General features: G+C 37.0%; 1 protein-coding gene across 1 annotated transcript; it reads left to right on the top strand.

Annotated features, from left to right (window-relative positions):
* The first annotated feature begins 62,092 nt into the window (after positions 1-62,092).
* On the top strand, positions 62,093-140,941 carry LOC131160340 (obg-like ATPase 1). The gene is made up of 12 exons (XM_058115932.1): positions 62,093-62,413; positions 63,793-63,960; positions 72,553-72,676; positions 85,424-85,515; positions 90,712-90,810; positions 98,286-98,399; positions 116,056-116,120; positions 123,365-123,481; positions 123,660-123,735; positions 132,252-132,344; positions 132,883-132,933; positions 140,557-140,941. The coding sequence occupies exons 1-12, from the start codon at positions 62,327-62,329 to the stop codon at positions 140,653-140,655; spliced, it is 1,185 nt and encodes a 394-aa protein (XP_057971915.1). The 5' UTR covers positions 62,093-62,326; the 3' UTR covers positions 140,656-140,941.
* Positions 140,942-144,179: the final 3,238 nt, after the last annotated feature.

The raw sequence follows: 144,179 nt of genomic DNA, 5'->3' as shown, positions 1-144,179 counted from the left end.
AGTAAGCGAGTATACCCTTGCCGGAGTTGTGTTCGCCTGGTAAGTTCCTGAGATACCTAATTACTTCCCTAATTCTGACTAAAAGCGGGCATACCCCTCTTTGGTGCGTGACAATCCCAAGCCATGTGACTTGACTGGCTACAGTTGTAGTAGTTACCCCCAAACGGCTGGCACTCACCGTTATGCCATCGGTGGCACCTGATACAACGATCACTTGACTGGCACACTTGAGAACCCTGACACTCGGTATTCTGACGGTAACCCAAGCCCTTTTTCTTCTTCTTCCATGATCCCTAACGAGATCCTGACTGAGATGTAGAAGGTACTGTCCTCTTCTTCAATTCCTGATCCACCTCATCCTCCCGGATGCCGATCTCGATCACCGTGGCCTTATCAACCAAAACTAAGAACTCGTGGATCTAAAGCATATCCATTAGTCTGCGGATGTCCTTCCTCAAGCTCTTCTCGAACCTCTGAGTCTTCTCCTACTCGCTCGAGATCAAACACGACGTGAACTAGGATAGCTCTATATACCGAGCACCATACCCTTGCACGGTCATATCTCCCTATGACAAAGCAGAAAACTCATCCGCCTTAGCATCGCGTGTGGAGGCCGGGAAGTATCTCTCAAAGAATACCTCCTTGAAACGGTCCCATGACATCTCTGTAGAACCAGCTCTCTGTTTCTCCAGCAGGCTCACTGCAGTCCACCAACGTCTCGCCTCCCCAAACAGTTGGAAGGTAGCAAATAGGAATCTCTGCTTATTTGTGTAGTGGAGGACTTCCAAAATTCTCTCGATCTTCTCGACCCAGTCCTTGGCCATCATCGGATCGGGTCCTCCTGAAAACGTCAGAGGGTGCATACATGTGAACCTCTCTATGGTACACCTCGCAATAGTAGGAAAGCGTTTGCGTCTCCAAACACCCCACCCGATTTCCCGCAAAACTTGCCTCGTCAATCCTCGAGGCACAGAAGGAGACTCATTGCTGGCAGTCTCCTTGGAGCCACTTTTCAAGTTATTATCCTTGGACTCCATTTAGAAAATACGATAGAAATCTATTAGTACTCCTATAACAAGTACAGTTAACACCATTATTTACAACTAATCATGTTAACTACTATCTCACAGGTCTAGGTCTGTTCTATCACACCGAAACGAAAGTCATCAATGGTTTACCATGATTTTACTGAAATCGTCATTCTAGGAAAAACACAGGACATCGCCAACGAATCCCTATCTAACAACACAACAACCCTCGACCTACTCTACCCATCTCTTACATCCTATACTCTCGTATGTACACATAACTACTCCTAACCAACTTTACAAGACCTAACAACCTGGTTAGCTCTGATACCAAGCTGTCACGCCCCGAACCCGGTAATGGGACTCATGGGTGAATTAGTAGCTTAACTTGTACTTGTATCATACAAATCACCAATGATACAATACCAAATGAATGAGGGTTCGATGCCGTGGAGTTCCCAAGCACCCTATACACATTCACAAATACGACAAATAGGCAGCGAAAAAATATTCTTTTTATACATACATCATATCATAGCAGAGTCTATACAGAAGGAGTCTAGGCTCCATAAAACAAAACATAAACTCGGGTGCCAACCATACCCCAAAATGACAACCCGATAAAGTCCTAGCACTTACACAAACGCAATCCGCAGTACACCGACCACTACGCACCCTACACAAGGACGCTAGTTCTGGTTACTCGAAGAGCCTAAAAAATATGTACGTACGATAGGGGTGGGACACTTCTTAGTAAGGCAAATCCAAGTTATATCGTTGTGTGGCATATGAGTGTTATCATGACAATAAACATACACAGTTCAATGCAATTCCAGTATTTTCACAAAATAGTTCCAGTGTAGTGCATCACATGCACACACTCATGATCAAGTAACCCGGTGTCGTCACACCCTTCAGCTCGAAGCCGACCCGCACTACACGGCGTCTTTGAGCCTTACCTCGATTTTGAGCCAAAACCCGAAAATGCTCGAAATGAAGATCCGTTCCACAAATCCTGAAGAGAATCTTTCCCTGATCCTCGTAGTAACATCGAATCGTCGATTCAGGCAACGATCGGCGAAGAAATCTAGAGAGAGAAAGAATCTTTCGAGTTCCTAGAGAGAGAGGGGGGTTTTTCTTGATTACTTAGCTTGGAAGAAAAGGAAAATATATTTATAGCCTTTTGACTCGGCCAACCTCATCGACAAAATGGTGTCTTCGTTGATGAGCCAAAGTAGACGGTTCATCAACGAAACGGTGGCCTCATCGACAAGCCTGAGATTCCTGATTTCCCGTAACCTCTCGTCTTCTCCTCTTCAATGAGCATCTGAAATTCGTCACCGAATAGCAAAGGGCCTTCGTCGATGAACTTTGGCTTCGTCGACAAAGCCTGCTTAAATTATTGCCTTGTCCTTTCCCTTCTTTATTTATTTCGAATCTTACAGATCGGATTCTTACATTTGCAGCGTCCTATCTGTTCCAGATGCCATCAGAGGCATTAGGGCGAGTACAGGGGAGGACCAGTTGTCTGCTATCGATGCAATGGGGCTGGACATATGGCACGGGACTGACGCACGATATTGAACTATCCACTTCCACAGCATCAATACCGAAGAGGTAATCAAGCACCCCGAGGGGGTCACCAGAATAGGAGTTGAGATTAGAGGATATCATAGTAGTGAGGAATTTTCTTAATATATATTCGCGGAGGATTTGCATGTACCACCTCCTAATCATGAGGTAGAGGTTACTATTAATCTAGTTACAGGGACAGCACCGATTTCTAAAGCGCCATATAGAATGGCATCGACAGAATTAAAATAGTTAAAGGAACAGTTACAAGAATTATTAGATTAAGGGTTTATTAGGCCCAGCGTGTAACCCTGAGAAGCGTCGGTATTATTTGTGAAAAAGAAAGATGGGTCGGTGAGAATGTGCATCGACTACATATTTTGATATTTCCATAGTCAGCCAAAATAGTGGAACAGTTTAGTCCCAAAATTAAGATGGCCATAAGAATTTAAGATACTAAGTGGGCAACAATTGGACTTTTATCTTTTTTGGAAATTATTTATTCCCTGGGGAATGATGTTATCACCATAATCTGGAAACAAACATGAGAATAAGATGTCATGGGCATCACATTGTCAAGTATTTCGAAGGATCCTGTGAACCAAATAACACCAAACCGAATCATCTTTAGCAACTTACCTAGAAGAAAAATCATAATGATGCTTGGACCTTTAGTAATCTACTATCCAGAAGGAAAACCATACATGCTAGGACTTGGAGCTTTTTCTTTTCGTCCTATCTTGTGCAAATCCTACTTGGCAATGGGACACCAATTTGACCGCTTAGGCATCGAATCGGTTGGGATTTGATTCGTATACAGCTTAATGTGAAATCTTTTGTGGTGATCTGCAATTGATTGTGGCTTTTGAAGCCATCTTCAGAATCTGGTTCTTCTACTGTTAGCAACTCTCTTACACAAATAAATATCACCCTTTCCTTCCTAGCTCATTTCACATAATATTTATGCTACGAGATAATATAATCACTGATCATAGTTAACTAAACAACTTCATTAGTATTGTATTCTGTGCCAAAAACCAAGACACGTATTTATTGCATATGTGTCCACTCACTAAAGTAAGATCAGGGTTGGCTTAAGTCAGTATACTAGGACTTTGACTTGCCATAATTGCAATCCCTATTTTGCATTAAGGATATTTTCCAACTATATTTTGATATTCAACGTTTGCCAATATAGGTTAAAAGTTGAGTCTTATACTCTATTTAAATAATAATAATAATAATAATAATAATAATAATAATAATAATAATAATAATAAATTTAGAAACCAATTTGGTGGGAAAATGACATTTTACCCTGATTTAAAAGTGTAAGTTTGTGTATTAGTTTGGCATTAAAAAAAAATTGGATGATTAGAAGTTTAGGGAATGTTTAGAAGCTCATATAATTCCTGCTTTAACGAATTACAAAGTTATTATAAGAGTTTTGAAGTGCCTTCTATACATTTGATCTTACAGGCAAATGATTACACATCCTGGTCTGAGATGTTCTAGCAGGCAAGGTCCTTAATGAGTATAAATCATCATTGCAAATTCTCTGTTTAAATATGAGGCTAACCATTGGTAGGAATCTATGTAACAGGTAGGAGATGTTGAGGGTTGAAGCTATAAGCTAGAATTGGTTTTAAAATAGTTTTCAATGGGAAATGATTTCCCAGTTGACTTATTAACGGATTATGATGTAATCATATAAATGGAATGGTTATCTATTTATCATACACTTAGTTGATTATTTCCAAAAGAAAATAGTACTCAGAGATCCAAATGGAGTGAGGATTTTCTTTCTAACTAACAATCTTTCATATTTGACATCTTGAGAGCTTGTGAAAGGATAGAATTCGGATACATGTCTGGGGTTTGTAGCAGCAATGAAAGAAAAATACGAGTTAACAAATCCCAAACTTCTTTACCCAAAAGGTGATGAATTTTTAGATATTCTTCCCGGATGATTTATTGGGGCTACCTCCAAGAGGGGATTGAATTTAATATTGATTTGGTGCTAGGAACGGAGCCTATGTCAACTGCTTCATATAGAATGACGTTAATTGTGATTACGCGCCTAAATTGCGTAATTAGGTGTTTTAATTCATGCCTTAAGGATTATATTTTTAATTAAATACCTAATTATTCTCAATATTTTAACATTGGGTTATATTTAAAATATTTGGGTTTTATTGAGTAATTTATGAATTTTTGGTATTTTTTTATTGTAAGAGAACTATTGGAAGCTAAAACCGACATTACATTGTAATCTGGGCGTAACTTTCTCGTTCGAGATCCGATCAAGGCGATTCAAAATGCTATGGAAATCCAAGAAAGTGCTCTACAATTTTCATGTTTTGAGATTTGAGAGATACGAGCTTTAGGATGGTCAAAATTGGGCTTGTTTGCTTGAAAACAAAGAAACATAAAATGGAAGAAACAAATAAAGAAAACAAAATAAAAATAAAATAAAAATAAGCATGATTTGACTTTGCTCCACATAAATACAACAAAGAGTTAGGGACACGACATATGTTCTCCACATATAAAGACTCTTCAACGGCTTAATGCTTCAGATGTATTCACACTTGATTTGTGAATAAGTTGATCTAGGGTGGTCTTGGTTGGATATGGCAAGTAGGTGAGACGATACTAGAGTGAAGGACCCGAGAAACCACAAATAGGCTGGATCCATTTCAGACTAGTCCACTGCATACATTGAGCATTTGTTCCTTGCAATATATGTGATGTTTGATTGCGACACTCCTCCTCACACATGACGAGCGAACCCATTATTTTTTAGCGTTTTTGAGGGGTACACCGTTTAGGTCGAGTCAAAATGACCGTCCTATAGGTGTCCAATAGTATCTTAGGTGTAACGAATCATACAAATTACACATACCTCGAGATTTCGCTAGTTTATACTAGAATTTATATGACTACATTAATTCTGAGTTGTATGGCTAGTTAACTTCATGTGAGTATACTGTTCTTAACAGCTATATAAGGATGAGACTTGCATGAATGACTTACTTCGGAGTTGTGTGTATTGTATATGATGAGCTTGTGTGAAATTTGGTTATATTCTTGTATGTGTAATGGTATGGCTATGTTGCATGTGCATTCATTTAAGGTTTGTTGGAATTAGTATTTGTGGGTACCGCCCTGAAATTCATTCACGTTATTTGCTAGAGACTAGAAAAGCGTTAGTTAGGGGGTGTGATTATGCGTATAAATTGCGTAATTTGGCATTTGAATTCATGCATCAAAGATTATATTTTTAATTAAATATCTAATTATTCTCATTATTTGAACATTGTGTTATATTTATAATATTTAGGTTTTATTGAGTAATTTATGAATTTTTGGTATTTTTTTATTGTAGGACAACTATTGGAAGTAAAAATTGACATTACTTCATAATCGGGGCATAACATTCTCATCCGAGTTTCGATCGAGGCGATTCAAAATACTGTGGAAACTCGAGAAAGTGCTCTACAATTTTCGTGTTTTGAACTTTGAGAGATACAAGTTTTAGGACAGTCAAAATCGGGCTTGTTCGCTGGGAAACAAAGAAACATAAAATGGAAGAAACAAATAAAGAAAAGAAAAAAAATTTTAAAAAATAAGCATGATTTGACCAGGCCATGTAGCCGGGTCCTTTTTGGCTTGGTGGGCTGATAGGGCTTGCAGGGGAGGTCTCTCAATATTTTTTCCTTTCTTTTCTCTGCTTCTCCCAGTCAGCACCTTCTTCCTCCACTCTCTTTTCTCTTCTCTCCCTCTTCTCCCTTTCTCTTCCTCGCCCTACCTGTTGCAACTTCCTTGACCCGAGATCACCGTGCTGATGTTCCCTGCTTCCTCTACTGTCGCCCGTGAGCACCCAGCCGAGGACTGCTCCTTGCTACTACTGTGAACACCAACAACCCAAAAAGCCCCTACTTAGCTCCATTGCTACTGCCTCAACTCACAGCTCTCTCTCTCTCTCTCTCTCTCTCTCTCTCTCTCTCTCTCTCTCTCTCTCTCTCTCTTAATTCTTTCTTTTAAATACTTTATTACATATTGTTAATTTTCAGGAGAATTTCTTTTAAAGTTTGGAAGTTTTGAATCATGTTGGATTATTATTATTTTTAAAGTTAGCTTATTTTCTTTCTTTTCTTACTTAACATTATTGTTAGAGTTAATTTTTTTCTTTGTTATTTTTCATTGTTAATGTAACGACCTGCTACTTATATAATATATTATTTTTTTTTCCATATATATAACATGAATACAATTTTTTCTGAAATACTACTGAAAATATCTCAGGCTCAAAGGAGTGCTGAGGAAACTCTGTATGTCACACACACCTAAGTAGCGGTATACAAGAAACTGTAAATTGTCATATATACAATACCAGAAATCTATAATATTCTGAAGTATATTTACAATACAAAATACCCAATGAGAACATCAAAAACCTAGGATCTACCCCTTATCACTGGCACAAAAAATGCACCTACCCTTCCTGCAAGGGCAGCGCAAGACAACCTCTACCCGCGAGCCTGATCTGCTCGCCTAATTGGATCTCCTAAAAAATAGTAAATCACTGGGATGAGACAACACTCGGTAAGAGGAAATATGCTATCACTAGTGTGTATCTGAGTTTACTATCTATACATACTGCTAATATGATAATATAAACTACTGTTGTATGAGATATTTGTATATACATAGGAACTTCTACAATACCCTAGGATTTGTAAGTCATAATATAACCCCTCATGACAAGGTTGTGCGGCCCGTAGGCTGGACTTACTCTAGTTGGCCTACTAGGAGAGTCAATTTGTATCTAACATCCACCAATCTGGCCCACTACAATCTCTCTAGGCAATCTCCAAATCTATCTCATCTAACCGGCCACCTCAACCCAGCTTGCTAGGGAGACCGCAATCTCTCCTAGCGCAATTAGATGAAATCCACATACTATCTGAGTTATGTGGTTGCACTATATCTGTAATAGCAACGGTACCGTACACTACTGTATATCTTTGTCTGTAATATCCACAGGGATCTGATACTGTGTAATACTGTATATATAAAAATATATATTTATCTTACTGTTTTAACATCTAAAATATCTAAAATATCTATCTCAAATATTCGTAATATCTTCCTATAATATCTGTAATATCTATTTGAAATATCTGCAATATCTGTCTGTAATATCTATAATATCTATCTGAAATATCTGTAATATCTGTCTGAGTGTTATAGTTTAGAAATCATGTTATTCCGTAAAATGCTGTAAATCTTACTTTCTGCTAATAAACTATAAAACTGGATATCTGTAACATTTCATAATCAACGTGTTAAACTATAATAAACTCAGGCCACACAACTGTGTAATTAAAATCTCGTGCTTCATATTCATAATTTCTGAAATAATAATACTCATGATATTCGAGAAAAATAAACTGATCAACATGCTTGAAAATATACATACATAATCTTCTGTTATACATTCTAAAAACCTCCTAACATAACATATTTTCCTTACCTAATTTTTGAAAAGCCCCTACTGTACTCTGGCCTACGCCCACAGGGTTCCCCGCTCAATCTTGAAAATAACATTTCCCAGAATCAAACATCAGTATTTCTTCGTATACTACATTTCTTATGATTGTAGGAAAGACAAATATTGAATAAAATATCTTACCAACGATCTGCTCTAGTAGACTTGAAGAGAACTTTCTCAGGAGTGTCGTGGTGGCCTCAAATCGTCGAACCAGCGAGAACTCGGCCCAAAAACCTAGAAAGAAGGTGGGAGAGATGGACAAGAGAGAGAGAGAGAGAGAGAGGAGAGCTTTTGCATGAAAAATCTATGGAAAACTCGAGTTTAGGCTATTTATACACAAGCCTTCGTTGACGAGCCACGTCACTTCGTCAACGAGGTCAAGAAGTAAGTTTGTCGATGAATGTCTACTCCTTGTCAACGAAATTCAGAACTGGAATATAGCCTCTCAGTATCTTCTCATTGACGAGACTCGCCCCCGTTGACTAGACCCTCATATGTTCTCATCGACGAATCCCTTGTGTTCGTCAACGAGACCCTATTCTAATTTTCCAACTTTAATTCTATTTCTCTCCTTCTCCTATTATTAATTTTTGGAAATTATCCGGTTCTCTACAATTAAAGTTTGATTTGGCCTTTAAAAAATATATATATCTTCTTTAAGAATTAAATTTTGCTTGGTTTTAATTATTTTAATTTCAGTTTAAGTAAAGTCTGAATTTTTATCGTGTTCCGTTTATTGTTTAGTTGTTAAAAAGTTAATTTCGGTCCGCGTTATTAATTGCATTGAAATTCAATTTTTATTTGAGTTGCGTTCGATTGAGGTTTTTTTAGAGTTGCAAGTTTGAATTGCGTAGTAAAGTTTTGATCTTTAGGCTTTTGTCTAGAATTTTAAATGTAGGATTTTCATTTTCGTTGTTAAATTTAGTGCCTGTTAGGATTTATAATTCAATTTTCATGTTCTTTTAATTCATCAAAAGAAAATCTCAAACATCCCAGAAAACCTGAATCTGAACTATGTTCAGTGACCTTTTTGTTTCTTATTTTTTGATTAGAATTACGTAAAATTTGGAATTAAACTACATTCCCTAAGGAGACGATCTAACCTTTGGGCTAAGTATTACCCGACTAAACTCCTATACTTGGGATATCTTCCGAGCTACTCACTTTTCAAGTGAGTCAAGTTTTTGGCACCGTTGCCAAGGAATGTCCGTTTTAGTTTCAAACTAGTGTTTTTCCTGTTATTATAATTTTTCTTATGAAAAATAAAAAATAAAAATAAAAAAAGAAAAAAAGAAAAGAAAAGAGTTTTGAAGAAAATATGGCTGCACCTGCACCACGCACGCTTATGGATTTTTTGCAGCCGACATGAACCACACAACCATCTTGCATCATATTGTCTGATAATGCATAGAACTTTAACATTAAACCTAAAATGATATCTATGATACCTCAATTTTATGGGATAGAGTGTGAAAATTCGTATTAGCATTTAACTGATTTTGAGCTTGCTTGTGTTACATTCATAGATGGGACCGCTACTAATCAGGCAATTAAATTGCGTTTATTTCCTTTTTCATTAAAAGACAAGGCTAAGACGTTGTTTAATTCTCTTAGGCCTAATTCTATCTCTAGTTGGGTTGATATACCAAACGAATTTCGGCATAAATTTTTTTCCTTACAGAGAACTCAATTTTTGTTGGAACAGATCAGTTGATTCATGCAAGGAGTTGATGAGACATTTCATGAAAGCAAGGAGAGATTTAGAGATCTTGTTAACATGTGTCCCCACCATGGATTTGAATCATGGCACCTGGTCAACTATTTCTACACTGTGTTGACTCTTGAATCGAAGCAGTTCATTCATACTATGTGTTTAAGATATTTCTTTGATAGGAGCCTGATGAGGCATTAGATTTTCTGGATCATTTAGCTAACTATGCTCAGCAGTGGAACACTAGGATTCACAGAAGACCGATTGCAGCTCAACCATTGAGAGCAATACATGGTGAAAGTGGAATGATTTGAAAGATGATTTTTGTGTTAAAGCACGTCTGGATGAACTCACCACAAGAGTGGAGGTTATCGACATAGAAAAGGAAAATAGTACAGAACAACTTTGAAATCAACCTTCGCAATCCTATGCACCCCCTTATCAACTGTTATATTGTCATAATGCCCTTCAACATCATTATCAGCCACAACAAATCTCCCAAAGTTATGCACCTCCAGGATTTCATTCTAATGCAGCACCTACACCATTGGAGAAGTCTCTTGAGGATGCTCTTCATTAGTTCATGCAGATTCAAGTCACAACTAACAATCAGTACACTCATGCCATACATGAATTGTCGGATATCATTAATGAGATGAGCATGTTTTTGAATATCTTAGAAAAAAAAGGAATTTTTGGCAGAACCTCAGCCTAATCCTTAAGAATACTAGCACCAACAACAACAAATACATAATGTTTCTCTTGAGACAACGGAGGCAATTGTTACTTCGAGAAGTGGAAAAGAAGTTTCCCAACCTGATATACTCATCGATAGACAAACATTTGTCTCGACACTTAAACTTACAACTGAGATAGATGAGGTCAAAGAAAAATCAAAGGAAGCAAGCCTAGAATTGAAGAAGTCAGTTAATGTGGAGACCAAGACTAGTGAGGAGTACCAACCTATGATACCTCACCCTCATGGATTGACAGTCGTGGAAACATCACTTCCTATTGGCATAAATGTCAAGAAGTGCAATGCTAAAACAAATCCCCGTAGTGGTAAGATGATGGGTACACCCGATAAAGAGGGTGAGCAGACTTGTGAAAATCTAACTTCCAAGGAATTAGGTAAAATTTTTAATGTTGATGCTTCTGAAGAACCAAAGGTAACTGCTCTGACAACTTTGCCTCAAAAACCGGTTCTTAAAGTGAAATTCCTGGAAAATATACTGAATAATGATTCTTTCTTGTTAAAACAAGGAAGGCAGTCTGCACATGTTTTATCTGGTATGTAACAACCAAAAGTAAAAGTATATAAAAGTATATATAAAAGCATATATAAAGTTATTATATAATAAAGTTTAAAGTACGGATAAAGGGAAGAAAAAAAAAAGAAAAAAGAGAAGACTTAGTGGTTAAGTCTCTGAACCAAGTAGGAAAAAAAAACAAGAAGAAAGCTTAGTGTTTAGCTTTCTCTGGAAGCACCTGGAACAAAACAGAAGCAGGAAGAGGAAAGAAAAAAAAAACTACTTCTCACGCTGGCACAGAACAGGAAGGAAAGGGAAAGAAAGAAAGAAAAAAAAAATTCTCTCTCCTCACACTCTCCACTCCTCTTCTCTTTACGATTTCATGGTGGATTCTCGCCCAATTGAAAATCTGAAAATACCATTAGATTCCATTCTCTGCCACCGACATATCTACCGAAGTAGATTTTTCATAGGAGCAATGTGGGCATATCTCCTAGAGTAAGGCAATTTCTCATTCTTGTCTCAATTTTTCTTAAATTTTAAGCCAAATGGGTGATCGGACACCACCACAAAAATTTAGGGATGATTCTCTACAAATCTAGCGCAGCGAATTTCTTGTGGGGTCATTGTGAAAATAGCCCTAAAACTAGGATAAATGGGTTATTTAGAAATTAATTGATATTTAATTATTGTAAATTAGGAAATGTTAAAATAATATTTTATTGAGGTTGGTTTGATTGAATCAGGGTTCGGGTGAGTGCCGCGGGTATAATTTTGGGAGCCTTGCAGGCGTGGTTTAAAGAATCAGGTAAGGGGGAATAAAATTATATCAGTAATTTATTAAGGTGAACCGGTCATTTACGAGCGTATGAAATTTATTATTTATCTGTATGATTTTTAGAACCGTCTGAGTACTAGAAAATGATGATTTTGTTAAAGGTTTATATTTGAGATAATTGCATATGATATTAAATTCGTGTGACATAAGAGTAATTTTTCCTAATAAATTGAATATGAATTATTGTGGTATTTGGGTTTACATGTTGGGGTGTTTGGAATGATTATGACATGATGAATGAATTGTTATGCTTGACTCCTATGTGGAAATGTATTTATCTATTGAGATACTGTGTGGGAAATGAATTCATCTGTTGGATTCCCATGTGGAAATGCATTGATGCGTCTGTGTGAACTAACTGGTTTGGTTATTCATATGCATCTCAATATAACGTTGGCATGAGAAGGTTGTTATATTGCCTAAATATAAATCATGATATGACGTTGGCAGGTCGAGGAGCTTGTAATATTGTCATTTATATGGGGTAGGACATTGGCAGGTCGAGGAGCTTGTTCTACTGATGTATGACAGGTAGGTCATGGGGATTGGATACTGGTGAATAGTGGTGCCTGTGTGGGCCATATGTCGCGGAAGCTGAAGTGGTGCTTGTATGGGTCACGTCATATCCTGTGTGGATAATGGCGCCTGTGTGGGCCATGTTATGTACCCTGTGTGGGTAGTGGTGCCTATGTGGGCCATGTTATATCATGTGTGGATAATGGCGCCTGTGTTGGCCATGTTATGTACCATGTGTGGGTTGTGGTGCCTGTGTAGGCCACGTGTAGATAAGAAGTACGTAGGTGCCTGTGTGGGCCACGTACTGACATGTACGCAATTGCTCTATGTGGGCCACGTACTGAGAACATTGGAAGACGAAGTATAAGTTGCGTGATTCTTGTGTGGATGTGTTGTGCATGTGAATTTAATTAAAACATAATAGTAATGATATAGCATATTGTGAATGCATGTGTGCGCATGCGGCAAGGTAAACATACCACCGGGGGCTTGCTGAGAAAGGCAAGTGCTCTGCTAGGTAGTTTATTGGTATCAGTGCAAAGGGATGCTACTTGTATGGGCGGGTAGACATCTTGATCCTCGGAAACTTCGCCTTTAAAATAATAAAGATGTGTGTATTGGCGGCGAGGTAATACTTCACCTAAGGGCTTACTAAGAAAGGTGAGTGCTCTGGTAGGTAGTTTTTAGTACCAGAGCATAGGGAAGCTACTTGTATGGGCGGGTAATCTTCCCTATCCTTGGGGACTTTCGCCTGCATAAAAATCATGTACTTGTGCATATTGGATGTGTGTCTGATATCAGATGTCGGGGATGTTATTAATAGTACATTTTTTTTAATTGTTATTGATATTATGTGAGAAGCAGTTATTTTGATATGAAAATATTAAAACTCATTTGTCACACAATGTTATAATTTATTCCACCCTTACTGAGAAGTGTCTCACCCTAGTGGATTAACAATTTTTCAGGTTCTTTTGGAGATCGGGTTTGAAGGCCTAGGTTGGGATTGTTTTTTGTGGTTCCTTTTGGGGTATTATGAGATACTGGTATATATATACAGATATATTTGTACTAGGTTATGTTTTAAATATTGGTTCTGGATATGGATATCTAGATGTTGTAGTGTTCGTTTTTGGGTTGTTATAAAGAACTCTGGTATTTATTTGAGGTTATTTATTTATATTCCGCTGCGTGCGTATTAATTATGGTATCAGATACAGATGATTGGAAGACATGGCACATGGGCCCCACTTGGCGGGTTCAGGGCATCACATGGTACCTTAGAAAGTATTGATTTATTTGAGGCTAACTTTTGTGCAGGTAAAAAGACTAAGTCATTATGGTGACTCAAATTTGGAGACTCGTCGGTTCAATTTATAGACCTACACCCATCAGATGAAATTCCTCTAGAGCCTCCGCTAGACAGACTGTGATTTTTGTCGTTCCCTTATTTTCATTTTGTTTTACCTTGCTTTATTTTTAATTTATTTTCAGGTACATTTTTTTGTAGTTTCAGTTTTTCTTTTCCCTTACTTCTTCACCCAGGTACGCTCTACTTCCCCTGTACACATCTTTTCTATTTCCCCTATGCTTTCACATTGAGGACAATGTTCCACTTTAGTTAGGGTGGAGGGATGAGAAAATATATGAAAAAACAAAAAAAAATTAAAATTGAATGAATAGGCCATAATTAACATTGACTTATACCCTTTACATACTTGCATATAACCTAAGAGTTACACACTTAAGTTGTATAGTGGGTTATTTATGTGTAGTTTCTTTTTATATGATCAATCTAGGAATTGTAACTCTGTGAAGGTAGACTGGTAATTCATTCGTGTTAATCAGGCTATATAAACTCTTGTATTTACATGGTATCTCATGAGGCTGAATAGACACATTCACGTGATTCATTGCACTTAGGATTCCTTGTGAACAATGAGAGAACATCCTCTACGACTATGACACCTTGTGAGGTATCCTTGAGCTATTTATCGTCATTTTGAGTGTTAACATCAAATCAAAGTTCACGAAACTCAGTTCTCTTTTCTTCTGGACGATTCTTGTACACTAGTCTTTGTTTTTGACTTGCTTGCCTAGAGGTGACATCTAATGGGGAGATAGAAACCTAGGTCTTGTAGCCTACTCAATATGTGAACTCTAAGCCACCCCTAAAGATAGACTTAGTTCATGGACTATTGTTTGACCTTAATTCCCATTGGTGGTATGAAGACAATAAAGGAAGTGTAATGATTGTCCTAATTGACAATGAAAAGACAAAAATTGAAGAATGAACAGAAGAAAGAATAAGAAAAATAGAAATGCACATAAAATGAAAGGTTAATACCTGCTCCACACAAATACCACAAAGAGTTAGGGACATGACACATGTTCTCCACATATGAAAACTCTTCAACCGCTTAATGCTTCAGATGTATTCACGTCTGGTTTATGAATAAGTTGATTTAAAGTGGCCTTTGTTGGATATGGCGAGTAGGTAAGAAGATGTTAGGGTAAAGGACCCAATACCTCACAAATAGGCTAGATCTATTTCAAACTAGTCCACTCCATACATTAAGCGTTTGTTCCTTGCAATATGTGGGATGTTTGATCGCGAAACTCCTCCTCACATATGACGAGCGAACCCATTATTTTTTAGCATTTTTGAGGGTACACCAGTTAGGTCGAGTCAAAATGACCGTTCTATAGGTGTCCACTAGTATCCTAGGTGTAACGAGTCATACACATTACACATACCTCAATATTTCGCCTATATATACTCGAATTTATATGACTACATTAACTCTGAATTGTATGGCAGGTTAACTTCATGTGAGTATACTATTCTTAACGGCTATATAATGATGAGACTTGCATGAATGACTTACTTCAGAGTTGCGTGTATTATATATGATGAGCTTGTGTGAAATTTGGTTATGTTCCAGTATGTATAATGGTATGGCTACGTTGCATGTGCATTCATTTAAGGTTTGTTGGAATAAGTATTTGTGGGTACCGCACTGCAATTCATTCACGTTATTTGTTAGAGACTAACAAAACTTTAGTTAGAGGGTGTGATTACGCGCCTAAATTACGTAATTAGGTGTTTTAATTCATGCATTAAGGATTATATTTTTAATTAAATACCTAATTATTTTCAATCTTTTAACATTGTGTTATATTTATAATATTTGGGTTTTATTGAGTAATTTATGAATTTTTGATATTTTTTTATTGCAGGGCAACCATTGGAAGCTAAAACCGACATTACTTTGTAATCTAGGCGTAACTTTCCCAGCCGATTTTCGATCGAGGTGACTCAAAAAGCCGTGGAAGGCTGAGAAAGTGCTAGACAATTTTTGTGTTTTGAACTTTGAGAGATACGAGCTTTATGACGGTCAAAATTGGGCTTGTTCGTTGGGGAACAAAGAAAAATAAAATGGAAGAAACAAATAAAGAAAAGAAAATAAATAAATAAATAAATAAGCATGATTTGCCCCGGCCATGTAGCCGGGTTCTTTTTTTACTCGTGCGCTGATAGGGCTTTAAGGGGAGGTCTCTTAATATTTTTTTCTTTCTTTTCTCTACATCTCCCAACCGGCACCTTCTTCCTCCACTCTCTTTTCTCCTCTCTCCCTCTTCCTTCTCTCGACCTCTCTTTGCTCTTAGCTTCTCTTCTTTCCTTCTTATCTTCCTTTCTCTTCTCCCTCTTCTCTCCTCTCTTCCCTCTTGCTTCTCCCTTTCTCTTCCTCTCCCTACCTGACGCAACTTCCTTAACACGAGATCACCGCGATGCTGTTCTCTACTTCCTCTGCTGCTGCTCCCGAGCACCAACCGAGGACTGCTCCTTGCTGCTGCTGTGAACACCACCAACCTGAAAAGCCCCTGCTTTGCTCCATTGCTACTGCCTCAACTCATGGCTCTCTCTCTCTCTCTCTCTCTCTCTCTCTCTCTCTCTCTCTCTCTCTCTCTCTCTTTTTTAATTCTTTCTTTTAAATACTTTATTGCATATTGTTAATTTTTAGTAGAATTTCTTTTAAAGTTTGGAACTTTTGAATCATGTTGGATTATAATTATTTAAGTTAACTAATTTTCCTTCTTTTCTTATTTAACATTTTTGTTAGAGTTAATTTTTTTCTTGGTTATTTTTCATTGTTAAAGTTTGATTTGGCCTTTAAAAAATATATATATCTTCTTTGAGAATTAAATTTTGCTGGGTTTTAATTATTTTAATTTCAGTTTAAGTAAAGTCTAAATTTTTATCGTGTTTCATCGATTGTTTAGTTGTTAAAAAGTTAATTTTGGTTCACGTTATTGATTGCATTGAAATTTAATTTTTATTTAAATTGCGTTTGATTGAGTTTTTTTTTTTTAAGTTGCATGTTTGAATCGCGTAGTAAAGTTTTGATCTTTAGGTTTTTGTCTGGAATTTTAAACGTAGGATTTTTGTTTTCGTTGTTAACTTTAGTGCCTGTTAGGATTCATAATTTAATTTTCACGTTCTTTCAATTCATCAAAAGAAAATCTAAAACATCCCAGAAAACCCGAATCTAATCTATGTTCGTTAAGCTGACTCCTTCACCTCTTTTGTTTCTTATTTCTGATTGGAATTACGTAAAATGTGGAAATCACTAACATTCTCCTAAGAAGTAGTACGTCATCTACCTTTCTCAGGACTAAATATTACATACACGATCGAACACATTATATTGGACTTGAGGATCTAGGCTTCTTGACACTGCCTATCATTTTCAAGTTGTCATGTTTTTAGCGTTATTGCACAGGAGAATGTTAAGGTTTCCTAAGTATTTCACTAAAAACTAGTGACATTTTCCTCCAACGTTTATTATTAAGTTTTCATAAGCCCCACAACAAACGAAAATAAAAACGACAAAACTAAAAGTGTGTTGTGAAGAAATTAGTGCGTGGCACCTGCACCACTGCCTGCGAATGGATTTGTTTTGGGTAGTCCCCCACGTGACCACACAAACCACTGTCTGTGCAAAGCACCATATTACTTATTGAAGATTGCCAACATAAACTTTAACCTTAACCATTGGAATGCCATCTGTGATACCTCAATTTTATGGGATGCCCTGTGAAAACCAAATATCATTATTTAAATTGATTTATGAGTCTTGCATGTGTTACTTTCATAGATTAGACTGCTACAACAAATCAGCAATTAGATGCGTCTATTTCCTTTTTCATTGAAATACAAACTAAGAGTGGTTTAATTCTCTTGGTTTATCTATCCTCTAGTTGGGCTGATATAAAAACAATTTCTGCATAATTTTTTTCCCTAACAGAGAACTCTCAATTTTTGCAAGAACAATCAGTCGATTCAGGCAAGGGTTTTGATGAACATTTCATTAAAGTTGGAAGAGATTGAGAAATCTGACTATTGTGTCCCCCCACCATGTATTTTAATCATGGCGGCCTGGTCACTATTTTTACACCTACTTTAACAATTGGAGCTCTATAATTGAACGCAATTCATTTCATACTATGTTGTTCAAGATTGTTGTCTTATAGACAAAAGGTACAGCACCTGATGAAGCATTGGATTTTTTTTGGATCATGATTATCTGACCATGCGACAGAAGTGGAACACAAGGATTTGACAAAGACCGATTGGCGTTGCAATGCGAGCCATTGAGGAGCTTATGAGTTTGAACATGGGCTGGAGAGTGTCGCAAAGAATCTCACTGAAGATGATTTGTATGTTGGTGGAAACATGTGTGGCGTAAACTGCACTCACCAGAAGACATGGAGGCTATGGAACATGGTAAGAGCAACATAAGTATCAGCAACGTTGGAATTCAAAGTGCAACCTGCCCAAGTTTCTATGGCACGCCCAAAAACCCCCTTATCAGCCATCATTATTTGGTCAGCTGCCCTTCAGCATCAGTAGCAGCGTCAGCACACATAATCTCTTCAAAAGTTATGCATTTCTTTTCCAGGATTTCAATCTAATGCAATGCACCTGCTTCAAGTTTGGGAGTAAGTCTCTTAAGGAATGCTCTTCCGCAGTCTATGTAGATTCAAGTCCACAACGAACAACGTACACCAGGTCATCATGATTGTTGAGGTAGTCGAGATGCACATTAACTGAGATAAAACACACCATTGACATATCTTATAATTGACATGGGAATTTTTTATAGAACCTGTCCAACATAATCCCAGTTCCTCAAGAATACTAGCACCAACAACAACAATTACGGAAAATAGGTGGTTTCTCTCTTGAGCAAGGCCAGAGGCCATGTGTTATTCCCTTTAGAAAAGGAAAAAAGAAAGTTTCCCAACCTAAGATTACGTTCTCTACAGACTCAAACAGTTGTTCGCACAGGGCACCTGAAGTTACAAACTGAGATAGATGAGGCAAAAGAAATCAAAGGAGGCAAGCCTAGAATTGAATAAGTTGTTAACTGTGGAGACCTGATAGACGAGTGTGAGGAGTACCACTTTGTGGTACCTTAACTACTCAGAGGCATTTTGACAGTCGTGGAACCATCACCCCTATTGGAGTAAATGTCAAGCGTGTTTATGCTAAAGCACTCTCCTCATAGTAGGTAATGGGAGGGGATACAACATAGTAATCAACCCGAAAAAAATTTAAAAAAATAAAAAAAATTAAAAATTATTAATCAGTTTATTTAGTTAAACACTATTAATTAATGTATTAAATAAACAAATAAAGGAATAGGAAAAAAAAAATTAAATTAATGCAAAATTGATTTATTAAGTTAGTAATTATTATTTTAGAACACATTATTGACGCTGAATATTAAGTTAACGTACAAAATGGTGATTATATATACATAAGTTAAGTTAAGTAAGTAAAGAAAAATAATAATAATATAAAGAAACTTATAAAGAAGGGAACCTGTGTCTCTCTGCCTCTCTCACGCTCTCATTTCTCTCTTTCTCCGTCGTGTCTCCGGCTCCCCCCTCTTTCTCCTCGATTTACTCTCCTTAATTTCGTGTGGCCTAAACGATGGCACACCGATCGGGAAGAAATGGAAGGTGTTGTTGGATTCCTAGTTCCACCATCGACATTTCTACTAGAGCAGATTTGTCATGGGAGCAGCGTAGGCATCATTCCTGAGGTAAGGCAACCTTCCCCTAATTTCTCAATTCCTTTGTTAATGCTGCTTGTTAAATAATGATCGACCGATAAGCACCAGCATAGGGTCCTGTCATGATTGTCGTCATTTTGACATGAGTAAATTTTCATTGGATATTCTAGGCACCCACTTCAAGTGAGAGTGAGATTTTGCCAAAAAAACCATGTGTGGCAAATGGGTTATCTATTGATAAGGTATAATTTCATTGTTATAGGAATGTTACAAGGGCCAAGACATATTTTCGAAATAGTATTTGTTACATTTAGGATTAATTTAATGGAATTAAAGAATGTTATTGTGATTCAGGTGTCCGGGTGAGGCCCCAGGTATTTTTCGAAATCCCTATTGGCGTAGTTCAAAGAACCAAGTAAGTAGAAAAATATAATATTACATCAGATTTTTATGATTTAATGGAAAAATAAATTTTGTTATATATACATTTATATGTTTTTCGATATGGGTTTTAAAATGCCAACCATTGAAATTTGCTTTTCCATAATGTTTAGGTCTTGTTTTTAGATACGTTATGCCAAAATGAACTGATTAAAGTAGGAAATATTTTTAGGTAATTACTATAAGAAATGAAAGGTATGTTCATCAGTATATAAATGTTATAATGTGGGTGGCTTTTTTACAGGTAGTGTATTCAGTCTATTACTAAAGTTGTAGTATGGCATGAGTAAAATAGAATTTTTGTTTGGATTATGTTATATATCGAGATGCTAGAAATACAGAAAAATGACTTATTATGAAATGATATATGAAATATGCTTGCTGTGAGTGTTAATTGCAATCATGGAAGCACCACGGGGAAGAGTCGAAGCTCACCAACCACGCTTAAAAGATTCCAAACTAACCAACTATAAGCGGAAAAGATAGCCGACAGATGCACGGCTAGAAAGGATGCCGCAACTAACCACCTATACGACTAAAAGATGTCGAGATTAATTAACAACAACTGAACAGATGCTGGTTATGACAAATGGAAGAAATGAAAAATAGTATAGCACAATGAAAATGAATGAAATGGGATGATAAAATGGTAAAATGTCACAATGTTAAAACATGGGAAAGAGCCATTAAAGTGAACGCTAGACCACAAATGTCAAGCAGAGAACAAGAACAGATGAGAATTACAGATAATGAATTAACAAATAATATATTGACTAAATATTGTCGGAGAACAGTATTTATGGCTAGTAGAACATGTGTTGTGCGTGCTTGGCGCAACCGCAACTTCCTGCGATCTGAATGTTTGCTCTGAGAAACGGGTGAGTGCAGCTGTAAGTAACTCCAGATGTATATCAGTATGGGCTACATACGGTACTAGGGCATTTAGGACAGAAAGCTTCTTGGATAGGCACAATAGATTTTCCCTATTCTCGGAGCCTTCGCCGTACACTTTGGGTATGAATTGTGTGAGTACGAGATAATTTATCTTAAAGGGCTTACTGAGTAAGAAATGTGCTCTTGTATGCTTTACTCTATAAACCTTTTTTTTTTTTTGAGTTGGCCTGCCGGTATCAATGGCAAGAGGGGTGCTACTTTATGGGCGGGTAATCACCCCTATCCTATGTAATCTCGTGGGTAAAATAGCTTGCTGTGTTTTTGAATAGGATTAGAACAATGATTCAGAATTATGTTGCGTGAGTTTCAAATGTTTAAATATTATGTTGTTCATAAATAAACGTCATGTTAGCGCCCTCTGAACAACTGTTTTAATATAGTGATATTTATTTCTATTTTGTCACGATTTCCTCGTCTACTATCTGGACCTCGTGATGGTTTTGTCTTTTTGAGAATCCTCAAAGAAAAAATGTATATAATGAATAATGCTTTTGGGACTGTAAATGTTTTATGTTATATCCTGGCTTTATTTTTTTAAGTCAGTTTATGAAAGGAATGGATTGGTGAAACTTGGAATGTTTTTGGAGTGGTGTACAATGTATGTATGGTAATGCAGGTGTTGGATGGCATAGTAAATGAATGTTATATAGGGTAGTAAACTCTGGTAATTATGGATTGTGGTTTTTAACATATTTACTGGAGAATTATGTTTATGTTTTCCGTGCTACAATATATTAGAAATGTTGATTATCAGGTAAATTTAAAGATTTAGAGTAGCCTCCGGCCTATTAAGGTCACTTCTATCGGTTATCATAACTCCCTGATAAGAGGGTGAGCAAACTAGTGAGGCAAATTTGCTAACATTTCAAGGAATCAATGTAATTTATTTATCTGTTAGATTCATCTAAATACCCAAATGTCCCTGCTCTGACACAACAGTGCCCTTTCGTCAAAGTCTGTCTCTAAAAGAAGTGATATTCGTAAAAATGCTCTGATAAAAGATCATTTTCTTGTTAAACTCAAGGGAAGTCCATCTGCCGTAATGATTTTGTCTGGTACCGTTATATAACGTTACTTGCATTTATTATAGTTGAGGCTAATGTTTGTTAGGGTAAAAATACTGACTCATTATGGGCGACCCTCAAATTTGGAGCTCCTGGTTTCCAATTTAAGGACCACTGCAATCCATTAGATGAATTTTCTAGAGCCTCCGCTAGATGACTGTGATGTTTTCTTTTCCCTTCTTTTATTTAGTGTATTACAAAATTTACCTTAACTTTAATGATTTATTTTTATTTTATTTTTAGGTACTCTTGTTTCTTCTTCATAGTTTCATTTTTTCTTTTCCCTTACTTCTCCACCGAGGTACGCTCTACTTCCCCCGTACACATCTTTTCTATTTCCCCTATGCTTTCACATTGAGGACAATGTTCCACTTTAGTTGGGGGGGGGGGATGAGAAAACACATCCAAAAACAAAAAAAAAATGAAAATTGAATGAATAAGCCATGATTAACACTGACTTATACCCTTTGCATAATTGCATATAACCTAGGAGTTACACACTTAAGCTGTATAATGGGTTATTTATGTGTAGTTTTTCTTTATATGGTTAATTTAGGAATTGTAACTCTATGAAGGTTGACTGGTAATCCATTCGTGTTAATCTGGTTATATAAACTTTTGTATTTACATGGTATCAAGGCTCATTAGGCCAATTAGACCTCATTCAGTGATTCATTGCACTTAGGGTTCCTTGTGAGCACTAAGAGAACACCTATGGCGACTATGACACCTTGTGAGGTATCCTTGAGTTATTTATCGTCCTTTTGAGTGTTAACATCAAATCAGAGTTCATGAAACTCAGTTCTCTTTTCTTTTGGATGATTCTTGTACACTAGTCTTTGTTTTTGACTTGCTAGACTAGAGGTGACATCTAGTGGGGAGATTGAAATCTAGGTCTTGTAGCCTACCCAAGATGTGAAGGTTGAGCCACCCCTAAAGATAGACTTAGTTCATGGAGTACTGTTCGAGCTTAATTCCCATTGGTGGTAAGAAGTTAATAAAAGAAGTGTAATGATTGTCCTAATTGACAATAAAAATATAGAAATTGAAGAATGTGTAGAAGAAAGAATAAGAAAAATAGAAATGTACTGGAAATGAAAGGTTAATACCTACTCCACACAAATACCACAAAGAGTTAGGGACATGACACACATTATCGACATATGAAGTGTAGAGACCTGAAGAATTATAGTCACTAAATAATAAAATAAAGGTGAGAAAAGGAATTTTAAAAAGAGATTTCAATAGGGTCCCGTCGACGAGCAGTGCTCTTGGGCTCAGCGACAGGAACACATGTCTCGTTGATGAGAAATTACTAAGAGGACTTTTTCCAAAACCTGAAACTCGTTGATGAAGCTGCCACACTACTCTTGAGAAGTTTCTCTTCATATCTGCAGGAGTATATCGTTGGTTAGTCGCGCTTAGGCACTATCACAAAATTTGGGTAAGTTAATTATTTTAATATTTGTTAAGGTATTTGGTATTTCTGGGCTGAGGAAAGGTATTAGATAGGTTTATACTAAAGTTTTGTTAGGGGAAATGTAATTTCAGGGTATTGAGCTGGGAACACCACGGGTGCAAGATAGGTTTAATTTGTGGGCTTTCCATAATTAGGTAAGGGGGATAAACTAACTCAGTATTTCCATGACATTTATTTATAATCTTAGCTTTTTATTTTCAGGGAAACTATGTATGTTATAGAACTGAGTTTGGAAATACTGCTGTTAATAGGAAAATGATTTTAATACATTTAGCAAGGAATATGATTTTGTGCAGATTTTACGAATAGAACAATATTTACTTTTGTGTGGCACGAGTATGAAATTCTATGATTTATATCAGAATATTATATTTTCAGAATAAGCATATTATCATTTTTTTTCAGGAAGATAATAAAACGGTACAGGAACTATGTTTAAAGTATGATGTTGAAACAGTATAGGGATTATAAAACTATGTATGTTAAAATATGTCAGTGTATGGGCCGTGGTTTTTGCATGATATAATATCCTAGCGTATGAGCCGTGATTTTTGCATATAATTTCCTTTCCCTTAATACCTGCAACACCAGTCTCAAATGATGTTTGTGCTCCTCAAAACTTCTCGAATGGACCAATATATCATCGATGAACCCAACCAAAAACTGATCTAAGTATTGATGGAACACCCAATTCATCAAATCCATGAATACTGCTGGTGCATTAGTCAATCCAAACTGCATCACCAAGAACCCGTAATGCCCATATCTAATTCGAAATGCGGTCTTTGAAATGTCCTATGCTCTAACTTTCACCTGATGGTAACTCGATTGTAGGTCAATTTTAGAGTAAACCTGGGTCCCCTGAAGCTGATCAAAAATCATCTATCCATGGAGAGGATATTTATTCTTGACTGTCGGTTTGTTTATCTCCCTATAATCGATGCATAATCTCATGGTTTCACATTTCTTTTTCATGAACAAAACTGGCGCACCCCAAGGTGACACACTAGGCCTGATGAAACCTTTATCCAGCAATTCCTGTAACTGTTCTTTCAATTCTTTTAATTCTACTGGGGTAATACGGTAGGGTGCTTTCGATATTGGTGAAAATCCCAGCAACAGATCGATGGTAAACTTAATCTCATGGTCAGGCGGCAAACCAGGCAATTCTTCTAGAAATACATCTGGGAATTCCCTCACTACTCGTATCTCAGCTTGTCTCAATTCCTCTTTTGGCAATTCTTTTATGCATGCGACATACCCCTAGCAACCACCCTGTAGCAGTCTCCTCACTTGAATAGCTGATACTAGCTGTGGTGAGGCACATACACGTGAACCCATGAATTTGTATTCCTGCTCGCCCGGTGGTCTGAAAATAACTTCTTTCTCATGGCAATTTATACAGGCATGATGAGTAGCTAGCCAGTCCATACCCAATATTACATCAAACCTCAGCATATCTAGAACCACTAGATCTGCTGATAATACCCTCTCCTGAATACTTACACGAAAATTTTGAAGTATCCTCCTGCATCTCACCACAGACCCCATCGACATACCCGCAGACAGTTCTATATCTAATGGTTGTGTCTCTATTCCAACTATTTTCACATATCCCGCCAATATAAAGGAATGGGTGGCAACTATATTAAACAAAACAATAATTGTATATGGTAAAGCAGTAAGAATACCTGTAACCACGTCTCCAGTTGTCTCAACGTCTCTCGGCATCAATGCATAAACCCTCGCCAACGCGGTATTTCTCTACTGACCACCCCGAGGCGCCTGGTATCCTCCCCGAAATGGCCTAGGAGCCAGTACATAGCCTGGTGTCATCTGACAGGATCGAGCCATATAACTCTCCCACAGCTATAGCAAACATTCTCCCCCAGCCAACATTCACCCGGATGTCTCCGTCCACATCTGGTACAAATGGCAAGATGCTGACCACCCTGAAATCCACCCTGCTCTATCATCTGTCTCTGACCTTCGCATGATCTACCTCCTCTCCAAGGGCCTCGGTTGGGACCCACCTGAAAGCTCGAGGGTGCGATCCTCTTCTTCTGACTCTGTGTCTCAATCTCTTTCGACAAACTCTCCTCTGTTATAATGGTACTGTCAACCAACTCTACAAATCCTGGATCCTCAGTACCGCCACTTGCCTATAAATATCTCGCCTTGAATTCCTCTCGAACATTCTGACTTTCTTTACTTCATTGGGGATGATACATGGGCAGAAACACGAGAGCTCAATAAATCTCGTCATGTACAGCTGGACTATCATCGATCCTTGGGACAGACTCAGAAACTATTGCACTTGGGCCTCTCTGACTGAGGCAGGATAGTATATATCGAAGAATATACCCCTGAAAAGGGCCCAGGTCATCGACACTGGAGTTGTCCTCTACTTCTTCAATAGTTTAGTGGTCGTCCACCATCTCTCAGTGTCCCCTGCCAATCTATACGTAGCGTACAGAACTCTTTGCTCGTTGGTGCAGTGAAGTACTGTCAGAATCTTCTTTACCTCCTGCACCCAGTTCTCAGCAACTGTAGGGTCAGTAGCTCCAAAAAATGCTGGCGGATTCATCTTCATGAATTTCTCTATGGTGCATCCCTGAACTGGAGATGGACCTCCCTGCTCTCTAAAGCTCCGTGTATCTCAGCCATAATTTACTGAGCCACACTACGTCGCACAACATCTGAATCTGTACCTCCTACATCAGAAGGCCCAACACCATCATCCCCACTAGCGTGAGCACTACTGCCTCTTGGGTCCATCCTACAAATATAGAGAACACCGTTTCAAAATCCTATTTCTCATACAGACCCAAATTATTCCATTTAACTAAAACTACAAATTCTCTATAAACCATCCCTTCTGATCTTAACCCCAAAATCCAATCCTGCAACCCAAACACATGACTCATTGATAGTTTACTATGGTTTTCCTGACATCATCACCTCAGGAAAAACACAGAAACCACCACGAAAATCCTGTATCTAGACCACAAAACAAAACCTCGAATAATTTTTCCTATATTATGGTATTGTTTTTTACTACACTCTAGAGTCTACAGAACCTGGCAACCTAGGCTCTGATACAAAAATGTAACATCCTTAAAATTTCTCCATTTTTTTTATGTATCTATATAACCATACCTAAGCAGCGGAAATATAAATCATACAACCACATATATTACAAAATACCAAAATTCTATACATACAGACTATAACCATAAAACATTGCCCTCCGATATCATCTATCTCAATAATACATCTCTGTGCAAAACTTACCCTACAACTAGGGCAACAAAGTAGTCACTCTATCTGCGAGCCTACTCTGCTCGACTAGCCGGCTCATTTGAAAAATGGTAAAGTAATAGGGTGAGACAACGCTCAATAAGTGGAAATATGCTATTACTAGTGTGTGGCGACCGAGTCGTAAAACTATAACGTTAATATATAAAACTACATGATTTGGAAAATCTGTAAAACATATGCATAGTAGCTTAAAACATTTGTATCATCTGAACTTTATATCATTCATACTGCTATATCATACTATATACGACAAAAGTTGTAAAACTGTATACATATACATAACTGTGCTCTTTTCTTGGGACTCTGTATGTCATGATTTAACCCCTCATGACAAGGTTGGGCGGCCCGTAGGCGAGACTTAACCTAGTCGACCCTCCAGGTAAGTCATCATACTCTACACTACCTCTGCCCAGCCAAACTACATCCACTCCTATGCTCGGGACTGGCTACTACCTCATCAAACTGGCCCCTCAATCCAGTGAACTGGGGAGCTGCATCCTCTCCAAACACAGTTTGACGGTACCCACACACTATCTGAGATATGTGGTTGCACTCTATCTGTATTAGCAACGGTATCGTGCTCTATAAACTGTATTTGTCTGTAATCTTTCCACAGGGATATGATATTATATAAATACATACATACATACATATATATATATATATATATATATCTTTACTGTTTTCATCATGTTTCCAAAATAATCATAACACCATAATTTTGTGCTATAAATACTGTGATATCTAAATAACTGTAACATCTTGATATTATAACTGTGTAATCTGTCTTTATAAACTGTCTGTATAAACTATCTGTATACTCTGAGTGTTATGGCATTTAGGAAAACATAACTTTCTATATACACTGTATATACTGTTCTAAATAATTATCTATATATTGTTATATATATCTGTCTGTATAAAATCTGCAAATATCTAACAGTAAAGACCCGGAAATTTAAAAAGGTTTAAAAAGGATTAAAATAATTTAAAAATAATAATAAATAAAATAACAAATAAATAAATAAAAGGAATGACATGGGAAAAGAGAAAAAAAATTAAAATTAATCCCTTACCTTCTAAATTTAATGTGCTAATTAAGATAAATTAATAATTAAATAACTAGTTGTTAAATTAAAATGTTTATTGCGATTGGATTTATAAAAAAAAAATAAATAAACGTTCCAAAGGATAGATTATATTTTTTGTATATATATTTTTTATAATAGCAGAAAGTATCTATATATATATAAAAGTACTGACGAAGGAAGATAAGAATGAAAGAAGAAGGAAAAAAAAAGAAGAAGAAATGTGCAAAGATGAAGGAAAGAATCCGCAGAAAACAAAGAAGCAGAAAGAAGAAGATCACGAAGAGAAGAATGACAAAGAAGAGAAGAAGAAGAAGAAAGAAGAGAAGAACCTCGAGCAGAGCTGCACGCCCCCCCCCCGGGGAATATTTTTCCTGCGTGCCAGCCACTCCGTCTCCGTCTCTCTTCTTCTCTCAATTACTTGGGGAATTGGTAGCGGATCGAAAAATGGAAGGTGCCATTGGAATCCTAGTTCTGCTGCCGACATTTCTACTGGAGCAGATTTTTCATGGGAACGACTTAGGCACTGCTCCTGGGGAAAGGTAATTTTTTCCTATTTTCTCAATTTTGCCGTTAATATGTGGTTAAATCGACGAACAGACACCACCATGGGGTCCCAGTCGTCATCATCGTCATTTTGACATAGGTAATTTGTCAATTGGTGTTTTCTAGACCCTACTCCAAAGTGAAAGTGGGATTTGAGAAATTTAGCAATTTGGCTAAATTTAAGGGTATATTTATTTATTTAGGATTTATGACCCTAGGAAATATTTAAATTATATTTTATTCAAGAATAACTTATTGGAATTAGGAATTTAATTTCAAGGTCCGGGTAAGCGCCGCAGGTATTTTTCGGAGTCCCTGTTGGCGTAGTTCAAGAAACCAGGTAAGGGGAAAAACATATATTAAATCAGAATTTTTATAAATTTAATGGAAAAATAAACTGTGTTATATGTACGTGTATATGTTTCAATATGAGTAAAATGCCAACTGTTTAAATTATATTTTTTCCGAGTTCAGGACTGTTTATTAGATATGTATGTGTGAAAATGAACTGATGAAAGTGAAAAAATATTTTTAGAATATTTATGTAAGACATGAAAGGTATTTTTAATATATATAAACATTATATATTAGTTGGCTTATTTTACAGGCAATGTATGAATTATACTGTTGAATTGTGTGGCATGAGAATCTGTGCAAATATATGTTAAATGTATGAGATGCAGGCTAAGTAAGTAAAACCATGAAAATAAATATGATATGGACAATGTTGCCTGTGTGTGTTAATGCAATCATGTAAACAGCTGAAAAATGTTGGGTAAACAGCTGAAAGATGCTGGGTAAAACAGCTAAAAGTGGCTGGGTAAATGTGTCACAGTTGAAAGTGGCTGGGTAAATGTAAAACAGCTGAAAGATACTGGGTAAAACAACTAAAAGATGCTGGATAAAACAGCTGAAAGATGCTGGGTATGAAATGAAATGAAATGAAAAGGGAAATGAATGAAATGGAAATGAAATGTAAAATGTGAATAATGTAAAATGGGAAAGAGTCACTTAAAGTGAAATATAATACAATATTAAACCATGAATATGAACAGATGTGTATAATTAAATAATGATAGAAAAGAATGATGTATTATGATAATAGAAGTATGTATGTACGTAGAACATGTTACGATTGGGCGAGGCGTACCTTTCGCCTGAGGGCTTGCTAAGTAAGGCGAGTGCACTGGTAGCTACAGATGTGGCAGTAGTCGCATAATGTACTAGGGCAGAGGGAACCTACTTGTATGGGCGGGTAGATTTCCTTATCCTTAGGGCCTTTGTCGGTAAACTTTTGTATAAACTGTGTGAGTACGAGATCTATTTATCACTTAAGGGCTTACTGAGTAAGGTGAGTGCCCTGGTATGCTTTAGTTGTGACCTTTGGGTTGTCAAATGTATCAGAGTAGAGGGGTGCTACTTGTATGGGCGGGTAATCACCCCTATCCTTGGGTAATCTCGTGGGTTAAACATCTGCATGTGTTTCATTAGGTTCAGGGAATGATTTCAAAAATTATGTTAACGATTTTTAAATGTTAAATATTATGCTATATATAAACTCATGCTGGCCACACACTGCTTTAATATATGGTTTCTTCCCTTACTGAGATGTGTCTCCCCCGAATATGAATTTATCTTTTTTTTTCAGGATTTCATCGAGATCAAGCTTAGAGAGCTCGAGGTTCTATAACATTATTGGGAAATAGTAAAAGAAAATGGTATATTTTTATTTTAATTATAGGATGCAAATATTTATGTTTTACGTCCTTATATTTTAAGTCTGTGGAGAAAAGAAAGTTGTGAATATACTGAAATATTTTGGAGACATATGTAATTATGGAAGTGCAGGTGTTGGATGATTTATTATAGATTATAGTTAGAATTAGTAAACTCTGGTATTATGTTATATGGAGATTATGATTATGTTTTCCGCTGCGTATGTTATGTTAATAATGGATTATTAGGTATGACGCACCGAACCTGGGTTTAAGGGTTCGGGGCTTTTCATTTACTATATCTGTATAATTTGAAATACTGAAAAACTGCATAAAACTCCATATCAATATCATGTTCTCAGGCCATACATACTTTAAAAATTCATATTCTGTATAATATCTGGTATACATATATATAATTTCTGATAACGTAAGTAAATTTTCTAGCATAGCATATTTCCCTTACCTTAAATCTGAAAAGCCTCTCACTGAACTCTAGCTCTACACCCGCAGGGTTCTTCACTCAACACCCTGAAAACAACATCCCCCAGAACAAAACATCAGCATTTTCTTACCTACAACATTTCTTATAACTACGAGGAAGACATAATCTGAATAAAATGTCTTACCCTGGATTTTAGATGAATTCCAAACCAACTTCTCCCATGATAAGCTCTGACAGACTTGTAGAGAACTTCGTCAAGAGCGTCGTGGTAGCCTCAGATCTTCAATCTGGCGAGAAATGGGGCCATGATCGAAGAGAGAAGGAGGGAGAGGCGTTTTATAGAGAGAGAGAGAGAGAGAGAGAGAGTTTGCGTTGAATTTTCATAAAAAAAAAAATTTGGGTTTCAACTATTTATAGGGCCGGATTTGTCGACGAGACATGTCATCTCATCGACGAGTCCTTAAGTAATTTCGTCGATGAACCCTACCTCCTCGTCGACGAAATTCAGACTGCTCAAAAACCCCTTTCGGTATCTTCTCGTCGACGAGGCGTGGCTTCATCAATAAGACCTACTTATGCGCTAGTCGACAAACTCCCTGTGTTCGTTGACGAGACCCTGTGTAAAAATTTTTCAAGTTATTATATTCAAAATGTAACATTGTCGACTGCTGCCTCCTTTTGTTTCTGTTTCCATTTCCCTCCCTCTTTATTATTTAAAGATCATTATTCTTCAGGTCGTTACAATATTATTTCATATACAGTTATATAAGATGATTTCCATGTAGAGAAACTCAATATATTATACCATGTTATGATAAATTATGTTTTATCCAGATATGATACAGGTAGTTTTACCAAATATGATTTATGTACTGTTACATGTATAACACGAAATACTCATGTTGCCACACACTGATGCTATTTTATTTCCTTTACTAAGAGGTGTCTCACCCCAGCTATATGAACATTTTAGGAGACCCAGATAAAAGAGCGGATAAAGCTCCATAGCGTTAGACGTCGTCTGTCCTACTTTGTCGGAAGGGTAAATCGTTATGCTAGGGTCTGATGGATTGTTGGGTTATGACCTTAGGGCACTTTTTGGTCTTTTTGGGATGTGTATATGTATTTGACAGGTTTGGTGGAACTCTGGTATTGTGTTTGTTGGTTTACTTGATATGTATATAATTTATGTTTTCCGCTGCTTAGGTATCAGATCCCTGGTACTCATGGGTCCAGGTTGATTATGTTTTATCAGCTGAACAAGATATCAGGATTATTAAATTAAATGTTACTATAAAAAAAATTTACGGTAAAATATGTAGGTCGTTACAGTTTGGTATTAGAGCCTATGTTCCTAGGTTCTGTAGACTCTAGAATGCAGTGGAAACAATACCAGAGTATAGGAAGAGGATTTGAGGATTTGTTCTGCAGGTTAGAAACAGGATTTTCGTGGTGGTTCCTCTGTTTTTCCTAGGGTGACAATTTCAGGAAAGTCACAGAAAACTATTGTCGGGTTGTGTTTCTAAAGTGTAGGGCTGAATCTTGAATTAAGAAAAGGATGTCAAGATAGGGTATTTTGGTTAGATACGTAAATTATAAGGATAGGGTCCCTAAGTCATGTTTATTGTCTTTTCATGATGGACCCTGGAGGAGGTAGTGCCCATGCGAGTGGTAGTGACGGTGCAGGGCTCTCGAGTGCAGGCGGGGTTGATTTAGATGCAGTACTACACTATGTAGCTCAGTAGGTTATGGCTAAGATCGCTAGGAGCTCCAGAGAGCAGGGAGGCACATCTGTAGGCCATGGGTGCACAATAGAGAAATTCACCAAGATGAATCCTCCAACATTTTCAAGAGGTGCTGATCTTGCAGTTGCCGAAAATTGGATGCAGAAGATTGAAAAGGTGTTGCTAATATTACAGTGTACGGAGGAGCAAAGGGTCCTCTTTGCCACCTATAAACTGAGAGGGGAGGTTGAGAGGTTGTGGACTGCTGTGAAACTCCTAGAGCAGTAGAGGATGATGCCGATAGCTATGACATGGGACCGATTTAAAGAATTATTCTTTGATAGATATTTTCCCACCACTATTAGAGAGGCCAAGGTGGAAGAGTTCCTAAATCTGAAGTAGGGATGACAGTCAGTCCAACAGTATGCGGCGAGGTTCATAAAGTTGTCCCGCATCACCCTGTATGTTGTTCCTGATGAAATAAAGAAGGCAAGATAGTTTGAAAGAGGATTGAGGTGTGGAATATACAAGCAGGTAGTATTGTTGAAGATATAGGATTTTGTTGAGTTGGTCGACAGAGCAGCATTGGCTAAGGCTAGTGAGCAGATGGATGCAGAGGAGCAGGGACAGAAGAAGAGATCTATGCCTTCAGGCTTCCAGCAAGGATTTAGGCAGAGTTAGTAGCGGAGAGGAAACGATGGCAGAGGACAGAGGCAGGAGACTGGAGGTCGTAAGTTTCAGGTGATGCAGAATTTCCCTATTTGTCAAACTTGTGGAGAGAGACACTTGCGAGAGTGTCGAGTGGGGAGAGTCGTCTGCTATCGTTGCGGTAGGTAGGGACATCTAGTGCGATATTGCCCTACACCACCCGGTACTGCTCTTGCTCCTAGACCTTATCGGGGAGGCTATCAAGCGCCCCGTGGAGGCCAGCAAAGGAATGTAGCTTTGGCGAGGGTCTATGATTTAACGCCTGGAGATGCTGAGACCACAGGCGACGTCGTGACAGGTACCTTTAATGTTTTATCATATCAAGTAATTGTTTATTTGACTCAGGTGTCACTCACTCCTTTGTGTCTGCAACTTATATTAAATTTTCTAGAAATGAGACCCATTCAATAGACGTAAAGTTGTCAATAGCTACACCGTTAGGGTCAGTGGTGCAATGTCATAGGGTGCTCAGGGGTTATCCGATAGAAATTCAGGGGAGAGTACTACCAGCTGACCTTATTGAGCTTAATATGCATGGATTCGATGTAATACTGGGTATGGATTGGCTGACAGCTAACTACGCTAATATTGACTGTCATTTGAAAGAGGTGATTTTCAGACTACTGGGGAAGCAAGAATTCATATTTATGGGATTACAAGTGAGTTCCCTGCCATAGTTAGTGTCTACCATGCAGGTGAGAAAATTACTCCTAGATAGTTGTCAAGGGTTTATGGCCTTTGTAAAGGAGGTGTCAGAAAATGAATTGAAACTGGGTAATACACTAGGAGTTTCCTGATATTTTTCCAGAAGATCTACCAGGGTTGCCTCTCGACCGCGAGGTAGATTTTGCTATTGATCTACTTTTTGGGACGACATCGAATTTTAAAGCTCCTTACCGAATGGCTCCAGCGGAATTGGGAGAATTAAAGGACTAGTTACAAGATTTGTTGAATAAAGGATTTATATCAGACCTAGCGTTTCGCCCTATGGATCACCAGTGTTATTTGTAAAGAAGAAATACGGGTCCATGAGGATGTATATAGATTACAGGGAAACTAATAAGGTGACAATCAAGAATAGGTATCCTTTACCCCGTATAGATGATTTATTTGACCAGCTTCAGATTACGCAGGTCTATTCCAATATTGACCTCAGATTAGGCTACCACCAGGTGAAAGTTAAAGTAGAAGACGTTTCGAGGACGGCCTTCAGGACCAGGTATGGGCATTATGAATTCATCATTATGCCTTTCAAGCTGAGGGATGCTCTTGCTGTGTTTATTGATGAATAAAGTTTTTTATCAGTATTTAGACCAATTCGTTGTAGTTTTCATTGATGACATACTGGTCTACTCGAGGAGCTTTGCAGAGCATGAGACGCACTTACGGCTAGAACTTCAGATGCTCATGGAAAAGAAATTGTATGCCAAGTTTAGCAAATGTGAATTCTTGCTAGGGAAAGTGTCATTTTTGGGGTATGTTATTTTAAAGGATGGTATTTTAGTGGATCCTAACAAGATTAAGGTAGTGTTGAATTGGGTCAGGCCGAAAAACGTTCAAGAAATTAAGAGTTTTTTGGGACTGATGGGTTATTACCATCAATTTGTAGAGGGGTTTTCAGATTTATCAGGACCTCTCACGCATTTGACCAGGAAGAATGTCAGGTTTGAATAGGATGAAAATTACGAGCAAAGCTTCCAGGAACTAAAACAGAGGCTTGTCACTACACCGGTGTTGATCATTCCGTCAGGGGGTGATTGTTATGTAATTTATAGTGACGTGTCTTTGAAAGGGTTCGACTATGTATTGATGCAGTATGATAGGGTTGTAGCTTAAGCCTCCCGACAGTTGAAAGAGTATGAAAAGAACTACCCTACCTATGATCTGGAATTAGCTGCAGTAGTAAACACATTAAAGATTTGGAGCATTACTTGTACGGTAAGAGATGCGAGATATTCTCCGATCACAAGAGTTTGAAGTACTTTTTCACTCAAAAGGAGCTGAACATGAGACAGAGGATATGGTTGGAACTTATTAAAGATTATGACTGCACTATCAGTTACCACCCAGGGAAAGAAAACGTGATAGCTGATGCTCTGAGCAGGAAATCAGTGGGATCAGCACTAGCAGCTATGAAGGTTCAGCATCCGATCCATATGGAATTGGAGAGACTTGGTGTAGAGTTGGTAGAGAGTGATCCGTACGCATTTATTGTCAACTTGGTAGTGCAGCCTACCCTACAGGAAATGATTAAGACCGCTCAAAGAAATGATACAAAATTAACAGAGCCGATAGCTAAGGTGCTTGATGGACAGGGAGAGGAATTTAGTATTTCTAATAACAAGGCCTTGAGGTTCCATTCCCGGTTATACGTACCTGCAAATATGGACATAAGGAGGATGATCTTAGAGGAGGCTCACAAGTCTTTGTACATAGTTCATTTAGGTAGTAGTAAAATGTATAGGGATCTGCGAGAGTCTTCTTAGTGGAGCGACATAAAGAAAGAAATTGCTGAGTTCGTACAACGGTGTCTAATGTGCCAGCAGGTAAAAGCTAAGCACTAGAGGCCAGCGGGCTAGTTGCAGCCGCTTTACATCCCAGAGTGGAAGTGGGATCATGTATCTATGGACTTCGTAACGGGTTTACCATCGGCACAGCATGGTCAGAATGCTATTTGGGTGGTCGTTGATAGATTGACGACGACTGCTTGCTTCATTCCTATTAAATTCAACTACTCCATATACAAACTAACGGAATTATATATTCAGGAGATAGTATGATCACATGGTGTGCCAATGCCTATAGTATCAAACTGAGACCCGCATTTTATGTCACGGTTTTGGAGGAGCTTGCGAGAGGCTCTACGGTCTCAGTTATCTTTCAGCACGACGTTTCATCCTCAAACGGACGACTAGTCTAAGAGGGTGATTTAGATATTAGAAGATATGCTGCGGGTATGAGTGTTGAATTTTGGAGGTAGCTGAACCCAGTATATGCCGTTGGTAGAGTTTGCATACAATAATAGCTATTAGGCCAACATTGGCATGACACCTTATGAGGCGCCCTATGGTAGGAGGTGTTGTTCGCCTCTATATTGGGATAAGATGGGTGAGAGGTGAGTGTTGGGACCGAAAATAGTGCAGCAAGCTTACGACAAAGTCCGGCTCATTAAAGAAAGAATCTGTGCAGCTTGAATTCAGAAAAACAGCTACGCCGATACTCGCCCCTGGAAGTTAGAATTCGAAGTTGGGGACCATGTATTTTTAAAGATAGCACCATTGAAGGGAGTTATGAGGTTTGGGAGGAAGGGTAAGTTTAGCCCTAGGTTCGTTGGCCCTTTCGAGATACTTGAAAAAGTGAGGTTAGTTGCCTACCGACTAGTTTTACCACCAGCATTGTTTAGAATGCATGACATATTTCATGTTTCCATGCTGAGGAAATACGTCACAAATCCCTCCCACGTGGTCAGTTATGTAAAGTTAGAGCTCAAAGATTCACTAGCTTTTGAGGAGATACCAGTGCAGGTTTTGGACAGAAAAAGAACAGGAATTGCGCAGTAAGAAAATTCCTTTAGTAAAAATCCTATGGAGAAATCACACGGTGGAAGAAGCCTCTTGGGAGTTGGAAGAATAAATATGACAGAAATACCCACACTTATTCAGTGGAGATCAGCACTAGGTATACGAGTAAAGTAAATGTAGTATGGTTTAATGTTATGAAAAGCAAGATGATATATGTATGAGTAGTATTGTAGGTTATATAATAGGTAGTATTTTAGCTTTGGGAGAATTTTAGTTTTTGTATTTGTAATCTCCCAGGACCCTAAATGTAACCACGGTATTCTTCCGCCATGAGTGAGGGTAAATAATAAAATAAGTAACCCATTTTCTTTAAAGGATGGTGTCAATGTAGATAGTAAATTTCGAAGACAAAATTTTTATAAGAAGGGAAGAATGTAGAGACCCGAAGAATTATAGTCATTAAATAATAAAAGAAATAAGAGAAAAGGAGTTTTAAAAAGGGATTTCAGCACGATCTCATCGACAAGTGAAGAAGTACTCGTTGATGAGTAGGGCCCTTGGGCTTGCCGACGGGAACGCGTCGACGAGAAATTACCGAGAAGACTGTTTCCAGAACTTGAAACTCATCAATAAGGAGAAGGTGTTCTTCGATGAGCTCCCTTAATTGACTCGTCGACGAGAAACGTCGACGAGGCCATGTGGACAAGCATTCTATATAAGGCCAAAAATCCATTTTTTCCTTTGAGAAACAGGCAGGATTTCTCTCTCTCTCTCTCTAGCTTCGTCCCCTCTGCTTTCTCTCTAGGTTTTTGGGCCGATTTTTCTTTGATTCAACAATCTGAAGCCTCCACGCTACTCCTACGAAGTTTCTCTTCATATCTGCAGGAGTAGGTCATTGGTTAGGCGCGCTTAGGCACCATCCCAAAATGGGTAAGTTAATTATTTTAATATTTATTAAGGTATTTGGTATTTCTGAGCTGAGGAAAGGTATTAGATAGGTTTATACTGAAGTTTTGTTGGGGGAAATGTAATTTTAGGGTATTAAGCTAGGAAAACCATGGGTGGAGGATAGGTTAATTTGTGGGCTTTTCAATAAGCCAGGTAAGGGGATAAACTAGCTCAGTATTTTCATGAAATTATTTATTAATATTCAACTTATATTTTCAGAGAAACTATGTATGTTATAGAACTGAGTTTGGAAATACTTTTGTTAACAGGAAAATGATTTTAATACATTTTAGTAATGAATATGATTTTGTGTAGATTTTACGAATAGAACAATATTTACTTTTGTGTGGCATGAGTATGAAATTCTATGATTTTATGTAATATCATAATATTATGTTTTCAGAATAAGCATATTATCGCTATTTTCAGGAAGATATTAAAACGGTTCAGGAACTATGTTTAAAGTATGATGTTGAAACAGTATAGGGATTCCAAAACTATGTATGTTAAAATATGTCGGCGTAAGGGCCATGATTTTATATGATATAATATGCCGGCGTAAGGGTCGTGGTTTTACATAATATAATATGCTGACGTAAGGGTCGTGGTTTTACATGATACTATGCTGACATAATGGTCGTGGTTTTATATGATATACTATGCTAGCGTAAGGGCCGTGATTTTATTTGATATGCAAAAGTTCATGAAAATATTATTATGAATGATTTTTTTATGAAACAGCTATGAATCATGTTGGCCTAATAAGGCTTACAATTCTTATTTTGATGATAACAAATCAAATGATATATATAATATGTTTCAAGTAAAAGTGTTCAGGAAAATAACAGAGCTTAATTGTATAAGAAAGTTCATGGATTACAAAGAGCATGAAAAATGAAGTCATATTGTGAAAAGCTCAAAGGAAAGAATGCAACTACAAAGATGGTGGAAGAACAAGTTTTGAAGACTAGATTATACTTTTAAGGATATTCTCAAATGTAAGTACTTCAAAATAAATCTTAAGTATAAAGAAATTTGAAGCTCATAAAAATTCAAAAATATGTTTTTATATATATACTCAAAGAATATTTCTTAAATCCATAAAAAGAAAGGGTTTAAGAAAGGAAAATTTTTTTTGAAATAATGAAGGTTTTAAATATATTTATTTCAAAATATTTGGAAAATAAAAAATATTTTTTTTAAACATATATACTCTAAAAAGTTTTTTTTTTTTTTAATAAATAAAAAGGGCTTAAAAAGAGAAGATTTTTTAAACCATGCTTTTAAACATATTTATTTCAAAATATTTGGAAATGAATTTTAGAAATCCTTGGGAGTAATGGATGATTTCAAAAAAACTCTATAAATAGTTCTAATCTCAAACATTTTAAATTAGAGAAAAGAAAGTACAAAGAAAGAGAGAAAGAACTTTAATGAAATATTCAAAAGAATTTTGAAATTAAGAAATCCTCTAAAGTTTCCAGATCAAGTGCTTTTCAACAACTTTTCTGATCCAGAAAGATTCAAAGGCTTTTAGATCAAAGTAAGTTTTTTTAAAAAGTTTTAGATCAACTAATCTTCAAGTATTCAAAATTTTATTTTCAAAGGATCTGAAATTCTTTTAAGATAAATTCTCTGATCTGAAATCGATTTACATTCTGAAATTAAGTTTTCCAACGATCAAAATTTTTATCTTCTTTGGAAAATTATTTGATAATCCATACCAAGTTATTGAGCTTGAAATTGCTTATATTTAAATTACTTTGAGGTATAAAGTGAGCTGATTGGTGTATTAATTCACTCTACTGTGAGAGTTTTCTTTTGTACACATATTCCTTCGTTATCTTTCTTAAACGATTCTGAGTTGTTGAATCGTTGAACCAAATAAGGGGTTGTTATTTGGAGAGGCGGGCTCTAGCCTAATTGAAGGAGTGCATTGTAAGTTGGTATTGTTCCACTAGGTAAAGGAACTGAGATAGTGAAATCCTTTGGTGTTTTTGCCAAAGGCGAGGACGTAGGCTGTGTTGAAGCCGAACCTCGTAAAAACTCTTGCCTCCTTCTCTCTATTTTAATTTACATACTTCATTTGCTTTTGTTATAAAATTCATGAGTGCAGGTTGCAGGATTTAAATTAAGTTCTTGATCAATAGAAAGTACGTTTTGATTAATCTTTTGCGGAAACCCAAAAAGGGAGTACGTTGATTAATTTGCGGAAATCTTAATCAAGTAAAGTGAATAATAAAATGTTACATGGAAAGCAACGGAAGCCTAAATGTTATTGATTGATTGATTACGTTGATTGAATTATTATTTTAAATTCCAGTTTTCTTAAGTGTTGTTATATGTTGTAGTTTGTTGGGTTATTAAAATTAGAAAACTTAAAAATCAAATAAAATTAAAAGATTTCCAATTCACCCCCCTCTTGGGAAGCTATTCTTCATTTCAAATCATTATATGAAACTTACTATATGTTATCAGAACCCGGATGGCTTGGTTTAGGCTTTCGCAAAGCATGGTACCGTAGCTATATATTCACAATCATGTATATGTTAGTGCTACCACATGTCATAAGGGACTGTGGGAGAACGACAGTCTATGTGGTTTTATGGTAGTGCAAGCGTCCCTCTGGCAATCCAGACCAGCAGGAGCAGACCCATTGTATTTACAGAATTATGTTGATCTAGCGTGGTTGGCTAGCCATTGTTAGGTCCCACCTTGGGGCCAGACAACTTAATCATGTGAGGGTAAGACATGACACCAGCCAACTATCCATCTAGGGTGTTATTTCATGTACTATTTTATAAGATGATTTTCATGCAAAGAAACCCAGTATGTTTTACCATGTTATGATAAATTATGTTTTATAAAAGATATGATACAAACAATTTTACCAAATATGATTTATGTAATGTTACATGCATAACACGAAAATACTTATGTTGTCACACACTGATGTTAGTTTATTTCCCTTACTGAGAGGTGTCTCACCCCAGTTATATAAACATTTCAGGAGACCCAGATAGAAAAGCGGATAGAGCTCTGCAGCGTTAGAGGTCGAATGTCCTACCTTGTCAGAAAGGTAAGTCGTTATGCTAAGGTCGAATGGATTTTTGGGTTACGACCTTAGGGCACTTTTTGGTCTTTTTGGGATGTGTATATGTATTTTACAGGTTTGGTTGAACTTTGGCATTGTGTTGGTTGGTTTACTTGATATGTATATGATTTATGTTTTCCGTTGCTTAGGTATCAGAGTTATATTTCAAGTATATCCCTGGTACTTATGGGTCCAAGTTGATTATGTTTTATTAGCTGAACAAGATATCAAGATTATTAAATTAAATGTTATTATAAAAAAAAATTTAAGGTAAAATAGGCAGGTCGTTATATGAAGACTCTTCAATCGCTTAATGCTTCAGATGTATTCACGCCTAATTTGTGAATAAGTTGATCTAGGGTGGCATTGGTTGGATATGGCGAGTAGGTGAGAAGATACTAGGGTGAAGGACCCGACACCTCACAAATAGGCTGGATCCATTTTAGACTAGTCCACTCCATACATTGAGCGTTTGTTCCTTGCAATATGTGGGATGTTTGATCGCGAAACTCCTCTTCATATATGACGAGCGAACACATTATTTTTTTAGTGTTTTTTAGGGTACACTAGTTAGGTTGAATCAAAATGGTCGTTCTGTAGGTGTCCACTAGTATCCTTGGTGTAACGAGTCATACACATTACACATACCTTGAGATTTCATTAGTTTATACTAGAATTTATATGACTACATTAACTTTAATTTGTATGGCTAGTTAACTTCATGTGAGTATACTGTTCTTAACGGCTATATAACGATGACACTTGCATGAATGACTTACTTCGGAGTTGCGTGTATTGTATATGATGAGCTTGTGTGAAATTTTATTATATTTCTATATGTGAAATGGTAGGCTATGTTGCATGTGTATTCATTTCATATTTGTTAGAATTAGTATTTGTGGGTATTGCCCTGAAATTCATTCACGTTATTTGCTAGAGACTAGCAAAACGTTAGTTGAGGGGTGTGATTACGCGCCTAAATTGCGTAATTAGGTGTTTTAATTTATGCATTAAGGATTATATTTTCAATTAAATACATAATTATTCTCAATATTTTAACATTGTGTTATATTTATAATATTTGGGTTTAATTGAGTAATTTATGATATTTTTTGTAGTTTTTTATTGTAGGGCAACTATTGGAAGCAAAAACCGACATTACTTCGTAATCTGAGCGTAACTTTCTCGTTCGACATCCGATCCAGGTGATTCAAAATGATGTGGAAAGCCGAGAAAATGCTCTACAATTTTTGTCTTTTAAGATTTGAGAGATACTGTGATGACCCAAAAATATATACATGATTAAAGCACAATAATAATAAAATAATAAAAATGGTCATTGAGTTGATATCAATACAGAAGTGTTTTTCTGTAGGATCCTTGATTCCATGTTTGATGCCTAAGAAAGATCTTGTCTAAGTGAGTGCTCAGAGACCATTGCGGCTCAGTCGCTCCCTGGAGGTCGGCCTGGTCAAAATGGAATTTCATAGGATAAACAGGATAGACACTGTTTGTATACGTAAATAAGTATATATACATAAAATAGTGTTTTAACAGGCATAATTTGTAAAAATACATAATAAGATGATAATAATATAGGTATCATATGTGAGGCCCACAAGACTATGTGGGGTCCACATGAGTCCCGAAGCCACAAGACACTATTTATATACGTAAATAAGTACATAAAATAATGTTTTGACTAATATAATTTGTTAAAATATATGATAAAATAATAATAATATAGGTATCCTATGCGGGGCCCACAAGACTATGTGGGGCCCACATGAGTCCCGAAATCATATGGAAGTTTACACGAGTCTCAAAGTTATGTAGGATGCATAAAATCGTATAAGAGTTATTTGAGTTACGTAAGATCCATTCGGGTCTCGAAGTTGTGTGGGGCCCACAAGACCATGTGGGGCCCACATGAGTTTTTAAAATTTAAATTTAATTCTTGTTCAAAAATAAATAATAAAATAAATAAATACTAAAAATAGTTTAAAAGTAATAACAATGATAATAATAATGATAATAATGATTAAGAAAAATAATAAAATAATAAAATAATTAATTAACTAATTGATTAATTAATTAGGTAAGTAGTTAATTAAAAATTTATTTAATGGGAATGGTGGCAAGCACTCCCACATGGCCTCCATCCCCATCCTATACTCAACCCATACCTTGCCCATCCTTACCCATTCTTTGATTTTTTTAAAAAAATTATAATTTCACCAATCTCCCCACACTTTTATAAATTCCATTTCTTCCCCAAAATTTTCCTATAAATAGGGAGCTCTCAACCTTCATTTTTCACAACAATTTTCCAAGGAAGATAATGATTAGCGAGTGAAAGAATTTGTGGTGGAGAGAGAATTTTTGAATAAGTTCTCACTCATCCACTCTTTCCGATCTCATTTCTTAAAGATAGTTATTGTGTTCGTAGCACGCGGTAAAAGAAGAAGGTAAGTAAAATTTTGATTATGTTAGTTTTTTTTATTTAAAATTTATACTCGAGTTTATTTTATAAGTAATTTTCAATTATGTTAATTAGTTCCACAAAATTTCCATGAGTTTATTTTTACGTATATTTAATTATACCAGTTCTATCTTTAATATACTTGCATCTATTTTTGGGTTAAAAAATGTTCTAATCCTCTCGGGTAAAGTTTCAACATTTCTTTCTATTCAAAAATAAAATTATATATATTTTTAATACAAAAATTGTGTGGCATGAGTTTATTTCTACGTTGCATTTTTTATGAAAATATGAGTAAAAATGAGATTTTTACGATATTATTTTAAATTGCATAAACTATAATAAGATGATTTTAAAACCCCTTATGGCAACGAAAGTTCAAAGTTACAGATGCTCGGTACCGCAGCTTAAAGTTTATACGGATCAGAGTGCACCCACACTGTTTACAGAGTGGTTATTTATGTTAATGAATTTCTCCTGAGTGCACACCTGGTTTCGGACCAGGACCTAATAAGGAAAATCTCACTTAAAGTTTACGTACGTTGATTTAGTTTGGTCGGCCAGCTAGTTAAGTCCAGTCTTCGGACCGCACAACTCAGTCATGGGGGTAAACATGACTTACGACAAATGGGCCTACGGGTGGTTTTTATAATATATGTTTATACAAAGTTAATTACGTGTACAAAGTTACTGATGATTTGAAGGAAAAGTGTAAGTTTACATGAAAAGGATCATTCTAGTGCTTAAATGACGATCTAAAGAAAACGTATAAGGAAAAGTATATGTATATTTATCATTAAATATTTATACAGTTTTAAAGTTAAGAATTTAATTTAGCAGTTATAGTATATGATTATAAAAATTTACTGTTGAAATTGATGACAAAAGTTTTATGCATAAATTTTTAAATTTATATTTATTCTAAAAGCAGTCTTGAAGTTATAGTATTAAATATTGTTTTATAAAATTCTTTAAAAGTTCATTTTGGCCATACACTAATAATAATCTTATTTACTTACTGAGCGTCATCTCACCCCAATCATATTTTATTTCAGATAACTCTGAAGGACATGTCGGAAATCAAGCTTAGCAAGCATGCGGGTGGGGATTAGAAAAATAAAGATTGATTAGAAATATTAGTATGGTTTTAGATATTTATGTTTGTGTAATTTTTCTTCTTTTGAAATAAATGATTGTAATATGGATGATTAGCGCTCTGGTTTAATAAAAATTGAGTTTATTTGCTTCTACTGTAAATCAGTAGTAAAAAGTTAATATCCCAGGCCCCTCGGGGTCGGGGTGTTACAGATACAGGTTTTAGGATGATCAAAATTGGTCTTGTTCATTAGGAAACAAAGAAACATAAAATGGAAGAAACAAATAAAGAAAAGAAAGAAAAAAAGCATGATTTTACGCGCCCATGCAGCCGGGTCCTTTTTGACTTGGTGCACTGATAGGGCTTCTAGGGGAGGTCTCTTAATATTTTTTTCTTTCTTTTCTCTATTTTTCCCAGCCGACACCTTCTTCCTCCACTCTCTTTTCTCTTCTCTCACTCTTCCTTCTCTCGACCTCTCTCTGTTTTCAGCTTCTCTTCTCTCCTTCTTCACTTCCTTTCTTTTCTCCCTTTTCTCTCCTTTCTTCCCTTTGCTTCTCCCTTTATCTTCCTCTCCCTACCTGCTGCAACTTCCTCAACCTGAGATCACCGTGCTGCTGTTCCCTACTTCCTCTGCTACTGCCCCTAAGCATCCAGCCGATGACTGCTCCTTGCTGCTGCTATGAACACCAACAACTCGAAAAGCCCCTGCTTTGCTCCATTGTTGCTATCTCAACTCACGACTCACTTTCTCTCTCTCTCTCTCTCTCTCTCTCTCTCTCTCTCTCTCTCTCTCTCTCTCTCTCTCTCTCTCTCTCTCTTAATTCTTTCTTTTAAATACTTTACATCATATTGTTAATTTTTAGGAGAATTTCTTTTAAAGTTTGGAACTTTTAAATCATATTGGATTATTATTATTAAAGTTAGCTTATTTTCTTTCTTTTCTTATTTAACATTATTGTTAGAGTTAAATTTTTTCTTGGTTATTTTTCATTGTTAAAGTTTGATTTGGCCTTTAAAAAAATATATATATCTTCTTTAAGAATTAAATTTTGCTGGGTTTTAATTATTTTAATTTTAGTTTAAGTGAAGTCTAAATTTTTATCGTGTTCCGTTTATTATTTAGTTGTTAAAAAGTTAATTTTGGTTCACGTTATTGATTGCATTGAAAATTAATTTTTATTTGAGTTGCGTTCGATTGAGTTTTTTTTAGAGTTGCATGTTTGAATTGCGTAATAAAGTTTTGATCTTTAGGTTTTTGTCTGGAATTTTAAATGTAGGATTTTCGTTTTCATTGTTAAATTTAGTGCCTGTTAGGATTCATGATTTAATTTTCACGTTCTTGTAATTCATCAAAAGAAAATCTCAAACATCGTAGAAAACCCGAATCTGAACTATGTTTAGTGACCCTTTTATTTCTTATTTTCTAATTGGAATTACGTAAAATTTAGAATTAAACTGCATTTCCTGAGGAGACGATCTAACCTTTGCGCTAAGTATTACACGACTGAACTCCTATACTTGGAATAGCTTCCGAGCTGCTCATTTTTCGAATGAGTCAAATTGAACTAAGGCAACGTTGGGTGTAACTAGAAGGTTTTCTCGACAATAAATTTGTTTGACCTAGTATACAATCATAGGTTGCACCTGTGTTATTCACTAAGAGACATAATGGGACCTTGAGGTTATGCATTAATCATTGGAAGTTGAATCACATTACAGTAGGAATTGGTATCAACTTCCAGGGATTGGTGGATTATTAGATTAATTGGTAAATCCCAAAATTTTTAAAGATTGATTTGCAGTTAAATTCTCACTTATTAAGAATTAGAAATTACACACCCCAAAGATAGAATTGAGTACATAGTAAGGTCGCTATAGGTTTCTGGTGTTACCAATTGGGGTTACTTATGCACCTTGCATTTTCATGGATAGGATGAATCAAGTTATTCAACCACACTTGGATTAACTTAATATAATTTTTATGGATTATTTTTGGGGTATCTAAGGATTCAATAAGAGCATGGACAATATTTTTGATTATTTTTACAAACATTATGAGAATCTTAGTTATATGCTAAGAAGGAAAAGTGGGTTCTAAACAACTAATATGAAATTTTTGGATCATGTCATAATCAAAAGATAGTTATTTATTGATTCTTCTAAGGTTATGTTAGTGTTAGATCTTTGAAAGACTCGAAATAAAAACTGAAGTGTTGTGTGTTGGTGCTGAAGCAAGGTGTATTAGGACAGGGTGTATAATCCATCAATTTGTGTTAATTACTAGTTCTAATAGAGTGGTTTAAAAGATTATTTCAAAACTTACTACATTAACGATGTATTTTACTTGGGGTTGTATTCAATAAATTTTGAGGACAAAATTTTTATAAGGAGTGGAAAATATAATGACCACAAAAATTGTATGCATGGAAATGTAAAAAAAAAATAAAAATAAAAATTTAAAATAAATTAAAAAATAAATAAATAATAAATAAAAATAAAATAATAAAATAAATAATTAATTAATATAATATAATATAATAATATTTTAATATATTATAATATATAATATATATAATCAAACTAATTATCAGAACAGAAGCCCCCCACCTAGAATCTCCGTCTCTTCTTTGCCTCCTCTCACTTTCTCCTCAATTTCATCGGCCAATCGTGTGCCAATCGAATAATCGAAGATACCACTGGGTTCTTATCTCTACTACCGACATTCCGACCGAAGTGGATTTGTCATGGGAGCAACGCAGGTACCACTCCTGAGGAAAGGTATATTCATTATCTTTCCTTAATTTTTCCTTAAATCTTCAGCTAAGTCGACGATTGGACACCACCACAGGGTCGTAGCCTCAATCGTCGTCATTTTGGCAAGAGCAAATTTTCATTTTGGGAGTCCTAGGCACCACTCCAAAGGAAGAGCGAGATTTAGGGAATTAAGAAAATTGATTGTTTTTAGGAGTTTAATTGTTATTTGAAATTTATGGGCTTAGGAAATGTTAAAATAATATTTAATTTATGGTTGATTTAATTAAATTAGGGTTATTGAATTAGGGTTCGGGTGAGCATTGCGGGCATTGTTTTGGGGTCATTGCTAGCGTAGTTTCAAAAAATTAGGTAAGGAGATTAAGTTAAGTCAGAAATTTTATTAAATTTGAAGCGATTAAATTGTTATATATATATATATTATATTTAAAGGTTATTTTGAAAACAACCATTCGAAATGGATTTTACAAAATTAGGATATATGATATGTAATTTTGTATAAAATGAATGGTGGACAGTTGAATATATATAAGTGTGTTTAAATGTGAAATTGTGTGGCAGATGATCTGAATGTGTTGGAAATTATAAAATACTAAACTGTTTGAGAAATACTGGAAATGCTTGCGAAAATATTAGAACTCTTTATGAAATGCAGAAGTTTAAAATAACGGTCAATAGCGGGGTATTGTTTGATTGGCCAAGGGTTGACGGCCGAGGACCGAGTTTTAATTGATAGCTATACGTCAGGTTGTATTTTGTGGCTGGGGGCCAGGTTTTTTGAATAATAGGAAATATATGTGAATTAATATTTTAAATGATGATTTCCATTATCTAACTTGTATGATATGCTCTAAGAACTTTGAGGACCAGGGAGTTGTAGGCACGCTACCGTTGCTAGGGATTTGCTATGTGGTCGTGTGTGCCCACACCTGAACTAAGAAGTGTAGGGTGGCCTTGTCGGATTTGCCTACGTGAGGTGAATGTACCCTCCTGAGTAAGGGCAATCGAACCAGTAGCTGGAGTTGCATATACCTGCGAAGTATGTTGGCAGAGAGTACAGATGACTATTATTTGGGTCGATCCCCCAAGACATTAGATTAGCCTTCGGGCCGCACAACCCTAACCATGGGGGTTTATACATGGTGATTAGTCCTAAGGCATTGTTTTATATGCATATCTGTTAATTTATGTGAATACGGATAATTAATAAAATAACTTCGAGGGCTTGCTGAGAAAGGTCAGTGCCCTAATAGCAGTAAAGGTGTTAGAGCAGAGGGAAGCTACTTGTATGAGCGGGTAATCTTCCCTATCATCGGTTAATTGAGTGTGTGAGTGTAAAATAAGAATGATTTCATAAATGTGTTTATCTACTTAATGAACTGGTTATTTTCTGTACACTAAATACATGCTGGCTCCACACTGACAATAACTTAGTCTTTCCTTTCTTGAGCTGTGCCTCACCCCTACTTTATAAAATATCTTTTCAGGAAATCCTAAAGATCGGGTCTAGTAGGCTAGAGGAGTTGGGCTAATGGTTTAAATTTATGTAGGTGTTGTGTATGGACAGAGATTTTATTTTTGTATAGTTTTATGGGATTTAATTATGTGAAAATGGAGATATTTGTGTATAAAGATAATTAGAACTCTGATAATGTAATTTGAAGATTTTGTATTTTTTTTTCTGCTGCGTATGTGTGTTTCATATATGATGAATAAGGTATCAGGGTTTGTTGCCAACTGCTAGAAATTCAACATTTATCAATTAGGAATGAAGCCACAGGAACTGGAAATGATAATGAATCAAACATGTATTAAGCTGGGGGAGTTCCCTTTTAGATATATGGGTATCCCATTACTTTCATCAAGACTGAATGCAGCTCACTATAGACCCTTGATTGATCGAATTACAAATCTATTTAAGAGTTGGCCTGGGCACTCTCTATCATATGCAGGTAAGCTAGAGATAATAAACTTGATTATTCAAGGAATAAAGTGCTTCTGGCTAGCCATCTTTCCTATTCCTTTGAATGTACTGAACCAAGTCATTAAACTATGTAGAGTGTTCTTGTTGGGGGGGGGGTGCAAAAAAAACCACTGGTAGCTTGGAAGGAAATCTGTAAACCAAAATCGGAGGGTGGCTTGGGAGTGCTTGATCTGAGCATGTGGAACAAAGCATTGTTAACAAAAACTCATTGGAATATTTACTCCATGAAGGATAGCTTATGGTCCAAATGGATCCATCAATATTATTTAAAAAATTCTTAGATCTGGACAGCCAAAACAAGGAAAGGTGACTCCCCACTTTTCAAAAATCTGGTGGAGATCAAAAACCAGATTGTGACGAGGGTTGGGAATATAGATGCTGCCAAAGGTATGATGAATAGCTTGGAAAATGAGTCTCATCGTTATTATGAATTCTGGAGGATCAAAAATCATAAAAAGCCATGGGTGAAAGAGGTATGGTATGGTGGAAACATTCCGAAGCAAGCATTTTGTTTATGGTTGGGATTGAAAGGCAAGCTACCAACATGTGATAAAATTACAGTGGAAGGAATTGATATGAAGTGTGTGTTATGTAAGGAGGAAATGGAGACACTGGAGCACCTCTTTTTCAGCTATAAATTTTCGGCTGAAGTTTAGAAAGACATAAGGAACTGGCTGGGACTGAGGAGAGCTATGACAACCATCAAAGCTGCAGTCAAGTGGTTGTATAAAGAAGCTAAGGGCCACGGAATCCATGCTGCAAGGAAAAGAATTGGATTGGCAGCTACGATTTATTTCATCTGGCATTTTAAAAATAGAAGTAGATTTGAAAGTCATGTAATCTCCCCTATAGAACTAATTAAGGTGATCCAAAGATATACTTATAGGGCAATTTTTGATAAATTTGGTATGTATTCAATAGAATAGAATGGGGCAAATGACATGTAGTCTACTAGATATGTTGATGTAAATGTATGAAATATTTTGAATGGCCATTGTTGGCCCCTGGGATGCCTGGGTTTTTGATGTATTATGTATTGGCCTGGGAATGCCTAGAGTATTTGTACATAAGCTATTTGATCAATATACTTTTACTCATTTGATAAAAAAAAAAAGGTATCAGGTACTCAGACGTCACTAAAGTAGCACCCCAGGTCCACGTGACGGGTCGGGGACGTTACAGACCGAACCTGAATACTGACACTTTTTACCAACCCCGACCGCCTGAACTTATAGTTCAAAATCACCCCCAAGCGACCGAATAGTGAGGACCGGCAAATCGAACAAATAAATGGGCGTCGGAACCTACAAAAGTTGGGAAATCGCCTTGGTTTCAGCCAACTGGACTCACCCATAGGCACCCGAACCCAATATAAGCTCTATGTTTGTTCGGGCGACCGGCCCTAAGGACCAGGCGACCGAATCTCTCGAGTTGCCAAAAATTAACTTCAGTAATTGAGGTTAAATTCTAATTAAACTATTTCAAAAATCCCCAATATGTCCCTAACGGTCGTAATTTTTTGAAAAATTATAAATACCCATTTCATAACTTAGATTAGTAACTTTGATTAACAAATATTTTCTCTCAAATTTTTCACTTAATCAAAGTTCCCCCACATACACTTTTATTTCAAAAATCATTTTGAGGTTAAATTTTTTACTCTCCAACTCTCTTTATTACTATTTGAAAAATCTTTTGTAAGAGAGTATTTATTTTGTTTGAACATTTATTTTGATTGTGTTTATTGCAAAAACAACTTTTGAACATAAATCCTAATTTCTTCAAATACCTTTTATTGCTAATCTTCGTTGAAGAAAAACTTATTTTATTTTGATATTTGAAGTCTCAACATCAAAGATCACACATCTTCGTTTTTGCAAAAATATTATTAAGACCAAAAACCCTAAGTTCTCCTACTTCTCATTGAAAATATTTATGGAGAAATATTTTATAGGATTTAGATCTTTGAGCATTTTATCATATATATCTTTCGTCAAAATTGGAATATTTGTTTTACACCATTTCTCTACTGAGTATTATTGCAAATCATATTAGAGTGCTTGTATTGAGCTTAAAATTGTACATTTCTACTTGTATTTTTCAGAAGCATTTTAATGTACAAAAATGATTTTATTGTATTGGTTGGATTCAACCCATTAATTGAACTGAGGAGTCTTAGCCCCATAAGTGAGACCGGTTGGATTCGGCCCAAAAATTGAACTAGAAAGTCTCAACCCCGTAAGCGAGACTTGTTCAATTCAGCTCAGGAAATTGAATTGGAGAGTCTCCGCCCTGTAAGGGGTCAAGTTGGGCTCAACCTTGTAATTTAATTGGGGTTTACCTTGCCTTGTAAGGAAAGGTTGTAACGGCTTCTACTTTGCCTGTTTAAGTAAGTAGGGATAGTGTAATCCTTGGGGGGGTATGTTCAAGGTGGGGATGTAAGCTGGTTTGGCCAAATTTCGATAACAAATATTGTGTGTCCCTCTCTCTCTCTCTCTCTCTCTCTCTCTCTCTCTCTCTCATTTAAGTATTGCACTTTAATTTCCATATGTGTATGTTTGTTTATTCACTGTCATAATTATTCATATGCATACATTTAATTTAAATGAGATATGCTGCACACGTGTATGTCTGCACTGATAGTTTAATCATTTTACATTCACGTTTTTTAATATTGAATGAGATATGAACTGTAGTGAATCGAAATATTTTAATTAGCCAAAAAGTTTATAAAACCCAATTCACCCCCCTTTTGGGTTCACACCAAAGTCAACATGGTTTAAGAAGGCATTTGGGCTAGCAATCAAAGTTCATCTAATTCATTATATTTTTCAATAAAAAAATTACTAACTTGTTGAGATAAACATGCATTTGAATATGTTACAATTCTCTTGGCATTAGTGTGGATGAATAGGAAGGGTCAAGTTGAACAATATTAGTAAAGAAACTAAGAGGTTGAGAATTGGAAAAGTAGCAATTAGGAAGTTTAAGAGATTGAAAAATTCATTAGGAAGCCAAAAGTTAAAGCATATCACACAGAGAGGAGAGTTACAAATCTATGTGACCATATAATCTCCTTAATTAAGGGCACCTCGAAATTAAGTTTAAGATAAAAAATTTATAAAAAATATTATTGTCAATATAAGACCTTTCTTAAATGAATTATCATGAATATGATTTTGACTTTTAGAAGTAGTTTAATGGCTAAAAATGAGTTTGGAGTTAAATTTGAGTTTTAGGACCCAAGTGAAATTTCAATTTTATCAATACATAACAAGGGTAAAATTATCATTATAATTTTTGGAATAACAAGTAGTTTAATATAAAATTTAATTAATAGATTCATATAAGTAAAACTTGAACAATGAATGTTTATTTTTAGTTTTTTAGAAATAATTTAATATAAAGTTTAATTAATAGCTTAATTTAAGTAAAACTTGATCAATGGTTGCTCGAATTCATGATTTTTAAAATATTTGACCATTGGTTACTCAAGTTCAAACGAAAAAAAAAAAAAATGATTCCAACAAATATTTTCAAAAAATCATCATTTTTCAAAAGATTAAATTAAGCTACTATTATTTTGAAAAAAATAATAGTATAAATAATTAAATGGTATAAGGTCATTTCGGGATAGTTGTAGATAATTATGAGATATTTTTAGATAATTACGAGTAGTTATATGGATAAATTTGACATAATTATAAGTGTATTTTGAGATAATCGTGATACTTAAAGATACCAAAGGAAGATTTTTAAAAAAAGATACCAAAGGAAGATTCCATTTTATAATATTAGAAATTATTTTTTAATTTTTTTTAGAAACAGTTTAATATAAAATTTTATTAATAGCTTAATTTAAGTAAAATTGAGCAACAAATATTTATATTTATTTTTTATAAAGAGTTTAATATAAAATTTAATTAATAGCTTAATTTAAGAAAAACATGGGCAAGGGTAACTTGAATTCATAATTTTAAAAATATTTGGCCATTAGTTACTCAAGTTCAAAAGAAAAAAAATGATCCAAGAAATATTTTAAAAAATGCATCACTTTACAAAATATTAAATTAAAAAACTATTATTTTTTAAAAAATTCAAATTATGGGTAATGGGTGATGAAATTAAAAAAAAAAAAAAACTAGTCATCGACACACACTACAAATAATTAAATTGTATAAGGTTATCTTGGGATAGTTCTAGATAGTTAATGGACTATTTTAGAATGATTATGAATACTTATAGGGATAAATTTAGTATAATTATAAATGTATTTTGTGATAGTTGTGGGTTGTTAAATAAGTATTTTAAAATAATCATTAGTAGTTATCAATCTTTAATACTATAAAGGCGATTTTTCCTTTGGTGTCTTCTTTCAAAAATATCAAATTTATACTTATAACTACTAATGATTATTCTAAATTACTCTTTTAACGTCCACGACTATTTCAAAATAACTTTATGATTATGTTAAATTTATCCCTATAGCTACCAATGATTATTTCAAAATATTCCTATAACTACCCACAACTATTTCAAAATATCCTTATAATTATGTCAAATTTATCCTATAATTATTTCAAAATATCCTTATAACTATCTACAATTTTCTCAAAATGTCCTTATACTATTTAATTATTTGTTATTTTTAAAAGTTTTAAAAAATAAAATATTGTAAAACACACACATAGGGCGTGCACATGGTTAGTACTACTATAAGGGTGATTCCCTTATTTGGTGTCATTTTCAATTTATTCTTATAACTATCAATGATTATTTCGAAATACTCTTTTAACTATCCACACCACAATTCCCCCAAAATATCCTTATAATCATGCTAAATTTATTCTTATAACCACTTATAATTATTTCTAAAGACTTTTATAACTATTTACAACTATCTTAAAATGTTCATATTTAATTTTTTATGAGTTTTTTTCATAATTTTGTTTTTTAAAAAAATTTAAAGATAGAGAGTTGTAGAACATGTATATAGTGTATGTCTTTAAGGTTTGTATACATAAATTTGATATTTTTATAAGAAGACATGGAAGGAGTTTTATATTAGAGAAAGAGATTAGATATCAAGTAGGAGTTTTTTCCCGTTTTATTATTAAAAAGAAATAAAATATTAAATAATACTTTTATTGGGAAAAAATTTCTCAAACTGATGTTCACGTAATCTCGCAACTTGATGCTGCGAGATTTACACTGATGGACGAGTGGGAAGGTGATGTGTGGCACGGGACTCTGCAAATCTCGCAGGACCAACCTGCGAGATTTGCTGCACAGAAATTTACTGAGCTAACGCGTGGCAAATCTCGCAAATTGGTCCTGCGAGATTTGCTTCGCCCATTCTTCAGCCCCTTCCTGCTTCAATTTTTTTCGCGTTGCAGAGTAGAGAGCAGAGGCCGGACAATTTTCTTTGCGTTGTAGGTTACCATTGGCGAACGACCGTTGCTGGGTTACCGTTGCTAGTAGGAGTTGCTTGAGGAGGAAGACTATAAAAGGAGGAGATGAGGTAAGGCCTTGGAAACCCTAAGCTCATTATTTTTTGAGAGGAAAATACATATTCTTTGATTGATTGGTTGATTTGTTAGTGTGCATTATTTAGTCCGAATTACCTTCAAATCGTTGATTGAAGGTTTTTATTTCAAACTCCCAAATTTGAGGTATGTATTTTAATTTTGTTCGGTTTCCATTTAATTTTTCTATTGCAATTTTTATTATAAGTGTATTGGAAATTTATATATATATATATATATATATATATATATATATATATATATATATATATATATATAGCAATCATGAGATGATATATTGATAATTTTATATCCAATGCATAGAGTTCAACAATCATGAGATGATATATTGATAATTTTAGATCCAATAATTAATAGATGATTTTTTTCTTAATTTTAAAATTGAATTATATTGCATCACTAATTAATATGTTAAAATATATAATTAGTTTCTAATATGTTTTACACTAAAATTAAAAATATTTTCAATTAAAATTTTAATTGATAATTATGTTCTTATTATTTTAACTAACATTAAAAAGTTTTTATTAAATGATAATAATAAATATATTATTATGCAATAAAAAATAATCTTATTCTTGATGTATATATATAACATGTTATAATTTACTTCCTAACTTAGCACTTGAAATCATATGCTGGATATTTTCATAATATACGCCTTTAATTTTCTAAAAAAAACTTATTTATTTTATTTATTCATAATTCTAGGTCATATTGTGCATAATGGTAGCAATAAATTATATAAAAATATGGTACTTGTTGGGGGAGAGGACAAATTAAGAAGCATGCATTAAGATAATAATTTTTCATAATTCTAGGTCATATTGTGCATAAAGTGATAAAGTGCTAATTGAATTATATTTTTCGAAATGAGTTTATATAAATGACTTAAAACTTCTCAAATTGTAGTTAATAAGAATTTTTGAAGAATTTACACATAAGCTTTATAAAAACTTACAAAATTGTCCAAACTTTAATGAAGAATACATAGAAGTACGTGGCAATGTAAGTTTAATTTTTTAAAATTATATTGTATTTATATGTAATAAATATGTAAACATGTAAAAATAAATAGCAAATTCAATCACATTCTTCTTAATTATATTCTATACATGTGTTTGAAAGAATAGTTAGTTTCATGACAAATTATTAGTAGAATACGAATCATGCCTGACTGAATTGGTTATCCTCACGTTAATATCATGATTTTATTAGAAGAAGTTCCATAAATTTGTCAAGATTCCATTTCTCATCTATTTATGTTACGTATCAAGATTGTTGATACTTAGGTGATAAAGTGAAGGGGTGAAAATTATTTATTTGGTTTAGAGCTTCCATTTAAAAATTAAAAATCAAGCAACTTATTTTTAATATAACTTAATTAATTTTTAATCGAACAAAAAATTAATAATAAATTTGAGTGACATATTGATCTGAATGTCTCCTGCATGGTTGATGCAGTAATGTGAATTGCATGCTAGTAGATATTATAGGTTATCACATGCTCAAACTATGTTATTATATTGCTTGCAAACGTTTCAGGGTCATTGTAAAAATGGGTAAATGTCCAAATTACAGACGACATGCTGCCGAAATTTCGGTAGGACTTTTCCCAAAAAAGTCATAAATACATGCAAAAATATTTTTGAAGTGACGAGTGAAACATTTAGGGAAGATTGCATGCGCATGAACGTAGTGAAAATAATTATTGATTACTATTGACTTAGCATATCGCTTATACATACAATTGTTGTTTTGCGTTGGTCTTTTATCTTTCCCGAGCATCGATCTAAATGGCAGGAAGTTCAAGCAATACTCAGGTGACGGTATTGTTCTACATAGGGGGTGACATTATAATTGGACCAACCGGTGTTAATTACAGTATTCCGCCAGTTCGACCTATTCGAATTGGCCATAGGTGTAAATTAACTAAATTGTATACGAAGGTATACAAGTATTTGCATATTGAATCAATATGCATTGCGGGTAACCGCAAGATACCCGATTCAAGGGCATCATGATACAATCCTCTATGAGGCTGTTCCCGTAACTGACGATTACAGTCTGCGCATTGTGTTGGATGCACATTGTGTAGGGACGACATATTTAACTATGCAATTATATGTCGAAAACATTCCTTACATGGGTGTCTTGTCACAGCTTGGGCAGACTAGAACATCTGTTGAGCATATGGTTGAAGCGGAGGAAGAAGATGCAGATCCATACACGAGTACAGATGTTGGTGTGATGCCTGTTGTGGATATGAACGAATGTCCGGGATCGTCGTTCGAGCTGCACACGTATGAAAGACCTATTCTTGACACGAATGATCATGGTGTTTGTGAAGAAGTTCCAGCAGAACGACCAAGATCGTTGTTTGCCATTGCGAACAATGCGTTAGACGAGGAGATGAACATCACGAATGATGTTCATTTACAAGATGACACATACGAGCAAGAAATTGGTGAAGGGACGAACGAGTTCCCCGATGATGTCGACCCACCCCCCCGTGAAACGAATGATGCCACTTATAACACCGAGTTCATGGATGAACCTCCTATGTATGGTGTAATTGACTTAGATGTTGTAGATTTGTCACGTGATGAGGAGCTTTCTATATGGGTAACTCGTTGGGATGAATCGTCAGAGCTGAGTAAGGAGATGCTATTCTGGTCGAAAGATCAGTTGATAGCAGCTGTGCGAATATACCATGCTCGAACACACCATGACTTCCACGTCGTGCAGTCAACCCCACTGTTATGGGTTGTTAGATGTAAGAACTCTGATTGCCGTTAGAGAGTGCGTGCAATATATCATCAGAAACACCGACTTTTCAAAATCACTTAATATGGTCGTCTGCACACATGTTTGAATGAACTTCTCTTTGCAGGACCATAACCAAATCAAATCTTCCCTCATTGCTAGGGAGATCCTGAATATGATAAGGGGTGATGTGTCGACATCAATCGCTACATTGAAAGAGTTCATAGATCATCGTTTTGGATATTCCATCTCGTATAAGAAGGTTTGGTTGGGCAAACAAAAGGCAATGGCCTAAGTATTCGACGATTGGGAGATATCTTATCAGACTTTGCCTAAGTGGATGGAAGCAATGTGCGTGTATAATCCTAGTACTGTTGTCAAGTGGAGGTGGACTCTTATACCAAGTAGTGATCAGACTACAAAATTTGTATCAGTATTTTGGGCATTCGCTGCATCTATTCAGGATTTTCCCCACTGTCCTCCTGTTATATGTGTAGATGGGACACACTTGTACGGTAAGTACAAGGGCAAACTCCTTATTGCGACATGCCCAGATGCAAATAGGCAAATATTTCCCCTTGCATTCGCTATTGTGCAAGAGGAAAGTTTGGACACATGAAATTGGTTTCTGTGTTGTCTTTGTTTCATTACCGACAGGGACGACATTTGCCTTATATCAGATAGGCATCCAGGGATTCTCACTATAGTGCATTGCAATCCCGATTGGCGACCACCACGTGCCCACCACCGATTTTGCCTTCGACACGTGGTTAGCAACTTTAGCACGAAAGTGCACAGTGTCAATCTTAAGCGTATGACTGAGCGAGCGGGAAGGGAGCATTAGGTAAGAAAGTTTAACATGTGGATGGATAGGATATTCGATGAAGGTGGGGAACCTGCAAAGACATTTTTTGATCAGATCCCTCCTCATATGTGTGCCATGACGGAGGCAGAAGGTATGGGAACATGACGACTAATCTCGTCGAATGTTTCAATGCCATCCTGAAGGGCGCTCGTAGCCTTCCAATCACTGCTCTTGTGCAACTGACATTTTATTGCATTGCACATTATTTCAACAGTCGACGGGAAGCTGCTCGTAACGCAATATCGGGAGGAAATGCATTCACTCCTCATATATTGCTAGCGATGGAAAGAAGGAAGTTGTAGGCGACCAGACATCGCGTGATGACGTTCAACCGATCTATGGGTACTTTTAGCATCACAACTGCGTAGTTAGGATCTCATAAAGGAAACAACGTGCAAACTTTGTGCATTCAAGATATGCGCGAATGCTCGTGTGGGAAGTGGCAAGCGTTACACTTTCCATGCTCCCACCTTCTTGCAGCATGTGCGGAGACACGACTGAATGCTATGCAGTACGTTGAGTCATGTTGGAGCACTGCCGAACACTATGTGACACATGCGGCAGATTTTCATCCGATTATGCACGAGGCGTATGGCCAGCATCCTCGTTGCCAACTATACAGACAAATCCAGCATATGCTCGACATAAAGGTCATCTTAGGAGCTCCCGTATACACAATGAGATGGATGCAATGGAAGGTAGGAAGAGGAGCACGTGTAGTATATGTCATCAAGAAGGACATAATCTCACAAGGTGTCTGAGAAGGACCCAACCCGGGGATGCAGCTGGATTGCCACATTGATTTCATAGGCAATTTGGGACTCATTCAGACCCTTCTTCTTTTGTATATATTTATTCTAATGTGATGATGCATTTTGCAGGATTAATCCAGGGCTGTTTAATCCGAGCATATTGACAATGGGTGATGATCATAGGGCCAGCCGAGCGTGGGATGATGGGCACGCCGACCCCTTGTTTTGCCGAGGGGGCACGCAGTTTGCAGAGCGCTGGTAGGAGGCAGACTCCCGCATCGTCCGCCTGATACGCGATGCGGGATTTTATGACATTTATCAGATTGCCCATATCCAGCTCGATTGGCATCTCGTCACAGCTTTGGTGGAGCGATGGAGACCCAAGACGCACACATTCCACCTACCTCATGGCAAGGCGACCGTCACACTCTAGGACATCGCTGTTTTGCTCGGGTTGCCGATTGGTTGGTGCACGCATCCGTATGCGGTTCCTCGAGGGGGATGCGTTTCGTCAATTCCCGGCAGATGCAGATGCACAGACGATAGCATGCCACGCACGAGCCCACTTGTTATGTTTGATCTGTGGGTGATATTTTCTGATGTTTCGGGCAGCTATGCTCATCTGATGTTCCTTCCACTCCTTGAGGACTTCAGGGCGTGTCACTCGTACAGTTAGGGGTCCACTACTTTGGCGTGGCTATATAGGGAGATGTGTCGTGCCGCTCACTACTCGAAGACATAGATTGCTAGCCCCCTTCGCCTACTCCAAGTTTGGGCCTGGGAGAGATTTCCTTCCTTTGTGCCAGTTTCCTACAGATTCAGAGGGGTCAGGACGGTCGTCCAGTTGATCCACTTCCACTCGCATACCGATTAGTACCAACATCATCTATCCCTCCTCATTCACTCTATAAGTACTACGAATATTAATTCGTAGTACGTACTAGTCGTTACATTCGAAAACTTACGTTTCATCTTATACAGATGGAGGGACGACTTGAGGGCACCGATGGTTGCGCTTCACACATTGTCCTAGTACTAGTTCGAGTTGGACATGCACCGGGAGCATGAGGTATAAACCAAATAGAGTATAGCACAGAGTAGGCTCTTTCTTTCTTTCAGTTATTTATGGTTCGCTTAACTTTTGTTTATGTCTAAGTGCAGTTCCTATGGATGCCCTATACGGCTGAGATTCTTGTTGACCTGCCTCCTGACTATGCAGTCGGGAGTGACTTGTGGGTAGCCCGAGTGCCACTCATATGCTTTCATATTATCAAGTGGTATCTCCCCGACCGAGTCATGCGACAGTTCGGGTATCGATAGGGAATTCCTGACCGATTTTTGACGTTAGGGGTAGATATAGTTGGGGATGACCTCCACGACATGGATGGGGGTAGTTAAGGGGTCACAGACTGGTCGACTACGTACACGATATTCGTCACTATGTGGGAGCATTGGCGAGACTACATCGTACCAGGAGTGGCGGAGGATGGTTTGATGCATCCAGATGACCCATACTTCACTTGGTATAGGTCTATTACACGTCGTTTCGTCGACTGGACCATTGCTGTATATTTGAGCCTCGTAAGAAGACTTTAACGCACAATTCACTTTGTTATGCATATGTTACGATTTGCATGCGTTAACCAAATATTTTCATATCCTGCAGGTTGACATAGTCATTGAGGCAGACCAGATCTCGTTCGATCCTGTGATCCACCTATTGATGAGTGCTGCACTGGACCTCGTCCACGAGGACGGTCGACGGATCCCAGCACGAGGAGGTCGACTTGATGTACTAGCACGAGAAGGTCGACCAGCTCCAGTACGAGGAGGATGACATGCCTCCTCTAGTCGTCCACCAAGTCCTATGTCCTCGCCATCGGTTGTACAGGCGGAGTACGTGTTTGGTCCGTCAGCACCGTATGCGCCTTCCACTGCAGCTGATATTGCCGGACCGTCGAGTAGACTGGCTGACGCCCTATCCGGCTCTGTTGCTACCCCATCGATGTCATTTTTATTGGATGACCTTTTCGACGGGGAGGAGGTCGATGCACCCGCTATGCTGCATCGTTCTCGTCCCGAGACATCATATCAATTCTCACTGCATGCGCTCCGTATGGATGATGATTATGCAGTACCTCTTGGCGGAGATGATCTACATCCAGGACAACGGGACAGGACACCTGATGTAGATGACCAGCAGGGAGAGGGCAGACGCATACGGGAGCCACCATGACCCCAGAGACGACCTCGCTACGACACGAAGTAGTTTAGCATTATTTTCATTGCATTTCATTTGTATGTATATCATTGATTAATTTGATTTCATTTTTATAGTATTGATTATTTTTATTTCTTTTGTATATATTATTGATTATTTTCATTTCACTTGTATAACATTTGATTATTTTCATTTCATTTGTATAGTCATGTGTCTTGTGCACACTTCATGCTCTTGAAGTTTATTTATATATTTTTCCAAATTAAATTGAGATGAATAAAATAACTTTTATTTAACTAAACAGTGAAAGATTCGACCTTTGCTCCAAAGAATTAAATACTGCCAAATGTAAAAAATGACACATAACAGTTATATATATGTTGCAACATGTAAAGTGCGGAAACTTTCACCCAAAATGACAATGGATAACAAATTTTTGTTATTTTAAGTTTGAATGGTATCGCAACATCTACAAGTGTCTGAAATTGCTGGAGGTCATAATAATCACTTTAATTTCATAGAAACGGTACCAACCTATTTTTTTGTGAAGTGTATTTAGATCACTTAATTACTACTTGTTGATTGGTTTGTACACTAATTATAAATTCGGTTTTAATTTATCTTGACAATATAAAACAAATAATAATGTGATCTTTTTACGAGTTTATGACAAATAATAGATAAAAAATTATTTTCAAAATAATAGCAGTATGAGCTATATATATGTATGTGTATATATATATATATATATATATATATATATATTAGATCGAGTGAAGTATGATTTTTAAGGATTTTACCCACTTAGATAAGTCGAAATAAATTTTTTTCATTTTTATTTAACTAGGGTCAATTTAGTAAGTAAAATTAGATTCGTGATTATCTATCAATATTTTTTAATTTATTTTTTTAAAATGTTTATAAATATCCCGTTCTTTTAATTAATATTCTAATTTTACGATAATAGTTTGTTGAATAAGTAATTCTAAAAATTTAATTTTAATAATAAAACGGGAAGACACTCAATCAAGTAGTGTGGAGACGATACGAATGAAAAAACAGTAATACAATATGAACAAAATTCTAGCGTTTGGCTGACGCCGTAGAGCCATTAGGGTTTTAAGAAAACCACTACTTACTGCACCAATCTTTCTTCTCATCGTACGCAAAAAAAAAAAAAAAAAAACCTAGAAACCTGAGGGAAGACTCTCTCTCTCTCTCTCTCTCTGGGATTCAGATATGCCTCCGAAGTCCGCTAAATCGAAAGAAGCACCGGCCGAGCGACCAATTCTTGGGCGTTTCTCATCTCATCTCAAGATTGGCATTGTAAGCTTCTTCTGCTACATTTTCCTGCATTATCTTTATCATTCATTTGTTTACTTGGGTGTTGGTCGCTGGGAGAACGGAAGAAAATGAAATGCAATTTGGGATTGTATTATTTTTTCCGTTGTCTAGTTTATGGGAGTAAACTAAGTAGTTTTATTAGTCTCAATTTACCGTGGGAAAACCAACTTCTGCGATTCCAAATAATGACAGTTAAAATATATTTGGAATATTTTTTCAGCAATTAAATGCGGCATAAGTTCATATCTCTTAATGGCTTAATTTTCAGTTTCATAGTTAGCTTCTGATTGTTTATCACCACATTTAGTTAACAGTGTTGTAGTGGTTTCCAGAGCAAAAACTGCATTGAAGTTAGCTTAAACGTGAGGTGATTATGCTTAGAATTATAAATACATAATGTATAAGTTAATTTATTGAAGTTCATTTTCTTGTTCTCAAAATTTTTCTTTCCTAAATTGTACGATTTTGATTAGTAGCCACTATTGCAGTCTGAGTTGATGTTAGAAAAGGATCACAAGACAAACAAAATATTTTTACTGTTTTAAAATTTGGGTGCACTTGGAACTATTCTGTCACCATGCTTTCCAATTTTATTATTTTTTACACAAACAAAGAGAGAGAGAGAGAGAGAGAGAGAGAGAGAGAGAGATGTTCAATTGGCAGGATGTAAAATTAAGCATCAGCTGTTGTAGGACTAATATGGTGCTGTAAAACTGCATCTTGGCCATTTCAGTGAACAATCCCTTTTGTATCTTGTGCGTCTATCAATTTTGAACCTCATTCTGCCATAAATGAGCTGAAGACAGCCAAAGCCCAGCCTTTAAAAGATTTTTAGACCATTCATAGGATTTTGAATTTGAATAGCTTGATTGGGTGGGGGCCTAAATTTAATCAGCAACTATCCATGATGTCATAGTTTGATGTAGAGACGAAGATCACCTTTTTGCAATGCTCTGTGTGCCACTGAAGAAGTGATGTCATCGTCATCTAGTTTTACATCACGCTATTTGAATCCTTTTCAGTAGATTAATGTGTGTGTAGACAATAGAGAATGATGTTATTTTTATTGCTTGCATTTCTACTCTAGGCTTTTTTGGAGTATTTCTTGGAATTCCATGCAAGGTGATTGAATGGCTATTTTGATGTAATTTTCTTTTCTAAGAGGACTCCTTGTTCTCCTATTTTGTATTCTCCTATCTCTTAAAAGTGTCCGTATCTCGCAAAGAAGGATTTTAATACTATTGGCTATTTGTAGTTTCACATTCATTTGGGCTTTATGAATGACCCGCAGTTCATACGCGTGATCCTGTCCCCATATTTTGATCATGAAGTTGTAAGTTTCTTGTTTGATTATCTTTCAGGTTGGATTGCCAAATGTTGGAAAATCTACTCTTTTTAACACGCTCACAAAGTTGTCAATACCTGCGGAGAATTTTCCATTTTGTACCATTGAACCAAATGAGGCCCGAGTTAACATCCCCGACAATCGATTTGAATGGCTTTGTCAATTGTACAAGCCGAAAAGTGAGGTTTGTGGTTGAACTTTTATGAATGTCTATTGTCAACTTCTTCACCTTCTTCACCTTTTTTTTTTTTTAAAAAAAAGAAATTTATGCTACTTATTAAGACACACAACAGTTGGCTGAATGAATTGATTTTATTGTTTGGAGGTAAAAATAGGAACTTTCAATTGACATATGACCTTGCATCCAAGGTTCCCTTGCCACATTGTAGGTCTGGGGAGGTTGTGAGTTTTGCAGCCTTTTCCTTCATATTTTAGAGGCTGTTACTGTGATTTGAGATTGTGATATCCTGTGGGTTTTAGGAAGTTAACTAAATTTAGTACTTCCACATAGTTATTAGTATGACTAGAAGTTAAATGTCATTTCAAGTATTTCTGACATAGACTTTTTGAAACCTTTTGACATTTTTCATTATAAAAAGTAGATTCATTTAAGATATTAAGGCTTTAGTGATTAGTAGATTCTAGGTGGACTTGTTGGCAAGGTGTAGTTTATTGGGATTCTCATATTTTCTTGAAAACAGAAAAAAGAGAACGAAGGTTCAATGTGAATATTGCAAAATATGGAAATGGTTTTAATTATTCAAAATGTTATGGATGTCCTACGATTCTTCAATTTTTTAGTTATTCTTTGATAAAAAGATAATGCGGACTACAAGAGTTCAAAGTTGGGAATTTAGTGGATGTTGAATGATTATATAAGGAATATGAGATCAATGTTCCTTCTGTTGTTTAAAAATCTATTTTCATAGTATGGTATGAATTATCCCTTAAACTCTAGCTGTCGATCTCGGAACATGAAACATATTTTCAAGGTTTTATCAGTTGTCTGTGCAGCCTTAAGTTCCACAACATATCACCCAAATAACTAAATGATGCTGTGGTCCTATATATTAAGCCCTGTCCTCGGCAAGATCTTATGGTATTAGCCACTGTATGTTTGGCTAACAATAACCATTATTGGCCGATGATATTGCTGTTACAGAAGGGACAAACCTAAAGTAGTTAATCATAATCCCTCTAGAGTCTAGACACTGAAGGATGTCTGCTGTCATTTACTGTTCTCAGAGTCTCTCTAGTCAGCTATATTGATAGATTTCCAAAACTAAGAAGTCGAAGAGTTGAAAGGCCAAAATTTTAATTCTTGGAATTAGATTGAATTTCTGTTTATGCAGCCAGAGGAATCCAAGGGATAGAAAAAGGACTGATCCATGTTTTGAACTATTTTGTGTTGAAATTTCATGGTGGGGCAGGGGCAGGGGAGGATGCACAGTGCAGAGCTGTTTCGTAGAGTGGGGCCAATTAAGTTCATCTAAATTATGTTTTGTATTATCTAGATTATTATCATTGTTTGGTTGGATATAAACATATATTATCTAGATTATCAAACATTTTTTTTTTTTTGGGGGGGGGGGGGGTTGCGTGTGTATGTGGTTGCATTCTGGCCATTCCAGAACTTTTAGGCATCCAGCTTAAAACTACTGGCCAAGCTAAATACAATTTACATTTTTCTTAAAACTCCTATAGAACTTCTTAGTATAAGAAATGCCCGGTGAAGTAACTTTTAAAATTCTAAAAATATAACTCAACAAATGCCTAAGCAAAAAAATCTCATAATTACTGCTTGTACCAAATTAAGATTGGGGTTGTAATGGTTGTTGAGCATTGGAGCATTGGAGTCATGGTTGCCCATATGAGTCTTCTTCTTCTTTGTTTTTTATTTTTGGATCAGTAAATAGAAATTTATAATAGCTAGGCATCAAGGGGATACCAATCCGTGGTACAAAACATCAACCACTCTGTAGAGTGTTAAAAACATCAACTATTACATTATGATCATTTACAATTTGCCCACTAAACCAGCTGGAAAAACAACAATCCTCTGCTCTTTTGAATCTGAAGCGGAGTAATTGTATCTTTGAAGGCTCTCTTATTTTTATCTTTCGAAGCACACCTAAAGATGGCACGAAGGATGAGGTTCAAGGCCTTTCTCTTCTCCTTGGTGGCTCTGATGTCTTTCCAAGCCCAAATCTCTCCTTCAACTGAATATACCAGAACCCACTGCTGTCCAATCAGGGAAAGAATCAAATTCCACAAGTTCCTTGTCCAGTGGTAGTGGAGAAGAATGTGGTTACTGATTTTGCATCAGCCGTACAAAGAAAACACCTATTTTGTGATTGTAAGCCCTCTTTTCTGCTGATTGTTAAGGGTAAAAATATTCTATATGTGGACTTCCAAACAAAAAAGGTAGCCTTTGAAGGGGCTGCTGTCCTCCAATTGTGAATCCAAGGGTGTTTTTGCTATTTTTTCCCATCAAGGAGAGTTGTTAGAAAAATTTAACAGTGAGAACACCATTTTTGTCCAAAGCCCATTTTGGTTTGTTGGGGATGTTTTGGTAATGGAAATTATAAAGAATTCTGTAGAAGTTGGAGAATGCATGAAGTTCCTAGTTTGCCACATTCGTAGGAAAATGAAAATTTCAGAAAATTCCCTAGGCAGTGATTTGGAGATGATGACTGATAAGCGCATTTTTGTCATGAGCCAAGCTATATATGGAAGGAAAGACAGCTCTAAGGTTACTATTTTCATGCCACGCGTCATGCCACAAGCACACATTTGCCTCATTTCCCACTTGAAATGTCACATATTGGAAAAAATCATCCCATCCTTTCCTGATGAATTTCCAAACTCCCACTCCATAGGGTCCCCTCTATTATGTTTTGTCCAACCATTATGCTCAAGCCCACATTTAGAAACTAATATCCCATCAAAAGTAGTCTTTCTCCTTCATGAACCTTCATAACCACTTCCCCAAGGGGGGCTTTATTGAAAGTGAGGGATTTCAGCCCCAAACCTCCTGAACAAATGGGTTGTTTAACCACTCCCCATCTAACAAGGTGATACTTAAGCTCCTCCCCTAAGCTTCTCCAAAGAAATTTTCTCTAAATTCCCTCTAATCTCCTAGCAACTGAGGTAGGTAAGGGAAGGAGGGACATGAAATACACTGGATGATTCGTCAAAGTACTCCTGATGAGGGTGAGTTTGCCCCCTGATAAGAAATTTCTTTTCCATCCTGCCAAACTTTCAAACTTCTCAATAATAGGGTCCTCGGCTCCTTTGTCTTTATAGTTGGCTCCCACACTCTCAGACTACTTCTCTCCTCAAATATTTCACTGCAGTAGTTGCTGGTGTTTGTGGACATTGATTACTTTGGGGGTCTTGTGTTTGTTTGGATACCTTGGGTGCTTTTTTTTTCCCCTTATTTCTTTTAGAGTGTTGAGAGGGAAAAGAGTGCTAAAGGTCATGAAGTCTTGCGATCTCTGTGGTCATCTGGTGTATTTGGTTTGAGAGGATAGGTTGGGTGGCTGGGTCTTCAAAAGGGGCAGTTGCTTCTCTGCAGCTGCTTTGAGATACTCTTACATCTTTGTGAGCTTATTCTGCTGGTTTTTTGAATCGGAACATTGGATGTCTTTGTTGTGCTCTTCCTTGCATTCTCTATTTGTTTTTTCATCTTTGTATAATTAATTTCTATATGCTTTCATGCTAGATCACATACACACATGAACAGTTCTACTTTTTTTTTCTTAACAAAAGTATGCTTATCCTCCTTGCATCCACTTTTTTTATTAATATATTTTCTTCTCTTAAAAAACGAGTATCCGGAAAGAACCCCTTATTGTATTCCTAAACGCCTCTAGCTCAATCTTAATTTATCCATATACATTTTGTGACCTTGACCATAGTGGTTAAAAGCGCGCCTCGACCAAGCTAGCGCTTCATCTTTCTTCAGGTGAGGCGACCTTCAAGAGGCGCAGGTAGGCGCGCTGATTCTCCAGGTGTGGTGAGTCACGCTTTTTGAAGCTAGTAAGAAATAAAACGTAGCCAGAACCAGCCCCAGCCCACTTCCAGCAATCCAGCCTTCGACAGTTCGACTTGCACCTTCCCTAGCCCTTCATTTTCAACCCTTCGAAGCAGCACGGAACCAGCAGGAGAAGTTCGTCTTCGACCAATCGATCCTTCGAAGCAGTACGAAACCAGCAGGAGCCCTTCGTCTTCGACCCTTCAAAGTTTGAACCAGCACAAGGCTTTCTTCTTCAACCCTTCGAACCGGCAGGATCTCTTCGTTTTCGAGCCTTCAAACCAGCAGGAGCCCTTCGTCAGTTCATCTTTGAGCCTTTGAACCAGCAGGAGCCCTTTTGCCATTGAGGTTCGAGCTTTCATGAATTGTTAGGCTGCTTCAATTTTCAAACTAGTAAGTCGTCATCGTCTTCTTCTTTGTCTTCTTCTTGGGTTCTTGTTCTGCTTCTGCTTCAGTTCTTCTTCTTCAGTTCTTTTTCTTTTTCAGTTCTTCTTCTGCTTCTTCTTTTTCAGTTCTGCTGCCTCCTGCTGGCTGTTTCTTATAATATTAACTTGCATTAAGCCTCTAAGTTAATATTATATAATGTGTAATTAATTATGTAGTTTAATGCAATTTTATACTTTATAATTAATATATAACATTTTTTTACTGAATTTTGCTGCTGTTTCGTAATTTGTTTGAAAAAGCAGTATACAAACTATACATTTTTCTGAAATATATTAATATATAACATTTTTTTCCTGAATTTTGCTTTTGTTTTGTAAAATTTTTGGAAATGAAGTATATTAATATATTACATTTTTTTACTGAATTCAGCTGCTGTTTTGTTGTACTCTTTTCTTTTGATATTGAAGATTCTTTTGGGCCTTCAGCTTGGCAATTTTATTTCATTTCTAATTTGATGCTTGAAATCTTGCATGCGTAATTTCTTATGTTGAGCTATGTTTGTTTCACTTGGAACTTGGTTGTCATTATTACTATTGAATATTTTGGCATTTTAAATTCTAATATATATATTGATGTGTTTTTATATCAATTACCCACCAAATAGGCATTGTACACAATTTTAATAATTGCGTGCCTTTGCCTCATGCCTTGGAGCTGCGCCTCGGTGCGCCTTGCTCCTTTGACTACTATGACCTTGACTACTCCCTACTTTATCATTCTACGCACCAACATTAAATATTCTCTAGTAAATGCCAGCAATTCAGTTTTAGAATTTCAGCACATATTCTACAAACTTTGATGCCATTCTTCTAGTCTTTTTTATTTATTTTTTATAAAATACAAAAATTTAATTAAGGAGAGAAGCAAGGAAAATACGAGGATAGGGTATCACTGAAATAAAATGACACAACATAAAAGAAAGAAGGAAAAAAAAAGGTAAATTCAAGTTCTATCGCTGAATTAGGCATTCCCTTGGGCACCAATTCAAAGATGAGAAAATTTGGGAACTCATTGATAACTTTGATGATAAGCTCTATGGATGGGAAGCTTGTTTTCTCTATTATAGATTAGATCAGTGTTTTAAAAGGCGAAGGCGTAAGGCGAGGCGTTTTACCCTCCGCGAGGCGAGGAGTAAGCCTTTTGGGACTGTATTTTTTAAAATAATTAATAAATAAAAAAATTATATATAGTATTAAAATGAGAAAAATGTTAGAATAATGGAGAATATCTTTTATGTATTTCCAAACAAAATCGTTTTTTTTTTTTTGCCCCTTGGAATCAGCTTCAGACATTTCAGCAGGTGCAGCAAGATTTAATTTAAACAATTAAACTATGAAGTAAAAACCAGAGAGACGAATAAAGAACTCAGACACGTTGGAGAGGGACTTCGAAAGAGAGAGAGCAGATGCTGAGAGAGAGAGACTAGATGCTTTGAGAGAGAGAGAGAGCAGAGGCCTCGAGAGAGAGAGCAGAGGTTTCGAGAGAGAGCAGATGCTTCGAGAGAGAGCAGAGGCTTTGTCGAGCTTCGTCCAGGCTTCAAAAGAGAGAGCAGAGGGTTTTCCGAGCTTCGTCGGCTTCGTCAAGCTTCATCCAGGCTTCGAAAGAGAGAGCAGAGGGTTCACCAAGCTTCGTCGAGTCTTCGAAGAGAGAGCGAAGGCTTCGTCAGGCTTTGGAGACAGAGCATAGGAGAAGAAGCTTCGCGGAAGAGAGAGGGAGGATAGGGTTTCAGTGTGTTTTGGATTCTGGACTTATAAAATTGTGTTTTAACCAGTACCGAAAGGCGTACGTCTTGCATACGAGGTGTAAAAAAGCATGGTTTTTTGGTTGAGGCGAACGCTTTCTTGGATTTACGCCTTTACACATACACCTTGAGGCGTTTTTGTCCCAAACTCAAAATCGCCTTTCGAAACACTGGGTTAGATTAATCCTAGCCGAAGTGCTGGAAATTGAACAATTTTGTCATTTTATCTAAGCCACCCATCTATTTCACACCGTTTTTCCTATCTTCAAATTGTTTATTAAAAAAATGAATGATTTGGTTATGAAGTAAGGACTTACAAAGAGAGAAATGGAGTTCGATAAGTAATAATTGGTTCTTGCTTTAGTTCTTTTTTGAAGATATTCTCTAGTGTTGGAGTAAATTGTGATAATTTTCTTTAAAAGGTTGCCTTTTTTGAGGATGCATTTTGGGAATACATATTAACCAGTTTTTTAAAAGGCATTATTGAGGTGCACCTTGAGGCGATTTGGGCCTAAAACTTCCTAAGGCGCAAGTGGAAATGCGTATTCCAAAAAGGCGTATGCCTTAGGGAAAAAGGCGTATGCCTTAGTGGAGAAGGTGTACGCCTCAGATGTAAAGGGTTGCATTTTTACACCTCAAATGTCAAGGCGTACGCCTTTTGGGCTTCTTGCTGTAAAACATAAATTAAAAAAGACATAACCCCGAATGCATCTAAAATCCTTTCCTCCCTCTCTCCCACGAAGCTTCTTCTCTTTTGCTCTCTGAACGAAGCCTCCAGCGAGTCTTCTCTTTGACGATAGCCTTTGCTCGCTCTTTGAAGCCTCTAGTCTTCTCCTTTGTCGACGATTCCTCTCGACGATGCCTCTAGTCTTCTCTTCTCTTGATGATTCCTCTTGACGAAGCTGCTGATCTCTCGACGAAGCTTCCAGTCTTCTCCAACGAGTCGACAAAGCTTCTGTAGCTTTCCTCCAGCTTCTTCTCCCTCTCTGATGATTCCTCCAAGCTTCTCGTCTCTCTTCGACGAGTTGTGGACCCTTCCAATTTGATTTGCCTCTGAACTTTGTTCATTTAGTTTTATATTCTTAGAAATTAGTGGATGATGCTTTAATTTGGCTTTTTCTATTCTTTTGGTAATGTGGCTCATGCTTATTTTTTAACATCTATTATTTGTGTTTATCTAAAATTGGCTTATATGATATTTAAAAATTATATTTTTATTTTTTTCTCCATTATTCTAATTTTTTTCTCATTTTTTTGCTAAATATAAATTGATTTTATTTATTAATTATTTTAAAAAATACAGTCCCAAAATGCTTACGCCTCACCTCAGGGAGGGTAAAACGCCTCGCCTTGCGCCTTCTCCTTTTAAAACATTGATTTTAACTATTGATAAGTGTTTACTAAACATGTAAAAAAATTCTGGTGAATTGATATTTCTTATTCAAGAATGATGAGGAATCTTTCAATCATCTTTTTCATTGTCTTATGGCTAGAAAGTCTTCAGGTGATGATGTACTCTTGCATGTTTGATTGGATAAAGTGGGAAAAGGCGACTTTTGCCTGCACGGTTTATTTAGAGGAAATTAAAGGAGAAGGCTTCGATCTGCACCTGAGACAGTGAAGAGTTTTGAAACCATTAAGAAGACATAGTTTGTCATATGGGAATGGCACTTGTATATTTCAGAGGGGATGTTAGGTGTTTCTAAATCTAGAAGATATTTTCTTTTATGAAATAGATTAATAATGGCTCAAAATAGAATTATAATACAATAGGCTTGGAAAGTTGTTCATACCTGTACAGAGAAAATAAAAGCTAATTTCTTAATCCCTCTTTCCATTTGTTTGTTTGTTTTTATCTTTGTCACCCCTTTTTTTTGGGGTGGGGAGGCAGAGAGGAAGGTTTTGTTGTTGAGAATTCCCTTTTGGTATTGAGAAGTGGTTGGTTGTGGACTTCAAATTTCTGGTTTACTGGGCAGGACATGGTGAATGTTGGAGTGCATCAAATTTTGCAGCCTTTTGAATTGTGCAAGTAACATTTTTGTCCATGGGTTGGCAGCGCCCCCCCCCCCCCCCCTTTTTTCTGGTGCTAGTTATTTAATTTAATATATTCTCTGTTCTTGCCTCCTATAAAAACACAAGTTTTTGAGTTCTTTCTTGTGTGCATTGCATCTTGTGGCACCGGGATATGGCCAATGAATGGTACTGGTGCTTTGGGTAAGAGAGGAACTGGAAGGGAGTAATTTTACCAATGGTTCAACCATTGTCTAATTAAGCAACCTAATCCTATGACGCCCATCAATATGATTGGACAGTTTTTAAAATCTTTTGTAACTGTGAGTTTTAATTAGTATTGTCAGATTGTTTTTGCAAGTGTGGATTTCAGGCATTGGATTTGGATCTGGCCAAAGGTCAATACAATTTTGTATTATGGTTTGTCCAAATCCAAGCCAATTCCAATCCAAGGTTTGAGCTTCAAATGCCCAAACACAAGTTTTTCATTGATTTATATAAATTACCATATGTTATCTTTGTTCCTATATTTTGATTTGTAGGTGCCAGCTTTCTTGGAAATCCATGATATAGCTGGACTTGTTCGAGGCGCACATGAAGGGCAAGGATTGGGGAACAGTTTTTTATCTCACATCCGTGCAGTTGATGGAATTTTCCACGTCCTACGTAAGATGCTGATATTTTAACTGCAATATGTTTTGACTAGTATATTTTCCTAGATTCAATCCTCTTTAAAAATCATATTGATAAAAATTCTGAGTGGTTAATAGTTGGCAGATTTACTGTGGGATTGGGTTGCTTTGCCCTGTAGAGTTTTGTAATTATTTGTTTTCTGTGGATTTTGTTTTATTCCTTTGATTTGGGATTTCTTCTTGTTGTACTCTCTCTCTCTCTCTCTCTCTCTCTTAATAAATATCAAATAAAATAATTTCAAGATCTTAATAGTACAACATGATTCTTGTAATAGTGAATGTTATTGTCCACCTTATTTCTTTTTTTGCATGTATTACCATCTATATGAATGCATGGGTATTCATTGTCCTTCCGTAAGGTTTATAGGCATATTAACAAGGTAGATTTTGAGAGGATTTTGGGTTTGAAGATTTTTTTTTAATCAGTAAAGGGAAAATAATGTTAGCAAGGCATCAAGGGTCCCAACATCAAACACTTTGAAGAGTGTTGCAAACATCAAGGATTACATTATTGTCCCAACATCAAGGGTCCCAACATCAAACACTTTGAAGAGTGTTGCAAACATCAAGGATTACATTATGGTCATTAACAGTTTTCTCACTAAGTCAGTTGGAAACAGCAGCAAACTGCTGGTCAAGCAGAGTAGTTGCATCTTTGAAGGCTCTCTTATTTTTTTCTTTCCAAGCACACCAGAAGATGGCGAGAGGGATGATGTTCAAAACTTTTAACTTCTCATTGGTGGCCCTGATTCCTTTCTAAGCCCAAATCTCCCATCCAACTGGGTTTTCTGTAACCACTGCTGTTCAACCAATGATAGAACCAAATTCCACAAGTTCCTTGTCTAGGGGCAGTGGAGAAGAATGTGGTTGACTGATTCTGCATTAGCCATACAAAGGAAACACCTATTTGTGACTGTAAGCCCTTTTTTTTTTCCGCAGATTGTCAAGGGTTAAGATATTTCCATGAGCAGATTCCCAAACAAAAAAAGGCAACCTTTGAGGGGGGCTGCTGCCCTCCAAATGTGAATCCAAGGGGAGTTGTTGCAATTAGTTCGCACCGAAGAGAGCTTCATGTAGAGAGATATAATTATGAATACATCAGTTTTGTCCAAAGCCCATTTTGGTTCCTTGGGGATGTTTTGGTAACAAAATTTATAGAGAATTCTGTAAAAGCCACAGAGTGCATGAAGTTCCTAGTCTGCCTCATTCCTAGTGAAAGGAATATTCCAGAAAATTCCCTGATGAGTGATTTGGAGATGATGACTAATAAGGGCATTTTTGTCACAAGTCAAGCTATAGATGGAAGGGAATGTGGTTGACTGATTCTGCATTAGCCACGCAAAGGAAACACCTATTTGCGACTGTAAGCCCTTTTTTTTTTTCGCAGATTGTCAAGGGTTAAGATATTTCCAAGAGCAGATTCCCAAACAAAAAAAGGCAACCTTTGAGGGGGGCTGCTGCCCTCCAAATGTGAATCCAAGGGGAGTTGTTGCAATTAGTTCACACCGAAGAGAGCTTCATGTAGAGAGATATTACTATGAATACATCAGTTTTGCCCAAAGCCCATTTTGGTTCCTTGGGGATGTTTTGGTAACAAAATTTATGGAGAATTCTGTAAAAGCCACAGAGTGCATGAAGTTCCTAGTCTGCCTCATTCCTAGTGAAAGGAATATTCCAGAAAATTCCCTGATGAGTGATTTGGAGATGATGACTAATAAGGGCATTTTTGTCACAAGTCAAGCTATAGATGGAAGGGAAGACAGATCTCAGATTACTATTCTCACGCCACACATCATGACAGAAGAAAAAATTGGCCTCGTTTCCAACTTGAAATGTCACAAATTGGAAAAAGTCATCCGTTCCTTTCTTGATGAATTTTCAAGCTACCACTCCATAGGTTCCCCTTTTGTTTTGTGTTGTCCATCCATTATGCTCAAGCCCATATTTAGAAACAATAATATCCCACCAAAAGTGGTCTTTCTCCTTCATTAACCTCCATAATCCAAAAGTGGTTTTTTTGAAAGTGAGGAGGGATTTCAACCCCAAACCTTCCAAACAAATGGGTTTCTTTAACCACGCCCCATCTAACAAGATGATATTTAAACTCCTCCCCTACGCTTCCCCAAAGAAATCTTCTCTAGATTCCTTCCAATCTCCTAGCAATTGAGGCTGGTAAGGGAATGAGTGACATGAAATAAACTGGAAGATTTTTTAAGGTGCTCCTGATAAGGGTGAGTCTGCCTCCTTTTGATATAATTTTTTTTTCCATCCTACTAATCTCCTTTCAAACTTCTCGACAGTAAGGTCCTAGACTCCTTTGTCTTTGAATTTGGCTTCGAGGAGGAGACTGAGGTAATTAATGGGAAAGGATCCCATCTTACACCCCAGATGACCAGCAAGGAAGGTCCCTTTTGTGATCTCTCCAATAGGAATAGGCTCACTTTTGCCAAGGTTCACTTTTAGGCTTGAAAGAATCTCAAGCCCTAGCAAAATGAAGCAGAGGTTGAGGATAAGAAGGGGGTCACAAGAAATAATAGTATCATCTGCAAAAAGGAGATGAGAAACTTCTGTAACCCTTTCATTTCTGCTCACCTTGAGACTTCTAAAGATCCCTCCTTCAGTAGCTTTCATTAGCACGAGGCTAAGCACCTCCATAATCCAAACAAATAGAAAAGGGGACAAGGGATCTCCTTTTTCTCAAGCTTCTTGAGGAGCGAAAGAAATCTGAAGGGCAGCCATTAATGAGTATTGAGAAGCTTTGGGTTATGATGTATTGGGCAATCCAACTACACTAGAGCTCCCCAAAGCCCATTCTTTTGAGGAGACAAATAAGGAAGTTCTAGTTGACATGATCAAATGCTTTCTCCATAGCAATAAGGGCATGCACCACCTCATTAGCAATAAGGGCAGCATTCATAATCTGTCTTCTAGCCACAAAAGCATGCTGATATTACCAATGACTTTCGGTATTGCTTTTTTTAACCTTTTGGTTAGGGTTTTGGTAATGATTTTATAAATGCTTCCCACCAAGCTAATAAGGCGAAAATCCTTGATGATAACAACCTCAACTTTCTTCGGGACAAGAGTGACAAAGTGGGTATTGATGCAACTGACGAATTTTCCTAATCTATGGGACTCTTAAAACACATTTAATATGTTGTGCTTGAGATGGCTCCAATTATCCTGAAAGAAATCTAAGGAGAAACCATCCGATCTAGGCGCTTTATCCCCATTGCAATTTTCAATAGCTTGGTGGACTTCTATTTCATCAAAAGGTCTCTCAAGCCAACATGATTGAACTAAGAGATCTGAAATTGATGCCATCCATTGTAGGTCTCCAAGACTACGGTTCAGTGTAAATGTCTTTATATATATCACAAATACCTTTCCTAAAATCCTTTTCATGGGTTAAGATGATTTCCCTAATCTCAATGCTGGACAAGGGGCTATTTCTACGGTGGGCGTTTGATGGCCAATGAAAGAATTTTGTATTACGGCCCCCCTCCTTAAGCCATAAAGGTCTGGATTTTTGCCTCCAAGATATTTTTTAAAGATTAATAACCTCACTCAATTCCTTCTTAAGCATAGATCTTTTGGCTTTTTGTTCATCATTAAGACCCTGGATTATCTTTGCTTATCAAGTTCTTTGATGCCATTTAGGATAATAGTCTTCTTCGCTTGGACATTCCCAAAGGTGTTTCTGTTCTATATCTTTAGCTTTTCTTTTATTCTTTTCAACTTTGAGACAAGTGCAAAACTAGCCTTCCTTGTGACTTGAATAGAGGACCACCAAGTTTTCACTAATTCCTGAAACCACCATGCTTGAATAACATATTCTCTAAATGAAAGGGGGTTGGCCCCCATTTAACACTCTTGGTGTCAAAGGTGATGGGGAAGTGATATGAGATGGTCCTAGGAAGCAGACTCTAAATCATGTGAGGAAAGAGAAGCTCCAACTCAACTGAAATTAGGAACCTTTAGATCCTTGAAAAGGAAGGCGGCTCCCTAGAGTTGGACCAAGTGAAGTTACCACCAATGAAGGGGAGATCAATAAGGGTGTTCATGCTTATAAATTCAAGGAATTCTCTTATGTTACTGGTCTCAAGGCTGCTCTAACTTCTTTCATGCGGATAAACAATCATATTGAAATCACCTCCAATGATCCAAGGAGCACTTGGCGGGTCTTTCACCTGGGTCGTAAACCCTTGTAAAAATCCATTGAAAGTTATCATTCATGCTTTTGAACAAACAGGAGACTAAGAAAGGATTGATGGAGTGGTCCCACAATTTCGACATCACTAGTCTTCCTCAAGGGTCGAGACAAGAATACCCCCTGAGCTGCCTACTGCTCCAAGGGATATCTGATCACAAGCATCTTGGCCCCAAAGGTCATTAATCAAGAGCTGCTCTACTGTTTCCACCTTGGTTTCTTGCAAGCACATCACATCCCCCACCTACCCCCCCTCCCTCCCAAAAAAAATCTTAAAGAAAGGATTTAATTACGCCCCTCTTGGATTTGTCATTAAGTCTCCTCACATTCAAAGAAATGCTTTTCCTTAGCATGACTTAACACAAAGGCTCCGGCTACTTCATGCTTCTGCCATTTCTGAGCATCCTCCTATTTTTTCCATAGTTTACTGTGCATTCCAAGCGCTTTAATTCCTATTGGTATCCAACTTTATGATACTGGCTGATGGTTTTTTGTGATTACTTCCCGTCTCCTCTCTTCTCTTTTTTCCAATATCCTCAAACAATTGTACGGCTGTGTCCTCAAACCCTTCGAAGGACACATCTATGGTTTTGCTTACTGATTTCAACTTCTGAAGAACCCAAACAGATACTCGATTCTTGAAGTGGGTGCTGTCTGAGTCCAAGTCATTCAAAGTATCAAAATTGGTTCTATCGATCAAATCCTCAAAGTTGGGATTGACACAAAGTGTCAAAGCCAGTGCTAGGGGCTGGAACAAGGGCTAGCCTTTCAGCAACAGTTTGAGATAAAGGGGGTTCCTGCTCCAGAACAGAATCCTCTTGAGTTTCAGCTGCTTGTAAGGGGAGATCCTTAAGGGGGACGGCCTTCTCAAAGTGGACTAACTTTTTGGCTGCTTTAGAAGGACCGCCATGAAGCTTAAAAGGAGAAAAGAAGTTGGGTGTTGACTTTGAGTAGTCAAGAGAGATTGCAAGGCCGGAAAAATCCCCATATTTGATTTGTCTAACATTGGGATTGTGGGTATTAATGTAGAATTGTGCTTTATGTCTCAGGTTGCTGTGGCAGGATGTTGTTGTGTCAGGAGTTGGGCATTTAGATGCCTTCATGCCCTTTAGGTGGCTAATGCTAGTATGCTACTGAGTACTGCTGCTCCTTTGGGGACCCACTGTTTGAAATTCTCCAAGTCTGCTCCTTTGATTCAGGCTTGTCTCTTGTATATGCATGTGTATTTTTTCTCACTTTTTAAGATTCTTGTGAAAGTGGCCGATAGAGAAGTTAATGGGTGGATCTTTTATGGTCTGGGGTGGGGGATATAGCATTATCATCTAGTGAGTTTGAGATATAGAATGGGTTGTGTATTATTTGGTGTTCTCCTAAGACATCTCTTTAATGGTGTTTTGTTTATGGTGGTTATGTGTGGTACTGGATTCCCTATGGCACAGCGTAGTTCTTACTAAATATAGGCTTCAATAGAGTGGGTAAGATCCTAGAGCATGATTGTGTATGTGCTCCCCCAGAAATTTGTTGCTGGGATTTCTTGTTTCTTTTCCCCTGTGAAATATAGAATTGGTCTCAGGCAGATAATTTATTTTTGTGAATACATTGTATAGGGTAAGCTCTTTTGTTTCTAGCTTTTTCTCTTTTTTATGCATACCTAATTTTTATGATGCTCCTATCTTTAATTTTTTAATTACTTGTGGGGGTATGGATTCTTGAAATTTACAGTTTGGAAGGAATCTGAATGGTGAGAAGACTAAAGATTATAGTTGTTTTTCTTCAACGAAGGCCAATAGTGCTGTTTCTCCCTATGTGTGCATGCTTTGTTACTAGAGTGGAGAGACTTATTCACCCTTTTTCTTGCTTAGTTCATTTTCCTTGGATATTTTGTCTTACTTTTGGGGAGCACTTGGTTCTTTGTTTTTAAGGATTTACGGAGACAAAGGAAAGAAAAGCTTTCTGGAAAGTATGTTTCTTTGCAGTTACTTGGTGTAGTTGTTTGGAGCGTAATGCTTGAATATTCAAAGGCTCTTTGACTCCTGGTGATTTAGTTTGCTGTTGGTCTTAATTGCTTCAATTTGGTGCTCTGCTAATTGCTTGTTCCAAGGACTATCTTTGGGTGACTGTAGTCAGATTGGAGAGCTTTACCTCTTTAGTTCTTTCTGTAGCTTGTGTTTTTGCTTTTATCTTTTCTGTATTTCAGTTTTATTTGGATTATACCTTATCCTCTGTTTTTGCATCTCTCTCTTTCTTCTTGTAAAAACTTTTTTCCTCTATTGAATTTTTTTTAACAAAGTAGATTTTGGATTTTTCATTATTTTTGGTTCTCATGTAGGGCCAGTTGTGTGATGACATCCGCTTGTTAGCCTAACATTCTCTAGGTCTGGTGATCCATTTGGGGAGGTTAAAAAATTTAGAAGATGAGAATAACTTTAGTTCACATTTCACTGCTCTTTTTCTAAAGTATAGCATGAAATTTTTCACACATTTTTGACATTTGTTGTCTGGAACATTGTTGCCAAAACAAGGATAGCAACTGCTTCATATGTTTTAAGGTCTATCTTCTAAGAGAGAGTGTGCGTGTGTGAGAGAGAGGAGGAGGGAGAGAGGGATATCACTCCCAGCACATCCTGTTGTGGTGGCACCATAGCTGTGTACTATGCCTCATATTAGATCTGGCCACAACATTTGCTTTTTATCTTTCTGTATAATCAGATTACTTCCAACAAGGTGTACTAACCAGAGATAGACCTTTTGTCCATCTGATCACCTGCCCATGATCTTTCGGGCAACAATCTCTAACCTAGAGCTTTCTTGACATACCGCTACATGTGACAAACAGGCTCCTAATGTTCTTGCCTTGGACTTGGCATAAACTGTCAGGTTGGGTCACAGTCAAGTAAATAATCTTGCCAACCACCATGATATCTTCTTGGATTTAATAGATGTCCATGAACTTCACATTTGGATCCATATTCTATAGGTGTATCTACTGACTTTGCCCTTAATAATCTAGTTTCTTCCAACAAGTCTGTAACATACTCCCTGAGAAAGTGATATTTGTTCCTTTGATCTTGCTACTTCAATTCTTATTGGGTATCCAAGTTTCCCAAGATCCTTGGTATGGAAGTGTTTGATTAATAGGACGCAAAGTTGCAAACTCAAAATGATCAACCATTGTTTGTTTTTTCTCAGAAGCAACACTCTTGGAGATTGTTTTAAGCTATAAATTGCTTTGCTTAACTGACAAACCATTTGCAAGTGGCTTGAGCAGTATATCTTGGAGGTTGATCCACATAGGCACCCTCTGTAGATATCCATGCAAGAATGCATTCTTGATGTGTAATTGATGTTGTGTCGAATCTTTAATAATAGCAACTTCTCAAAGTCATTTACTTTACAGTTTTGTGTATAGCCTTTTGCAACAAGATGTGTCTTAAACCTATCAATGGTCCCATCAAACAGTTACTTGATGGGATAATCCATATCCATCCAACAGCCTACTTGTTAGGTGGTAACTCATTTAGATCACATGTATGATTGAGGTGTATGGCGTCCATCTCCCTCACCTGTTGCAGGCTTCCAAGAAGGGAAAGACAATGCCTGAATGTTAAAATGAGAAAGCATGTCAGAAGACAAAGAGCTAACTAATGAATGATAGGAAGCTGATAATAAGAGAACAGAATATGATGAATGAGACTGTACAAAAATGTTTAGATTTATGAGGGGCTATCAGAAGACCATTGGGGGCAGGGTCTGCTTGGAAACAGGAAGAAATTCAAATGGGATGGATTGGACTGTCAGAATGGAAGGTTTTGAGCAGATGCATGCGAAGTTGGTCTCTAGTATGATGAAATTGATGATCTCGTTGAAGGCCTGCACTGGTGTTTGAAACCAAGAAAGATTTTTGAGTGTCTGGAAATTTTGAAGAGCCAGATTCAGGAGCAAGAGGTAAGGAGTATAAAGACATAGAGGAGTTCTTGGAAGGAGGATGATGAAGATCATCAAACTTCAAGGTATGACTGCTTGAGGAGAAGATTGATGTGCCTTCAAAGAAGGTAATGTCAGCAGTCAGCACTCATAACATATTGGTAGGGTTTGGGTTTTGGCATTTACAGTCATTTTGTGTTGTGAGACTGCCCCACAAAAACCATACTTAGCAGCCTTGGGATTTTACTTATCAAAACCTAGAGACTACACCTACTCAAATCACACTACTTTTGAAATTTTGAGGAACATGAACAAGGAATGTTAGGATATAGAAATGTATGACTAATCTAATCATTTAGAGTATAAGATGGATGTTATTAGTCAAATAAGTAGCAGTTAAAGTAGCATTGGCAAAAAGGCTTTAGGAACATGCATATGAATCATCATTGTCCAAGATATTTCAACCAAATGTCTATTTTTTCCCCTCATTCTGCCACTTTATTTTGTTGATAAGTCTAAAAGAGCAAGAAGATTGATGAATACCGTTAGATGCACGAAGTGATGTCAAAGGGCCTTTCACATGTTCAAAATCATTGCCTGAACCATTTTTGTTAGAATCTTATGATTCACGATTGGGAATCGATTCCACGCCAAATCAAGTTGAATCTTACTGGAGTATAGAAAAACAACTGAATGAATTATTGCCAAATCAATCAATTTACCCCTTGAATTGAACAACTCAACTTGAAATTTTCAATTCACACATTTCTGAGCATAGTTATAAAACCCAGACTGGACTGGTTGGTGTGGCCAGGTTGGACTGAACTGGTCCTTCCTCAGGTCCACGTGATGTTACTGAATCGTACATGTGAAGAACCAGGATCAACTCGGTTGGGTCTGGTTGACTCAGTCCAACCCGTGCAGACTCAGTAAATAGGCAGGTTGATCCAGTCACTTCAATAGGAACAAAAACTACAGCATAATGAAGACACTGGGTTTAGAGCCCAGGTCCTTAAAACATGGGAAAGGGAGGTGCTGCCACTGAGCCATCCTTCAAGTTGTGACTTATTTCTCAATAAATAACATGTATAATAAACAAACTTATTTTACATGCTACTTAGTGCTTACATTACACATGCACATATTCAAAATTTTTTTCAATGATAACAAAACTCACTTTTCTTTTTTTGTGAATATTTTTTTGGCTCTTAATACGGTAACAATTAATAAATTAAGAATATTTTACATAAGACAAAAATATAAATTTGATTGGAATTATTGCTATTGTTACTTTTTATTATAATTAGCTAATAGGTGATTTTTGTTCTGTGACCATATAATTGTAATATTATATTTTGTTGTTGTGTCTGTATGTGTGTATATGTATACTGGCATTACCTGTTTAATTATTAAATATTTTGTTGTTAGGACCATATAATTATATATTATTACTTTTTATTATACAATGCTGACATTTCTGGTTCGGTTATCAGTCTGACTGACCTGGTGGCTTCGCCAGGTTGGTTGCTGGTCCGGATTTTAAAACCATGATTCGGAGCCTAGAAAATGTAGTCAGGCCCAAGTAGTAAAACTGTTTTTATTTATTTTTAACCCAAAAGAAACCTTATTTTTTTACTGCCTCTTTTACGTTATTTCCTTCTAATCCTTCTGTACATTGATTCTATACTGAAGAAGAGGAGAAAACAGAATGGTAGGGCTTCTGTTCCCTTTACAGAACCATTCTTCCTTTTCGGAGGAGTGTAGCATCCTGCTATTGAGAAGTACAGGCAGAACACTGGTTGGCTAAGATGGTGGTGTTGACATTTCATTGTGTTATCAATATTCACAAGTTGGTATTTTATTAGTTTTTTTGAATCACTTGGCTTTGGTTCCTAGAGCCACTTGCATAAGCCTCATCCCACAAGTAGTTGCAATCATTCAGCTTCACTGTTGTGATTTGAACACTAGCATGATCAGGGGTGGACTAACCAGAGGCTGTTTTGGTGGAACTTGATTTAACAATCACATAAAGCCACCACCATGCACCAAACAACTCACAAATATCCAACTGATTTTTTTTCCAAAGGACCCAACAGCCAGGACAATTCAAACATTACTCTTTAGGAATTTCAGCCCAGCAACCAAACAAACCAGCCACCTGAACCTCCAGCTCTACATAACGAAACAAGTCCATGAACACCCAAATGACAGCAGGTTAGTCTCTAATACCATATGAGAAAGCACAAACTGTCACACTACAAAGCATAAAATGAGCATTGAAGAAAACTTGGAACCATAAAAAACTTTGTCCCCTAAACATCAAAACAATCTATAAATATCACCAGAACAATCAATGCACTTATTACAGCAAATTGTTCTCTTTCCTTCATCAAAATGCAATAAAACTTTGTATCCAAGATCACCACATTGATCTAACAAGTAACAAAACAAAATCTTCCCCCATACTAGGGGTAACCAAAATATAACCTAAAAAATAGCCAAAACAGCCAGTAGAAATCACCATAAAGCATGAACAACTACTATAAATTACCACAAAGAATGAAGTTCATGATCTAGCTTGGGCATAAAACCATAAAAGCAACGTCATACCCATGACAAAAGACAGTGAGGCACCCTGATCTTCTGGAGAAGATTTGTTCACCATCATACTGTTCATACAGTGCTTATGTCAGCACAGATTCTGGCTGTCGTCAGCAATAATATGTAACCTTCTGATGATTGCTGAGATAAAAGCCAAACCTAAAAAAGGAGTGGAAGGAGGAAGAGAAGAAAAGGGTATCAGAAGCACCCAAGGACCAGTTTTTTGAGCTTTTGATAGTGTGTTATTTTCTAGTGTCTCAAGCACCTAATTACAATAATCTAAAATTATGTATCCACGCACTTAAATTTTTCTTAGCACATTTGAATAAATAATTTCACCCCCAAGCACTCTCCTGCAAGGTTTTGTATTTTGATCTCGACTAAAATAAAGACCTTAAAAGTACAGAAATTTCGATGTTGATTTTGATTTTACTGGTAAAATATAATTTTTTTTTAATAAATGAAGTTTTGGAAAAAAATTCTTTGACAAGGGGAGGTTTAGAAATAAAATATTGTGAATAAAATACATCAATGCCAAGTATGTGTTATGTAGCATGCAATAACTAACACAACCAATTAGATGCAAACAAGTTTGATAAAATTTTTAGTTTTTAATATCTAAATTCATTTTTTCTTAAAAATTTGAAAGCCCTAATGGTATCATTCTTATAATTCTATCGTTGTTGTAATAATTTTCATTTTCAGTAAGAATATTTATTAATATAGAAATTTCAATCTTGACGGTTTCAAGTCTCAATTATTAGTTTCAAGGAATTTTTTTTACATGGTCAAAATTTTGATTATTTTTGTTGAAATTTCAAGATTTCGATAAATTTTTGGTAACAATAACGGGTGTAGTGGAACGTGGGAGTAGCGAACGTTACATAACAAGAAGCCAGTGTAACCGCCATGAATTTTTTTCAAGCACTGTATATATTGGTAAATTTGCATGTTTTAAGCTCTTAACTCTTCTTAAAAAGAGTTCTATTGTATTTTGGATCCTTTAGTTCAACTCAATAACATTGTTTAGTAAGGGGAACAACTTTTGCATTTGTTTTAAACCGCTATTGACAGGAAAATTTTATATATACTTTTTCACTGGTCACATAATTGATAAATTAATTAATAAAACAAAATTAATTATACACTCCACTGATATAAATAATACAATAGATTGAAAAATCTATTATTTTATTTGTTAAAGTAAAAAAAATCTAATAATTTTAGCCTAGTTAGTTATTCTGTGCAACTGTAACCTACGCTCAAGCACTGATTTATAATCATAAAGTTATCATTAAATAAATAGTGTACCAAGTTACTAACAAGTAACAACTTGAACAACGTAAAAACTGGGGAAGAAAAGAAGCTTGGATTTGAAAAATATAGAAACGAAAAATCAAATTTGTATCAAAATAAATACTTTTAACAAAATAGTGTTCATATCAAATTACTAATTAATGCATCTCTTGTAAATATTTAAAAAATAAATTTTGTATTATTATCATCCTCATTATAAACCCCTCTCTACATAGCTTATCAAGAATAATTTATGAAAAGGGAAGAAATAAAAATGAGAAGAAAAAAGCAATATGTATATATATTGCCATAAGTCCTGCAGCAGTTATGTAATGGCCGTAGTGGCCGTGACATATTGGTAGTGGCCCATAATGGCTGTTACGGGTGTGATTTTTTTTTCCCCACCGATTTAGCAGGGTGCAACGATGTTGACCCAAAAAACCGTTATGTAATGAGTCTAATGACTCTACATAACGGTTGGGGCTACTATTTAAAACCATGATTTACAGTTGACTTTGATGGATATTTCTAAGACAAATTGACCAATGTTTCAATTTTGAGGTTGGTGGAATGTGGCAATTTCAATGGAAATTTCAGAAACTTTGTGCAAATTTAGGTCCATCTCCCTTTTTTTACTTTCATTCATGATTTATCAAGTGCATAGGAAATTCACATGTACATATTTTGTAGGTGCATTTGAAGATCCAGATATCATCCATGTTGATGATTCTGTGGATCCTGTGAGGGATTTAGAGGTTATTACAGAAGAATTACGGCTCAAGGTATGTTCGCTTCTCTATGTTATGCTGCCGCTGTTTGTACTTGAGTTTAGTACTTGTTGCTTTGGCTTTTGAGGTTAAGTTTTGATGATGTGGAAGTCCTATCACCACCGCACTCATTGACTATGTGGTGGCTGGTGCTGGGGAAGGTCTAAGATGCTTGACCCTACTTGCAAGAACTGTGTATAGGGTAATCTTGTGAGGGTGTTAGATGCTTTCAATCTTTTACACAAGTCAGCATTTGTTACAATCTTGGAATTGATTCTATGCGGTAGCATATAATGGTTACTTTCCCGTTTATTTTGAGGCAAATGAGATCATGACATCTGATTACATGTAGTTAGCTTGCATTCTTCAAACTGATGGATCATAAGAATTCATCAAAGTCATGGTTGATTGGATAGATTTTAAGATTTCAGAGAAAGCATGGTTGATTACTGTGTTGTAGTATTTGGTCTAAATCATGGTTGGTTGGATTATCCATAATCTAATGAATTATATGAATTTATTCGGGGAGCCATTTCCAATTGAAAATGGGGATACCCCTCGTTAGCCAATAAAAAAATTATTATGTTGCATTCAATTTTTTTCTTTTTTGATAATAAAAGAAGATATATTGTGAGAGGAAAAGGAGATTACAACCTAAAAGAGGGCAAACAATCCTAAGGAGAGAGGGGAGAAGGGGGGGGGGGGGTTTAACAAACAATTCAAATAGGAAACCCCTCTTCAAGCCCTTGCCCTCACTGTTTGTAAAACACCTTAAATTTGCCAATTCACGCTGTTCCTTCTTTGATTTCCTTTTACCTCAATCCAAGCGAACTTTGTTACATCCAGTCATGGAAAACCTCAAACCACAAACCTATCACCTCCATCAATTGTTGAGCTTCTAAGTCCTTCAACCTTAAAAACTGGAGTGGGCAAAATCCCTTCCTGGTACTGCTGCTCCTTACCCAATCCATCCTCCTCAATTATAAAAGTACACTCTAAACCTTTCATCAGAGATGGCGGCATGTATTTTAAGTCGTCAAGTAAATCAGATGATTCAATATCATAGCCATATTGTTGTTGAATCTCATCCAAAAAGCAAGCTGCTTGCACCCGCAAATTCACTAATATAAGCTCTATCATTATCTGATGTATCGACCAATTTCTTCGCCTTACCCTTGCTAGTCTTCACATATGTATCTACCTTCTGAATACTCAGGACGTTACAACACATAAAGTACTTTCAGTGTTTGTTGCATTTTTTTCTGATTATCACAGCAGAATCATCTGTCTCGTGCAACTGGTGAACATAAACCTTGTTGAATTTCCTTCTCTTTTAGAAGAATTATCCCCCCTTATCGCCGCAAACCTCTGGATATTATCTGCATCACCTTCCTGAACCTTAGTGCAAGCCACTCCCTCTGCTAGCTCTGAGAGCAGCTTCTTGATCTAGCCCTCATTGTGGCAGAAACCTTCTTGAACCTAATGTTTGGGAGCACCAGCTGAATGCCTGAGACTGAGTGAGTTGTCAATGACCGTGGCCAGACTCTGCCATGCTGGATTCACTCTATTGATCCCCCTGTGCTCTGTGGAAGTCTTGGAACCTATTTCGCGGTAGGGGGAGGGCTGGCTCGTTCTCCACACGAGAGTTGGCTGTACTGGGCTTATTCAGTCCCTTCCTAAAATCTAAAATAGGCTGATTACCTTCTTTGAATGGTTAGAATTTTAGTAAGCCCATCAAGATCTAAACTTTTATGAGCCTCAAGAGAATGTTGACTTCTACTTAAGGTCCATTGGGCTGGAAATTGGGCCAGGTCGCCACTTTAAGACAATTAGAATTTCATTCCATTCTCTCAGCTGGCCCAAGTCCTCAAATCCTACCCTACCCAACATCCAGATCAAGTCTAAATTGATGATGAGGCACCTTGGCCCGCTTCATCCCATATTTGCTGCACACTTGCCCCCCAACAAAACCCTAGCCACCTCTGCCATTGGAGCCATAGTCCCTGTAGATGTTGTCCTGCTGATGATGGAGACGAGACTGTTGCTGGACCTACTGCAACTGCATCTGCTGCAGTGCCAGTTACTGCTGCATTGTATCACACAATCACATCTATCACAGATCTTGTTTTTTCTCTGCCAACGCTATCTGGGTCTAAGAAGGATCACCCCTTTATAAACCTTCACCAACACCAACATTTCCATTAGGGAAAACCTTAATTAACGGATAGAATTCTTCCATCAAGTTTTGCACTTCATACCTTTATGTTCAGTCAGGGATGAACACCACAAAGCATCTTCCTTTTCATCCCAGTTCTAGCTCCAAGAACTTTCCAAGTTTTTTTGGTCGAATCTTCAATCAATATCTCCCACTACTGAATCTAATTCTTCAGAAACTCCTTCCCAGCCTTCCAAAACCGAAGCCTAACGAGAGAACCATTTTTTAGCTTCCAAAGAAGCCCCACCCATGGGTTACGCATTTGATTATGTGTGGGAACAAACAAAAAATCTCCCTTTCCCTCTTTATGCAGTCTCGGTTTGTTTGCACATATTATCACCATCGTTTTGAGCCTTCTATGTTGATCCTGTAGCATTATGAAATAAACCTTGAAGTAATCTGAGGAGGATATGATGCAAATAAAATATAAGCATCTCACTTAGAGCATGGAGAATGCTATCAACATGTGGTTCAATATAAGAAACTAATTTTAAAGAACGTCCTAAGTGAGTGCCTCAAACAAGCTCAACCATATCGTGAATTTCTTAGAAAGTGTAAAATCGTCAGTCAGATCCGTTAGGAAAAAGAAAATTGCTTAGACAACAACAGGCTTTAAGCATTGGGGTGGATGCACAAATTAGACAATGCTCAGTTTACTTGGTTTTCTTTGGGTGAGAGATGCGTGCATTCACATTGATTAGTCCTGTCTTTTACTGAATGTGAAAGATGCTTTTCCAAATTTGTATTAACAAGTTCTTAGTATTTTATCTAACCATTTTTCAATCCTCTTAGGTCTAGTCAGGTGCACGATGCACAGGGCCTGACTCCTTGTATATTTGAGAATATGCTGTTCTTTCATTGCAGTTTAAAGGGTGCCATTAAGGCGATCAGTACTTATTAGAGGTAAATGGAAGAGTTTGTTGACGTGTTGGAAGACTGACGCAGATAAGGTTGTCTGTACCCTCAGAGTTAATTGCAGACGAAATTACTTGGTTTTATGAGGGGTTACATCCAGACAAGGAGAACTATTTCAGAGTCATGATTGGAGGTTTGGATTGGTGATCATTGTTTGAGGATAAAGCTAGTTGATTGTTGTGGCTGTTGATGGTGGAAAGGAATAGGTGAGGAGAGCAATGTTTTGCATGGAAAAGGATGAATTTGTGGCTGCATAGCTCAACTACTGCATTTTCTAAGGTTGTTGGGAGTTGGGACATTGTTTAAACAACATAATTGGAGGTTTTTGGATGTCTCATGTTAATGGTGGTGTGGTGTTCAGGAGTATCATCTTCACTTTTATTACAGTGCTGTCTTTGGAGTATGGATTCTCTAGGTTAGGGATTTTGGGCACTCAGTGACTAGTGTCCGTAGGATTTTAACTAGGGTTCATTCTAATAGGTTATGCATTGTGCTGTTGAGGACATGGTTTGGATTTCAATAGTGCTATGCTATAGATGTGAGAAAATGATACATGCATTTGTGCACCTTAAGCAATTAATGGAGTTTGGGACATGATTTCCGGTCTCTAACAGCATCGACAAGCTGAATCGCAAACTGATAAATCTATTTCACGTGCTATCTCAATTACACAAGATGGGGGGGAGTGCGTAAGGGTGGATTGCTAGGAGAGTGCTAGTTAAACCTGGGTTGCCCCAATTTAAATAGATGAGATAGAGGTTTGTAGTGCTGCCCCAGAGAGGTTGCACGTTGCCTCAGTCTTCTGAAGTTCTTGTTTTTCAGCATAATTACAATTATTCCACTGGTAACCCTATTTTAATTTTTCTATAATATTATACTTTTCTTTGCTGATCCAATTGAGGAAAGGGGGTTTGGGGGGTGTGGACGATAATCTGTTACATGCTGACCAACTAATATTTGGATCTCTGACAGAGAAGCCTTCCAGTAGCTTACTGGTTGGATGCATTAGATGTGACTGCATACTGCATTGCTGGCTCCTTCCCATTCAACACATTTGGGAAACTGATTCCACTTAGTTCCTGTATTCATCACAATGATGAAGCATCAATGTGACATACACTTAAAGACAACACACCGAGAACTTGATCAATTCGTCTGTGACAAGTACCATTCTAGCCGCCACTAAAGAACAATGCATCTCAGCCAAGTGTTTCAGTAAAAGTTAGCATCAACTGAACTTGTTGCTTGACATCTCCTAACAAATTAATGTGCAAAGGATGGTATGAAAGTCACTTGTGTCCGTGAACCATGCTATATATTGATTGCAGTTTTATAGAGCAGAGACCAGGCAGTTTTCATTGGGATGCAAGCATCATAAAACATCAACAAACAACAATAACAAACCAAGCCTTAAGTCCCACTAGGTGGGGTCGACTACATGAATCCTTCTTTGCCAATTTTTGCGATCATGAACAGTTTCCTTCGACAAATTCAGGGATATTAAATCCTTATTCGCTATCTCATTCCAAATTATTTTAAGTATACTCCTACCCCTTCTATTGCCCCTTATAGTAACTCACTCACTTTTCCTCACTGGTGCACTATGTCACCTATGTTGCAAGTGCTCAAACCATCTGTGTTGCCCCTCCCTTATCTTATCTTATACTGGAGCTAAACCATAATGCTATTGTCATTAGTGTCACGTAACTTCCATGGAATTGGCAAGCTAGCATTTATTCCATTGAAGGCGTCATGATTTCATAGAGATTTTCCTTTGGGGCCATTTTTAGCTCAAAGTGAAAAATTTTTGGCAATGAAGACAAACATTTCCTTATGTCTTCATTCCCCAAAATATGTGTGTGTGTGCGCGTGCGTGTGTGCATGCCTGATTTTGCTTATGGAATATGCTTTATCTCTGACCTAATTTCAGTGTTCCACTAAATTTGAAAGTAATTTTCATTTTTATCCTTGACATTGGGGTTTACATTATAATAGTTACTAATATTTCCTTTTTTAGGTGATTTTTTTGTTGCTTAGCCATTAATTGATTGGGTTTTCCTTTTTATGCACCTTAATTGCAGGATATTGAATTTATGGAGAAGAAGATAGAGGATCTTGAAAAAAGCATGAAGCGGAGCAACGACAAGCAGTTAAAAATAGAGCATGAATGCTGTCAAAGAGTTAGTGTCTTTCTGGTTTATGATAATATCGTCTGGCTATTTATTTGGCCCATCAATGTTTGTGTAATTGTCTAATTTTTTTCATTGCAGTAGTGGAAAACCAAAACTATAGACATTTGTTGATTGTATGCCTTATTCAATGTTGTCACCCTCACCTACTGATGGGCTATGTTACTTAGCTTATCAAAGTAGTAAAAGTATATATGATTTTGTTTTTTAGATTTTATATTGTGTTGGGTGTTATGAATTATGATTGATATTTCAATTATGGTAGTGTTACAGCTTATCTGTTTGCGGACATGATGCATGCTTGGTTTAGTATCAATAGTCAAGTGATAGTCCAATACCATATTTACTGTCCATATCATGAGCTTTTTACTGTTTGTGCTAGGATTTTGTCACCTTTCTCATGTTCTTGCCAATCTTTTTTGTAATATCGCATTAGAGTTTTTTTTTAATCACATCCTCCCACACTGCTCTCAGACCAGAAATCTTCTTTACATGGCTACTTATTTGGGTTATAGCCAGAACAACGGAAGGACATTTATGGGCCTGGAAAGGTATCCACTCTAGCAAGGAGAGGAAGAAAGCTTTTTGCCTCAATCCCCTTGCCATATTTTGGATTGTGCGGAGGGAAAGGAATAAGTGAGATTTTGAAAGATGGGCCACACCCTTATATGTTATTAAAGACAACCAGATTACTACTGGTACTAGATGACATAGTGGTTTGTTTTTGGTTGATTCAATTCTTGATTTTTTTTTGACACGCTGCAGTGGAGGTGATTGCCTTGTTGTTTGTACTTGGGTGGCATCCCCTTGATGCCCTTTCATGAAACTTTTTTTGTTGATAAAAAAATATGGCAAAGATTGGTATCACTGCATTAATTTGGGTTTAGCTAGGATTGCAATGTTGTTGTGGTGTTTTATAGTGGCCTTTGGCTTAGGCCTAAGATGTTCTTTTGACGGGTAATCCTAATTCGGTAATTCCTCATATTTTTTGGGATCTCTAGTTGCCAAGGTGTCTGAGCTTCTTGATTGTTGGAGATGGGCTTTGGTTTCATTGGAGGGCAAGGTATTACTTTGACTTGGGCATGTTTTTCCTCCATTCCTCTCTACTTTTTTTTTCCCCCCTATTTTGTTGAGGTGGCAGTAACATTAGAGAAGTTTATGAGGGACTTCGTTTGCTCCAATGGTTATTTAATGGGTGGGAGGTTGTGTGTAGGTGCAAGTGTGTTGGGATACTTGATCTTGGTAATTTAATGTCAAAAAGTATTGTGTTAGTGGGTAAAGCGTTATGGCTATTTTTCTGGAGATTGATTCCTTTTTGCATGAGGTGATTAAAAACGGGAGAATGGTTGATATGCTGATACTGGTATTAGAGCCACTCACGGGAATCCTTGGAGATCCATTTTGCGGGTCCCTTCCTTGTTCTTTCCTTTTCTTCTATTAAATATAAATTTGGTGATGACTCTTGAATCTGTTTTTTTGGGAGGACTTATGTATGCGGGAAGCTGTTTTTTCTTTTAGTTTCCCTCATCTCTATTCACACCTATGGCCCCTCTCTTCTTTAATTATTGTTAAGTCGGGGGGGGGGGGGGTGGTGGTGTTTATTTCTTGGAATTCTAGCATCTGTTTTGGTTATCATTTTTGTTGTCATTTCTGTCTAGTGAAGAAACAGATTATGACGAGTCGACAACGCATTTGGTTATGTTGCTAGCTTTCCACTTCTGTAGGTTAGCTGTTTTGGAAAAGATTGAAAGCCAGATTTGATGGTTTTCAGATGTTTTGAGAATACTTCAATATGCAGAATCAAATTTTTTGATTAAATTATTCATTTTTTTTCATAAATAAAAATAAAAATAAAAATAAAATTACTTTGGAAATTATAATATGATTAAAATAAAAATATCAATAAACTTTATAAAAACTTGAAAGAAAGAATAGGTCATTAAAAAAATATTTTTGACTAACAATTTCCATGTACAATAAGATTGTTCTTGTAGCTCGTTAGTGAGTTTTGAACTATAATAATTGAGTAAAATAATTATACTAATTTCTATTTTTACTATAAGATTTTTAAAAGGTATTTTATTATTTAAGTCATATTTTTAATTTTTTTTTATTCAAGGACAAAAGTGAGCATTTGTTCAATCAAGTTTTTAATTTGTATAAGTTTTATAAATATCAACAAAACATGTTGAAGGTTTTCAGCTTTTAGTTTTTGTTTCTGGCTTTTTTAGTTTATGTTTTTAGTTTTCATTTTCTTAATTTAAAAGTATGAGCTTGAAATACAATAATTAAGTAAAATTGATATAATAATTTCAAATTTTGTTATAATATTTTATTATATTTTTTATTTAATCTATATGTTTATTTTTATTTGATTCAGGGACAAATATGAGCATTTGTTCAACCAAGTTTTTAATTTATACTAGTTTTATAAATATGAACAAAATACGTTGCTGGTTTTTGTCTTTTAGTTTTTGTTTCTGGCTTTTTAGTATTCATTCCAGTTTTCATTTTCTGAATTTTTAACATTGATACCAAACAGCCCATTAATTTTCACGAAAATCTTGATGATCAGGGGGCAGTTAATCTTTCTTTGCTGCTCTACTTAATAGAATTTTTCAGCTGATGTGCAGGAGGGCTTGTAGGCATGGTTTTAAATCGCGGTAGCGGGTAGCGTAACGTAACGGTAATGGGTGTAACGGGAAGCAGGAGTAGCGGATGTTACATAACGGGAAGTGGGTGTAACGGCCGTGAATTTTTTTGAAGCACGCACAACCTTGTGCATATTAGTGTACTTGCATGTTTTAAGCTTTTAGCCATTCTTAGAAAGGGTTTTAGTGTATTTTGGACCCTTTAGTTCAAGTAACTAAGTTATTTGGTAAGGGCAACAAGTTTACATTTGTTTTAAACCATCATTGATAGAAAATTACGTGTGCGCGCATATTTATACTTCTCATTGTTCTTATTTGTGATAAATTCTTATGTGTGCTAAATGAATTAATAAAATAAAATACATTATACACTCCATTAATCTATTAGACACATAAGACATACGAATAATATAAATATAAAATAGCTAGAAAAGAAAGAAGGTTGAAGTTGAAAAATAAAGAACATAAATATCACATTACTAATATTATTAAAAAAAAAAAATTTCCTAACAAGTTAGTATTTTGAAATTGTTAATTAATGCATCTATTGTGAGTATTTAAAGAAATAGTAAATTTTGTATCATTGTCATCCTCATTATAATCTTTTCCCCCTCTTGCCACTTGGTATATTGAGAATGATATATGAAAGAGAGAGAAAAAGTGAGAAGAAAAAGTAAAAAATAAAATATTTTTTTGGTGTAACAGTCTTGTAGCGGTTACATAACGGCCGTAGCGGCCTTTACGTAACGGTCGCGGTCCGTAACGGCCGCTACGGCCGTGATTTTTCTTCCCACCAATTTCGCGGTGTGTAACGGTATCGGTAACCCAAAAAACCTTTACATAACAGCGTTACGTAACGGTCGCGGCCTTTATTTAAAACCATGCTTGTAGGGTGTGGACTCTGTTGTTTCTGTGGTTATTAGAAAATTCCTTTTTAATCACCTGATTCATTCCTCGTCCTCTTCTCTCCTCTTGTAAGTGATATTTTGGAGAGATAAGTTTTGTAATAAGGCCAGTGTTTTTATTTGGTTGAATAAAATTAACACAATCTCTTGTGGAGTAGGCAGCCTTTCAAGGCTTCATCCCCACATGTTTGTGTGATATGTTTTGGCAGTGTTGAGACTGTTGTATTTGCACTGTTCAGTAGTTTCAAATTTGTGGAACAGATTGTTTGGCTTCTTTGACAAGAGTTGGGTGTGCTTGGATTTGCTATTGGTTTTCTTACTTGCTTCTTTTAGGGTTTTTGGTTACAGTAGGGATGAATATGTGGTCTTGTGTTGTTTCACCTGTTTTTTATGTTTTTTGAGGCATTTGGTTTGAAAGAAATGCTCGTATCTTCAATGAGTGTCCATTGGTTTTACCTTTGCTTCGGATGGAGTTGAGTTTCTTGCATCACTTTGGGCCTTATCATTTTGAGAATTTGGATGGCATTGTTGATGTGATTTTTTTTTTCTTGTTTTTCTTTCTTATTCTTAGCCTTCTTGTCTCGCTATTTTAACTGGATATCATATCCTCCGCTTTGCACACCTTTTCTCCCTTGAAGAAATATATATATATTTTTATTCCAATCGAAGGAAAGATAATGCCAATCATTGTCATTATGCGTTCAGAATATAGTCTGGAAGTTTATGGTGTAAATTGGGAGAGGTTGTCTTTACCCTTTTGGTTAGGATGGAACGTAGCATGCCCCCTACCCCAGATTTATCAGCCTTTTCAGCTGGCCGTGTACATAACAAAAATGTAACTTCACTTTGCCCCTCATTTTCTAAATGCAAATATGCTGTAGTTTCTCAGTTAGACCTATTTCAAATTTGTTTATCAATGTAGATTTATTGCATTTCTGATTAAAACATTAGGTGCAGATGCACTTTACTAGTTTTTATTCACTAAAAAGCATCTTATATTTTTTATTAATTAAGAAAGTGATATGCTAAAGAAATAGACAAGAATAAAAATATGCATTGGGCTAAAGAATTCCAGAATCCATTTGTTGGTTCAAACATTATAATATCGCATGTGGGCACCATGGGCTGCAGAAGGCCACTAAATAAGGCTTACTGCAATTTTTACTGGGCTTGTTTAATGGAATATATCTCATCTTTTAAAAGGGATGAAAGTTCACTTTTCATTACTCTTATGTATTGTTTCTATGTTCATGTGCAATTCTTTTCATAAACTCTTGTACTTTGTACTAGATTAATTCTGATAACAAGTTAAACTGCTCAATATTCTGATGAATACGGAGGATAGTTTCTGCTACCCATGTGATAATTTGGTTTGATCATGTGGGCTGGCAAAGTGTATGATATAATTAAAATCTAGTGTCATATGGGGAAAGAGTGAACAACTAATGGGTTTAGTCAACTTGAGATTGAATGAGAGTTGAATAGTATATCATCTTGCGTAATTATGTTTTACACCATCAGAAACACCGTTAATGTTCTTATTTTTTATTTTTATTTTTATTTATTTTATGTTATAGAATGGGACGGTTTTGCTCTCTCGCAAAAAATCCTCTCGTCACACATCTCTCTTATGCTCGAAATCATGTTGCTAGTACAAACTGATGGTGGGGGTTTGTTCAATACCGATCAAAGGGAAGTCCATTTGTCTGAGATTGGATAAGATAGGGAAGGTTGGAGCTCTGTTTGTCTTTGAGAAGAACCATGGGTTCAATCCGTGGGTGTGTCTCTCTTCAGCTGGGGCTTCATGGTTTTCTTAGGGATTCTTGTCTCCTGTTGGTAAGTTGTGCAAAGGTTTTTATAGAGTCTGAGTGGGATATGTTGATCACCGGATGGGGATTCATGCGACTAGAACAGGGAGGTTGTTGGAAATAGGGCATGGATGGAGGGGTAAAAGGTATTCCTTTTTTGTTCGTAAAGGGCTGTAAGGGGACGGATGGTCTTGATTCGGGGATGCTTTCGTTGCTTTGGAGAGCTCTTGTTGGTCAGGATCTAATGCAGCTGATAACAAGAAGAATGATAATCGTTCATGGAGTCATATTGTTTCAGGCAGTGCAAGTGATGATGGAAGCTGTTTGATTCCTAAGAGTGTGCGGGAGGTGTCTGTGCTTGCTGTGGGGGAGGAATGCAAGAGAAGATCTTTCCGTCAGATTCACATGATCAATCGAGAGCGGTAAGGGCATCACTTCCAGCTGAGCAGCCGATATCAGAGGCGGCTAGGGTTTCTTGCAGGGATGATGGGTTGATGAAGATTGAGTGGGCTGGGCCTGGTTTGACAATTAATGAAGACTTGGGCTGGCTGTTAAAAAGTTCTTTGCCGGACTTGCTATTTAAGGAGGTTCAAGAGCAATTTTAGGATTTAATACTGGGCTTGGGCGGTGATAAAATGCAGATGGGTCAATTATATGAGCTGGCCCATAAGTCCTTACAAGTCCCTAAACAAAAGGAAGACCTTAAGCCCAAGTCTGGGGAGGCTATGGGAGTTCAGAGTTTTTCAGAGCAGAAGCAAGATGATCAGTGTTCATCTTTAAACAAGGTACAGAATGATATAAAAGATCCTATTCCTATGTTGTGCTCCTCTTTGAACAACATCCTTGGCGGTCTTCAGGAGTGATGTTCTGGTAACAGCAAAGAGCTAGTGATGAAATTAGGAAGTCAAGGTGCTTCTCCTCAGCAGGAGAAGAATGATAATGAGTGAAATTTCAGAGATGAAAGGTGGTTTTCTGATTCGAAGAATCTTATTTCTTAGGAGTTTGAAAACCAGGACTTCATGTTATGGATCAGTTGGAAATCTTGATGGTAGGGAGTCAATTTGGATAACTTCAGAAGTGGAAAGGTTTATGCCTGTCATAAGGAAGTGCAAACTGGTGTTGAAGGGAGGAAACGTAATGGAGACATGCGAGATTTGTTAGGTGTGAAAACACATCAAATTATTAATAGAGATTCCAAAGGCGTTCTTAGTATAGTGGAGGAGCCAATTGGTGGGACAGTCAAATGGGTAAGGATAGTGAGAAATGAGGAGATTTTTTGGATGAGGATAATGTAGGGAGTAGTAATTTTGAATGCGAAAAAGGTTTACTTTTGGATCGTATTCGGGATCAATACAGATATTCCTTTGATTTTTATATTGATCGCCTCAGGGATTTATGTTATGGGCTGCCTCCTCCTTTTGAAGGTTTTGTGGGAATTAATATGTTTGATGATGAGATTACTAAAGTTGAACATAAGGTTAAGGATGGAAATCCACCTACTCCAGTCCTATAAATCTCTGGGAGTCATTGAAACTCAGTGTCTGTTGCATGAATTGGGCCTTAAGTTGTCTGATCAAGGAGGAATTGAAGTTAGGCTTAATGGGGGAAATCAAAGGTGAAGAAGGGTTAAAGGGAACTAGTTAATTTGAAGCGTTGAGTGAACTATGATGGCGAGGGATTAAAGAGGGGATTTCTGGGCTGATAATATCTTCTATTTTTTTTTTTTTTGCTTTTATTTTTATTTTTTTCTTCTTTAAGTTTTTTTTTTTTAATCTTTTTTTTGAGGATTTATTATCCTCGTTATGGTTTTAAATTCTTTTTCTTAATATATTTTCTTTTGTTAAAAAACCATCAGAAACACCATTAAAGAAAACAAATGTCTGTGTCAACTACCTTGAAAAAAAGAAATGTTAGTGCCATCTGAGGCATGTTTCTCTAGGGGATTAATCAAATGTTATTTTATGTCGCATATTTTAGTTTCATTTATTTACAAATGGCATTGCAGAATTATGTTGCCTTCAATCCTAGAGTAATACATCTGATTTGACACTGAGCATTAAAAAGGAACAAATATCAAACAGTGGTACTGCTTGGTTTCGCAGGTCAAAGCATTACTTTTGGATGGGAAAGATGTTCGTCTTGGGGAGTGGAAAGCTGCTGATGTTGAATTACTGAATACTTTTCAATTGCTTACTGCCAAGCCTGTTGTTTACTTGGTAAGTTATTTGTTCATTACAAAAATGACAACTTTCCATTTGAATCTATGTTCTTGCTTATATCTATTTTATTCTATCTCATTTTCTTATACATTCTTCCCATATAATCACTTTATGTATTGGCTTTTGGTGGTGCCAACTTGTTTAAACTGTTGTTAAATGAGTCGGCAGATGTTGTTTTCCTGGTACTTTTTGATTGGAACCCTGGGCCAATGAATCTGGTGGGCACCTCCCTATATTCGATTCCGGACTGATTTTTTCTGCCTCTCCCTCCTTTCACCAAAAAGAAAAAAAAAAGCAAGGTTAAATGTTTGTTCATCATTGAGGTTATCCAAGTGTCAGTTATTAGGTAATTCCTATTTTAATTGCACATGTAAAATCTAATTTTAAGTAAAAGTCCAATGTCTCAAGAATGGAACTGTGAGGATTTTTTTAGGGCCTTAAAATTTGACTCACTCAAGGATGGAACTGTGCCAAACCAATAAATTTTGTTCTAATTCTTTTTTGCTTCCTGGGTAACTTTGTTTGGTTTTGGCTCATTTTTGTAGGACCAAACATATTTATGCTGCGTTTGGGAGCATGGATTTCGGACCTTGGATTTGGATTTGGGTGGATTTGAAAAAATTTCAATACAATTTTGTATTACATTTTATTCAAATCCAATACAAATCTAAATCCAAAGACTATCAAAGCATAGGGTTAATTCAATTCCATTTTCCCTCAAAAACTGTACAAAACCAATGTATATTTAGTGTTTGATTGTCAAAGTGGATACTCCTAGATATACTGCTGAGATGGGGATGGTGGGTCATGCAACTTCTCCATCTCAGTATCACAAATTGGCTGGAAGAGGGACAATGTACAGGATTTTGGGATAACAAAGCAGTGATAAGTTTAATGTTTAACCTGCATATTGAGGCCACTTCGAGGGAACACTCAAGACACAGAAGCTTGCATTCTGGTGGAGGTGCCTGATCCTTAGTATGAGCATTTCATATCTGAGGATGAACAAGAGATACATTAACTGTATGAGGAGACTAATTTGTTACTGGAAGAAGGATTAGTAATAATTGCATTCGTCTCCTTTGGTGAGTCTGGCAGATTCTTAAGTCCTTTGGGTTAAGTTTTGAAGGTCGTTGTTACTCCTCTTACCTATGAGCTGAAAAAAAGCAAGATGGCAAAGGAATTGCAGAAGTTAGAATCTGCTATCATTTTTGGGGGGAGGAAGGGTAAGAGTGGTGTGGACAGTAAGGTTTTAGGATGAAAGGAAAAGCTAATATGTTTTTCCCCTTTTTCTATAGAAAATGAAGTTTATCAAGGAATTAGAAAAATCCTTTCCATTTGTTTCCTGACAGGAATTAGAAAAATCCAATCCAACACTGCTGCTCTTCTCCCAGGTCAACTTCCTTCGAAAACTGGAATTCCTCCAAACTTTTCATTGGAGAGCACATATAATAGATCCCCAAGCAAATCAGATAACTCTTACTATGCCTCTGCTGTACTGGAATTTCGTCCAATAACAGATCATTTCAAGCAAACTACTACCAGTGGTACCTTCCATCCTTCGACATATCCCCCCAATTTTTTTTTGTCCTCACCTAATATATTTTCCTTTGAATCCCTCTTTTGGCCATTAACATCCACTTGCATTGCTGCCTGATGAAGATGAACCTTACTGCCTCTACCCTCTTCACTGCCAATTCCCTCATCTCTGCTTTATTCCCCCCATAATTCCAAGATTAACCTGAACATCATCCTCAATAGGCTCCATCGATATTTGGTGAGGGATGCTTATTAGCCAAATTCTCTTCTTGCTTGCTTTTCTCACCTACTAGAGAAGTGGTTGCATCATCTGAATTCCTATATCCACCTACATGATCCCTGACTTTCTAGCAAGACCCACGGTTCCATTGGCGTGCGAAGATAGCCATCACCTTCCCTGATTGCAGATAAACTCTTTTAGGAAGATTAGAAATTCTGTGTCTCTGAAAATTTTGGAGCGACCATATTAGAGAGACTGCATCCTCCACTTGTTTGCAGATTTTTATTTAGCACCTTGTTCTTATTATAGGTCTGATTTATATGGAAATTAATGAACCCTATATACTTTGCACCTTTAAGTAAAATTTATAATGCTCGGAACAACACATTCTAGGCCCACAGTCCACACCATTTCCATTTAACTAACCAGGCCTACTGGTCCAACCCATTCTGTTCCGATGTGTTGATCTGGGATGTTAGGGGTAAGAAAATTCCTGTGATGTTGTTATGTTACAAGTGTTTTTAGTCAGAGATGGTGGACAGTTTTCTTGTTAGGTGTATTTGGGGTTCAAGGCTTAAGCACTGTGTTTGGTCAGCATTTACTGGATCCTTGGGGCATTTTGATTATTCAGGACTAGGTTTGCTTGTAAATTGGACGTTTCTTTTCTGTAACTGTTCTATTAGATGTCAGTAGCAGTGGCAGTTGGTTTATGGACCTAAATGCCCTCGAGGAGGTTTCCTTGGGAAGGGTTACTTGCATTTTATTGCTTGTGTTATCCTGATTGGTGCTGTGGGAGGGTTTTTTTTTTTTGGGTGGGATTAGAAAAATATATGAAAAGAGAACCAAAAAGTACAATAAGAGGAGAACGAGCCGTTCTCCAAAAAGAAAAAGGAAATAATTGGAAACTCCAATACTAAAAAAATCAAGCAGCAATAAACCCCAAAAATCCTGGAGAAGGAGAGGCCAAGAACAGTGCTCTATCCCACAGCAACTAGGAGAGATAGTGTGACCCTTGAAAGTTCTCCCATTCCTCTCGATCCAAAGGGTCCATGAAACCACATTGCTCCATAAAGATCCTCCCTTCCTACCCTTACCAAATCCCCTTTATCTCACTAGCAAAAAATCACCCCTTGGTCACGGCACTTGAGCTTCACCAAAACAAGGAAAGAGAGCACTCCGGAGATGAGTTGCTGCTCTGCAATGAAGAAAGAAGTGTGCATACGTTTCATTGGACTTGGGGCACATCAAGCATATATCATGGCTGTGAGCCTCATAAGGCCTTCTAATTTGTTGGAAATTGTGCATGCTGGTCCTGTTAAGAGCCACAATCCAGATGAAACTCCACAATCCAGATGAAAGTCCAATCTTGAAAGGAACTTTTTGCCTTGCTAAGGAATGAGATTTTAATGTCATTAGATCCACTAATGAAATATCATGAGGTTCTTGGATGATTGACGTATTTATCCAGGATCATGATTTTTTGATCCAGAGATATTCGTTTTTCTAATGCTCAATTTATTTGGTTTGGTGCAGGGTTTGGTAGCTGCTAGGATTGATAGATTTTTGTTCACAGATGATAAAAGGTGTAGTGTTTAAGATGGATAGAGAACCTTTTGAGGTAGAGATCAGAGGTACAGTGGGTTTTTTCCTAGGATTATTGGGATATTTCAAAAGAATATCTTTTTAGGGTTTTAAGAAGTTCCCCCTACACCACCCCCCCCCCCCCCCCCCACGGAAAATAGTGTGGTGAGCAGGAGAATTAGTTCAACTTTTATTACTTTGATGCCTAGAAAAGATTGTGCCACTAGAGCTAAGGACTCTTGGTCAATTTGGTGACAAGTGTTTATAAGATCTTGATTGAAGTTTTATCCAATAGATTGGCTACAATTTTTTTGGATACTGCTTCCATAGTCAAAATGTTTGGGGATTGACACATTTTAGATGCAACTTTAGTTGCAAATGATGTTGTTGAAGACACTGTTAGAAGAAAAAAAGAGCTTTGGTCTTGAAAGTGGATTTTCAGAAAGCATATAATTGGGTTAGTTGGCGTTTCTGTTGGGGAAGTGGCTCATATTTTGAGTGGAATGCCTGTACTGGGAAAGCTTTGTGAAGTGAGGGAACAAGAGCAGAAGAGAGAAGTATGCTAGTTCGAGGGCAAACCGTCGACGGTTTGATGTAGCTGTTGATGACTTTATTCGGCGCAGGTTACGGAATTTGAATTGGGAGACAAGTAGATTGGGGAATTTGGAGGATTTTCCTCCGGGGGATTGCTGCATATGTGTTTTAGATATACTAGAACACTTCCGTACGCATAGGGTTCATACTTAAACAACGTTTGTAACCCAGATTGTAAGGCTTTACATTGTTGATAGTGAAAATTAGAGTAGTTGCTCCCGTTGACATAGGCAAATTACTGAACCACAAAAATCTTGTGTCTTTTGATTGTTGCTTTCGTTCTTCTCATTACTGAGTGTTTGCTTCTTTAGTATTGTTCATCATTGGGCGTTTGCATTGGTTGTTTTTTTGATTCGTGAGTGTGTGAAAGGCTTCCGTTGCGCATCCGCGAACAAGAAGTGGTATTAGAGCTATTGGTTCAATAATGACTAGGGTCTCTTTAATGAAGTTCGATGTGAACAAGTTCTATGAAACTGGTAATTTTGGGCTTTGGGAAAGGAGAGAGAGAGATTTGCTAGTGCAATAGGGGATGGGGAAGGCTTTATACGAAAAGAAGTCGGATGACATGAACGACGTAAGTTGGAAGGAGCTTGAAGCAAAGGTTGTGCCCACTATCCGACATTGTATGGCCGATGATGTGATGCATCACGTCATGGATGAGGAATTGTCTGCTGCGGTTTGGTTGAAATTTGAAAGCCAGTGCATGTCCAAGTCTCTTACGAACAAGTTGTATCTTAAGCAAAAGCTTTATTGGCTTAAGATGACAGAGGGTTCGGACCTGACTTAGCACATCAACACTTTCAATTAGATCATTAGTGATCTGAAGCGAGTTGATGTGAAGTTCGAGAAAGAGGATAAAACATTGATATTGCTAAATTCCCTACCGATGTTTCCTATATACGAGAACCTAGTTACGATGCTGACTTGGGGGAAAGAAACATTGGAGTTGGAGGACATCACAAGTGCATTGCTGGGGTTCCACCAAAGGAAGAAGGCCAGCGATGAGGGTTCACATGCTGAAGGGCTCATGGCGAAGGGGAATCAGGATTGTGGGAGGAGCAACTTTCGGGGTGGATTTGGCAACCATAGGGCTCGGTCCAAATCCAAGAAGAAGAAGGACGTGTGTGGTAAAAGAGGGCACATAAAACTCGAGTGTCTGGAAAGGAAGAAGGGGGTTGATGAAAAAAAAAAGTTTTTCAATCATGGCGATTGTAGTAGAAGAAGAAGACGACTTTGGGAGCGGTGACGGTGATATGTTCTTGGTTTCATCGGGGTCAGATGAGTTCGAAGATTCTTGGATTTTGGACTCGGCATGTTCTTATCATATGATGCCCAATAAGAATTGGTTTATAAGTACAAATTGGTGAGTTTTGGTTCCGTTATGACGGGAAACGATGCTGCGTGCAAAGTGATCGGGATGGGGAATATTAGAATCAAGATGTACGATGGTGTGGTGAAGACGTTGTGTAATGTGAGGCATATACCAAAGTTGAGGAATAATATGGTTTTGTTATACACATTGGATTGTAACGGGTTCAGTTACAAATTCGAAGGTGGGGTAATGAAGGTGAGCAAGGGAGTTATGACTGTGATGAAGGGAAAGAGAGTGTCGGGTAATGTTTATACACTGTTGGGTACAACGGTTGTAGGTGGAGTTGCAGTCGTGGAGTCTTGAGTCTGACAGTACCATTTTGTGGCATATGCACTTAGGGCATATGGGTGAGCGTGGAATGAAGGAACTTCATAAGAGAAATCTTTTGAAGGGGTCAAATCGTGTAAGCTGGCGTGTTGCAAGTACTGTGTGCTTGGGAAGCAGAATAGGGTCTAGCTAATGACAGCCACGCACAAGACGGAGGGGATACTAGACTACGTTCATTCTGACGTGTGGGGATCGGTGAGAGTGGCATCACAAGGGGGACATGTGTATTTTGTGATCTTTATCGATGATTACTCATGAAAGGTCTGGGTTTACTTCATGCGGCACAAGTCTGAGACGTTTGCCAAGTTTAAACTGTAGAAAGCTGAGGTGGAAAACCATACTAGGAGAAAGATCAAGTTCCTCAGAATAGACAATGGAACTGAGTACACAAACTCGGGTTTTAGAGAGTTCTATGAGTAGCATGGCATAATGACACATTTTACCATACGCCGGATACTGCAGCAAAATGGTGTGGCGGAAACGATGAACTGAACCTTGGCTGAAAGTGCTCGGTGCCTCAGATTGTAGGCTGGGCTTGCAATGAATTTTTGGGCCGTGGTGGTTAGTATGACTTGTTTCTTGGTAAATAGATCACCACGGGCACCACAGGATGGGAAAGTTGTTGAGGAGGTGTAGACAGGTGACGAGGTAGACTACTCTGGTTTGAGAGTATTTGAGTGTCTAGCCTATGCACACATTCTTGGTGAGGAGAGATTTAAGCTTGAGGCAAAGTCTAGACGATGCACACTTATGGAACATCAGAAAGGCGTGAAAGGGTTCAAACTGTGCGATCCAGTGACAAACAAGGTGGTGATCAGTAGGGATGTGGTTTTCGATGAGAAATCCATGTTGCGGCGTACTCGGGAAAAAGAAGAGAAATAGGGACTAGAAAATCGCAGCAGCAACGAGCTTGCGATTCAGGTGGAGTTGGAAACTCAGGGTAAGCATGCAAGGAATCCTAGCTTGAGAGATCAGCCAGCAGTGCAGGTTGAGTCAAAAACTCAGGATGGAGATGACATAGGGAGTTCTAGCTCGGATGACCAGCAACCGCGTCGTAGCATAGCTGTAGACAGACCCAGATGCATTGTTAGGCCACCCCCTAGGTACGGTTTTGATAATCTGGTGTCTTATGCGCTTATCACTAACAGCGGGGATCCTACTACCTTTCAAAAGGCCATGCACAGCCAGGAGAAAGGTAGCTGGATATGCGCTATAGTGGAGGAGATGAAATCATTGCATAAGAACCAGACGTGGGACTTGGTGAAGCTTCTATATGGGAAGCGGGCAATTGGATGCAAGTGAGTATACATGAAGAAAGAAGTAGTTTCAGAGAACAAAAGAGAGAAGTACAAGGCTCGCTTGGTAGTGAAGGATTACTTGCAGAGGAAGGGAGTATATTATGATGAAATCTTCTCCCCTATGGTCAGACACATTTCCATTAGGGTAGTGTTGGGACTGGTGGCGCAACATGATATGCATTTGGAGCAGATGGACGTAAAGAAGACGTTCCTTCATGGTGATCTGGAGGAGCTGATTTACATGACACATTCGGAAGGTTTATAGCAAACCTAGACATGAGCATGTAGTCTGCAAACTGAAGAAGTCACTGTACGGGTTGAAGCAATTTATGAGGTAGTGGTACAAGAGGTTTGATGCTTATATGACTCGTATTGGCTACAGGAGGTATGAGTATGATTGCTACGCCTATGTGAGGAGTCTTAAGGACGGGTTTCTCATATTTTTGTTGCTGTATGTTGACGATATGCTGATTGCTGCTAAAGACATGACTGAAGTGAATCGGTTGAAAACTCTGTTGAGAAAAGAGTTCGACATGAAAGACTTGGGTGCGAGCAAGAGGATACTTGGCATGGAGAGTCGCAAGGATTGAGCTTAGGGAGACTATGGTTATCTTAGGGCAGCTATGTGGAGAAGGTTTTGGGGAGGTTTAGCATGGCTAATGCTAAGTCGATGAGCATGCCTTTGACGAGTCATTTTAGGCTGTCTACTGCCCAATGCCCAAGGACGGATGATGAGATTTGTAATATGTCGAGGGTCCCCTATACCAGTGCAGTGGGGTGTCTGATGTATTTCATGGTGTGTACGAGGCTGGACCTGACACATGTTGTCAACGTGGCGAGCAAGTTCTTCTCGAATCCGGGTTGACATCATTGGGATGTTGTCAAGTGGATTCTTAGGTACTTAAGGGGTATGGCCGGATATGACATCATGTTCAGTGCACAACAGAGTGATCCGTCGGTGCTAGGGTACGTGGATGCAGACTACGTAGGAGATCTAGATGATAGGAGGTCTACCACGGGGTAAGTATTTACCCTTGTGGGAGGACCTATTTGTTAAAAGGTCTATGGTGTAGTCGTTTGTAACATTGTTTACTACCGAGTTAGAGTACATGGCAGTGACTGAGGTTGCCTAGGAAGCATTGTGGCTTACGAGATTGGTTAGAGAGCTAGGTGTCCAGTAAAGTGGAGTTCGGATGCAGTGTGATAGTCAGAGTGCCATCTACTTGGCGAAGAATTAGGTGTATCATGTGAGGACGAGGCACATTGATATGCGGTATCACAGGGTCAGCGAGCTGATTGCTTTAGGGGAACTTCTTCTTGAGAAGGTTCATATGTCTGACAATGCGGTTGATATGCTAACAAATCCGGTCACAATGGACAAGTTCAAGCATTGCTTGGACTTGATCAACGTCTCCAAGTGCTAGATGGGAGATGGTCCCAATATACTGTCCCGAGTGGAGGGTTATGCTTTCAGTTATCCTAAGTTGTGAATATTCACCAAGGATTGTTGGGGATGTGGCTCATATTCTGAGCAGAATGCATGTACCGGGAAAGCTTCGTGAAGCGATGGAACAAGAGCAGAAGAGAGAAGTCTGCTGGTTCGAGGGCTAACCATCGACAGTTTGATGTAACCGTCGATGGTTTCAAGCATAATGCAGAAGGGTGCGCTCGGCTTTAAACCGTCAACGGTTTGATTGAAATCGTTGACGGTTTCGTTCGGCACAGGTTACATAATTTGAATCGGGAGACGAGTAGATTGGGGGATTTGGAGGATTTTTCTCTAGGGGATTACTATAGATGTGTTTTAGATATACTAGAACACTTTTGTACGCATAGGGTTCATACTTAAACAATATTTGTAATCCAGATTGTAAGGCTATATTTGTAATCCAGATTGTAAGGCTTTATATTGTTGATAGTGAAAATCAGAGTTGCTGCTCCCGTGAACGAAGGCAAATTTCCGAACCACGTAAATCTTGTGTGTTTTGATTGTTGCTTTCGTTGTTCTCATTACTGAGTGTTTGCTTTTTTAGTATTGTTCATCATTGAGTGCTTGCATTGGTTGTTTGTTTGATTCATGAGTGTGTGAAAGGCTTCCGCTGCGCATCCGCGAACAATAGTTTCCCATAGTCAGAATGCTTTATTTGGGGATTGACACATTTTAGATGCAACTTTAGTTGCAAATGATGTTGTTGAAGACTCTATTAGAAGAAAAAAGAAAGCTTTGGTCTTGAAAGCGGATTTTCAGAAAGCATATAATTGGGTTAGTTGGCATTTCTTGCATAAAGTTTTAGAAAGAAAAAGGTTTTCAGATGAGATGGAGAAAATGGATTAATCGGTGTCTCATTTGTGGTTTTTTCACTTTTAATGAATAGAGAGGCAATGTATTTGCTTCAAGCTTCGAGGGGTCTTAGCTGAAGACTCTTTCTTTTTACTATTGTGGCAGATGTTGAGTAGAATGGTTTATGAGATGTTGGAAGTTTGATGGAACATATGAAGGTTGGACATGAGGATTCGTTTATGTTGCGTCTGAAGTTGGGACATGATATGATTATCTTTTTTCAGATGCTCCGAGTATCTTTTCTAATATTTTAACCCCTTTGCAGGTGTTTAAAAAGTGTTATGGTTAAGATTAAATTTCCCTAAGTGCTTTCATTGTGGGAATAGGCATTAGTTGGAGAACCTTTCTTTTATAAAACGGTGGGTTGTGTTGTTCATGGTTGGCCTATTACTTCTTTAGATCTCACTTTAGATGGCAACCTCACTGTTGATTCTTTTTGGGACCTAATCTGTATGAGAGAGTGGCTAGGATGTTGGATGGGTGGAAAGGCCCTTTCTTTGGTTTAAAGGGTTTTATTATTAGTCAACCCCGTCTTTCCTTTATACCTTTGTATTATTCCTTTCTAAAATTCCTGTGGGGTGGAAGAAATTAAAGAAATTGATGATAAACCTTTCGTGGTTAGTAGTTGGCTAGAGGGGTGGAGGGGGTTGGAGATTGTGAATAGATCTAAAAGGGTGGGAGGTTTCAGGCTAGGTAATTTCGCGTCTAAGCGCATTTTCTTGGTGTGGAAATGGTTATGGCGTTTGCCCTTAGAATCTGATTCTCTTTGGCATAAGGTAATCCTTAGGAATTTTGGACTACAAAATAAATTTTTTTTTTTCCAAGGGGGGGGGGGGAACTCTAAAGGTTGAGTTAATATTATTTACTTGTTTTCTTGGAATTTTGTGTCTCGAGTTCATTATTCTTTCTTCTCTATGTTCAGCATAGAGTAGTTAATGGGTAGAAATATGCTTTCTTGTGGTTGGGGTGGGGACGCTTCTTTGGCTTGTGTCTACCAACATATTTTCACTTACCTACTCGTGAAACTTCTATTTCTTGTTTACTTCTCTTGCAACAGGTGGTCATCTTGTGATTTTTTATTTTTTAGGAATCTTAATGAGAGAGAGACAAGTGGGCTTGCTCTTTTTATAAATATGCTTGATTCTTTTTAATTCCATTTGCGGAGTGATGTAAAAATTTGGATTTCTCTTGTGGGGTTTATTCTTGCCACGTTAATCCTCTGTTTCTTTATTCTTTTACTTGTAAAGCTAAAATTCCTTCAAAGATAAAGGCTTTTACTGGGACTGTGATCCTTGAGAGATACAATACTAAGAGCCTGCTTCAGAAGAAAATACCTAATAGGGTCCTGTCACCTAATTTTTGTGTCCTTTGCTACATGAGTTGAGAGGCTTTTATTTGTTCATAATGTGCCTATTGGTCTTGTCATCTATTTGTCTTTAGGGGGTTTGGTAGCAGGAAGGAGATGAAAGCCTCGATGTGTTGCACTATCATTTGTATCTTTGGTGTATTTGGTTGGAGAGCAATGCCAGAATTATCAAGGGTGGCAACTTCCCATAACTTGTTTTGAAGCAAAGTGGTGTTTCTTGCATTGCTCTGGGGTTCAGAAAATGGTTTCTTTTGGCATTCCTCTCTAGTACAATGTTTTAAAACGCACTATCAAGGTTCGCATTGTGGCTTACCTCAAAATAAGGCATGCCTAAACACCTTGAGGTTCAGTGTAAAATACCAAATTCCAGTGCTTGCAAAAAAAAAAATAATTAGGTTTTGTTTACTGATTGGGAATTATCTTTGGGCTAAAGGGAATCTGTTTATAATGTAGTAAGAATCTTTGGTGGAAGTTTAGATTCTCATTAGACAAATACTTGCATTTAGTGGCTAGGGGCTGTTTGGTATCATTTCTGTTTTTTCATTTCTGTGCGCATTTGTTTATGCTGCTAGTTTTCTGTTCTTCTTGTTGGTTTTCAGCTGTTTTGAAAAATGCAGAATAAAATTTTATAGTTTTCAGTTATTCTGGCAACCTTCTGCCAAAATATCTAGAGGTAACTTTTGTGGATTAAATCATTTAGTTTATATATAATTTTTAATTAAAAATAAAATAAAATGACCTTGTTAGTTTAAAATATAATTAAAATAAAAATATCCATACAATTTCTATAAATTTGTAAAAGAAATAACTAAATTTTCAATTTTCATCTACAATAAGATTGTTCTTGTAGCACTTGGAAGTGAGTTTTGAAATATAGTAATTAAGTAAAATAATTATAATAATCTGTCTTTTTATTATAATATTTTTAATCTGAAATATTTTGTATTTTCATTATTTTAATTGTATTATTTTAATTTTTATTTGATTCAAGGACAAAAATGAGCATTTGTTCAATGAACTTCTTAATTTTAGTTTTAGAAATATTAAGGGAATAGGTTGCTGGTTTTCAGATTTTTTTTTCTTTTGGTGTTCAGTTTTTGTTTCTGTTTTCTTTTTTAAAGTTTTGACGGTAATATTCAACGACTCCAGAGTTTACTGACTGCCTTAGTAACACATTGTTTACTATAATTGTATCTTCATGTATCATTTTCATGTTTTAGCTAAGGATGTTGGTGTTGAAACATCATAGAGATGTAAAATTTGTCAAAGCAAGATGATTAAAATTTGAGAAATTGATGTAAGGTAGATTAAACTTGCTTGATGCTTCATCATGTTCCAAGTTTTATTTGCTCCGTTTCCTGATGTGTGTGAGAGAGCTTGTGATAGAGCTGCAAGAATTCCAGAATGATGATTCTCTAACCCCCCCAGTCTCCACAGATGTTTATTATGTGTAGCAGCTTCTAATAGTGACAAATAGCTATAATACCCTTGTTAAGCCCCCCCAGGTGCGTCTTCTTTTATATAAACTTTCTTCAGTACATAATGGTGCTGTTTTCGTTTTGACTTCTTCTGAGTTGAATCTTCTTGGGATTTTCATTTCCACAGAGCTCTGAATGATGAAGAGTTGGTGGAACTTGTGTTTTTGTTGAGGTTGTTTGAGGCTTTTCTCCGGAGAACTTGTCTTTTTCTTTGTATTATAGTATTTGGAAGGCTAGAATTCCCTCTAAAATTGAGGATTTTATTTGGCTGGTTGTTCTTAATAGAGTTAGCATGAACAATCTGTTGCAGAGTAGGATAGCACTTTTCCTAATTGCGTGTGTTCTTTGTTTTGAAAGACTTGAATCTGCCTCTCGTTTATTTTTTAACTATTCTTTCTCATGGGGATTTGGAATGGTTTCTTTGGTTTTATTGGGGAATCTTGGGTTTGCCCTGGGTCTAGACTCTAGAGGATATATTGGTTATTTCTTTTTCAAGGTTTAAAAGGAGCAAAGACAATTCAGCCCATTGGTGATGTGCTGTGTATGTGGGGTGTTTGATTGGAAAAGAGCACTCGTATATTCAAGGGGAGAAAACTTCTTGGTCTTTGTTTCGAGATAAGATTTGATACATGGCTTCATCGTGGGCTGTCGCTGCTGGCTGTTTCCAAATCCCATTCTGTATCTTCTTTTTTGATTAAAAAAATTCTCCTTCACAAGCTGTAGCATAAATAACCAAACGTTCCCATCTTGTTACGCAAATATTCCATTTGATCTTTATTTTTGCCTTGGTAAATGAAGCAGTGCATTGATTCCTCGATAGAAGACATGCAATGCGGTGTTCTGACTGATCTTATCTTTTCATAAAAGAACTGGCTATCTATTTTTATGTGTTGGGTCCTCAAATGGAACTGGATTTGAACTGATATGATAACTTGGTTGATTATCAATGGTACGGCAACACATGCCACAAGGACAGGTATGGGTAGAATGGAATGTGTCACAAATGGTCCATTTACCCATTTATGACCCATTTCCATAAAGATGTTTGAACCATTTAAAACCCTGCCCATTTAATTTAAAAAACTGGAGATACTCATTTTCCCTTCAAACTTTTCAATATTTAGAAATTTGTTTTTTGGGCCTTGAACATTGAATAGACATAAGTTGCTGCACAGTTGCCAAGTGTGAAAGAAGAAAGAAATTCAAGTCTTCTTGCGTGAACTTTTAATTAATTGAAGTGGGAGATGAGTAAATCAAGGAAATTGTTGTTAATTGTATATAATGTGAATAGTTTCACGAAAGAAGAGATTTATCCTCTTTTTACTCTTATGCTAAACTTATTTGTGGCAGTGGGCATGGCATTTGTTTTAGGAAGACATTTGGCTGGGAGAGTCTTTGCTTTTAACTTCTTTTCCTTGTTTGTATAGGCTGTGCTCTTTGCATTATAATCCTGTTTCGTTGTTTTTTATTTCTAACTAGGATGAATTCTCTTGAGATTTTCATTTTTGGAGGGTTCTTAATGATACAGAGGTTTTGGAGCTCACCTCTTTATTATGTTTGTTGGAGGGTTATGGGTCCTTGATTCTGGGTGGGAGCATTTTTGCAGATTCTTTGTTGAGTTTTTAACCCATACAAGCATGTCTTTCCTAGCTTTCTTGTACTATTGGGAAGTCCAAAGTCCCCTAAAATTAAGGCTTTCATTTGGTTACTTTTTCTTAATAGAGTTACAATCTATTGTGCAGCAGGATGCTTTTTAAGCCTTTATCGCTGGATGTTTGTTCTTATCTTTTGATAGTTTAGAATCTCCCTCATTTTTTCCTTCGTCATTCCTTTTCACAGAAGGTGTGGAATAATTAATTTAGATTATTTGGAGAAGATTGGTGTGTCTAGAGTTGGTGGAGGATCTATTGGCCTTTTCTTTTTAAGATTTTGGGAGGAATAAAGATGTTGTGGCATTGTGGAGGTGTGGGCTTTTGCCGTGTTATGAGGGATTTAGTTGGAGCAGAATGCTTGTATGTTCATGGAAAGAAGATGTTTTTGTCTATGCTTTATGATGGGATCCAGTGCTTGGCCTTCTTGTCAGCTTTTGCTGTTGTTTGTTCTAAAGGATTGTTTATTTTTTTTAGACTTACAGTGTGACTGGAGGGCTGTGCTGTTTTGATAATGTTCTTTCCTATTCCAAGGAGGGTTTCCTATGCTCCTTTTTGTACTTTCTCCTCTTTAATAAATTTTGTTCTTCTTCTACTGAAAAATGTTTACACAAAAAGACTTGATAAAATTGTAGTTAATCGTCTATAATGTGATTGTGCCTTGTTAGTTGATAAAATTTCCTGCAGAATTACAGTTGGGCTAATAAACTCTTGTCTTATGCAGGGAGGCTTCAAGTAAGTAAATCAGTTCTGCTTAGTGTTCAGAACTATGAGGGTTTTTCTACTTTTCTTCCTGTGGGAATGAAATGACACTGAAACTAAAGGGTTTGTTCTTGCGTTTGCAAGCCTTTATCAGAAGGATGGCTGGGATTAGAAAGGCTTAAGGGGCTTGCTGATGCTTTTGCTTTTAGACAACTATGGTTAATCTCCTTCCACTCCTTTTCTTTGGGTGAAGTGCTGTATGTCTATAACCTTAAGGACATATTTCTTCGAGTCTGCTCCTCATGGTATAGCCACTTGGAAGAAAATCCTGAAAGTTAGGTCCCTATCCTATACCAGTTTCAGGAAGACAATTGAGAACGACAAATATTCATTTCTGTTTTATGACAATTGATACCCTTTGATTCCCTGGTTGACAAATATGGTGTGATAAAAACTGGAATTTTTGTTTTGATTTTGATGCTCTAAGAAGATTCACTGAATTTCTTGCCTAGACCTCCAAATGATGACAGTCCCTTGGGTACTGCCTCTCCTAATATTTCCTTTTTTTTCTGTCTGGAATTTGATAAGGGAGAAGAAACTTGCTGTTTTATGGAGCTCTGTTGTTTGGTTTGGGGAATACATTCCAACTAATTTCCGAGATATCCTTTTGTAGCTGGCTTGCCGTTTGAAACAGGCTGAGGACTCTGGATAGGATCTCAAACTGGGGTAATCATTCCATCCTTTCTCATTTTTGCCTCCATCATTTAGAGAATAGGAGTCACTTGTTTTCTGAATGTAATGTGTATGATGAGATATATAGGAAGGCTGCTACTGTCCCAAGGTGCTCTCCGTATGGGAAGAAGAGCTGACAGGCTCTCTTGCTTGGGAAACAGTCACTATGCTGCTCTCAGTATGCTTGTTTGGACTTAGAGCATCTACACCACATCGAGAGCCAGTCTTCTAAATTGAGCAGAGATTCTGTGATGGGGGACAGTATCAATGATCTGCAGCCATGAAAGAATGTGAGATAGGGAGAGAGGGGGGGGGGGGGGGAAGAAGAAGGAAGAGAAGAAGATGAGAAAGGAGATACAAGGGGGAATCACATGTTCTCCTTCAAATTCAACAACCATTTTCTACATGGCTTTCACAAACTATTTATAAGAAAGCATCATACACATGAAATTACACATATACCCGTTAATTAAATGAAGTTACAAATAAACCCCTAAAATACACAAATAATACAAGCCCCCAAAATACTTAATCTTACTTCAAGCAAACTAAACACACATAATAGACAACTATTTAACTAAGCATGTTTGGTTGTAGAACCCAATAAACCGTTGGCCCTATTAATCGACATAGGTCTCCAAATTGGGTCAAAATGATCCATCCAAATACCTGCTTCTCTTCCTACATCATTCTGTCATTTGCCATCAGTCCACCCAATGATGAGGATTACGAGTCTGTTGGCTAGGGCTAGCAAATGGGAGTTGAAAGCACAAAGCATGTTAGGGGTTTCAAGAAGCCAGCGCTCCTTGTCCACACCCAGGTGGCCAAGAGTGTCTCAGGTGGTCTCATCATCTGGGTTTGTCCAGCCATTTTGAGGGGGTAGAAAGCATTGGTGAATTGGTTAATGAATGGGTAGTTGATAGAGGGTAAACCCATTTCAACTCTTTGATTCCTTTCACGAGCCATTTAAATAGAAGAGCTGACCATATCTTTTTTATTTAAGGTGTTTATGGTTGGGTAAATGAGTGTGGTCTAATATTGCTATTCTTATTCATGGGTGAAGAAACTGGACATCCCAACTCCTATAATTAATGTCTAAACCAAATCCACTCAGTCTGTATGTGCCATTGCTTGATGTTCTGTCTCAATGCTTGATTGTGGAACAGTTGCTCACGTCTCACAGTTCCAACGTACATGATAACCACCCAAAAATGTGCAATACTGTGGGAGACCACTTCTCTGGTGGAGAACCAGTCACCAGCATCATATTTTCTGACCAGGGTATTAGGCCACCATTCACATATATTCCAACCCAATGTTGCTGTTAGCTTTCTTTTGGAGGATGTCTTGTTCTCCAGTGTTTTTAATTCTTTCTTATTAAGAAGTTTCTTTTTTCTATCTAGGAAACAATGATTTTGATCTTAATGATTATTTTTATACATTTTAACTTACAATCTTTACAAGAGGAACAGTGATGCCCATTCAAGTGAAGAGGCATGGCCTATAAACTCTTGTAAATTTTATCCTTTTTATTACACTTGTTGTTACTTGTACATGTGTTAGATTTTATCTAGTCACTAGCCATCAAGCATATGTGAGTACGCCCTTTGACAACAAAAAAGGGAAACTCATAAGAGTGACTATCTGCATTGTTGTTGTGAAATGCATTGATATTCTTCATATCTTTTACTTTTTAAGTTCCGGGAGCTAAAGGTTAGTTTTTGGGTGGTTAGACCCTAAGCCATGTAAATTGTGCTTTTCAATAAAAATGTATTCTCTCTCATTAACTCCTCGCAGAAACGAAATGGTGCTTGTTGGTTCTATTTCTAATTAATGTACATCTGCAAATGAATTTATCAATTGGAATTAAAGGAAGAGTCTATAGTTAAGCGCTGCTTTGATTAACAATGACCACGCAAGCAGATCACAGTTCTAAATTCAAAGAATGGAATGCCAAAACCTGCTTTCAGTTCATCTTTTAGCAGTTTTTGTCTTAATCTCTCTGTTGAGGTGAAAAAGAACAGAATGTTGCCTGTTTATTGTTTTGCATTTTCTTATCATCAGCATAAAATAAGGCCTGTAGATTTATTTGAAAAAAGACCCTGAAATTTCAATATTTGATAATAAGAATGCATCAATGAGATTTTCAGAATAGAGTCATAGCCCATCTGAGGGTTGTCATTGGCCCAATGGGGAGGTTGCTACTTTGAGACCTGGAGGCCATAGGTTTAAATTGTGGAAACAGCCTACCCAAATGTTGAAATAAGGCTCCATATATCATACTTTGCATTGATCTCCAATGTGGCGTGGGAGCCTTGTACATTGTGTGTTTTCCTTCTTCCAATAATTATAGCCAGCATTATTGGGTTTTATTTTTCCTGCTCTTACCTGTTCATATTTTAGTTTTTTTCCTATTCAGTTTTGATCATGATCATGTATATTTTGTATGCACAGGTTAACATGAACGAGAAAGATTATCAAAGAAAAAAGAACAAGTTTCTCCCAAAGATTCATGCATGGTATGTCCAGATTTTTTTTATTGTCTTGATTCTTGAATATGTCAAGTTTATCATTTCTTCCTCTATCCTCTCTCTCTCTATGCATGGTATATTCAGATTTTTCTTTATTATTGTGATTATCTTAAGTTTATCACTTCCTCTCTCTCTCTCTCTCTCTCAAAAACACACAAACCCTGGCCCAAAATTTGAAAAAACCAAAAAAGGACGTCTGTTCAGGTAAAACTGATAGTCTGGAATATCTGTGCTTGCTTACTAGCAAAACTTGCTGTCCCTTTATAAGAAAAAGTTCTGCCCCTTCGATGGAGGAAGTAGTGGTTGTTCATTGAGAGGGATCCAGCCCTGAGGCCATAACCTCATTCAAGAAGTTTGAGAAACTCTAATTTTCAATTTTTTTTTTTTTACTCTATTTATTATTTTTAAAGAAAAAGTATATATGATTGGTAAAAAAAGGATATATTAAAGGGGCATCAAGGGGATGCCAAGCCATAGTACAAGAAATCAAGCACCTTGTAGGGTGTCACAAAAATAAAAAATTACATTAGACTCATTTGCTAAAGCCTGCTATGCCAACTAGTAACTGCAGTAAACCACTGCTATTTTATGAACTTAAGCGTTGAAATTGAATTTTTGAAAACCCTTCCATTCGTCTCTTTCCATGCACACCAGAAAGTTGTGAGTGGAATGAGAGACAAAGCCTTCCTCTTTTCCTTTGTTGCGTGAACCCCTCTCCAGGCCCAGAGCTCCCCTCCCACTAATCTAGCAGTAATCCACCTTTGTCTGACAAGAGTCAAAGCCGCATTCCAAAGATTTGTAGTCCAGGGGCAATGGAGAAGGGTATGGTCTACTGATTCAACCCCAACCATGCAAAGGGGATGCATCTGTTGGCAATGGAGAACGGTTTTCTCTGCAAGTTGTCCAGGGTCAAGATCAAGGGGAGTGGATGTTGATTGATTCCTGGATAAAAATTTTCTTATAGAGGGATCTGATAGTGAAGGAAAAGGGAACTGTACATGCATGTGTTATAGTCAAAGGTGCTACTCAGATGCTCTCGGTTTGCTGTGAGCATTTTTTTTTTATGGAATTTCTGCCACTCTTTTTGTGCATTTCTGCTCTGCTGCTCTTAAACTTCTTTTGTCTTTTCTTCTTCTTCTTCTTCTTCTTCTGGTCTGCTCTGTTGCTCTCACTCAGACTCTGAATCCCCTTTATGGTGTTTTTTTGTTTCCTTTGTGCTTTTTTTTTCTCCAAAATATCTGGTCCTTTTCCCTGAAATTTTGGCTCCCAATCTTCTTCTTTTCTTCATCTTCATCTTCATCTTCTTCTTCCTTTTTTGGACTGCCCTGCTGCTGTCGGACAGAGATGCTCTGAGCACCACTTTGTATTTTTATTTTATTTTTTCCCTCTCTCTTTCTCTCTTTGGAATCTGTGCTGTTTTTTATTTTCCTGGGAGATTTTCATTTTCTTGGCTTTTCTGGTTCTGTGATATGGAATTTCTGGCATGAACATCAAATGCTGTTTTCTGGAATTTTTCAGTCAGATCTGCTCTGATGCTGCTTTTGATACCTTTTTTTGTTTCTTTTTGCTTCCTGCTGCTTATTTCTGCTTCTGTTTTATGGACTGTATGGCATGAACATTACATATTATTGAAAATTTGTATTATTGTATTCATATACATTATAGTATTCAATCTTTTGATATTTAAAAATTCAAATATTAGTGCTAACGCATTTGCAATTAAGTATCAGATATATGTGGACATTTTACAGTCAGTTTTAATGAATGTGTGGTTGCCCTTGGGAGCGTGCACCTTAGTCTCATGCCTATCCTCTAGGCACCTTCTCTGCACCTTTGACTACTATGGATGCAAGTGCCACGTCTAGTTCAACTACAGTCATAACTTAATACTCAAAAGAGATCCACCTGTGTAGCCTTGAACAGGCTTCTTGGCTTTGTAAGGATATGAAAATCAATTTGCCTGAATTTCATGGGGAAGTTGAATTTGATGATTTATATGAGGAATCAAGTTGGAGAACATTTTAATTTATAGAAGTGTGAAGAATGAAAACGAGGTGACCCTAACTGTAATCTTTGTCTCAGGGGTTATGCTGGTATGCGAGGGGGGCGCAATATTATGCCCCAGAGTAGGAACTGCTCTGGGAGACCAACAACATGCTGGAATAGAATGAACTGACGATCTACAAGGTCATACCTGGTTTCCGGCTAACATGCTCCAAAAATGTATTCCAGATTGTGTCCTCTTACCCAATGTGGAAAGGGAATTGAGATATTCATACAAGAGCTTTATACCCATTGTGACATGTCATCCAATGTATTGGTGGACTAGCTATGGGATTTGGATAAAGTTCAATTGTCATAATTTTGATTCTATCAATTAAGATGCATGTTTTTGCTTAGAACCTGGAGAATGAAGTTATCCACATGAAGGAAAGTTGGAAGAAATTGGTTGACCAGCGATACCACAAGTTCGGTTTTGAGCTAGAAGTACAATGTGGCAAGAGGGGTTATTTGCCTATATTCTAAAAAAGTATCTGAACATTGTAGAGGAAAAAAACCCAAGCAAAAAGTGGTTCACTACACACACAACACTAGATCCCACTGGTAGTGAGAAGGAATCAGACAAGAACCTGTAGTCCAAATCTGCATGGTTATCCATTATAGTTTGAGGAAGCTCGACCCAAGATTGTCTCAAACTAAATGATCTCTTCCATTATGTTGGCGTTGTTTTGAGGGAGTTACAACTGTATCTGCACATTTTTTTTTTTTTTGTAGACACAGGAGCTAAGATTAGTTTAAGTCTCCTCTCATGTTGTTCAGCAGCTGGATGTGCAACTATTTCAGGTCCACAAGATGAATATATCTAGTTACTGAATTGGGTGGGGACATTGTTTTCTTCCTGAGTGGACATGAACTTAGTGCTTTGTTGGATTACCTTCCATCTCTGTTGCTACGGTCATGATCTGCATTGATGAAGGTTGATAAGATTGGGATCCTACATGGGATTGCTGGAAGGGTTAGCAGGATCAGATGGAGGATCATAAGGACTTACTAATGATGTGAAAATAGAAATAAAAAATGAATTATAAGTTATTTTTATGAAGTTAAAACACTATAAACATAAAGGGTTATTTGGTAAGTGTTCAAGACCAGGAAAATTACAAGGCTATTATACTCTTGTAACAATGATACAATGTTTTCAACTTGTTGCACCCGTATAAGTTACATTGGAAAAGGAATAGATGAGGAGTTGGAGGCAGAAGATGAAGTTTAAATGGATCAGAGATGGTGATTATAACTTTATATATTTTTTTCATAGGATAGCTAATGGGAAAATGAGGAAGCATTTGATTGGGGAGTTCAAAGTGGATAGGGGGGCCATTATCTCCGATCAGAGTCAATTCTATTTTGAATCACTGAGTCTTATTCTAATTTGTACTCCGAGGTGGATGATAGTAGATCGATGGTTGAAGGATTGGATTGGGACCCTTTATCTGGTGAGGTGGTTTGGTTGGAGAGACCTGAGGAAGTGAGGGCCACGGTTTTTAGGATGGAGAGGGATAAAGCTCCAAGACCTGACAATTTTAATATGGCTTTATTCCAAGATTGTTGGGAGGTGGTTAAGCCTGCTTTGCTTAAGGTTTTTAATGAATTTTATAAGAATGGGATTTTGAGCAAGAGTATTAATTCCACTTTTATAATTCTAGTGTTGAAGAAGGATAAATCCATCGAGATATCAGGCATTCAGACTACAGACTTATTAGCTTAGTTTCCAGGGCTTATAAAATCATCACCGAATTTTTAGCTAATGGTTTGAAGGTGGTGCTTGATAGGACTATCTCTAAGGCTTAGAGTGCGTTTGTTAGCAGTAGGCAAATTGTGGATGCCATTTTGGTTGCCAATGAGCTTGTTGAGGATATTCGGAGAAGGAAGAAGAAGGGGTTTGATGAGAAAGCTAATGATATAGTGAATTGGAAGTTCCTAGATACAATTTTTGTGAGGAAAAGGTTTGGTAAGGCTAGTGGGCCAAAGCAGACAATACCTCATCGGAGTTGGGCCCAGGACTGTTACATTTGGCATCAAAGCCTCCTTGGGGGTACTATCATGTGAGTGTATCCTACACAGAGAGAATACCACGCTGACGAGGACGTCTGAGATTGGATGGGAGTGCCTGTCACAGTCCCACGTCTGATGTTTACTAGGGACATCTTGGGCTTATAAGGTGGGTTTGGGTTCCAACTAAGGGAGGCGCCTTTTATAAGACAAACCCGTGAGGCCAGTGGGCCAAAGCAGACAATACCTCACCGGAGTTGGGCCCAGGACCATTACATTACTGAATGGAGAGTCTAAATCTTCGTTTTAAGGTTGAGAGACATAAGACAAGGTTATCCTCTTTTCCGTTTTTTTTTTTTTTTTGTTTTGTTTAGTGGCTGATATTTTGAGTAGGATGCTGGATAGGGCAATGGTTAGAGGTCTAGTGAAAGGTTTGGATGTGAGGGGAGAGAGGGGGTCAAGGTGTTGCACCTTTAGATTGTCGATATTACTATCTTCTTTTAAGAAGATCATAAACCCTCCTTTATGAATATTTTGGGTCTCCTTCATGCTTTCGAGAAGGTTTTTGGGCTTACGATTAATATGGGGAAGAGTGGTATTGTTGAATAACTATCGTTTTTTCTTTAGAGGATAGTCGGTCTTGGTCTTTGGATCCTTTGGGGGTTTACTCTTGCAAATCTTTTTGTGATTTCCTGAATAGGTCTAATTTACATTTATCTCTCTACAGATCCATTTGGAAGGCCAAAGCCCCCTTTAAAATCAAGGGTTCTATTTGGTTGGTTGCATTTGATAGAATTAACACCAATAACTTGCTGCAGGTTAGGTGACCTTTGAAGGTTATATCTCCATACATTTGTGTTTCTTGTTTTAATTATTCAGAATCTGCATCGCATTTGTTCATTCGTTGTGATTATGCTTGGAGGGTATGGGATAAGCTATTTGGTCTTTTAGGTGAATGTTGGGTGAGTTCAGGGGCAGTGGAGGACTTTCTGGCTATTTCTTTTGCTGGTTTTGGCTGGAAAAAGGAAAGGGCAGCGCTCTGGAAATGTGCTTTTTTTGCAGTCTTTTGGGGGCTGTGGGTGGGGCATAATGGGTGTATTTTTCTAGGGAAGAAGTCATCTCATTTGCTGGTTTGGGAGAAGATACATTATTCGGCTTCTCTTTGGTGTGTGGGGCTGGGGAATTTTAAGGGGGCGAGTTTTTCTGATATTCAGCACGATTGGCATTATGTGTTGGAGTGTTAATTCGTGTTGGTTTTTCTCTCTTGTTATTTTAGTTTCCAGGTTGTTTCTTTCCCTCTGTTTGGGAGAGGCCTTAAATTTGGATTTTTGTGGATTTGGATTTGATGTAATACAAATTTGTATTGAAATTTGTCCAAATCCATTTGTGTTTTTTATCTGGATTTTCCAGACCATGTTAAGTAGATGTCTTATTCTTCTGGCTGTATATTCTTATTCTATTAATGAAATTCTTCTTTCACTGTAAAAAATAAATAAATAAATGAAGAATAACAAAGGCCAAAGTATCAAGCTAGCTCTGTTGCTGTTAACATTCAAGCCACTATTTGGTTCATTATTATTGCTGAGATCATCATGGATGCCTTCATCAACCTTATCATCGAAACCATCATCATTGTTATTATGATCAAATGCATTAGAGTATCAAATATGTGTTTATGTCCTCAGCTTCGATATTGATGTTTGAAGCTTGAACCACTTAATGAACATCAACCTCAAAAATAATTTTTTTTGAGTCTGTTATATTTTCTATATTAGAAAAATGACTTCCTAAGTTGTCAGTTCATTGTGCAAGTTATACATGACAAATGCCAAGCCTGTAGTGCAAGTAACTTCGTAAAAATTTAAAATATAATGTACTGTAGGATCTTATGATCCTACTATGGTTCTATTAAATTCCTAGTCTGATTTTACCAATATGGGATCCAACATAGGATCGGGATCATTTCAGTGAAGTTTGATCCAGCTTCCAATTTTGTCAACCATGCATGCATGTTTTTTACTGTTAGGGAAAGCCATGATAGTTTTGGTATCGCATGGTCTGCTATGGTCATAACAATTCGATAATTATCAAGGTTGGTTTGCCATTCTGCAAGCTACACTCTCAATCTTTGCCACAGATTCCAAGATCCAGCTTAAGTGTTGGTTCAACTCGTTCTTGTTCGATGTCCTTTCGTTAATCAGTGTTTGTGGGCGGTGGGAGAGAACAGAGGAAGTAGGAGCTTCACATGGAGAGGGCATTCACAGCGAAATCTGTACTGCACCTTATTCTGGAAGTTTAGATACTTTCTATTTTACTTAATTTAATTTCAGTAATTTATTCAAAGAAGTCATATTTATTTTAATTTTGGAAAGTACATGTAGGGCTATGCTATTCATAAGTTGCATAATCACATTGTTGTAGGTCTTGGAACTATGAGAAAATTTTTGTTTTAGTGTTTTACCTTTGGTTTTACATATGGTGCATTCCGCAGCACCCATAGACCTGGTTTAGTTAGATCCTATATGAAAACATGAAATAGCAAGATGTTGAGAACCATAAGAGTTGGAAGTTGGTTGTAAATTGTTATGCACGAAGGTGGTGCCTGTATATCGCAATGAAACAGTTTCCACCTATGAATAATTTCTGCTTGTCTACACAGTTTAGTACATTGAATAAATGTTGGAGTCCGCCACGTCCTTATTTATGATCTATGTTTCTATAAGATTTGAATTCAAATTTTGAGTTTGACTAAGGTACATTTGGGTGGTTGTTTTCAAGTGCCTAAACCTGTAGAAATCTATTATGATCTTTAATAGAGCAATTAACTTAGTCCAAATGAAACAAGGGTTATTGTTGTGTTGGGTGCTACCAAAATATCAATATGATAATTTCCCTCAGCTCGACACTGTTTCTATGCCAGTTATTTTATGCACATTTTTTTCCATGCCCTAACTGCTTAGAGAATGCATGTATTCTCTCAAATTCATGTATTCTAACCTTCGCATCTTATTTTATTATTCTATGGAATATTCTTCTTCTTCCTGTGTCTGCACATCTGCATCCTGCAAAGTCAAATTTTAAATTATTTTTAGTTTGTGGCTCTTTTATTGCTGCAAATTTTTTGTGAGCAAATGTTTCTAGGTAAATTTAATTAAGATGGTGTTTTTTTTATTATCTAGGGTGCAAGATCATGGGGGTGAGACAATAATCCCTTTTAGCTGTGTATTAGAGCGAAATCTTGCTGATATGCCGGAAGATGAGGCTGCGAAGTATTCTGAGGAGAACAAGGTGCAGAGGTTAGTTAGAACTTTTTTCTTTTAGTTGTTTGCAGCAGTTTATTTGTTAAATGGTCATACTTATGTCAATTTCTATTTTACAGCCATTCACATTTCTTTAGCATTTTGTAATTTAGAGAGAAAAAACTATATATTATGCTGATAAATGGGTAAATTCACTGGGATATCTTTATTGCAGTGCCCTTCCAAAGATCATAAAGACTGGATTTTCAGCTATTAATCTTGTATACTTTTTCACGGCTGGCCCTGATGAGGTAATGCATTTAGCTCTGGTTCTTTACTTTTTTTTTTCCCCCATTATTTGCATCAACTATTCCCATTCATTTCTTCTGTAGTTTGTTTGATCAGTGAAAAAAGCATATATAAAAGGGCATCAAGGGGATGCCAAACCATAGTACAAGAAATCAAGCACCCTGTAGAGCATCATAAAAACAAAAAAATACATTGAACTCATTTGCTACAAGCCTGCTATGCTAACTAGTAACTGCAGTAAACCACTGCTCTTTACTGAACTGAAGCATCAAGATTGAATTTTTGAAAAACCTTCTGTTCCTCTCTTCCCATGCACACCAGGAAATTACGAGAGGGATGAGATACAAGGCCTTCCTCTTTTCCTTTGTTGCCCGAATCCCTCTCCAAGCCCAGAGCTCCCCTCCCACTGATCTAGCGGTAACCCACCTTTGTCCGATAAGAGTCAAAGCCACATTCCATAGATTTCTAGTCTAGAGGCAATGGAGAAGGGTATGGTCTGCTGATTCAGCCTCAACCATGCAAAGGGTGCATCTGTTGACAATGGAGAACCCCTTTCTATGCAAGTTGTCCGGGGTCAAGATCTTACCATGAGCTGCTTCCCTGGTAAAAAAAAAAAAAGCAACCTTATTTGGGGCAGCTGACTTCCATAATTGAGGCCAAGGGGAGTGAATGTCGGTTGATTCTCAGATGAAAAGTTTATTGTAAAAAGATCTGACAGTGAAGACTCCCTTCTAGTACAAGGACCAAATAGGAAGGTCATATGAGAGTTTTGAGGCTGGATCTTGTAAAGATGACTGTAGAAATCAGTGAGCTGGTGAAGTTCCCAATCTTCCACATTTCTAGGATATTCCAGAAAAACCCCTATTATGATGCTTGAAGATTCATGCCAACCTTTCCTAATGTATTTCCATACCCCTGCGTCATATGGTCCTCTGCCAGCCTGGGAGGTCCACTCATTGTGCTCAAGCCCATATTTCATTGCAACAAGCCCATGTTTCTAACAAAATCTTTCTAGACATGCCAACTTGACATTACAAGCATACTTACACACATTTTCACATCAATCTTCAATTAAATCTGTGTTGCTCATAGCAAGTATTATATATATAATTATGATTCATTCAATTTAGCATCTTTGCAATAAAAAAGGTGCACTTGTTTGCTGATGTCAACCAAGGAAATTCTTGCTGTTTTGTACCAAGTACAACTGAAAAGCCTAGAAGGCATGCCAAGGCTCTCAATTTTTGTTTGAAGATTTAGAAATTAGGTTGTTTTTTTTTTAAAAAAGATAGTAAATTTGAATATTTTACAAGTTCAACTTATTTGGGATTATTTTTGCAACTTCAGTACTTTTTTTTTCTTTAACTATTAATTACATGTTGTAGTTGGGGTTATTTTGTGATTATTTGTTTGTTTTAATGTTATAATATTTGTTTGTGTAATGTATGAAGCAGCTGTTTGAATCAGATTGTACTCTCACTTTCCCTCCCTCCCTCTCCCTCTCTCTCTCTCTCTCTCTCTCTCTCTCTCTCTCTCTCATGCAGTCTTCCCTTTCTTTTCTCATTCTCCCTTTCTTTTTTTTTTTTCCCTTCTTCCCTTCTCTCTCCCCTGTTGAATTCTTTTTCTGTTGTTATTCTTTACTCTCCTGCTGTTCTCTGTTCTGTCCCTGCATTCTGCCTGCAGGATCTATTTCCTTATCCTTTCTTATTTCTTCATCTTCTTCTCTCCCCTCTTTGTCTCTGTGTCTCTTAATTCTTTCAATTCTCCGTCTATTCTACAATTTTGTTGCTGTTCTACATCACATATGCAAATAGCTGAATGTTGTTGGATCATGACTATCTGAAAGCTTAAGCTGTTAGGCTGTGAGCCAGGAATGTATATCAAGACATATACACTCCCCAATACGTGTAGCTCAATTGGAAGTGGAAAGAAGCACGAACACTGAATAACACCATGATGAGAAATAAGATAAAGTTTAAACACCACACAATATATGCTGGCAACAATAATAGTAGATCGGATCTCTTATCATGGCTCTAATACAATGTGAATTGATGGCTTTAACTAGCATAAACTGTTAGGTTGTGGGCCATCAATGTATTTTTTTTTTATCAGTAAAGAGAAATTATATTAAAAAGAGGCATCTAGGGGATGCCACCCAAGCACAAAGGAGAAGAAGAGAGAAACACCCCATACTGTTAAGTGTCAAGAAAATCAAGAACTACAAAGGGGTCCCTTCCAACCAGCCCATAATGCCAGCTAGAGATCATAGCAATTTACAGGTCCCTTCAAAGTTCAAAGGGGAGAGAAACATCCCTTGAAAGGTTCTTCTGTTCCATTCTATCCACTGCCAAAAAAATAGCAAGGGGGATGAGGGAGAGAGATTTTCCTTATTTGATTTGTTCCCTTTCCAAGCCCACAGTTCATCTTCCACCGTAGCTGCAGTGACCCACTTCTGACTTGCGATGGAGATGACTAAGTGCCATAATTTCTTGGACCATGAACAATGCAGAAGGACGTGATAAACTGATTCCTCCTGCTCCAGGCATAAAAAACATCTATTGACAAGAGAGAAACCTTTTTTTTCTGAAGATTGTCCATGGTAAGGATTCTTTCAAGAGTAGCTCCATGTGAAAAAGGCGACCTTTGGTGGTGCTGCCCTGTTTGCAATCAGCTTCCGAGGGAAGTCGTTGCTGCTCTTATCCGGGGAACTGAGGTGTTTATAGAATGAGCTGACAGTGAAGTTCCTCTCTTTGCTCAAAACCCATTTGGGGTCATCAGAATTAGCCCAACAATGAGCCTTATAGAGACTGCTGAAAAAATTTGTAAGGGAATCAAGTTCCCAATCGAAAGCATTCCCATTTATAGGAATATCCCAGACAATCCCATGACTAGTGAACTCCATGTGATGGCTAAGAAGGGCATTTTGTCATATGCAAATCTAAAGATGGAAGGGAAAGAGGATCTGAGTTGGGACTTGCCACACCAAATATCATGCCGGAAGACACACATCCTCTCCATTCCCCACTTGACAGTAGATGAGAGGGAAGAAATCTCCTGTCCATTTCTAATATATCTCCCAACACTTGTACCGTGAGCTTCCTTTGAAACTTTTGGGGTCCAGCCACTATACGGAGGCCATACTTGACAGCAATTACATCCTTCTGGAAGTGTTGTTTTTTTTGTTTTTTGTTTTGGTCATGAATCCTCAAAGCAATTTCCCTAAAAGGGCATTATTAAATATAATAAGAGATCTGAGGCCAAGGCCGCCCTTTTGTAAAGGTTGTTTAACCACTCCCAATTTAACATGATATTTCAGAATATCGCCTGTGTTTCCCCAAAGGAATCTCGATTGGATGCCCTCCAATCTCTTGGAAAATGTGCTAGGGATAGGGAAAAGAGACATCAAGTAAATCAGGAGATTGGGCAAAATACTTTTAGTAAGAGTGGGTGTGCTACTTTTGACAAAAAAGTTCCTTTTACAACCAGCAAGTTTCTTTTCGAACCTGCCAACAATAGAATCCTGGATACCTTTATCCTTAAACATAGATCCTAAGAGGAGGCCAAGATAGTAATAGCGAAGGCTTCGAGCTTACAGCCAAGGATACTTGCAAACAAAGGACCACAATCTCACATTCGCATTGTAATGATTTCACTTTTGCTCAAATTTACTTTTAAACTTGAAATTGCTTCAAAACCGAGTATGTATCTTAGATTAAGGATTTGCTCTTGATCATCCTCACAAAAGTTGATAGTGTCGTCTGCAAAGAGGTGGATGATTTCCATCAGTGTTTTAAAAGGCTCAATCGAGGCTCGCCTCATAGCATGACATGCCAAAAACGCCTTGAGGCTCAATCTAGAATTTGCATTTCATGTTGAGGCTTACACATTTTTACAAAAGGCACTCCTTTTGCGCCCTTTTTAGTTGAGGCTTACGCATTTTGGGGGTGCGTTTCTCAAGTAAGAATTTGTTAAATAATTTTAACATGTTTGTATAAAAGGAATGTCATAATATGAGTTGATTTCTAAAACTCATGGACCTCAATCTTTCCAAAATAATTGAGACTTGTATCTTAAATCATGAAAATAGTTTGAACTTTATAATAGTATAGCTATCTCTTGTCATGATTTAAGTCATGTATTCAAGTTAATCATTTTTGGATGGCCAATAAGAAGTTTACAAAGTATAAATAATTTTGTTTTCTTACATTATATTTTTGATTTTCTTAATTCTTCCTTTTTTTTTTAAATACATAAAATTTATTTACATATTTGTATCTTAAAAACAAATTTTTAAAAGGCTTATGCCCCCAACGCCTTAGGGCTTAAGCCTCGCCTCCTAAGGGTTAAAACACCTCGCCTTATGCCTTTGCCTTTTAAAACATTGATTTCCATATTGTCATTGGGCCTTCCAATTTCCAATGCCAAGTCCCCTTAGAAGAAAACCTTCATTTGCATTAGTTGTCATAAGACTAGCACTTCCATGGCCATGATAAACAAAAGGGGGGAAAGCGGGTCACCTGTCTTAACCACAAGATGATCTAAAGAAACCAGAGGGGCATCCATTTACCAAAACCGAAAAAGATGAGGTTGAGATACGCTAACAAATCCATTTGCACCAAGATTCCCCTAAACCCATTCTTCTGAGAATGCACGACAGAAAGCTCCAGTTAACATGACAAAAGCCTTATCCATATCCATCTTGCACAGCACTCTTCTTTTCTCACCCTTCATGTAGGCATCTACATCTTCATTGGCAATCAAAGCAACTTCCCATGATTTGCCTACTTGCAATGAAGGCATGCTAGTGCTTCCAACAACTTCCAAAATTTGTATGTTTGAGCCTAATTGCCAAAATTTTGGATCGGATTTTGTACAAGCTGCCAACCCAGCTGATTGGGCCAAAGTCTTTGATGTTGCAAGGCCCCAAGTTCTTAGGAATTAAGGAGATAAAGGTTGAGTTTACGCTAGACACAAAATTTCCAATTCTATGGAAATCGTCAAAAAGCCTAAAGATATCTTGCGTGAGAAATTTTCAGTTCCTTTGGAAGAAATCCATATTAAAACCATCAAGACCAGGGGCTTTATCCCCATTGCAACTCTGAAGGGCTCGAGCAATTTCCTCTTCCTCAAAAGGCTTTTCAGGCCATTGTGTTGAAGAGGCTCATGTTTTCAAAACATAATAACATCAACTGTTGGTCTACATGACATTGGTTTGGTGTACAAGGCTTCGAAAAGTTGTAAATGCCATTCTTGATTTCTCCCTTGCCCACCAACATCTCTCCCTCCACTTCTGCTTTGGTAATCATATTAAATCTATGATTCGCATTTAGCTATACGATGGAAGAAATTGGTATTTCTACCCCCACCTCGTTCAACTAAAGAGCCCTAGATTTTGCCTCCATGCCATATCTTCTAAAGTGATGATATGGGGCAATATATTTTTTTTGAGGGCAATCCTTTTGAATCTGGTTTCGGCATTGAGACCCTCATTGATTTCCTTGTCATCTAGTTCCTTATTGTTGTCAAGAAACTTCTTTTTCTTAGAGTGATGTTGCCAAAAACATTATTATTTTTCTTTAAGCAATTTCAGCTTTGGGGCAACCATAAAGCTGGCCTTCCCTTCAATTTGCAGCTCAAGCCACCATTTCTTGACTTTTAAAAATTCCATGTTTAAACCACATGTTCTCAAAATGGAAAGGGGTTGGTTCCAAATTGATTCCCCCCGTGTCAATTAGTATTGGAAAGTGGTCTGAGATTGGGCAAGGAAGCAAGAATTGTGTTATATTTGAGAAGTGTTCTTCCCAATCAGAGGAAATTAAGAATCTACCAATTCTTGAGGGTGGCCTCGAGTTTGACCGCGTGAAAAGGCCACCAACGAGAGGGAGGTCAATGAGAGCATAAGCATTGACAACATCATGAAACTTGTGCATCCAAATATATTAAGAAAAAGCTCCATTCCTTTCGTAAGGATAAAGGATCACGTTGAAATCACCCCCAATGACCCAAAAGTTTACCCATTTGTCTTAATTTCTACCAGCTCTTTCCACAAAAGATGTCTAGAAGGCCCTTCATCTATGCCATAGACCCCCATTAAGTTCCAAACCAAATTATCTTCAAGACTCTGGAGCAAACAAGTGACCGAGAAGGTATCGATGGAATGATCTAGAAATTCCACAACTAAGTCATTTTCCAAATAATGAGAATGACTCCCGCATTATCTGTCGTGATCAACGCAATCCATTTACAATTCTTGCCATAAACCAATGTTTTAGAAGGCAAAGGTGAGGCACTCTAACCCTTGAGAGGCGAGGCGTAAGCCTTAAGGTGTTGAGGCATAAGCCTTTTGAGATTTTATTTTTAAATAAAAATATGTAAATAAATTACATATTTTAAAAATAAAGAAAAATTTAAGAAAATAAAAAATATAATGTAAAACAAAAAAATAAAATAAAATTTGCAAACTATTTGTTGGCCATTCAAAAAAATTGCTAACTTAAATTCATTACGTAAATCATGATAAGAGATAGCTATAAAATTACAAAGTTCAAATTATTTTTCAAGATTTTAAGATATAACTCAATTGTTTTGGAAAGCTTGAGGTTCATGAGTTTTAGAAATTAACTCATATTATGGCGTTCCATTTATATGAACACATAGAGTTAATATTTTCTAGCCAAATCTTACTTGAGAATCACACACCTAAAATGCGTAAGCCTCAAGTGACAAGGTGCAAAAGGCACGCCTTTTTGTGTAAATGCGTAAGCTTCAGTATGTAATGCGTTAGCCATTTTGCGATTTGGTATTTTAGATTGAGCCTCAAGGAGTTTTAGGCATGCCTTGCCTTGAGTAAAATGCCTTGAGGCGAGCCTTGATTAAGCCTTTTAGAACATTGCCATAAACGATTAACCAACATCCATGGAATTCACCTTTGTTTCCCAAAAACAAAGAACATCCCCTTTCCAGTCATTGAGAAACGATCCGATAATGCATCTTTTTGTTTCGTTATCAAGTCCCTTCACATTCCATGGGATTAACTTCCTCAACATGGGATTAGATCACCAACTCGGCCGCTTTCTGCCACTCCAGAATCAGAGTACCTTCCCAGCTTGTCATAGTTTACCTAACTTGTGCCTTTCAAGTGGAAGTTACCTTAATGTTTTTTCCCAGAAAATGTTCTTTCTTCTCTATTTCCACAAATAATTGCCTCTCTTTTTCCTCAGAGCCATTGAAAGATATCCCGATGGTTTTACTCGCCAAATTCAATTCGTGAAGCACCCAATTAGACACCTGCAGATTGAAATCAGTGCTAACAAGTCCCAATTCATTGAACTTCCTCAAAGAGGGAGAGGGGGAATTGTCATCAGCAACCAATGGGTCTAAGGGTGCTGCAGGGATGATAGCCAGAGCATCCACCTCAGAAACTTGATTGAGAGGCACACCAGAAGAGTGGTCAGCAGCCAGAACAGGGCAGTCCTGCTCCATTGAGCCTTGCTGGACCTGCTGAATGTTAGAAGACCCAAAGAAAAGGCCACAGATGGAGGGCGGGGGGGGGGGGGGGGGGGTGGGGGAAGTGGGGTGAAGGCAACTGACTTAACAGGCGGGCGCTTGGAGAGGGGGGGAGGGGCAGTGGAGGCAGACTCTGAAAGTTGGGGGCTGAACAAGAAACCACCTGGGCTTGAGCAGGAGGGGCTCACAGCAAGACTAGCCCCCAAATCCTGCAAGCTTGTGCAGGGTAAAAGGTGAACAGAACCAAGCCTAGAAGATTCAGAATTTGGATGGGAGATCCATGGCAGCCTCATGGACGCCCCCAACTTTCTTGACGACTCCCTTCTTAATGACTCATTGCCCTCCTTAGTTATGTAATTCTTTTCTTCTCTTAATAAATTTCTTTATCTATTTTTTTGAAAAAATGCCAAAGGTTGAAATAGCACTACTTTTTATGTAGTCTGGTTTCACTACCCATTAAAATTTTTTTTTCTTTGAAGTAGTGAATGTTGTCTTGAGTAGGATGTTAAATCTAGATACACACATGCTGGTCTGTCTGGCAATCTCCTCTTAACTTCATACTCTCTAATTTGAGGGAATGCCTATGGAGGAGCGTGTGCATGGGCTTGTATATATAAATTAATTATTCATAATTTACATTATGCATTTCTGCATGCACTGGAGCACATATTGGAAATTCTACTTCTTCAGATTGCTATTTATTTAGAATGTCTAGAATTCTAGCACTTCTGCGTGTATGTGTGAAAAATTTCTCCAACTAACTTATCTTTTTAAAATGCTTTGTCTTCTCCTTGGATTGCCCATAATTTATTGTCTTGTGGTATTTGAGTTTCATTATTTGCGGATGTAGTGCTCTGGTGCCAGTTCCTTCCCTGTTATTTAGTGGGCATATGTGATTGCATGCCAACCACTTGCTTTCAATTGTTCATTTTACTTTTAAAAAAAAAATAATAATCTCTTAATTTGGCAATCTACGGTTGGAATTTGCCAAATAAATGGTTTTTTTCAGGTGAAATGTTGGCAAATTCGACGGCAGACTAAGGCTCCTCAAGCTGCAGGGACCATTCATTCGGACTTCGAGAGAGGATTCATTTGTGCTGAGGTTGTCCTTGCTTCTCTATTTCAACTTGACTTTGCCAATGTCTTCCTTTGCTCTCAAGAGGGAGCGAATGCATATTGCAATTATTTCCTTTTGTTTAATGATTGACTTGTGCCATTTCATTTGTCCCAAAACTTTTTCAACTGTCCTGGTAAAGAAATGCTTGAGTACACATTTCCAATACTAGGACTCCTAGTAATTCAAACTTGTGTTACAATAGTTCAAGGCTCTTTTATAGTAGGCTTCAGGTTTCAAGAGGCATTACTAATCTACAAATTTTGACCTTAAAAGCATGTAAATTTCTAGGGAGTGGGAGCATATTGAAGATTCCAGTGACTTGTCTACCAAATGTACCTAAATTTTCCTTCGGACTGAAAATTAAGTAACTAATATGCCTCATTTCTCACATACTTTCAGAAAGTGTTTCATCATATGATATTATCATGGTGAATATTGTTTAATAATCTCCTGATAGCATCGTATATGTTAAAATCAGATGGCTACCTATTATGTGCTGACTTAGATTCATGATGATGATTAGGTCATGAAGTTTGATGATCTAAAGGAACTGGGCAGTGAGGCAGCTGTTAAGGTATATGCTTTAATCTGTTGAAGCGTTTTTGTTTTTATTTTTTGGTCAACTACAGAATGATCTTTAAGGAGGCTTACAACCATGCATAAACATAAGCTTTTTTAGTGGTGAAAATGAAAGCCTTTAGAGAAGGAAGTTTTTGGATGTTTAGACCTTTGGCGTGAATCAAGAGATGCATGCTAATGATTCAAGGTGTTGAAATGACCTTGGCTCAATGATACATTTTTTAGCCTGGTTGAAATGGGATGATGAGCCTGGGCTCAAGATTAGTTTTTCCTCTTTTTAATAAATTTTTTTCTCCTTTTTTTTTTGGTGAAAGGGGGGGAGGGGGGCTTTGCTGATCTAATAAAGTAATAATTCTTTGTAAATTTCCTATTTTACAAAGCCAAAACCAAGGATTTTGAGAACCTTTTGATGTAGTTTCCTGTGGGCATAGGGAATTATTTATTTTTTTATTTATAGTCGGATGGGCACTGGGAATTAATTATATTTCAATTTTTTTTTATTTAGGGTATATTAGGATCATATCTTTTACCATTCTAGCATATTTACCCTCACAGGGTAGTCCAATGGTTAGGGTACTGCAGGATCAGTTATCAATATGGACTTTCTAGGTTTAATTTCTTGCAGAATAAAACCCATATTTAAGTGGACGCCAATGGCGGGGGATTTCTGCATCAAGTGTCCCAACAGTAGCCAGTCCATTTACAGCTGCACCCCTTTGTTACCACTTCAGTTTTCATTTAGGTGATTAATATTTTTTTGTTTATTTAGGGGCTGTTTGGTGGGGCTGGGCATAGTTCGGTTAACTGAACCATACCCTTCAAACTGTAACCGAACCGAAGTTTTGGTTTGCCAGAAAGTGCCAACCAAAAGTGAACCATTTTAAATGGTTAACCAAAATTCAGTTAACTGGTTTTTAGGCCAATATCCAATGGTTAACTGAGCCGAGCCAAACTGTTAGATTCAATTTAAAATTTTTAAAATTTTAAAGTCATTATAAGTTGATATTTTTTTTCTTCCATTATTATCAGCTTGTAAATTTTAAAGCTCAAATATTAAATTTCGAGCATCAATAAGAAGTCCTAAATTTATAAATTTCAAATTAGCATGCTAAGCTTAAAAACTCCGCTCATGAATTAAATATAAGCAAAATCTATAATCCAAGTTCAAATTTAAAAAAAATAGTATCAAAACAACCTACCCAAGTTTTAAATTGTTATTAAAAACAAAAATTTTAATTTTAAAATTATTAAAATTCTAAATAATTTATAATTGCATGATATATATTTTATATATCTATAATATATTGTTTTGGTTCATTTAATCCGCGGTTATTGTATGCGCTCAACTGAAACTGAACTGTTAGCTGAAAAAATTTAAAATTCCGAACTGAATAAATAGTTTACTGGTTTTCAGTTTTTCCTGCCTGCCCCTACTGTTTCTTATCATTGTCAAAAATTATAAAAATTAAAGCTTGAAACAGACTGAAAAGAAAGAAAATTGAAATTTGAAGACATGGTTAATATTCTCCAAACCAAAATAAACTAAAACCTAATTGAATGCATGCTCGTTTTGCTCATGGACCAAATAATTATTTTTTAAAAAAAAGAAATATGATCGGAATAATGAAAATGAAAATAAATGTTAATTAAAAAATATTAAAATAAAAATAATTTATAATATAAAATTACATAAATGAGTTATTATCTATTTAAACATATTTTTGAGACTTCAAGAACAATCCTGTTTTCTAATATACAAATGAGTCGGAAATTAGCAATGTCAACTTGTTGCCACAATAGCTGAAAACAGGAAACTGAAAATGGAAAATGCCACATATTTCTTCACGTATGTGACATGTTATAACTCAAATATGCATGGTTTGCAATTTTAACTTAAATCACTCTACCTTCATTGCCCCTGTAGTTTTGTTTCTACCAAATTGCCCTTACCACCACTGCCATTATCCCTTGCACCTTAGTTATTGTCCTATCAATGTCAGAAATTTGAGAAAAAAGCTTTTTTGAGACACCGCCATGAAATTTGCTCAATTGCACCACAAATCAGTAGCCAACTGGGATTTTTCCCAGCAGCTAATCACATCAAGAAAGAGGAGGAGAAGTCATTGCCATCATTTACGTGAACGCTATTTTCTAGACATCCACATCAATTTGTTGTTGTGGCATCAGAGACCCAATATTTATATACAAGCCTCAACTGGAGCTCTGTCGTTGTTGTTGAGCCTCTTTATCATTGCCATCAGAGGACTTCCCTTTTGACTGAACTATGAACCTTGCATCAAGTTGTATCTCCCTACAACTATAGAAAACAAAAAAGGAGGAATTTGGTGCCCTAATGCAGCCAAATTGAACGACTGAAACTGCCTTGAACTTGCCCAATTGAATCAGTCTAAATTAATCAAATCAAATGGACTGAATCGCTTTGAAACAGCTGGAGAACAAAAAAAATAGGACAAATGGTGACCAAGTATCGGTATGATTTGATTGCTTGTGCATTGCTAAGATCCATGAAGTAACACCTAATGTATGTTTCATAATTCTTAGGTGGTTCCTTTTCAAATATCAAATTCTCTCTTTGTTCAATCAGAAATTTGATGATCGAGTCCAAGATTTCACTCTAAAAGGGTGTGCCCGGCCCATAAAGGCTCCCGACTTTGTGAGGGTAATTGGAGAGTCATCACAGGGTACACAGCCTTACCCCTACTTTTATGCAGACAGGCTGTTTTTTTGGACTCGAACCCATGGCCAACTGAGCACAAAGGAGCAACCTTACCGTTGATCCAAGGTCCGCCCTTGAGTCCAAGATTTCACTCTTTAAGGCATTATTGATTTGGATTGAGAGCAAAAAAGGACTTGCTGAACCTGATGTTCTAGTAGCCCAACCAAACAATATTTATATCCATAATAATATTTCTCCTTTGTTGCAAGCCTCTACTGTGTACGGAGCCAGATTGTGGAATCTGGATCACTTTCCCTGAGCTCACATGAAAAGAAGATGGAGAGATTTTCTTCAATCAAATCAAAATATGTTTAAATATTGAGGTCAATGAGGTGGTCAACCCGAAGAACAAGTTGGTAGACATTTGTCTCAAAGGCTTTGCATGTATGGCATAGTCTAGTTTGACTGAGTGGAATCTACAAGGCATATGATTTTCACCCTAACAGAACAAAATTTTCACCCACAAACATTATTGATCTGGAAAGAAAGAAAAAATAACTTGAAGAATTTGATGCCCCTATGAGTAGTCCATGTACTTTTCATGCCCATAATTATATACACTCTGACACAAGCCTTTAAAGTGCCAATATGGAATTAAGGTGACTTTACCTGAGGTCGCATGAGAGAGATCCAGAGATGTTGAAATGGGTTCGATCAAAACGATAATATCTCTACAGGTGTCCAACTGGAAACAGTTCGTCTGACAATTATTAGTCTCAAGCAGAGACTTTTAAGCTTGCTCCGATCACTTTTTGGAATCTTTTGAGGCATATGAGGGAACAAAAAATCATCCTTGTTATGAGTGAGAGATCTACTTGAATTGTGTCGAGTGGCTTGACACAGTAGTGGCAGCTGGTCTGACAATTATTAGTCTCAAGTGCAGACTTTGAAGCATGCTCCAATCACTGGAATCTTTTGAGGCATATGAGGGAACAAAAATTCATCCCAATTATGAGCGATAGATCTACTTGAATTGTGTCCAGTGGCTTAACACAATAGTGGTATTTGCACCTGCATGCTTGAGTTCCATAGATTGGTTGTGTGATGTTCTTTTGATGAAGGCAAACAACATACTATTTGATACACAGCGGGACTTCACTGTGGATTACACATTGCGTTGCAGTCTTATGACTTTAAATCAGCTGGTTAAGTTGTTGCTTTTGCTAGGTTTACTGAGAAAAACAGCAAATATTAGAAGGATACTTGTATCACTTCCACATGATCCACCTCCTGCTTTTGCCGAGTTGCATAATTTGAAGTGGGTTAGACGCTCTCCAACTAACTGCCATAATTGTTGACAAAAGGGATACTCTAATTGCTGTTATCCTGGGTGGACTCATGTTGGCCATATGGAGACTTGTATATAAGAAAGATGGACTTAAAGATTGTAGAGAGCACTACTAATAATCAAATTGTGGAGGCATGAGTATTTTAGGGATGAAGATTAAGATGAGGGTGATATTACCTGATTGGAGAGAGCTCTAGACGATGAAAATTGAATATTGAAGATGAAGAGGGTAATGTTTAGTACCATGCATGTTTGCTTTAACTCGTAGCCAAGTTCCTTTTTTCAACTAGGGGAGATTGATACAAGCAACATAGAGAATCAATTTTATTTTTTTTTCATTTTTTTTTAATTTAGAGCATTTTTATTGGTATCATGTCATTAAAATTCTTGGATGTTTTTTAAGAAATTAGTAATTCAGTTTATTTAGTTCTGTAAAAGTAGTTTTCTTATTTTCCAAGCATTTGAACCTATAAGAGGCTTCCTATGTGCCAATTCCTTTGGGGTGGATTACAATTATTTTGTGCGGATATTGGTCATGCACCACCTTGTTTTGGTTTTTTTGGTTTTTGTTTTTATAAATTTCCTAATACACAAATCAAGATGCTTCTTCATATGGGTGTTTAATTAATGTGTGGATTTTAGCTTGTCTTCTTGGCTTTGGCTCACCCTTATATTCTATTGGCCCAGAGAGCAACTGAAGTGAAAAAAAAAAAGGGCTGTGGTGGGGAGGAAGGAATGGATTGGAGCTCAATTTTTTATTTCTTAAAACAATAGAATAAACTACACCAAATTTTAGAATTGTGACCACAAGGCAAACTAAAAATAAATAGGAGACAGGAAGAATAGTGGTTGGCTTTCAACTTGGAACCTTTGTCCACTCAAGTAGATCCAGTGGGCCTTCCATTATTTCGATATTCTTCACACCAGTATCTAGCCTTTTACACAAGTCTTGTTCCCTATGAATATCGGCCTCTTACATAAGTAGTTTCTCCACAGGCCACACATGTCAGTCGCTCAACTTGACCATAAACAGCACAAGGACCATTCTTCTGCAGTTTCTCTCACTCAAGAACAAAACTGAAACTTTTCACAACAATATCAAGCCTCTTACATCTGTCCATTTCTCCATAGACCACCTAGGAGTCGCCTCTTCAGCCAAGATCCTTGACATTAAACAACACAAGGACTACCCATTTTCACACCAATGATACTTTTCACGCAATATGCAGCCAACACAAGTACTAGATGGCCTCACTCATTCTCTCACTGGGAACAAATAGCCCACACCTAAGGTATCTTTGCAATTTTCAGTACATCACTATGTCACGAGCTAAGCTTGTTCAGGGCATTGTGCTTGCTTGTGACCGCTTATCTCGTGTGCTTGTGATGGGTTTCCATCATGTAAATACTAGTGTAGGGTTATTTTCTGCTAGTGGTGTCTTTGTATGTCAAATAAGGCAGTATGACTCCTCGGTCACTTTGATGTTTCCTAGTGTCAGGATGATAATTACATAAAAACCTCTTTAGGGGAGGGTGAGTGTTCATCAATCATTGTAAAACTCACTAGCAATTGTCAACGTGCTCCTTGCCTCCCTCGCTAAGTACACCATGTCAACGGAGGATTTGTTAATCAATTACGTTTGCTTCAATGTTTACTGCTTGCTTACCACGACTTTCATAAATTGATTACTGTTTCCGCTGCTATCTGAATGAATATTAATGAAAGTGCTTCGTGGATGAATGTTGGTAAACGATAGGCTAGCTAGTTAAGCAAGAGTGCTTTAGCTAGTGCCGCATGGCCTATCACAAGGGTGTGAATATAGTCGGGCCGTGACACTTGAGCACAAGGCCTGATTAAGTATGAACTAAGAAAACCTTTCAGAAGGCGGATTAATCCCTCTTGAAGAACATGTCTCGCTCAAATAAAATTGGTTAAGCTCAAACCAAGCACAAACTGCAGAATTTTTTCTCTGCTCCTATGCACTTTGGCTTGGCATAAACTAGGTGTATATGTATAGCCCAAGACTCCCAACAGTTTGATAACAATTGAATTGCCACAATTTCATTTCTAACATTTAAAAGTTTAGATTTGAGAGTTGCACTATTTGAAATACGAGAAGTGAGTGAAATAATTTGGAGCTGGCTATAAGCGACCAGTTAATGTCTTGAATTGATTCAAATAAGTTTGAATCTTCTCATCAATAATGTGAGGGCACATGTATTTTGGACAGATTTAACTAAGATGAATTCAATAATTTTCATAGCACTAGAGTAAATAATAGTTTTAAACATAATCATAAAAAGATGAATTCAGTCAAATTCTATACATCTGAGGGTGAGTGATGTCTTTGAATGGAGTCAAAAAGTAAAAACTTAGATAAACTTCTCAAATGCAATTAATTTGTCAACTGTGCTCAAATAAAATTGGTTAAGCTCAAGCCAAGCACAAGCCTGGGAGTTTTTCTCTCTGCTCCTCTGCATCTTGGCTGCCATAAGCTTGGTGCCTATGGAGCCAACACTCCCAACAGTTTGATTACAATTGAATTGCAAAATATTACAATATAGTTTCAAGCATTTAAAAGATGAGATTTGGAGATGCACATTTTGAGATACCCGAAGTGAATAAAACAATCTGGAGCTGGATATAAGCGCCTTTTAATTTTTTGAACCAATTCAAATAAGTTTGAATCTTCTCACTTTAATTTAATGGTAACGCGAGAGTAATGCATTTTGGAGAAATTTAAATGAGTTCAACTAATTTCATAGCACTAGAGTTAGTAAAAATAGCTTTAGAGCTGGTCGTAAAAAGATGAATTTAATTAAACTAGATAACATCTGAGAGAGCAATATCTCTGAATAGAATAAAAAAAGAAATGAATTAAATCAGCTTCTCAAATACAACTAATCTGTCAATCATAGAGTTGATACTTCACATTTAAGCAATTTAACTATGGGCCAGAAAGATCAGATTTGGACAGGTATGTACATATATAATGTCATGCTGATTTCAAGTTTCTTTCGAGCACAGTTAAGAAATTTTTAGTTTTTTTTTTTGAAATAATGCCCAAGGCCCTTTGGACACTCGACTAATCCATTGGGATAATAGGTCCGCCCCTCTACCTTTTTGCATTTAAATACCAAGGTATTATTTCAAATGGAAAGCCTAGCCCCCAAGACTCGAACCCTGGGCATTTAATCAAGAGAGTCTTGAGAAATTTATAGTTATTAGTTTAAACATATTATGGTTGGGTATAGGCACAAATAGAAATTATACAAAACCTTGTAGTAGTGCTTCCTAATCCCTGCCACATATAGCTCCATTGTCAACGTAAAATCCATTTCATTGAAAGTGATTCAAGTGGGGCTGTGTTAAGATCATACACGGGCTATGTTAGGTTGGGCTGTATGGTGTGATTATATAGTAATGTTGTATGATGAATCAGTGATTATTTTGTAGTTAATGAGCTTGACTTGTTAATGATAGGAAAGGAACTAAAAATGTCAATTGGATTTATATAAAGGATTGCTTCATATCTTATTCTCTGTTTCATAATTTTCTCATAGAGAAAAATACACTCTCCTCTGTTGCGTAGGCTGCTGGGAAGTACAGACAGGAGGGGAAGACATACATAGTTCAAGATGGAGACATAATATTTTTCAAGTTCAATGTTTCTGGAGGCGGGAAGAAATGAGACACATGGTTGATGCAGAGTCGTACTGAGACAGGATGAAGTGAATTAAAAAAAATTTCTTGGGAGTTTTTTCGATATTTAATCTGTAAGGTTGAACAATGAGAAAACCCTATTCATGTCTCATTTTTGTTGCAGCCGTGTAAAAACCTAATTCTTATTATATGTTGAAATTGATAAGTAGAGCGATGAGGAGCCAATTAGCACGATGAAGAATCAATTAGGGACAGGCAGTGTGCTAATATTACCCATCCTTTTATACTTAAATGCAAACCTCCTTTTACACTCACTCATAATGCGCTGGTGAGACATATCTGCTAGTAAACAAAAATTAAAGCTCTGAAGTACTCGTGGAAAAAAAAAAAAGAATAAAGAAAATGCACGCTAACAATGCAAATTCGGCAGGTTCCTTTATGTTTTCTTTGCGTCAAGAGGACAAGTGAATGAAACAATTTTGATCTTGAGGCTTGAAGGGGTGATAATTTGAAGAAAAACATTATGTTGCTCCAACATAAACCTATTAAATATTTTTTGTAAAGTTATCGATAAGATTATTAACTTTGAAAATGGTGAGTTTGGTGTTCTAAAAATCTGATTTAACCTGCAGATCTGGTTGGATTCAGATTGGATTGATCCGAAAAAAAAAAAAAAAAATCAACAAAAATTCTCATGGCAATATTTGTAACCTAATTTTAAAAAAATGTTATAGCAAGAGTATTTATTGTTGAAGATCAGAATTATTTAGAGTTTCTTTGGATATTCAACGAATTCATTCGGATAAGAATTATTATAAAATGTAAATATAAAATTAATAATGAGTCAGCTGACGAATTAATCTGATTTTTAGTGGTGGAAATTATAAATTTGAGTTTAGATTTAAAAAGGTACAAAATTAAATATGACTCTGTATAAGCTGGCAGAATTGTAAATTAAAGGTCCAAGGCAAACGCAGCTCTTGAGGCTTTGTATTGTCCTTATGAAAGGACGAAAGAGCGTTCAACGGAAAACGTCCCTTGCTCTGGCAGACTGGCCCATTCCGTTTTCCTCTGCACGAGGGTTCCTTGAACGCCACAACTCTTTGCTTTTGATGTTTGAAGATTATAAATGCTCTGCTCCAACTTACAAACGAATCATAGATTAACCACTTTATTTTTTCACTACAAACTGCGAGGTACATTTAATGGTTTTCTGTATTTTTTTATCGTTTATTTTATGTTAAAAGTAATTAGTTCAGTTGTTCAGTTTGGCATGCAATTATCTAGGCGAGGATTTCCCTCATCTTTCCAAAATCTAAAATTAATTTAATGTAAAATGTTTTTCTATTTGTTAAAAAAAATGAACACATAAGATTATAAGTGTAAAAATATATATATATATATATATATTATAAATTAATGTTTATCTTTCTTAAAAATTTGGAATTTTTTTCCCCCTTTAATCTCTTCCTTCAATTTGTATAATATCATCATAATTCACGTTTAGCCATTCCTAAAATATTGGGAAGTAATTTTCTCTTATTTTTAATTTTTTTGTTTAGTTTTCAAAATATCCTTATATTATTTAATTTTTTGATAATTTTTTACAAATATTAAAAAAAATGGATAATCATAAAGTGCCTGCCGGCAGAGCTAATAAGAAGGGAAGAGAAAAGGTATTGTTATTACTTAAAGAGTCATTAAGACTATGATATATATATATATATATATATATATATATATATATATAAACATTTTGAAAGTAGCGTAAGGGAAGTATTGAAGATTGAGAATGGGGGGCTGCGAATGTCCCCCCCATCATAATCTTTAAAATAAAGCCTACCAACTAAACTGAAACAATGCATCACAAAACTACCAACTGCTCTCTCTCTCTCTCTCTCTCTCTCTCTCTCTACTTTTTGTAAATGCGCGCGTGCAGCGATTCCGCGTCTGCATGAAATGCCCGTGTCCCCCATGTGCGACGTGCGCCGCTCCATTCCAAAACATTACTTTTCTGCATCATACTTTATTATGTAATAATATGATATCACTTTCATTCAGATGCTATTCTCCTAATCACTTATTATTAGAGAGGGGTAAGGAGTCATGTGCAGTGCACGTTAATGTTTTCAAATAAAAATTTACATGTGCTATTTTATTATTATCAAATTAATAAAATTATAGTTTCCTATTTTATTTATTCAAATATTTCGTTTCAAAGATTAATGTATTTGATGGAAAAAAATTAGATCTAGAATTACTCATAGGTCTAGAATAATGGGTTATGTCTAGATACAAGTTTTAAATCATGATTTGAATTTTTTATAGAACTAAAAAAGCACAAAATTTTGTTTTTCACCTTGTTCACGCTCACACAAATTCATTCAACAACTACAATCATGTTCTCAATTATAGGATAACATCATGGTTTGGAGTTTCAATATTGATTTGGGTTGAATGTTATACAAAATTATGTGAGATTTGTCAAAGTCCATAGTCTAATTTTGAACCCTAAAATCAATGTTCCTTAAACACAATCAAAGGAACTTATTGAACTCACCTTTCTTTGCACTAATTTTGAATAAGTTTGTGGCAATGGAGCCATAGGTTACGAATTATGGTTGCAAAATAAGTTTACAAGATTGATCTAATTAGATTGGACTATATATTATCATGCCCCATGCTTGGATTACTGTACCATTGGATATGCTGCACGCCCCCCCCCCCCCGCGCGCACTTGTATTACTGTGCCCCCCCCCCCCCCCCGCGCGCACTTGTATTACTGTCCCCCCCCCCCACAAAAAAGAGTCATAGAGGGTGACAAAGGAGAAGTTAGGATCACAAAGGGTGCTAGAGGAGGTAAAGGGCAAGTAGAGGTAGTGACAACAACAAAGAGGAGGAGGAGAATACAATCCTCTACACATGTGGTAGAGAAACTCTCTTGAGGTGGTTACAATGGCCTAAAGACAAAACATCTGGCCCTAAACAAAGAAGATAAGTAGGACAACTGTTGGCTTCCTCTTACTAGTGAAGATATTTCGGCCTAATCGAAGTAGACGAGGACGATCTTTGAACTCCTCTTGCTAAGGAAAACATTGAGCCTAGCTGAAGAAGGTGAGGAAGATGGTCGATAAGCTTATTTTGCGAGCAGAAGGATAATCTTTTAGGAGAGGCATCCTTGTTTTTTGATTTGGTTATGGATATAGCTTAGTTGGGACTTGCCAACTGGGGTGCTGGAGACTGGCCAACCCTATATATTATGTACCTCTTGACTAGTCTTATCCCATTGGCGTGTTGCACCAAACATGAGCTACGGCCCACCCTTAGCAGGGTCTAACGTAGTCATGCCATCAACTAAGCTCACCCTTGACTACTAAATATAAGGATCAATGATGATGATGATTATATATGGAGTGAGGTGTCAACTTGAATGTCTTGAGTTTAATTATTTATAAATCATACTTGATTTGGTTTAGGTATAATAGAAAATTAAAATGAGAACAAATCAAGGTTTACTGACCAATCTCAATAGCCTAATTGGATTCACATGGT

Source organism: Malania oleifera, chromosome 7 (genome assembly GCF_029873635.1).
Source record: "Malania oleifera isolate guangnan ecotype guangnan chromosome 7, ASM2987363v1, whole genome shotgun sequence".
Lineage (NCBI taxonomy): Eukaryota > Viridiplantae > Streptophyta > Magnoliopsida > Santalales > Ximeniaceae > Malania > Malania oleifera.
This window is presented reverse-complemented; position numbering and strand designations above follow the sequence as displayed.

Coding starts and splice junctions, on each gene's coding strand:
- LOC131160340 (XM_058115932.1), top strand. CDS start 62,327: ATGCCTCCGAAGTCCGCTAAATCGAAAGAAGCACCGGCCGAGCGACCA. Junction 90,811..98,285: donor AGCATGAATGCTGTCAAAGA/GTTAGTGTCTTT, acceptor TTGGTTTCGCAG/GTCAAAGCATTACTTTTGGA. Junction 116,121..123,364: donor CTCCCAAAGATTCATGCATG/GTATGTCCAGAT, acceptor TTTATTATCTAG/GGTGCAAGATCATGGGGGTG.